This window comes from Mustela lutreola, chromosome 15, assembly GCF_030435805.1.
Source record: "Mustela lutreola isolate mMusLut2 chromosome 15, mMusLut2.pri, whole genome shotgun sequence".
NCBI lineage: Eukaryota > Metazoa > Chordata > Mammalia > Carnivora > Mustelidae > Mustela > Mustela lutreola.
Window position 1 is genome coordinate 60,494,713 of NC_081304.1, and position 137,776 is coordinate 60,632,488.

Below are 137,776 nucleotides of genomic sequence, written 5' to 3' on the forward strand. Positions count from 1 at the left end.
GAAGCTTAATCACGGGGAGGGGAGTCGCCGGAAATCGCACTGTCGAGGAGGGACACGCAAGTCCACACGCGGAATCCCGACTCACTTCACCCACCGGCCGAGGCTGAGAGCACATTTCGGGGTCCCCGAGGCCTGTGAGTCCCCCAGGGCCATGGTGGGCTCCCTCCGCACCCCCGTGGCTCTCCATCCTGCGCCCTCCCCCACTGCCCCAGAGCCAGGCTCCCCTGACTGCCCCCCGAATGGAGCCCCCTTCCCGCTCAGATGGTGTTTCCCCCGAAGGCAGCACTGTCCCAAGGCCGTGCATCTTCGGAAGGAAATCGGGGCATAATTACGCGTCCTGTCTGTGCGGTGGGGCCCAGAGCCAGGCTGCCTGGGAGTTAGAGTGAGCCGAAGCCTCGGGGTCAGGGCCCGTCCAGCCAGCCGAGGACACCCCCGGGCTGGCTGGGACAAGCCAGACCCAGGTGCCGCCGGAGATCTTGAAGCCGTGGCCTCCTCGTGGGCCTCACCCACAGACACCTAGGTCCTAGGACCCATCGGGACAGGCAGAGCCGGGAGTGATGGCTGCTGGGCTCCTCCCCGGGGGTCCACAGAGGGCGCGACGTGGCCTAGCCACCCTGTGCCCCACCTGCTGGCTTCCCCGCAGGGAAGGATCCTCTCAGGCAGGGTCTCTGGGGCTGCAAATCACCCTCTGTGACACCAGAGAGGCCAAGGCTCTCGTCCAACTGGGTCACTGCCCATCACCGGTCCCTGGGGAAAATCAGCAAAGCAGAACAGTGGCCGGCGGGGTTGTCTGCGAGGTTCCCTGAGATGACAGGCGCAACACAAACACAGCGCCTGGCCGGCACGGTGGGCACACAGACAGACGGGCTGCTGGCCTCCGCGCTCCCTCTGGCTTTTCTGGAAGAGCACTGGAGGAGCTGAGTCGTCGGGAGAGCTCGCAGAACCAAGAGGGGACGCGCCAGGGGTCTGTCTGCGTTTGATGAGATCTGACCCGGTGACTAACTTCTTACAGTTCTAGAGGCTCAAAGTACCCGATCAAGGGGTCCGCAGACCGCCATCGTCCCGCTTCTCACCATCACAAGGGCGCTGATTGCACCCGGGGCCACGCTCACGGCCTCCTGTCACTGCAACACTTCCCGAGTCCCCCCAGAAACCATCACCCTGGGTGACAGGCTTCAACATACGGATGTGGGGGAACACGACTCAGGCCCGGCGAGGGGCCGAGAGCCTGGCCGGTGGCGTCCTGAGCAGGTTCCCGAGCCTCCTGGGTCTGGGTCCCTGCTCGCTGCCTTCATCCTCCCCAGGCCTCCCCGTAACTTGTCTGTCAGCTGCAGGTGTGACTCAGGGAGCCTGTCATCCCTGCCCTCATGGAGGCTCTGGTCTCACACAGGACCTGGACTCGAGTCGTGTTCCGGGGGAGAAAGAACTGCGCTCTTCCGGGGGCACGAGCTAACGAAGGAGGCCGCGCTTGCCTTGACTGTGTGGAGACCCGCACACGGGCTGGGTGAGCGCTTGGACCTAAGCCCTGTGACAGGAAATGGAGCGGATCGCAGCCTGTCGTCCGAACCTGGGCCCACACGGCAGCCACAGCTGCGACCGCCCCTGAGGACAGGAACAGGATTCTCTGATGCATAATGGAAAGGTTCCAGCAGGCGAAACCCATGCCCAGAGCCCTGGGGGCATCCAGCTCTAACCATGCCACCGAGGCGCCGGGGACAGACATGAGTCATTTCCCTCTGTGGTTTCACACGCCATTCCCGCAGACACTGTCTGGGAGACCACAAACGTCCATGGCCAGCGCACCTGCCAAGCCCATCCTGCCACGGGGCCAGCCCAGAGACCCTCGACGGGCCCAGTCCCGAGCCTCACGACTGGAAAGAGAAACCTCCCCCGGATATTTCCAAAGACCCAGGCACCTGGGTTCTCTGTACCCCATGCCCCATCCCAGCAACAACGGAGCCCGGGGACAGAGGGCAGAGGGGGTTCACGGCAGCTGAGCCTGGACGGGGAACATATGTGGGGTTGAGCCGGAACGGGCCTGAGGCAGGGGTGGTCGCCGGGGGCTCAGGGTGAGGCCAGGGTCTGTGCCTCGGATCCCCCATATTCGTTGCAGAGCGTGCAGGGGTGCCAAGGGCGGGGCGGGAACACAGGTACGCCTGGGGCTCGTCCGCGCTCTCTTCTCATCCCCGCTGCTCCTGCGGTGGTTCCAGGAGGCACGCGCTCCCGCAGCATTAAAAGACAATTTGTAGAAATAACGTTCCTTTAATAAAAGCCAATGGAGTGACACGGTTTTCAGAGTGCGTGGCTGAAGACGGGAGGTCCGAGCTCCTGCGGGGAACGAATCTCTACCCCTGCCGTAGGCCCAGACACCACGACCTCCTCGGGCGCGTGTAATACACTGACTTGGGAAGTCTAACTCACGGTGCAACGGGGCCACACCAGCCTCTCGGCTCTGCCCCCGAGGGTCCCCCGAAGACGGGCTCTCCTGGCCAGGCTCATAAACACAAGGACAGGAAGGACAAACCCACTTCTGCTTATTCTTCATCTCCCCTGTTTTCTATATTTATATAATTAAACAGTTAGTGGCTAAATTGCATGGTAATTGATTGCAAAATTGCTTTTTTAATGAGATTTAGACACTAGGAAATAGCTTTTTTTCTCCAATATGCCCAAAGCGAACCTGGTCATTCTGACAAAAAATTGGCTTCCTGGGCGCGTGAGCCTCGGTGAGGAGCAGAGGGCAGGGGATACGGCTGCCTCCCTGCCCCCACGGGGCCAGCCAGCCCCTTCTTGGCTCCCCCCGGGGTGCTGTCTATCAGAGCAGGGGCCTGAGACTGGGCTGCCCCCACCCATCACCCCATCACCAGGGCGGGACGCCCGAGGCTGTCCTGGGAAGTGTGTCTCCGGGATCTCACCCCAGCTCCCCATGTGCCCGTCACCAGAGGGAACCACAAGGTCCCCCTGCACCCCAGCACCCGGCAGGTGGGACCGGCCAGAACCTTGAGCTTCCCGGAATCTAGTGGGGGACATCTTCCCATTTAGCCGATGAAGACCCAGAGGCTGTGCGTTCTCAGTCCCCTGCCATGCCGGCACCATAAATACTGACTCCTCGGGGCTTCCAGTGATCCACCCTCCGGAGTCAGCTATTTTTACAAATAAAGTTTTATTGGAACACAGCCGGTCAGCTGCATATCGTCAGTGTCTGTGTGCATGGGAGGATGGCAGAGCTGGGCCACGGCAGAAAAGACCACATGGCCACCAAGTGCGTCCTGGCTGGCCCCAATAGCACAAGTTTGCTCTGGAAAGCTGCCCCCCCACCGGGCAGCAGGGCCGGGCCTGAAAGTTTTGAGCCCCGAGGCCATACAAGGGTCCACTGGGACCTGCAACACCCAGCCACGTCTCCAGGTGGGACCGACCCGGGACCTGGGGTGTTGGTGGCCTTCCCTCCCCTGGGACCAGGCTGGGCCAGCTCCTGCCCCTCCCTCTCGAGTCCCACCCAGACCCCCGTGTAGTCACTAACACTCATCCCCAGCAACATCCTGCATGGGAACCGGTTTTCACTGGGGGGTGCAGAGTGCTGGGGGATCCTGCCAGGCAGCACCCCTTCCCGGACGCCGTATCAGCTCCCTCGCCCATCCGGGAGCAGAGCTGGCCCCGCCCAGGCCCTTGCCATCCTGGCAGCTCCCGTTCGGCCTTCTCTCCGGGCGAGCCGTGAGCTCTCCGAGGGAGGCCTGTGTCTGGTTCCCGTCCTTCCCTCGCTCCATGCGATGGCTCTGGCCGGTGCCCCACGAGCCCGCGCTTGGCACTGTGACTCTGGGGACAAGGAAGATGGGATTGCTGCCCGCCCAGTGAGTCCACAGCTCAGAGGCGGGGCACAGAGACAGGCACGCCGACAGAGCAGGAGGCCCCGCCGTGGGTAGAGCCCGTGACGGAAGGAGCTCCCCCACGGAGCCTCGCACTGTGAGCAGGAGTTGGCAGGGCGGAAGCCAGAGTGGGGCCCAGACCTCTCTGCTCACACTGCGTGTCCAGTGGGCACGTCCACGAGCGAGCGACCATGGCAGGAACTGGCCAGCACCGGGAGGAGCCAGACCAGAGTCCTCGCTCAGCCCTACCCTCAATCCATTTTGGCCTCTCCGCTGCGTGCTGGGGCTGTGGGTGTGCAGGAACAGACACCATCTCGGCCCTCCTGACGCCCAGCAGGAGATGTGCCCACGCAATCGTGCCTTCCCGCCCTGAGCTGTCTGGAGGAGGAGACAGCCACCACCCAAATGATCACACACCCCAAAAGTGCAAAATTCCAGGAAGGGGCTGATCCTGTACAGGGGGACAGGTTCTAAACCAGCTGTTGGAGACACTCTCCCCAAGGAAGACGGGCCTCTCCGGAGACCCAGACATCACCAGCAACACAGAGAGGCAGGGAATGCCCCTCCGCGGGGAGGAAACGGTGTATGCAAAGCCCTGAGGCCAAGGGGTTGTGGCAACCCCTGGGGTCTGGGGGCCTCTCACGAGGGCAGGGAGGGCAGAGCGGTGGCCCTGGAAAGGAGCTGTGCCCCCATCAGGGAGGGCTTTGAGGCGGGAGGGACGTGGACAGGTCTGCGTCCAGAGGAGACATCACCAGCTGCTGCAGGAGAGGATCCAGGCCGTTGGGGGGGGGGGGGGAGGTGCAGGGTGCCATACGACAGGCAGGAGGGTCTATGGCCTGCACAGCAGGTGCGGAGATGGTGGAGGAGGGGAATGGACGCATCAGGAAGGATTTAGGAGGGAAGACGGACAGGACTTGATGTGGCTGGACATGGCAGGTGCTTAGGAGGGAGTCAGGATGGATGTACCTTGGGCCTCAGAGGAGCAGGGGCACCACCTCCTCTCCCTGACCCGTGCCCTCTCTGTGCACCAGGAACCAGCACTCTGCTCTCCGGGGCTTTCCGCACTGGCGTCCCCGTGCGTCCATCACCCGGCAAAGCACCTTCCATCTGTCCCCTGTATTAACCCCACAGGTCAGGTCCGGTTGGTGGCAGACCCGGGGCCCGTCCCTGCCAACCCAGCCCACACACTGTCCCCATCCAGCTCCATCCACCTGTCCTGTCCCCAGGTGGCTGTGGGATCCCGTCTCCCCCGCGCCCTCGTGCACCCTTTCAGGGCCTCCCCAAATGCTGAGGCACTTCGGATGGCCCTGAGCCCCTGGCTCGGTCCCGCGGCTGGGTGAGGGAGCTTGGGGGGCCCACTCTGCACATGCTCTGGGACAGACGCATCAGGAGGTCTGGAAGCCATCAGCACCCTGTGTGGACTCCCAGCACATCCCTGAGCAGCTTGGCCGTCGACTGCGGTGAGCCCCCAACGTGGACAGCCCTAACCCTGAAAGACCTCCTCTCGCCCACGCACGGGGCCCCCGTGAGTGCTCCCAGCAGTGATGCATTTCCTCCGCACAGAGACCCAGGGACCCGGTTCCCTCCACCTCGTGTCCCACCATCCCGCTCCGCCAGCTTCTTCTGCACATATTTGGGGTCAGAATGCCTCCGTCACAGCCTCTCAGATCTGCCACCTCCACCGTAGCAGGAAGCAGGCACAGAATAACCCTGAGACAAATGGGCATGGCGACAGGCCAGTAAACTCGACCTACAAACACAGGCCCCAGACGGGAATGGCTGGGTTCCCATTCAACTTTATTTACAGAAACCCACAGCAGGCGCAGATGTGCCCGTGGGCTGTATTTTGTCCCCTGCTCCCGGCTGGCAAAGGGGGTAAGGAGAGGGTTGAGGAACACTCCCTCGTAGGTTCCTTCTGCCCAAACAACCCGTTGTCACTTCCATGCCCCTTCCTGTGTCCCTGCCCACGTGGAAACGTGTGTCAGGCTGGGCAAGTGCCCCACACGGGAGACACGGGAGGCGGGTCCTGGTGAGGGCTGGCCTGTGGCCCCGGACCTGTCCAGCCAGCACTTCCCGAGCCTCTGCCGCGCGGCAGGCTCTGCATCCCATCTGGGGAGACTGGCGGCCACAGGACTCTGCCCCAGACCGGGAGGAACCAGGGTCCACTCTAAACAGAAATGCAGCTGTTTCTAAGAGAAGACACGAGCTCCCTTCCTGAGGCTCTGGGTTTTCAGACAGACGCCCCAAACGCCAGAACTCCAGCCCTCTGGGGGCACTGCTGGAAGAGACACGACATCAGCAGAGGCTTCCCAAGGTGGGAGCCTTCTGTCCATTTCTCCTGACTCCCCGAGCTCGGCCCAGGGCCCACACACGGATGGCCCCCAGGACTGGCTGGATGGGAGAATGAGCCTGGACCCTGGGGGTTTCTCATCTTCCATGGGTTCCTTCATCCAAACCAGAGAACCCTAGATAACTGCAAAATCACAGGGAACCCTTTGCACCCCCAACAGGAGTAAACACAGATCCCCTGAACGGTCACCGGGGCGGGGCTGGGGACCCCAGCCTTGCCTACAGCTGAAGGTCGGACTTGATAGGAGCTCGAGGACTCTTCACACCTTAGGAAAGTCAGGGATACCCATGAGCTCGTGGGGACCCTCACAAGTGACACGAGGCAGACATGGTCACCTCCATGCCCTCCAGTGTATGGGAGATCCCAGCCGGGGCCCACGAGGTGAGGCGGGACCCCAGTGCCACACCAGGGCCGAGTCTGGACTCCGTGGGGGCCATCCTCTCCCCGGGGCCTGGCCCCGAGAACACCCTGTCACTAAGTACCCATCTCCAGAATGAAGCTCATTTTTTAAAAACCTTATCACATGGTGCATCTTCTCTAAAGGAGACCGATCCCAGGCCTGGGCGAGCTGCAAAGACGCAGTTGCTGTCCTCGCTGGAGTTTATAAATGAGGCTCCCTGGGGCGCGGCACAGAGGGAGGGATTTGCAGAAAACCCAGACAAGGGCTGGGGGATGCTCTGTGTCCTGGGGCCTCTGGCCAGGTGGGTGCCTGCGCCCTCACTGGAGTTAATCCCCAGGCGTCCCGGGGGCGGAGTCAGAGGCTCCTGGGAGTCTCTCCTGTTTCATTATCTCAGGCAACAGGCCAACGTCTTCCCACTCCCTTAGCGGTTCCGTAGCCCTGGGAAGGGAGGCCCAGGCCCTCGGGGAGGCTGGGGGGCCCTCAGGCAGCCTCTGGATAGAGACCCGGCAGAGAGAACGGGCCAGGGGGAGGCAAGTGGGGGGTCCGCTGAGTCCCTGTAGGTAAGAACAAGCATGGCAGGGGGGAGGGGAGGGAGCCCAGGTCCTTGCACATCCTCGGAGAGGGAGGGGCTGTGGGAAGAATCCGGCCTCCAGGGAAGCTGGGCTGGGGGCACTTTCCAAACGGGAGCCCCTGTGCCGGGGAGGAGGCCATGGGACTTCTTGGGGTTGGGGTGTCTGTTCTGAAAGGTCACGAGCCGCGGGCCAAAGTCAAGATTTGTGTGTCTTGTTTCTGAGGAGCTGTGTGGACGGGTGCCGCTCCCCCTGCAAACAGCGGTGATTGCAATCACTTGCTGTTCCCATGGCAACAGGAGAGCTGAAAAGCGCAAACAAGGAGGGGAGCTCTCCCCCAGATTCAGGTCTGCTGGGCAGCACGCTAGCACACGGCACCCCCGCCTCGCTCGCCGTTCAAGGAGCGGAAACCTCTCCTGGGTGGCGACCTCGTCCACCTCCTGTCACTTGTGAGGGTCCCCTCCCCCCAGGGCCTGACGCCATCAGGTAGTCTTGAACACCTCCAGCGACGGGGAGCTCATTCCAGCACTGGCCGGCTATGGATGCTCAATAAAGGGGGACCCTGGTCGGTCAGAGGTAAAACCGAGAAGCCGTGAGACAGGCTGCAGGAATAAGAACGAACAGACCGCGGGGGCTCATGGCTCATCTTCCTCACAGCTAACGTTTATGGAAGCCTGGCTCTCAGTGCTCTACGCTCGACCGACCGTGGAGGATCAGGTGCAGTCGCTAGTGAGAGGAACGGTTGCACAGGTCACACGCTGTGCCAGTCGCTCCCTATGCCTGACCTCCCCCCGCATGCACTCTCATCCCTACTTTGCAGACGAGGGATGGCAGCCTGGGGAGGTGAGGACTAGGCAGCAGAGCCACGGCAGAAGCTCTGACCTGTCTGACCCCGGGGGCCACGTCTGGCCGTCCAGCTCGCCCCTGGAGGCAGGACTCGGCTGGATTTGGAGACAGTTGCCTGACAGAGGCGGAAGGTGGTGAGAAGGTGGGGCTCAGACAGCTGGGCTGGGAGCTGCTGGTTGCACCGTGAGCCTGGTCTCAGAGCCCCACAGCCCTCTGCAGAGAGGCAGGCCGTCACCAGGGAAGAACAGATCTTTGGAAAAACATCACGGAAACAAAACAAGGAATTCACAAAGAAAATGACAATTACATACACCGCCCGGGGCACATGGTGTTAAGCCACAGATAAACAAGGTCTGGTCCCAAACTCCACCGTCCGGTCACTGCCAGGTGCGGTGGGAGGCACTGGAGGTTCAGAAGGGATGGTCCGGAGCTCACAGAGGGAGGGGCAGAGGCAGGCGGCCGCAAACCACCACGGAGCGCGAAGGAAAAGTAAATACACTCTCAGCCCCGCGTCACCTCCCACCCACCTTTTCTCGGAAACGCCTGGAGAATGTTCCATCCCTGAAACAAAGGAGCAAATGACAGAAGAGAAAGACGGCGGGCTCCCGGGGGTGTGTGAGCCAAAGGGTGTCCCCGAGGAGAGCTGTGTGGCAGGAACAGAAGGAATGTCACCGGGGCGAGATCGGAAGTTGGTGGATCGCGGGGGAAGTAACACTGAGAGGGAGGCGGGTGCCCGCGGAGGTCTGGCAGGAGTCCCTGCTAGACGCATGGACCGCGAAGCCAGTCTGTCCTGGGACAATTACGTCTCAGTGCCTCCCGTGGGCGGGACACTGCTCTCGGCACCCGGAGCACGGCGGCGAGGACGGCAGATAAACACGCCTTGGCGGATTTGCTGTCTAGTGTGGGAAATAGGCAGCTTGCGGAAGTCGCTCACGAGTGGGGTGTCCGGTGCAGATGGGGTTCCCCTCCAGCCAGAGGAGCCAGGGAAAGCCCACGGAGAGGGGCCTGGAGGGGTGAGGGAGGAGGTCTGTGGGTGTCTGGGGAAACCGAGGCGGAGTCCATGTCCAGATGCCCCAGCACGGGCGGGCCGTCAGCGAGTCCGTGAGTTGGAGGGAGCCGAACCCGGTCTAACCGTCGTGCTTGCTGGGCATCCCGCCAGCCCCGCTGGACGCATGGTTCCCACCGTGGCTCTGGAATTCATGCTTGAATATGTGTTGAAAGGGAGACTTGGACTCTCCTCTACACACTGCGTGCCAGGAAGTTCATTCCTGAAAGGCGCACTATTTTTTCCCTGGAATTCCGCGCTTTTCCAAGGGGATACTATTTCAGCTAGCAGACAATTCTATGAAAAACCCCCAGGCCATCTGCTGGAAAATGCTGTTACACGCTGGACCCTCATTAGGACGGCAGGATGATCGTGGTTTCATGGTATTTTTTTTTAAAGATTTTATTTATTTTATTTGACAGACAGAGATCACAAGTAGGCAGAGAGGCAGGCAGAGAGAGAGAGAGAGGAGGAAGCAGACTCCCCGCTGAGCAGAGAGCCCGATGTGGGGCTTGATCCCAGGACCCTGGGATCATGACCTGAGCCGAAGGCAGAGGCTTTAACCCACTGAGCCACCCAGGCGCCCCCGTGGTATTGTTTTAAGCACTTTTTCCCCTGAAGGACACACACATGGGACTCGGCGATGTTGCCGCCGTAGAAACACATGATGGACATAAGTCATTTCTCCAAGTTCTGTCCTCCAGTGTCCTGTGTCCCTTGCTATAGTTTGTATTTTACTCATTTTACTTTTTCTTTATTTAAATCAGGATGAGTGTTTCCGTCCGTGTAGCATTCAATGCGGCTGCTAAAGTTGCCAGAAAAAACCCACCGGTGAAAGATGTCCCACGGAAGGAAGATTGAAGCTGAAATTGAAAATGAAATCTGAGCTTTCCTTACCTTCCTGCAGATGTAGTTTCAAATCGGCAATCAAAAAATGATAAAATTAGCTGGAATCCTATGGTGCAGTGGGGGAGGTGCAAATTTGACAGATTATCATAATTCTAATTAGATGCGTCCCCCTTACAGTACATCCCAGGTCTGGCGGGAAGGCGATCTCGCAGGTGAATGTGATTACCGCTTCCACGTCTTGTTTTCCTTGTGCCGGGCTGGGAGAGGAAGGCCCGCTGGGCCGGAGGCTGGGGACACCGGCACAAAGCCCCTCTTCCCGGCTGGCTCCTGGGACTCTCGTGCCCAGAACACCGCGGGGTTCACGGATGTCCTAAGACATCGGCTGCTGTGTCTGTGCGGAAGCTACCTGGGAATCAGGACATCATGACATGAGGAACGGCCGCTGGACAGTTGCGTTAGCAGACCGCCTGGGACCTCCTGGGACCACCTGGGACCGTCCGTGACCTCTGGAACACAGCGTCTTCAGCGTAAAAAGATGGTTCCTGGATGTGGGACCTCGTTGGCATCATTGACCCCATTCTTGGCAGTGTGGACAGGACCTCCCTGCCTCCCCAGGGTGCTGGTCTCGAATAGTTTGCAGGTTAGACTCTCGTGGCGGAGGGTACAATATTTTGTGGGAGACAACTGAGCAACGGAAAGGCAAGAATAGGCTTGGAGACCGAGGTCTCTGATCTACGAGGCCGTGGGACCAACGAGGGGCTGGCCAGGGAGACGCTCAGACCAACCCCCTCCCCTTGCCCAGGCCCTGGATGCTGCCGCTCACCTCCCTGCTCCCGGCCCTGGTGATAGAAGTCCACAAACAAAGTGGCTTAACACAGTTCTCACTACCTTACAGTCTTGGGCTTCAGACGTCCAAAATGGGACTCGCCAGGCTCAAATCAAGATGCTGGCAGGACTGGGTTCCTTCCAGGAGGTTCTAGGGGTGAATCTCTCTTCTGGGGGGCACTCATGTCCCTTGGCATGTGGCCCCTTCCTCCACCTTCACAGGCAGCAGCACGTGGCAGAGTCCCTCTCACACCGGCCCATCTCCGGTGGCCTCCTCCCTCCTCCCCTCCATGGGACCCGGCGGTCCCCATGGCTTGCCAGACACGCAGGGCCATCTCCCCACATCGAGGGCAACTGATTTCAACCCTCAGCCACGGGGTCCCGGCCCCCAAGGCAGCAGCAGACGCAGACGTGGAGCTGGAGAGGAGGGTTTCCAATGGCCAGTCCTCGAGCCGCTGCTGGCTTGGAGATGCTGTCAGACCAGCTCCTTACCCAGGAGCTCAGCAAAGAGATTCACCAGGAACAAGGAAAAGCGAGATGGGGACCAGCACTTGGAACAGTAAATGCACAGAGAGCAAAGGCGCTGAGGGGCATTTGAAGCCCCCAAGCCTGTCCCTTCCTGTGCACAGTCAGGGCAAACCTCAGACACTTACATAGGCTCCGACCCCCTCTCACCTGCACACCTAGGCAACGGAGGAGGAGACCGGCTGTCCCAGCATGGCACACTGTGGGCTGCGGGGCTCCATGCCTCTGCACCCGTCCTCATCGCTGACTTGGTTGCCATCACCGATGAGCGCCTCAGCCTCCTCACCTCATCTGAAAGCCGGGATGATGATGATCCCCGCACACAGGCATAGGCACACACGAGCATAGCGTAGGCACGCACACACGTATACGTACCTGTGTGTACACACGTGCACACATGTGCACGTACACCGGTGTGTGCATGTGTTCATGTACACACATGTGTGTGTGCTCACACGTGTGCGCACCTCATCCCTCCTGCCTGGTTCCCTGGCTCCTCGCCCTCTGCCTGCAAGTGCGGCAGGACAGGCGCCCTGCCTGGGACCTGCTCTGCCTGGCGCCCCTCCCCCCTCCCCCCTCCAAGGCTGAGCTGCCCCGAACCTGTCCCCTCCTGCGTGTGCATCCTGAGTCTGAAGGAGCCGCTCGGCACTCAGGGGTGGCCAGTGGTCTTGTCCCTCCGATTGCACGAGGCCACTGTCGCCTCCAGGGAAGCTCACGGGGGCAGGAGCCTAAGGAAGCCGTTTGCTGCACCAGGACCCCCAGTGAGGTCGGGAAAGAGTCCGCCTCCCGCTCGAGGACCTGGGACCGTGACTCAACTCACTGTCCCCCACGGTGTGCCTGCGGATCGCCTGCTCTCGTCCCTGCAGGGAGGAAGCGGCTCACAAGGGCTCCCCCATTCCGGCGAAGACAGCCCCTGACCCAGCGGCCGACTCTGCGTCCGCTGGGCCCGAGTCCTTTCAGGGAATGACTGCTACAGGCGGGGACATGGTCGGTGAAGACCGGGCTGGGGACCATGGGGCGTGTCTTCCCCGGGCCTCCTCCACCAGGTCACAGCCACCAACAAGGGACGGGAAAGCAGGTTTGGACAGAAGGCTCCAGAAGGGCATCCTAAGCGCCCACACCAGGGTCGCGCGGGGTCCAGAGCCTAACCCCAAGGAGGAAGAGCTCCTGGCATGAGGTCCGCAGGGAGCCGGCCACGCTCTGCGCCCCCCAGCACAGGCGTGGATTCTTCAGCAGGAGGAGGGTGTCCAGGTTCTGCCTCCGATTCCTTCCCTCCCCTGTGGGGGCTGCTCCGAGCTTCACCCGAATCGCCCCGAGGCATGCCGTGTGCCTGCAGAGGGGACTGCCGCTCTCCATGGTCGTCTTGGCCTGACCTCACGCCGGGGAAGCATCATCCTCCTCCAGCATGACTCTGACCCCGCAGGTCGCGGTCCCGGTCAGGGAGCGCTTGGGGGTCCCGGCCCCGTGGAGCCATCAGGGTACATCCCCATGCAGTGCGCCGCCCACCCGAGCACCCGCCTTCTGCTTGGACCCCGACCGCACGTCAGGGCCGGCCCTCTGTCTGCCCCCAGCATCGTCCAACAGGCAACTCACGTTACAGCACCAAGTGGTGAGTAGTCCCGGTCCCAGGACCCTCCATGCAGGGCTCCGTCCCGCACACACATACACATGTGCACATGAGATCACCCCCCACACACACAGGTGGGAAGGTGGTGCGGCCACACCCCCAGCGGTCCTCGGGACCCCCCACCACGCCACACAGACCGGGCTCAGGCCCGCAGGCTTCTGGCTTGCGTGACACGAGCTTCTCTCCACCTCCGCAGCAGGGTCCCGGCCACGTGCGTGCTCCCCAGGAGTCTAGGAGACCCCTCTGCTTGCCCTTCCCCTCTGCTTGCCCCGCAAGAGCCCATCCCTAAATCCCCAGCTAACCACTAGGCCCCTCCAGCAGCCTTCCTGGGAAGCCGGCTTCTGCACGGCCGCCAGAAATGGTTCCCACTGCGGGCAGCTGTTCTCAATTAGCCGGAACGAGGCACAAGGCACGGGGGGAGGGAGAATGTGGAGAAGCGGCTGCTGGCTTCACCAAATCAGAGGGGCCTCTTTGCTGCCACCCCCGCTGCAGGACTCCCCTCCCTCCTGATCTGGACTCTGGGACAAGCCCAGAGCTGGCCCCTGGGGATGCCGGGCCCAGGAACTGGCAGGGTGGCCCGCGGGGTGGCCAGAGATGCCAAGTCCTGGGGAAAGAAAAGGCATTTCTAAGAGACAAAGGCAAACCTGTCTTCAGGGTGAATATAAACTTTCCAGGCGGGGGTCACTGTTCTTGCTCTGAATTCCCCAGGGGGTTCCCAAAAAGCCGTGTGAAGAGAGTGAAGCCTTAGGGTCGGCCGTCTGTGGTATTGATGACGGAACGGGGACACCCGTGAAAGGTCGCATGGTTCACACTGGCACAAAATATGCACCAGGTTTCTCCAGGTGGCGGATCCCTCCTCCCATGCAGGCAGGAGCTGCTGGGGCTCAAGCAGGTGGAGAAAATTCAGGCTCACTTAGACCCAGAAAACAGAGGCACCTGAACACGGGCTCCCAGGAGGTCTGCGGAGGGCGGGGGCGGCTGTGGTGCAGCCCAGGCGTATGACGAGGTGACCCCAGGCCACAGCACTGGCCCTTCGCTGGGTGCCGATACACCGAGCGGACTCTGGGAGTCAGTCTTGGAACCTGGCGTGACCGCCGTGGCTAATGCGTGACAGCTGTGCTCGGCCTTCATCCGACAACCCAATCGATGGCCATGGGGACCCCGGTGTCAGACAGGAGGCCCGCGGAGGACAGTCACCATCCAGAAGCCAAATGCCTCACAAAGGGACAGCCCTGGGGCCAGGGCTGAGGTCAGAGAGTCAGCTCTGCTTCCCATCACAGCTCTGCGGGGACCCGGCCGGGCAGCCGTGGGCAGGTCACTTAAACTGCCCCACGCTCAAGTTCTGCAAACACTGTATGGAGTCAGGGGTGCGGAGAGGGTGAGAAAGCCACTTGGCGGGGCGCTGAGAAGACTGAACTAGCCGGGTGAGCACATCAGCTGGGGTTTGGCCAGGATCCTGAAGCACCATCAGTGTGGGGGGCTTGAGGGAGATTCTTCAAGGGGACTTGACGGAGCCCCAGAACACGGGGGGCAGGGCACGGTTACCAGACCCCGGGAGGACAGTGTGGTCGGGCAGAAACACAGAGTGGAGGTCAGAGGGCATGGCGGGAGGGACACAGAGATGCCAGCCTGCATCTTGTGCCAGAGTCCGGCCACGTGTGAGTTCCCCAGGGTATAGCCCTGCCCTCAGGACAGGACCCCAGGCCCCAGCAGCACTCATGGGCCGGTCTGCAGGGGTGACCGTGCCCTTGTCCTGGCTTACCCACCACCCCAGCCGGGCCACCCGTCCCAGAAGCGGTGGTTCCGCTGGCTGAGAGAAGGACCCGGGAGCCCCGCTATCGCTGGCCAGCCGTCGCTCCTGGCATGCCCTGGCCAACGAGTACTGGGCAGTGACAGATGTGGACATCCTCAGGCCCGGCCCTCAGAAACTGACTTCTCCAGCCCAACTCAGCAGAAACACAGGGCCAGCATTAGCCAATACAGCGACCGAGCAAATGAGGAAAAGCTGCACCTTCCCCAAAACACTTTCCTGACATCTGCTGGGAATTTGCAGTAACAACATGTACCTAAGATGACAAGGAGGTAAACCGGGGGGGGGGGGGGGGGGCGCCTGGATTGTGCAGTGCACAACACACACAACTGTAAGTAGCAGCCCAGCGGCCTTCACAACCAGAATGATGGTGACGATAGGTGGCGTCTTTCGGTCTGTTGTTTGTCCCCCTGAGCCCCACCCTGGCCCCATCCACGCCTGCAGCAAAGACCACCAGGAGCGCACCTCTGCTTGAACCCACAGGCTTATGCGTTAACAGTGAGCACAGAGGGAACTCCACTGTTGGAGCGTGTTCACATGAAACCCCAGAAGGAGTCTAGTTTGTAGTGTGTGGGGCAGAGCTTGGGGGGAACCACTACCACACGCTGGCCAAGTCAAGATCACCCCAGAGACCATATCAGAAACAAAATGCAAAACGCAAAACGTCTCATCTAGGGCAAAACGGTAGTGTTTCGACATATTGGGTCAACATTAACGTCACCTATTTCTTCTTTACCTTTTTAGCGTGGCCACCAGGAAACTCGAAATCATCGCCGCTGCTTGAATTCAAAGCCGCTGGACCACACTGCCCTCCCCTTCCCGCCCAGGCGTCTGCGGGACACGGTGCCCCGGCTGTGGGCTCCAGGTCGCTCTGCACCCGGTGGCGGGGGCTGCAGACACTGGCTTCCCCCTCCCCCTCTCTTCCCTGAGGGAGGGTCTGGTTGGGCCTTGAGGTCGGCTGGCTGGGAGGGGACGCCGTGTCCTCTTAAACACGCTCTTTCTCTTCTCCCTCTCATCTTCCTCCCCTCCCTCCTTCTGCCTCCTCCCCCTTCTCTGCACGGGGCGCTCATCAGACTGGACCACCAGGGAGACTGTGGCGGGAGTACTCCCCAGCCGCACGAGCCGCTGCATGGACCCCAGCCTCGGACACCCGACCCCGTCCCCCGCGTCTCTCCCCCAGCCCCTCCGCTGTGCTGGAGCCCAGGGCCCTCCTTCCCTCCCTCCTGAGGCTCCCCGGTCAGTGTAGACAAGTGTCCCCAGCCCTGGTTCTGTCTGTGATTACTGTGGTGACCTCGGCTATGCCCGTTCTCATCTGTGGGCCTCAGTTTCCCCACCCACAAAGCGAGAGGTCGGGCTGACCATTTCTGAGGGCCCTTGCACGTGTGAGAATGGAGGTGTTCTCCACGGACAAATGCTCCGGTTCAGCCGGTGTTCCTGAGCCCCCGTCCACAGCGGGCGTTGTCCTGGTGGCTGACACCAACACCCACGGGTACAACAGGCCACCTGCCCAGGACTGCGCCGTCCGCAGCGGCCGCCGGCCTTGACTCTGCTGGGGAGAGCCCAGGACGTCCTCCGACGCTGTCTGTGTTGGTAGTGGGAGGTAAGGCAAGAGTCTGTTCATCAGGTCCTCGCGCTGACAAGGACCTGAGGTCAAGAGCTCTGCACACACGCGCCAGGAAGACGAGGCTCGGCCTGAACTTCCACGGAGCCTGCAGTGGGCAGGGTCAGGGAAGGGGCCCCCAGACCGTGTAGGCAAAGTGCTCACGGCGCCTCCCACGCTTAGGCCATGGGGTACAGGTGAAATTGAAGACAGTCTTTCCCCAAAGAGGCCAGTGGCCTAATCCCCAGAGCCCGTGAACAGGTGATCCGCTGTGGCATCTGCCATGTGACCCAGCTAAGTGCACTGGGGGGACCGCGCCGATGGTTCGGGCGAGCCGGCACAAGAGAAGGGTGCTGGCGAGAAGGAGGTCGGAGGGCGCAGGCAGGCCAGGGGACCTGATGGCCGCCCAGGGGGGCTCAGAGGCAGGAGGACGTCGGCCTCCAGAAGCTGCAGGAGGTGGGGAAGCAGGCGTGGAGGCCAGAGGTCCCGGGGGGGGGGGGGGGGCGGGGCAGCCACGTGCTACAGGGGCCCCGGGGCTGCTCCCCAAAGCCCGCACTAGCCAGATGGGGCATGGGAAAGGGTCCAGTTGTCCTGCCCTTGGCCTTGTGTCTACTGTAAAATCAAAAAGGGCAGGTGCACAGGCTGGGGCCAGCGGGGCTGGGGGAGAGCAGGCCTAGAACGACGAGAGTGGAATTGTGACTGATCTTAATCCACTGCGTGGTGCGGCCGGAGGGACCCTGTGGACTCTGCGACGAGGGGAGGGGTCTCCGGCTGCCCGGGGCCATCCCCAGCAGGAGCACTAACGTCACACAGCCCTCCGTGTCCTGGCCCTCCCCTCTTCTCTCTTGGGCTTGCAAAGGTCCTGGGGCATCAGGAGGGGAGACGGTTGGGCTGACCATTTGGTCCGCACAGAGGACCAGGCAGGGTCGTGGGACACACTCGGGCATCAGTCCTGCTGGGGGTACCACATTTGGGGGCAGGTCCTCACGGACCTCAGAAGAGAGGGAAGGAAGGTGCACGCAGGAAATGGAAAGGAGCACGGGGGCCGGGAGCCCTTGGGCCGGGGCTCGCGGTCCTCAGACAGGCTCTGCCTCTGACCCCCACTGGGGCCCCTCCTTGTCCAGCCTCCCGGGGCCATCAGGAGGCAGGCGACTGTCCCACTCTGGCTTCCCCAGCTCAAAGCATCCCCTTGCTCTGACCTCCCCCCAGGCCGTGCTGGCCACCGACCCCCCCACCCCCGCCAGGCGGCCCTTAGCCACAAGCAGAACCCACCAAACATCAACCCTCTTTCCTCTGTGGGCAGGGGCGGGGAACTGACACCTCCAGCCTCCTGGTGACACAAAAGAGGGGAAGGAGAAAGAAAACATCACAGTGTTCACAGCCACTCCCGCCACCAGGAACAGCCTCATTCTGGTGGCCCTGGGCCCTTGGATTGGGGACCACAGAGGAAGAACCATGACCACAGTGCCACATGGGGCCTGTGGGGAAACTTACTTACACTGTTTATTGTTTTTTCCATTTTAGTCAGGCCTCGGACAAAGCACAAAAAATGTAATTTTGACTATGGACAGAAGCCGGGTGTTGGGGCAGGATGGGGGGCAGTAAAGTTCCAGTGGTTGTCCTGCCCAGAAGGGAGTGGCATGGACTTGAGAGAGCGTTCTACAGGAAGTGTGCGCAGCTGCAGAAGTACCCAGGGGAGGCCGGGCAGGCCCACTCCGCACCCTAGCCCAGCATGTTCCGGCAGCGGAGCCGCTCTTCCTCCCGCTTCTCCTCCAGGCGGTTTTCCAAAAGCCTCAGCTCCCTGCGCACCGCCTTCCCCATGGATGGTTCCAGCTCCAGCACTTTCTGAAGGTCCGCCCTGGCCTCCGCCTCATTCCACACCTCAGCGTGAGCCCGGGCCCGCACGTAGTAGGCCTTCACGATCCCTGAGGGGAGGACAACACTGCACCTGCTGACCCCCTCCAGGCGCGACCTCACCACTGACAAAACTCTTAACCTTAACCGGGATCCTTAATTTCTCTGTGCCCCTGGGGCCGCCTCCTCGGCTGTACATGTGGGTGACAGCAGCAAGAGCAGGTCCTACTCCCCTCCCTTGCAGGGACTCTGCCAGGCCCCAGAAGAACTAACTCCAAACCGGAAACCTCCTACTCAGTCCCGTGGGCTCCCCCACAAGGCGTGGGCTCCAGACCCCCGTCCCCTCCCCCTCGGGTTACTCGGGGCACTGAAGGAGGTGAGGAGCACAGGGAGCCCAGCCCCCTGCGCACAGCAGGAGAGCGATGTCTCAGCGCACCCGCAGTCACTCCACCCTGCACGACCGTCCCCCCGCACCTCGCTCGCAAACACCTGCTCCCCACCAGCGGCACCAGCTGCGGAGGCACCAGCGTGCAGGCCTGCTGCCTGCGAGTCCCGGCGGCTGCGAGTGAGCACCAGGGCCTCCCTCAGGGGCTCTGCCCAGGACCTGCCGGCCCGCTCCGCCCCGCCCCCCGAGCACCTGCCTGCCCGCCCCTCTCCGTCCAGCGCACCTGCCGGCCCTGCCCGCCCGGCCCCCGCACCTGTCGGCCCGCCCCGCCCGCCCCGCCCCGCGCTGCCACACCTGGGTGCAGCCGCAGGATGTCGCTCGTGTGCTCCAGCACCTCGTAGTATTCCTCCTTCTTGAGCAGACACTGGCAGTAGTTGAGGATCAGGGTGTTGACCATCTTCTCCAGCTTCAGCCACTGCACCTCCCAGGGCTTCTCCTGCGTGCGGGGTGGGGGGGCGGGAGGCACCCCAGTCCACCGTGAGTTGGGCCGCCTGCCCCCGCCCCTGCCACAGTCCCCCCCCCCTCCAGCCGCGCGGGCAGCTCCCCACCTTGGTCTGCAGGTTCCTCAGGCAGACGATGGCTTCCTGGTACTTGCTGGAGGCTTCGTCGTAGCGGCCCAGTTTGAAGAGCCGGTTCCCTTCTCCGTGGAGGATGGGCACCGCCTGCATCTTCTCCTGGTTGTTCAGGCTCCACGTCTCCCGCTGGTACTCGCTCGGGGCCTCCACCTGGCCGGACAGCGCAGGGGGGTGAGGCGGGGACCGGGGGACCTGCGCCCCCGCAGCTGGGGACCCGCCTCCTCTGCCTTCTCTGCAAGCATGCTTGCTGGTCACATGCACGTGCATAGGGGACAGAAGCCACCGGCTGCGCCCGCCCTAAATCAACACCTTTATGCAAGTTACAGACAGACAGCCCTTGTCAACACTGGACTTCCAATATTCAGAAGGCAGTCTCCATACTCACTTGGCTAGAACAAGACACGTTATTGCCACCTGCTGGGAAATTGCTGTCATGAAAGTTCAGATCTATGAGGTCTAAAATGAACACCTTAGAGTAAGGCCCTTGTGCAGTGCACAAACCGCACAACTGTCCTAGCAAGGCCCGCAAAGGCCCTATTGTTGACACCATTCCCTTATTTGTTCACCCATGTAGCCGTCGGGCTGAACCTCATTCTTGGCCATAACCCGAGTCCTAACCCAGGCCAGACCCTCTCCCACCACCTCACAAATGCGGCAGTGGTTTAGAAGCCCTCTCATGCTCTAGAGAGAAGGCAGTGATGCCCGGGACCAGGGAGGGGAGGCTCCCCACACCGCGTGCTCTCTGAGGCTGGGACAGCCCTCTTCTGCCCCTGCCACCCCCAGAGCGCACCTGCAGCAGCTCTATCACGAAGATCAGAGGCTGTGGCTCCTTCTGTAGCTCGTCCAGGTCCTCGTAGCCCAGCGTGTGGTAGGCGAACATGTTGGCCAGCCCACACGTGTGTACGTGCCACTCCGTGGGGTCCTTGCCCTCCGCCACCTGCCGCAGGCTCCGGGACAGGATGGGGTAGACCCCTGTGTGCTGGGGGGAAAGACGGCGGATGGCATCTGGCCTGCGTGCTCAGAGCCTCCGCTCTGAGTCCTGCTACAGCCTCACCGGCCTGGGGTTGTTGCTGCTGTTTGCCCCCAACAGACCCCCCGGAAGGACTGTGGTGCACTGTGTTCCAGGCCAAGCGCTCTCCCAGCTCCTTCTGTCAGCTCCTTCCACAGGCCCCAGCAAGGGAGGCCCTTATCCCCACTCCACAGGTGGGAGACTGGAGCCCAGAGGCATGAAGCCAGTTGTGAAAGGTCACCCAGCAATGAAACGACACAGGCCGGTTCACGCCCGGTTTCAGGGGGCACGCTCTCACCTTTCCTGGCCCTCGTGCTCAGCCCCGACCCATTTCTACCCCGGGGAGACCTGAGCCCTTGCGTGGGTGACCTGCAGGGAGGGAAGTGTGGGGAGGAGGGAAAGGCCGGGCCCCAGGGGCCAGAGGGCCGACCTGGCATCCCCAGGGGGCTGCTGATTAGCAGGGAGCCTGGGCGCCTGTCTGAGCTCCAGCCCCCTTGGCCGCACCTGTGGTCATGGAGCTGAGGGGAGTTAGAGGAGACACAGGGGTAGGCCCCGCTCGCCCCAGCCTCTCCCTGCACTGGGCACGGGGCTTGCCACCCTCAAGGAGGAGGAGGGCTGAGAAAACCAGCCCCTTGAGCCTCAGCCGCCTGTGAGCGGTCCCTGAGAGCCCCCCTCTGCTGGGACAGTCCAGAAACGGCCCATCTCAGACACCCTCGTGGCAGCTCCAAGGACTGAAGGGACAGAAACAATTCAGCCTGTCCTCTGAGTCACCAGTGTGGGGGTGAAGGTCAGCCAGCCCAGCCCCCACCAGCCAGGATTAGCCCAGAATGCCCTGCTGAGGCTCCTTTGTGACAAGAAGGCCAGATGGTAGTTAATTCCCCTGGGATCAAGGCTGACCTAAGGCCCAAAGAGGCCCCAGGAGCAGCTGTTGCTCCAGGCAGCACCAGGTCCTGCATCCCAGCAAGTGCACTAAGCAACTGGGCCCCAGGGCCAGGTGGCTGCCTGGGCAGGACCTCCGGTAGAAACTCTGCCCCTTGACATGCATACCCTAGCACCAGCAGAGTCTCCCCCCACCAAGGGCAGCACTGTGGCTGGGGGTGCCACCAGGAGCTGGAAAATATCCAGGAAAGAGGAGAAAGGCCTGAAGAGGGTCCCCGAGTCCCGCGCCCAGCGGGGTGGCAGGTCCTGGGAGGGAGGGAGCAAGGAAGATAGGAGTCCCAGCTCTGTGCCAGTCCTGAAGACAGCTTGCCTGGCTGGGGACCGCAGACCAGCCAGAGCCACACGTGGGGCTCCGTGGGGCTCACCTCTGGCTCTGGGGACCAAGACCGTGCCTGTGACGGAGGCAGGGGACCCTTGGACCCCCACACCGAGTCTCCTGCCTATGGATCTGTCGCTATAGGAGAGCCCGCAAACTCTGGGCCATGGGCCATACTCAGCTCGCAGACTGGTTTTGTCTGATCACTCACCTTGCTGAGCTGTTATCAACTAGTTAACCAACATTCAAATATCGGGGGCGCTCACCAGGCGACCATCCAGGCGGAGCTGAGGACCAGCTGCCCCTTTGGATGAGGCAGACGATCCGCAGACAGCCAGAGCTCCGGGCCCCTCGTGGAATTTTAGTTTGCAACCCGTGGCCTCACGGTCCTGGGCACCGGCATAAAAATCCCACATGGAGACCAACGTCCTGCCTGGGGGCAGGGCAGAAGCTCCTAGCCCCAGACCGGCCCTGCCTCCCTCCCTAGGGGCAGGGAGGGAGAGAGGGGGCCTCTTCCTCTTCAGACTGATGCAGAGAGGACTGGCCAGGTGGAGGGTCTGCAGGGAGTGACAAGCAATGCTGCTCGGGGGAAGGCCAGTCCCTCCTAGTATGATCATTCCACTGACGGCTGCCTGCGTCTTTCCAACACTTGGATTCTTAAATGGACAGGAGCCTCTGGAGGGGAAAGGGACCAACCTAATTAAGCCTGCCAAACCTTTTTGCACTTCCTGGCCTGGATGCCACCTGCTCTCTACACGCAGACCTGGTGAACTCCTATTCATCCTTCAATACCCAGTTCAAGGTCATTTTGGAGACTTTCCCCCAAGACCGTAAAGCACTAGTTGCCCATCTCCCAGGCCCTGAAGCAGTCTGCCTTCCCTTAATCATGTCATGGGGCTGGCTGCCCCGTATCGAGAGAGTTCAAGTATATGTTCTTCCTCCAAGAACTGAGGTTCCTTGAGGGAAGCACTTAGCATTTCGTTCCTAACACACAGCAGAGTCCAAATCTGGTCCCCAGTGGATGTTTTCAGATAGATTGGCAGCCGGGCACACGCACAATGGGTGGGTGCTCAGCAAGATGGGCAGTGCCCTCCTGTGACGCGGCCAAGACAACACATCCATCGGCCAGCCCAGGCTTCCTTGGCAGCTCTCCATGCACTCAGCCCTCCCGCGTGGTGACCATGCATCCTGCGGGGGCAGGGCCTCGCTGGTGGCCAGGCCTCGTCTACTGGGCCGCGGCACGATGGCCGGCATGACCGGGGCACGTGGGTCTAAAAGCTACAGAGCATCCGCACCGAGCAAAGCCGATGGATATTAAACCATTCTCTGAAGCCGTGAGGAAACCCATTTTCTGAAGACCCAGGCAGTTAAGAACAAAACGCTTTGACCAGCTTTCTAAGCACCAGGACCAAGACCAGCAGAGGCACCGGTGGGCAGAGTCCGTGTCTGCCCAGTGAGCCAAGAAATGAGGGACGAGGCGGCGGGTGCCCCTAGTGGCAGAGGTGGCTCTGCAGCCTGACTCGTGCTGTGACCTGCAGACCCTGCAGCAGGGAGGGGACCGACTGGGGACCCCACCCCGACCCTGAGCAAGTCACTCCCCCTCTCTGCCCCGGTGCTTCCTCATCAGCATCTAAAATTCTGTCAGCACTCCTCCATTACGACTTGTCTGAGCAGCCACCACGTCCCGTAGTCCCCCCAACCGGCCCCCGGCACCGGGTTTCATTAGAGATGAGTGACACAGAGTGTCCCAGAGAGAAAGGGCTTCCCCGGGGCCACAGAGCTCAAACTCAGATCTCAATCTCTCTCTCTCCCAAATTGCTCCTTCAAAGAGTCAGCGGCCCCGAAGACGTGATGGGTCAGAGGGGCCGCCATCAAGGGCTGGTGCGCCCGTTGGGTGAAAGACAAGGGGGAGCCCGGCAATGGCTGGGTCAGGCCCGCGACATCTGAGCCGGTCGGCCGATCACGGTGAGAAGAGACTCCCAGCGCGAGAGGCCAGTGGACCGCGCGCCCAGGGGGAAGCTGGCAGAACAATTTCTAGAAACTGTGGGGACAGAGGAACATGGAAGACGGTCCCATGGAAATCCACCAGCTTTCTAGAATGTGGGGAGCCCCTGTGCATGGACTGTGTTTGGGTCGACATTGGAATAAGCCGGCCACTAAGCTAGAGAAATGTGGACAGTACCAGAGACCATCGGCCTGAAGGAATTACGGGGGTTTTCAAAAGACGTAATAATGACACTGAGGTGATGTTACTTTAATGCCCTTTTTACAGATACAGAGTTGTCTTTGCAGCTGTAATGTAGGGAGTCTGGAGCGTGGCTTAGCTGTGTGGGATGAGGGAGAGTAGGTGGGGGGGATGAGGCAAGCCTGGCTGGGGTCCAGTGGGGGCTGGTGTGGGGGATGGGCTTGGGGACGTCTCTGGGCTTTCTGTCGATTTTTGTATATGCTTGAAAGTTTCCATAAGAAATGTTTGCTTAGGGGCGCCTGGGTGGCTCAGTGGGTTAAAGCCTCTGCCTTCAGCTCAGGTCATGATCTCAGGGTCCTGGGATCAAGCCCCAGATTGGGCTCTCTGCTCAGCAGGGAGCCTGCTTCCCCCTACCCCTGCCTGCCTCTCTGCCTGCTTGTGATATCTCTCTCTCTCTCTCTCTCTGTCAAATAAATAAATAAAATCTTTAAAAAGGAAAGAAAGAAATGTTTGTTTAAACATCCGTGAGTCTTGGGGGCGCCTGGGTGGCTCTGTGGGTTGGGCGCCTGCCTTCAGCTCAGGTCATGGTCCCAGGGTGCTGGGCTCAAGCCCCAAGTGGGGCTCCCTGCTCAGCGGGGAGTCTGCTTCTCCCTCTCCCACTGCTGTTCCTCCTGCTTGTGCTCTCTGGCTGTGTCTCTCTCAAACGAATAAATAAAAAATCTTTAAAAAAAAAAAAGTGAGTCTTGCCATTTCTATCTGGGCTACAGAACAAGGAGGCGATCCCAGGAGGGTCACAGACTTGAGAATAATTTTACATGGCTCGCGGGCACAGGCAGAAGGGCAGGAAAGTGACCAGTGACCAAAAGTCCCCAGGACCCAGTAACCGTGTGTGGGGCGCCGTCCTGGTGCCCTATCCCACCCCGCCCCCCAGGCGACCACACCACTGACGGCCACTCTGGGGGCTTGTGGTCTGGGGTGACCCTCCTCCGTGGGCTCAGAGGCAGAGGAAGGGATGCAGGCTTTCGTTTTCACCCCACTTTGCCCCTCAGAGCGGGGACGAGGCTGCTGGAGGCGCGGACCGCACGGGCGGGTGTGGGCTACTCACGATGGCGTCACACCAGAACTCGGCCACCTCGCCGACCCGCATGGACGTCAGCAGGACTTCCCAGACCTCCAGCTTGAACATGTTCCCGATGATGATGTGCATGGGGTGGCCCACACGCTTGCTGTCGTCAATCACTGTCCGGTCCTCGTCGCATTTCGTGGTGCGGAAATGGAAGATCACCTGGTCGGCAGGAGGGGACCCTGGTCTCAGACAAAACTCCCACCGTCACTCGCGGGGCTATCCTCTGGGCTCAGCACACCGCACCCCATCCAGATGCCGGGACCCCATAGCGACCCTGTGCTGCCTGCCCTAACCCCCGCGCCAAGGGCTCCGAGCCACTGGCTATCCCGCTGCCTGGCAGCTGTGCGGGACCTCAGAGCTCAGCTTACAGAAGCCCTAGATCTGAGGCCACAGACCCCGCCACTCCGTCATCCAGGGAAGCCCACCAGACATTTGGAGACAACACTGTGAACCCTGAGGGCTCCACTCTACACTGAGCATCAGAAAACTCCCAAAGCCCTTCCCCCAGCCCATGCCAGAGTTTAATTTGCCAGCATCACAGACGTCCGGCGAGTGGGCGCCGTTTCTGAGCTTCCCAGGTGCTCGGGGCTGATAATCCTGGGAAGGGCCCTCCTCGCCCTGCTTTGGCAGAGCGGAAAGAGGCACAGCGGGAATGCAGAAGGCGGCAGTCAGGGAGCCCCCTTCTGGTGCCAGGAGACCAGGTCCACTCACCCGGGACCCCGTGATGAAGTTTGGGAGCTCCCCGGTCCCTCCGTGTAGAATGGTTTTCTTGACGCCCTCCACGTTCAGGAGCAGAGCGGCCTCCATGGCTCCCGGGCTCAGGCTCAGTAATCTCCCGGGAGGAAGACACCCAGACCTGGGGATTGACCCTGCCCCCGGGGCAGGTGAGAGCCAGGAGTAAGCCGGGCAGGCAGTGCCTCCTCCCTACTCCGCAGGGGGAGGTGAGGCCCCCACCGGCCAGCCACCAAGGGTTTTCTCCCATCCCAAGAAGAAAGAAAGAGGCCAGAAAGTTCTCAGAGAAGATGGGGAGGGGTGTAGCAGGAGAGAGGCCTCAGCCCAGCAAAGGGGAACAGCAGGGGAGCCCGAAGCCCCCTCCACGTCCTGGTGTCCATGCCAAGGTCCTGTGGTCGCTATAGTCCCTGCCTCCCCCCTCTCCTGTTTCTTGCTCCTCTCCCCCCAGACACTGTGCAGGAGAGGATGTGATGCGGGGTGGGGGTGGGGAGCAAGTTTCGGGCCTGGGGGCTTCTAAAACCAGGTGAGAGAAGGGACAAGTTTGGGGAGTTAAGGGTGCCCCCAGCCCCGCTGCAGCCCCCACTCCAGGTTCTGAATGTGCGGAGCAGGGCTCTCTCTCTCAGGGTGGAGGGTCTCATCCCTCACCCCTGTGCTCGGGGAGCCCTGCAGAGTCCAGTCCCTGCACCTGGGATCGAGTTCGGGAATCAAAGGGACAGGTGGCCTGAAGGCGTGGTATTTGGCGCCACCTTGTGGTCAATGGGAGCTCGGGTTCCCAGGGTCCTTCCTTTCTGTGACCCCAGCGGGAAGGGACACTGGATTATCAGGAGCCACATAGAGCCCCTGACCACACTTCTCATTTCCTGACCTGTGGCCTTGGGTGTCTGCCACCCTCCTTAACTCCACCTGCCCCGCCAAAATGGGGAGATCCACCTCTCCAGATCCCCCCCAAAGTCTCCCACAAAGAGCCACTGACATAGAGGCCAAGCCCGAGCCCCTAAGCCCAGACCGGGGCGGCCGGATCAGACCCCTAGGCCCCTCCCAGGGTGCTCAGACCCCCTAGGGCTCCCGTCTGGCCCTCTCTGGGAGCAGGGGTCCTGGGGTCCTTCTCTGTCCACACAGCCATGCAGAGGGGTCTGAACGCACAGGAAGCAAGACGGATGCTTAGAGGGAAATAACGCGATTACCATGGACACTGCGGGAGGGAGAGAGGGAGAGAGGACCCAGGAGTGGAGGGCTGCTTCCGGGGTCCCGGCAGTGCTGGCTGCTCCCCCACAGCGGCGGCATGGCTGTTGGCTCTGTCTGTGTTCATCGTGCTGGACTCCCTGCCGGGGACGGCTGGCTTCTCACTGTTACCCGTGATCGGTCGCTAGGCTCCGGAGGGCAGAGAGGCACGGAGTTGGGGTGTGGGTGTGGGGTAGAAGGCATAGATCTGGGCCCCCGGTGCAGAGGAGCAGGAGTGGGGTTTGGGGGTGTTTGTTGAAGCCGAGACCAGAAGAAGGACGTGCTCAGGCCACAGCGTCCCGACAGGCCCCCAGCCACGGTTAGCCCCAGACTAACCTCCTAATGGATTTCGGGAAAAGGCAACCCTAATAACCCCACCCCTCTTAAAACCCATCAAAGGCTCTCTGCTCCCCCTCAGGACATGCCCCAGCCTCTCCCCACCCCCCCCCCCCAGGCCAGTGGAGCCACCCCCTGCCCCTAGCCACCCGACCCCAGGGTGGTAGGCCCTCAGTCCGCCAGCCACCTTCCTTGGTCCTGGAAATGGGTGGTGCCGGGTCCCCGACACTGCCCTTGGCAGGCCCCGGCTGAGGAAAGCCTCGCCACCCCCTCCACCCTGCATCTTGTCCCTGAGCTCCTCTGCTAAACCGCAGCGTGCTGAGGGAGTCTACCCTGCCCTTGCTCACGTGGGGTTCCCCACACCCCTTCGCCGCCTTCCTCACCCCAAGGACGCCTCCCTTGCAGCATCTGGCCCAGCGTAGGTCTGCTTCTTCCAGCACCGGCCATTCCAGGGGGTCGTGGGAACTAGCAGGAAATTCTGCTGTTGGCCAGGGCGTCCGCCAGGACGGGGCAGGGCTGGGGCCCCTCCTCCTCCTCCGTCCTCCTTTCTGGGGCTGGACCCCAGAAAGCCCCTGCCTAGGAATGGCTTTGCCCCCGTCCCTGCCACCGCTCCACTAGGAGGCAGCCCCCCCAGGCATATAATTCCCCCCCCTGCCTGGCTGGCTCTGCTCCCGGCAAGGGAGGAGTCTCTCATTCAGAAAGTTCCTCATTCCTCCTCCTCCTGGCCCTCATTGTCATAGACTCTGCGGTCCTTTCCCCTGGGCTGGCGGGGATGGGGACGTTCTGAGGGAGGGGATGCAAAGCCCCACATGGGCAGGGGGGCCTGGCCAAACATCCCTCCATTCACGTCTGACCCTGAGGAAGTCCTGTGATCAAAGATTGGGCATTTGGGATGCAAAGCCGGACACCCGACTTTTCGGTTCCCGCTGACTCTGTGCTCCTGTGTCCGGCCAGACACTTCAGCCTCGGAAATCTGTGCTGTCATCCAAATGCGAGTAAAAATAGCTCCTCCTTGGGCGGCAGGGCAGGAAACACACTTGGCCCGGGTCAGGGCTGGGCCAGCGCGGACTGTCCTCTGACGGCCGGACACAGAAGGGAGCAGCCCAGCCAAGCTGAGACTGTGTTCCTTCAGTGACTCCCTCCCACACCCAGCTTAGTTTTCCAGAGAATAAGGGCACTCGCCTTCCCCCTCCTGTGTCCTTGGGGAAAGGCCGGAATCCAATCCCCTAATGCCATCCACACGCCTGTCCCCAACAGGCCACAGCTCAGCCTCCACGTGAGGAAGGCAGGGACAGGAAGAGCCATGGTCAGACAAAGAAACAGCAAAGCAGAACATCCCAGCCCACCGCTCAGAGTCCCACTCGTTTCCAGAAACTTGAGTCTCACACATCTGGGAGCTGGGTGTCTGACCGTGGGCACTGGCCCCTCGGTGCCAGGAGTCTCCCCCCACATGCTCAAATACGTTCTGGGCTCCCTTAGCTCATTCTGAAGGTTCCAGCTGTAAACGACGCGACCCAGGGGGCCTTCACTGTCATTTTCTTTGATTATTGTTTCTTCGGTTCACGGACGCCCTGTCTCTCCCCACAGGCTAGATCTGAGGAGCAGCGCATGGACCCTGGTCCCCTGAGGGCCACTGGGGCCCACCTAACCTCGCCTGGCCTCAGTTTCCTCATTTACTCCTAGGCTGCCCTGAGGGTCCAGCGAGGTCGTCACAGAAGGGCTGGGCGGGCACACCAGCTCCTGTGGCGCGCAGCTCCCTCATCCCTCCATCCCCCGCTGCGGGGAGGAAGGTTCCTGAGCCTAGGCCTGGGAGACCCAGCTCTGTCGCGGCCCAGGGTCGAGCTACGCGGAAGGGCTAGGGAGCCGACGGAGACCGGCCAGAGATGGGGCGCGCTGCACGGCCCGGGACAGAGCTATGGGGTGGGGGGGCGGTGAAGCTCGCAGCGAGGAAGCCTGGTGGGGGGGACGCGGCCTGGCCCCGGGGTCGCGGGAAAGAGGGAGGAGCTTCCCAAAGGCCGAGTTTTGGAGCTTGTGCGGTTGCAGGGGTTGGGGGAGGACTCGCCCTGAGGGGGACTAGACTGGAGGAGGGCGGGGGGGTGGGGGTACGCTGCTCTGGCCCCTCCTCCAGGATCTCCCAGGTCCAGAGTGCGGGGGCACGTTTGGGGAACACAGGGCAAGGGATGGAGACGGACACACCCACGCGGGAGCGGGCAGCCGCGAGCGCTCCGGGCAGACACCGCCCCCCGCGGACCCCCGACCGCGCAGACAAAGGGGCGGCCCCCGGCTGCGCCCCCTCCCGCGGGAACCCGGCGGCCAGCCAATCGGAGGGCAGCAGCCCCACCGCGAGCGCGGGGTCCAATTGGATTCCGGGCGCGGCCGCGCTGCGCGGACGCAGCCAGTCAGCGGCGAGGACGGGCCGAGGGCGGACCCGCGCGGAGATTCAAACCGGCGGGGTGGGCGCAGAGCGGCCGGCGGGGCGTGCGGGGGGCGCGGGGGGCTGTCGGGTGAGTGCGGCCCGGGGCTCGGCGGCGCTTCCGTTCCCACGGGACCGGACGGGGCGGGGGGATCCGGGCAGGACGGGCGCGCATGCAGGGCCGTCGGGGGCTGCGAGACGCAGACCGGGGGGGGGGGGGGGAGGGGGGGCGCTGCGCGGCTGGAGCGCCCCGGGCCCCCGCGAGCTTGCCAAAGGGCGTCGGACGCGGCTCCGGCGCAGGGAGGTCGGCGAGGGCCGGTCCTGCTTCCCCGCTTGCGGCGGAGAGCCGAAAGGAGGCTGGATGGAAGAAGGGTGCTGTGGACAGTGGCAGGCAGGGACCGCAGGACGGGCGGAGCGGCCTGCCCATCCTCCGCCCTCCTCTGCGCCTCTGACCTCTCTTCCAGGACGCACCCTCCTTCCCGCTCCCACAGCTGCCAGCGGCCTCCACACCCAGCCCCAGCTGCCTCGTGTCCGTGGGGCCCCGGGAGGGTAAGGGGCTGCCGTGCTGACCTCCCTTTTGACCTCCCCCCAGGATCTGGTGGGCTGAACAATCTCTTGGCCAGGCAGATGGCTTCCAAGTGGCCGGGCGTGGGGACCTCAGTGCGCCGGACACCGCTCCAGGACCAGGAACAGCTGGAGGAGGAGGACGGGCCGCGGCCTGTGGCTGGCCATCCGGAGACCTCTGGCGGGACCCTGGGCTCCCTGTGCAGACACTTGCAGAGGAGGCTGCCGCTGAGAGCCGTCAGCCTCAACCTCGGGCCAGGGCCCTCCTGGAAACGCCTGGAAAGCCCCAGGCCAGGGCAGCAGGGCCTCCAGGCTGCGGCTCGCTCTGCTAAGAGCGCCCTGGGTGCCGTGTCCCAGGTAAGGCCGGTGGCATTACCTGTCCCTTAGCTCAGGCTTCTGTGGCATCAGACAGCTGCCTCCAAGGGCCCCTATGAGGAGTCAGAGCCGATGAGGACAGGTGCGCAGTCCAGAGGAACCAAGCCCCACATTGGCAAGAGGCCAGAGCTGCGTTGTGGTGGGGTGACAGGCAAGGGCGTAATGGGGGACACCAAACAGGAAGCTTCTGGAGGTGACCACAGAACCACCCAGGAGAGGGGCAGCGGGAGGGCAAGCAACATAGTGTGAGTCCCTCTTCAGAGCTGGGGGGAAGCTTGGGTGTGGCCAGAGGGTGGAGAGCAAGGATGGGAACACAAGGATGTGTTCCTTGGGACACATTTTTGGGTCCCAATGAGGGACCCAAAATGAGGGAAGGTGTCACCCAGGAGGGACAGAAGCCGTGAGGATGGACCCACCCCCAAGGAGAGAATGGGGCCGGACCTCTCCTTGGGGTCTGATTGGGGACCCGAAATCCCCAGACCTTCCACTGAGAGGTCCTGAGCCAAGTGTAAGTCTGGTCTGTAGGAGCCCCAGCACGGATTTTTCCCCCGGGGCTTGGAGACACGAAATGAGATGGTCAGCCCTCGGCCACACCACCTGCCCTACGGAACACGGGTCTTGTTCTGACCTCCGGCCTCTGGCTTTGCTGGGGCAGACGTTCTGGTGGAGAGGAGCCAGGCGGGTCCGAGAGACCCTGGAACTCAGGCTTGCTGCTGTAGGCAGTGAGGAGCCCCAGACGGCCCTTGGGTCCTGTCAGCTGGCCCAAGGTGCAGCGTGAACTGCTGGGTGAGACCAGGGGCTGGTCCGCGGGGTGGCGGTGGCAGGCCCAGTCTCTGGGCTTTGTTGGAAGAGTCAGGGGCGTTACGGGTCCGGGAACGGACTTGGGTCAATGGGAACTCACTCCCCATGGCTGCGGCAGATCGGGACCCATTTCCCAGGGGTTCGTCCACGCCCCTCCCCCAGGCCCCTGAGCTGCTGGTGTCTGTGCCTGCTGGCAGGCCGCGGGGTGGGAGGTGCTGTCGCGGCTCTCGGAGAGCGCCCCTTGGCGATAGCCAAGCTCACCTATCCCTGCACCCGCCACAGAGAATCCAGGAGTCCTGCCACAGTGGCACCAAGTGGCTGGTGGAGACCCAGGTGACAGCCAGGAGGAGGAGGAGAGGGGCACAGAAGGGCCCCCGGCTGTCCGGAGCTGCCCCTGCCTACGCAGCCCTGGACCCATGGGAGAGGGACGGTCCCCGGCTCTCTGCCCGTGGGGGCCCACGCACCTACTCCCTGCGGAGGTCCAGGAGGGAGGCTGCCCTCCGCAGCCCCTACTCCTCCACAGAGCCCCTCTGCTCCCCCAGGTAAGAGGGGCAGTGCTGGGGCCCCCCAACATGAGCTGAGCCCCCTCTTGTGGCTGCCAGGGGCACCTGGAGCTGCCAGCAGCCGCGTTCGGCACCCCCATCCCCTGCCAGCCGGAGGCCTCGGGAGGTCCTCCAGGCCCTCAGTTTCCCTATCCGTCAAGATAGGAGTATCCCATGAGCCCGAAGCAAGTCCAGACGGTAGCTGGAGGCTGAGGCTCCATTTCCATGGGGGCAACAGCAGGGCTGACCTGTCTGCAAGGTCACCTGCCCTTGACCTGGGCCTCGAGCCTCTGTTCTCTGCCAGGTGCTCTAAGCTGCGCCTGTGTCGCTCCTTGTGGGGAGGGTCTGGGACAAGGTGTTCCCAGCCCCCTGGACATCGCCCCGGTCCAGGGCAGCTCGGGAGGGGCTCGTTTCAGCTTCCCACGGGTCACCGGCACGGCTTCTCCCTCTTTCAGCGAGTCTGACAGTGACCTAGAGCCTGTGGGAGCAGGACTTCAGCATCTCCAGCAGCTGTCCCAAGAGCTAGATGAGGCCATTGTGGCAGAAGAGAGGTGAGCCAGCATTTCTGGGGGACCTCTCTGCCCCTGGATCTATCCTGCTGTGTGACCCTGGCCTACCCCTGCCCCTTGCTGGAGCTCCCTCTGCTCATCTCTAACATGAGGGGGACAAAACACGTAAGGCCCTGGTGCCATGTTTGTCCATCACCTGAAACCCCCCCAGGCGAGGAAAGACCCACCCTTCCTCCAACATTCCCCATGGCTTCCCTCTCCTGCCTGCCCGTGGAATTGGGAAGAGCTCTGTGGCCACGGTGGCATTTCTGGTCTGTCTGCTCAGGGCCCTGGAGGCAAGTCTTGGATCTGCAGCTGCCCCAGCTTGGGGCCAGTCCCCCATTCATACAATGGCCATGATGGGCTCCTGGGTGGGGCCCAGCCAGCTCGGGTATGTGGCAGGAGGTCCCCTCCCGAGCCGGCGGCCCCATCGGCCTCTGTCCCTCCCGCCCTCCCATCTCCAGCGGCGACATGACGGACATGACCGTTTCTCTCATCCGTGACTGAGGACGTGCCTGCAGACAATGCCTTCCTCCCAGACATCTTCCCTGGGTTCTCCTCCTCCTCCCCTTCTCCTCCTCACGCACAAACAAGTGCTCGAACAGAGCCTTTTCTGGAAAAACCCACAGAACTGATGGGCTCAGCAGAGCCGGGAGTGTGCGAGGCTTCCCGCCTGCCTGGAGCCAGAGCCGCTGACCTCACAGACCACATCAGTAGCCGAGCATACCGGCCACCTTCCAGCTCCTGGTTCTGGGGGGATGACCATGGCGCCCATACTTCCCCGCTCTGAGCACAGAGGGGGCATGAAGGGAACTATGTATTGTGGGAAGCGAGCCACATCTGACCACCGTGCCCTCACGCCGGGATCCATGTGTCCCCCCGAGCTCCAGAGGATGGCCTGGGGCCACTGCTAACAAGGACCCCGGTGGAGGCTGCTGGAGGGGCCGCTGCTCCTGCCCTGGCCACATCTGATTCTGTCCTTGACCGCCCACCCCAGCCTGAGAGTCACGTGGGGAGAGGCTGGGGTGGTTCACTCACCTCCCCTTTTGGGCTTGGAAACTCACCCCACACTTCATGGCTGTGTCTACAATGGGAAGCCCGGGTAGCAGAGGTCCCGGGGGGCCCTGAGCTGTGCACCCAGAAGGCAGACCTTTGAGGAATCAGCCCCTGGACTGCCCAGTTCCAGGGACCCTGGCTCCCGTCCCCGTGCCATCCCCTCCCCCGAGCCCCGAGCCCCTGGGCCCGCAGATCCCTATTTATCCTCAGCACAGGGTACCATGAGTGGCAGGGAGGGGAGCACTGGTCAGTGGCCATTTCTGCTGTCGGCAAATTATTTAAGGAATCTGCTTTGTCATTTTACTCAAAAAAAAACCCTATCAGTTGACTTCTCTGGAGACAATGATGCTTTTTCATAATAAAGACTCTGCCTCTGTGACATCTGTTCTCTGTGTCGCACACGCACACCCCACTTGGGGCAGCTGGGCTGGGCTGGGCTGGGCTCCCCTCATCCTCCCCAGGCAAAGCCACCGGCCCCCAGCTCGGGGGACGGGGAACGAGGAACAGAAAAGGTCCCCTCAGCTTTGCTCAGGACCAAGAACACCTTAAAGGCAAATCAGGTTTTTATTTCAGTGACAACATTCGAGAGTTAAAAACCAGCTCACATCAAAATCAAGACCAGTTTGTAAAAATCGTTGAACTCCATAGTGCTAGGCGTGGGTCTGGTTAGAAATCTGGTATTTTACATGTTCTCCAACGGATTTTGTACAAGGCAGCCATGAGGAGTGGGAGAAACCGTTGTCAGCACAGAACCATCCCGCACAGGTAACACTGAGGAACAGCCAGGCCACGGACAAGGTCAGACAGGCCACCCCCCGCGGAGTAAACAAATAGAAACTGGATAGTGGGGTCCCAGGGTGGGGGTCCCCGTGAGCAGGCTGCTCCTCTCCTGCCCCTCCTTGTTGTCACCGGCCACTCTTTGTCCCAGGGAGGGTGAGGTCAGATTCCACCTTCCCTCCTGGCCCCAAGAGCAGGACGGGGCCAGGCCTCACTGCTGCTCAGGGACCTGACCCTAGCTGTGATTTTTACAAAAGTTCCCCCAAGCCTAGAAGGAGAGAGGGAGAGAGGGGTGGTTTCTTTTGGCGGAGCCGAAGAGAATAGGTTTCCAGAGCACGTGGCACCCAAACCCCAGGAATTGGCCGGACATTGGTTATTTAAGGCGAGGTCAAGCCTCGAGGCTCCTCCGAGGTCTGGACGCCCCTCCCGGGCAGGGCGGGAACAGAGGCTGGGCGGGGGCATCCAGGCAGAACCAGCGCCATCTCGGCACCTGCCACCACCAGCTCCGGTGTCTGACTTTCTTTTTAAAAAGGGCGCCGTACTCTGCCTGCAGGCCACGTCGGGGGCGCAGACTCGGCTCCCAGGTGGTAGGACGAGCGTCTCCCTGCTTCTGGGAGCCCACGCCCCGGCCACCCCCGGAACGCGGGGTCCACACCTGCTCTTCCCCACCCCGCGCCCAGACAGGAGGCCATTCACCCTGACTCAGGAAGAGTTGGCTTCTTGAAACACGTGTTTTGTGGAGCCTCAGGGAGGAGTCGCGAGAACTTCTGAAGAAAACCCAGGATGCCCGAGAGCGGCCGGGCTGGGCCCACCGCGTGCCACCGGAAGGGAGAGGGCGGAGGAGGGCGTCAGGCAGCGCTGCAGCAAGGACAGCCCCCAGGTCAGGAAGAACAAACATGCCACAGGAAAGACGAGGAGCTTTGGTCAGGCGGGAAGAGGGGCGACCGGCCCCCCGGGAGCGGGCGCACCAGGAACTGGAAGGGTTCTCTGGAAAGCAGCCACACCGGGGTCGCGAACTGCTCCGGGGAGAGGCAGGGCCCCCGTCCAGACAACAGCACCACGGGGTGCTTTGTTTCTCTCCGACTGGAGTGGACGGACGCTACAGAACAGGCCGCTGATCCACGGGGTGCGTGTGGGCTGCAGTCGCCGGGAAAGCGGGGCTGGGGGGCTCCCGCGCAGAACCCCACTGCGCCTGAGCCCGGCTTCAGCGTCGCCTGCGCGAGTCCTCCGAGCTCGGGACAGGAGGGGGGTGGCCTCCTGCCCGGTCCCCGACCCCAGCTCCAGACCAGGCTGTGAAGCCCCGTTCACAGGATGCAGGTTCCCTGCGGGGTCCTGGCGCGGTCTCTGTCTCCATCTCTCTGGCTTCCAGCCCGGGGGTGGCAAGGCAGAGAAGGCCAAGCTCCCCCGAAAGACTGTTATCACCCACATCAGTAGTTCCGCGAAGGGGACGCCCGCGGTGCGGTGTCGCATGTTCTGGAAACGGTGGAAGCGGCTGTGTGCGCGCGCTGCGGCCTCGCGGAGTGCCCCACGGATGGAATGTGGACGGAGGAGTGGCCCCCGCGGACCACCGGGCGGCAGGGCCAGAGCGGGAGCTGCCCGCAGGTGGGGCGGGCGGGGGAGGACACCCTGCAGGTGGGGCGCACGCATCTGCTGCGCTGGAAGAGAATCGCGTCCAGGAGCGCGCGGGATGGGAGATGGGAGCCCGGCCCCCTCCGGCCCCAGCAGAAGGCCTGCTTTGCTCCGCAATTCACAGGTCAGTGCCAGCTCTCCCCGCCAGCAGCCGCTGTCGGGGAGAACGCCGGCCACGAGGGAGCTGTAAGAGGTAGACGCCGAGCGGGAAGCAACACAGGGCCCACGTGGGTGCCTGCGGCGGACACAGACGTCTAGGCTCCGGGGCAGCCCGGCAGGGGCGCAGCCCTGTCTGGAGGAGCTGAGCCAGCTCTGGGGCAGCCAGAGGGGGCCCCGAAGCAGGCCATGGCCACCCAGGGGGACAGCAGCTGGGGTGCAGGAGACCCAGGCCCCCTGCAGGGGCTCGCAGCAGGATGCCTTGGGCAGGCTCTGAGGGGCACCGCACTCTGGGAGCCAAGCCCTGCCAACCTCATGGGATGAGCCAGGAGGATGAGGGCACCAAACCCAGCGGAGTGGCAGGCGGAAGCGAAGAGAATACAACAGTTTGAGCCAAAATCACATGAACCCCCAGAATGCCTGGGTCTCAGCTCTGTGCCCTCCAGGAGCCAAGAGTGAGAATCAGTCTGAGCAGAGGTGGGAAGGGCGAGTCAGATCACTACCCTTGGGGCAATGTCCCTGTTCCTGGGACACATGGTTTGGGCAGCAGTGGAAAGCAAGCTACCCCGTGGTGCAGGGAGCCCTTCGCAGTTTCCCGTCCCCATCCCCCTCCCAGGGGCTTCCTGTGAACTGGTGGGGCGCTCCATGCCCGCAAGGGGCCCCTAGAGCCCCCCTCAGGCTGCGTGCAGCTACACCAGGCTTTGTGTAGCTCCAAGGGCAAGACAGCCCAGGAATCAGAAACCCGCACCAGTCTCAGCAAGGAGACCCACCCAATCCCATATGGAAGGCAGGCCCAGAGAGGGCGAGCAGTGGGCTCCAGGTCTCACAGCCAGCCCAGCTGGGCCAGAGCTCATGGCTGAGCTCATGGCTGCAGCCTCATAGGGGAGGGCGCCAGGCAGGGCCCTGGGAAGAGGAATGACTGTCCTCATGGGCCACAGGAGAATGGTAACAATACCGAGGACAAGACGGAGACAATGGACAGCCGCAGGAGGACAGACCGTCAGCACCAGACCCCGACCCCCCAAGGCCCTGGACAGACATTGCAAACACAGGAGGACCCAGGGGATATCCTCTCACTCCCAGAAAGTGGCCACTTGGCCCCAGGAAAGCCAGGAGGCCCAAGACAGGGATCCAGGATACGACAAGAAGGATGGGGCCAATGCCGCTCACCCCTCCAGCAGACAGCCAGAAAGCCGTGCCTGCCAGGGGCCACTGGTCCCCGGTCTGGGGGCTTCTCCCCTCCCTGCCCGGCACCTCCAAAGCCTTAGGAACCCAGCAGGATGGTCAACTCCGTCCAGCCCTCCTGCTCCAGGCAGGCCCACTCCCCAGGATCACACCCACAGCAGCCCTGACCTGGGCTTGCGGTCACCGCACCGCACAGGGAGGCAGCTGGGGCTGCACACAGACCCTGGGATCTCCCCCTCGTGGCCCGGGGAGCCCCCCCGGGTGCGGCAGGGTCCCTCCCCGCTCTTGTTGGACACTGCTGGACAGACACGGGAGGGAAAAAGCAGGAAAAGGCCCGTCTCGGGGAGCAGCAGCTCCTCCCAGCCCACGGGCAGCCAGCAGGGCCCCCCTGCTCTGCACACAGCCTGGCCTTCAGGGCACTGACTCGAACTTGGGGGGCCCACGTGCCCAGCTGAGTGCGGCCAGGGGCCGCTCATGGTCCTTGTCGGACTCGGGCTGGCTCTGCGCCCGCTCAGGCTTGGGATTGGCGGGCGGGTCGGGCTGCTGCACAGACATGGTGCGGCGCAGGTGGTTCCGCTTGCGCAGGAACTCGGGCTGGGCGTGCAGGCCAAAGCTGCCCTTGCGCAGGACCATTCGTGAGTTGTTCTTCTTGGGGCGCGAGCGGTGGCCGGCCTCCAGCGCTGCCAGGTGCACAGCGTAGCCCTCGCTCAGAAACTGCAGGGGCAGACGAGGGGGACAGGCGTCAGGCGGGAGTGGCCCCATGCTGCCCCCACCAGTGTGGCCCCTCACAGCCCTAGCATGGTCTCCAGCTTCCCCGTGGAGCCTGGCGGGAACAGGGAGCTCACCACCGCGCACAGCTCCCTGCCAGGCCTTGGATCTCTGAGCCCTTCCATCTGTACCCGTGGGGCACACCAGACCTCTGGATTCTTGATCAGGGTCGGGGGGAAGCCCCCGTTCTTGTCACTTGCCACTGAATCCCCCAAATGCAAGGCTGTCCCATCACCCAGTCCCTACCCCACAAACCTCCATCAGGTCTTGGCCCCCACAGTGGCCTTCTTGCCCACCCCCGCACTGGGTCCTCAGACCCCAGCTCCCCAGACCAGCAGCAGCTGCAGGACCGTAGCAGGCAGAGTCTCCACCCCACCGGGCCTCCAGAGTCCGAATCTGCATGGGGCAAGCCCCAGGACAGGTGTGTGCATCCGAGCCAGAGAAGCCCGCCTCGGTTCCCCCTCTGGGCGGGGCACCGCCTCTAACCCGGGTCCCACCCTGGGGGCGCTGTCTCTGGCCCACATCTGCTGGTCGCCCTCACACCCTTCGTTCCAGGGGATCATCACCTTCCCTTCAATCCCCTCCTCCTCCTGCTCTCAGTCCCTGGGAGGGCAGCACCTGCCTGCTGACCCACGCCAGGAAGAGGCTGTAAGCCAGGCCCTGCCCCCAACCCCAGAAGCTGGGGCTCCAGCTGTCATCCGCGACCTCTGCCGCCAGTGCTCCTCGGACCCCAGGCCTTTCCTGGACAAGTCCTTCAAACTCCCGAAAACCAACCCTGCCCCCGTCTTAGCTGTTCCTCCCTGGGGGGGCTACCACCCCGTGCTCCTAGTCAGGCATTAGGCCTTTATGTTCCCTCTACCCCGCTGGACTGGATGAGAGGACACCTGAGTCCACCCCCTGCGCCCCACACGGCGCCTGGTCCAGGGCACGTACCCACTAGCGCGGGGGGGAATGAATGAAGGGCTACGGACCAGAGAGAAGCATTAGCCGCCTACGCTGCCCCCCGGCCCCCGTGCTCCCGCAGGCCCGCCCAGCAGCCCCACCTGGCACTGGGTCTGGTACTTCTTGGCCGGCCGGCCCACGATGAAGATCTGGGAGGGCGGCAACCCCAGCACGCTATAGACCGAGATGTCCTTGGTGGAGCCGTAGGCCGCGCTGATTCTGATGAAACACTGAAACACAGGCCTGGCCGCTTCACCCCACGAGCCCCTGCAGGAGCCGCCCGTCCCGCCCCGCCCTGTACCCCAGGCCAGCTGCAGGGGAAGTCGGGACCCCAGCGCCTGCGGACCCCACTGGACGGGGCGTCAGGGGACACGGGGCCAGGACTGGAGGCCCGTGTTGTCTGGCCCCCTACCCACAACCTGTGCCGTCCACAGGAGCCCGGACTGCAGTGTCCACCGGCTATGGGTCTGGGCACCCCTGGAGATGGCCACCCTCACACTGCTCGCTTTGAGCCCCCACTCTGGTCCCACCATCGCTGGGGACAGCCCACCGACTGCCTGGACCTCCACCCTGCCTTCTTCAAGGACAGTGGCCTCTGGCACTGAACCCAGAATGGCTTCTCGGGGCTCTGAAGGTCCCATCCCCGTGGCGCGCCCGCTCCTTTCCTCCCAGTCACTCACAGCTTCAGCCCTCACAGGCCGGGGCCCCTCATCCTGCCTCACACCATCCCCGGAACTGCTCCAGGGTCTACCTTCTCACTTCTAGGGGCTCGGGGACCACGCGGTTCTGGTGCCACAGCCTCCTCCTGCTCCCCAGAAAAACTCTGCCCGAGTCCCACCTCCCACCCTGGCCACCACCAGCCCTGGGGAGGACTGTGCCCCAGCTGTGCCCCAGCTGTGAACCAGCCAGGGGCTTCCTCCATGGGGAGGGACGCCCCGCCCAGTCCCACCCCTGCTCACACTGCACTTGCCAGCAGGGAGTACACCCCCACCCAACCAGCCCTGGGACCTGACCCTTCCCCTGCCAGAGTCCCCGACAGTCCCTGCCTTTCTCTCAGCCCCACGGCCAGCCCCTGGATTTGGGTCAGTCTCGCCGTTGTTGGCCTCCCCACCTCTCATTTGTCTGACCGTGCTGGGAACTTTCTGCAATGCTTCAGTCACTGCCGCTGCCCAGCTTTCGACCCTTCCATGGCTCCCCATTCCCCTCAGCAGAGTTTATGGTCAGCCTGGTTTGCAAGGTTTTCAAGGCCTTCCAACATTCAGGCTCCTGATGACCTTCAGGCCTCTGATGACCTCCAGGCCTCCGGTCCTGCTTGACCTGGGCCTGACCCTGTACACACGAGCCTGAGAACATCTCAGGCTTCTGTCTACCTCAGTGCCTTTGCACAGGCTGTTTCTTCGGCAGACTCACATTCTCACTTCAGGACTCAGCTCAAAATGTGTCGCCTCCCCCAGCAAAGTCATGCCCGTCCTCCTTGCCGAGAGGCCTGTGCTCATGGTGGACCACGAGGCTGTCAGTTTACCTGTCTTTCTTCCTCTGATCAGGGACTGGCAGACTTGGTTGTGAAAGCTCAGATAGTGTCGTAGGCTCTGCACACTTGCACCCAGCGTGAACACCGTGTAAGCAAGGGACACAGCCGGGCTTGACTACAACGGTGTTCACGGGCGCCGAAATCTGTGTTTCCCGTCCTCCTCACATCATGAACCATGATCCCCCTTTGGATATCCCCCTAACCACTAAAAACTACAGAAACCATTCTTAGGTCCAGGCCCACAGACAAAGACTGTGGGTACCCTGAGCCCTGGGTCGCTCTCCATCAGGGTCTCTCCGAGTACAGAACGAGCCCCATGTGCTGTGTCTGATGCAGGAGGCGGAGGCAGAGCGTGCTCCTGTCTAAGGAGCTCCCCGAGGATGCTGTGCTGGGGCCTGAGTCCCACCACGAGGACCGCCCTGGCTCACGGTGCCGGAAGGACAGCAGAGCTCAGTGGCCCGACGGAGCAAAGCGGCCACTGAGATGTCCACTGAATGAGCAACCACGCACGGAGACAAGAGTTCAGGCTTGGGGGCAGGAGATAAAGGTCGAATCGTGGGACTCTGGGATTGTGGGCAAGTCACCGAGCCTCAGGGAGCCTGGCTGTCCTCATGGGCCCCTGCGGACAGCACCCACCGCGCCCAGCTGTGCAGGCTCGCGGCGAGGTTCACAGATGCGCTCTGCATGCAGGCGCGGGCTGCAGGCAGAGGACAGAGGGGAGGAGCGCGCGGCAGCGTCCAGGTCCGGCCTCACCTCTGCCCAGCCGCAGGGACTCACCTCCTGCACGAGGTTACGCAGGAAGATGGCCTTCTGCCGCAGGGGGTCGTGCACCAGCCCATCGGAGAAGAAGATCATGCCCTGGGGAAAGTTGTGCTGGGACAGCCAGGACACCACCCGCTGCTTCTGCATGTCCGGCCGGCCCGTGATGTACAGAATCAGATAGCCCAGGTCCTGCCAGTGCCTGCAGGCGCACGGCACACAGGTCCAGCCCGGGAGCCTGCAACCGCCACACTCCCCACCTGCCTCTGCCCGGGCCAGACCCCACAACCTGCAGCCCCTACACACCAGCCTGTGGCCCCCAGCGCCCCCAGCCCCCCCACCCTCCCGCCTACAGCCCCCAGGCCCCCCAGCCTCTACCCCTCACCTCAGCCCCTACCCACCCACCCACCTGCAGCCCCCAGCCCCCCAGCCCCCAACCCCCACCTGCAGCCCCCAAGCACCCCAGCCCAACCCTCCCACCTACAGCCCCCGCCTCTCCAGCCCCCACCCTCCCATCTGTAGCCCCCAGCCCCCCAACCACCACCTGTAGCCCCCAGCCCTTCCCAGCCCCCACCCCCCACCCCCCACCTGCAGCCCCCAGCCCCTACCCACTCTCCCACCTGCTGTCCCTCCTGCAACCTGCAGCCTCCCTGCAGCCCCCCACAGAACCCAGCCCCCCCCAGCCCCCAACCACACCCCACAGCCCTTCTGAGGAGACCCCATGAGAACCAGGGGGAAGGACTCCAAAGTCACAGGGAGCTGAGCCAGACATCTCCCAGATGGCCCACAGGCACCACATGCCCACGAGCAAGCTGACCCCCACTGCTGCCCCCTCTGCTCCTGTCCCCTTCTCCCAGGGGCCTCTGATGGCACTCACATTTCCTAACAGAGACAAGCCAGCTCTGCCTGCCCTGCTGTCCCCATGTCCCCCCTTCCCGTCCCTCCTCATCTCCTTCCAGCAGGGTCTGACCCCCCTCCCCTTCAGCTGGCTTCTCTGCCCTCGCTCACAGCACCCCAACTCCAGCCCAGCCTGGGCAGTCCCCCAGGACCCTGGTGCCCAACTGTACGGTGGGGGAATGAGTGGACACTGCCCCAGCCCTGAGAGGGCTGTCCTTTGGCCGATAGGGACCAGTCCCAGATGCGCCTAGAGAGGTGTGCGCGGCGCGGTGTGTGCCACAGGGCAGCTACCTGGCTATACTTAATGTGGCTTCACACACCTATCTCCACTGCTCTGTTGGCTCCCCGTGTCGTGTCCAAAGGTCTCCCTCCTCTGCACACCTGGGACCCCCAGCGTTCTGCCCCGAAGCGTCCATCCCCCACAGCCACACACAGGCAGCGCTGTGGCCCATAAGCCTTGGGCTCTGTGGCTGACCCGTCCCCTGGGCAGCCTCCGTGGCTTCCTCTCCTCCTCTCCTCCGCATACCCCTGCCTTTCAGGGCCCCCTTCTCCAGGAAGCCTTCCCAGCTTCCCAAGAAGCACCAGCCCAGCAGGAGAGTGTCCACTGTTGACTTCGCTTGGAGCCGTGCGTTTGCTGGGCTTGAGAGGCAGCCCCCAGGGAGCCGCATGTCCCACATGCGTACCTGCACGTGGTCCCTGCCCCGTGAGTCTGGGTGGACCCGCCACTGCATACAACCCACAGACCACAGTGGGAAGGTCACCGTGACTCCCAAGGCTGGGCATAAGAAGGCTTGTAGCTTCCCCCTTGGTGCTGAGGAGACCAGCCACAGGGGGCAGCCACGTGGACAGACAGTAAGCGAGCCCCACCAAGGAACAGGAGCTCACGTGAGTACAGAAGCCATGTGGGACCCCAGCCCAGACAGCCACCTGGCTGCAAGTCACGGGGACATGTGACAACATCCCGGCAGAGCCCGGGCAGCCCACGGAACCAGGAGAAACAGAAAGGTGAACGGTTACGTTTGGCTGCTAAACGCAGAACCCTTTCTCGCCCAAATACTCTGATCGTGTCTGGGATTGGAAGCCCGGAGGCCGGGCCTGACCCTCTGCAGGGATGGACGGACGCGGCGAGGGAGCGGGGAGCTGGGGTCCACGAGCGGCAGGGTGTTTCCAGGGGACCCTGAGTCCCTGAGACCAGGACTTCCCGGCCCAGAGAACATGCGGTTGTCTCCCCGGGCTGCGGGCTACAGCCCCGACGGCAGGACACCCCCCTTGCGGGGAGGGAGCACTCACCGGACGACGTCCACTGCGCCTGGCCGGACCTTGGGGTCACTTCCCATGATGGACACACTGGCTGCGAAGGACCCGTCGATGCTGAACACCACGCACTCCATGCCCCGGGGCAGCACCGTGAGGTAGCTCGTCGCAAAAGTCTGGTCGCCCCTACAAGGCACCTGCCTGCGGTCAGCCGTGCGTCCGAGTCAGCTGTTAGCCTGAGGCCCGAGGTCAGCCTGCAGCTGGGGTCAGAGCTCAGTCTGGGGCCGGGGTCAGAAGGAAGCTGGCTGGCGGCCCCGTCTGTCCTCCTCTCTCCCCACGGACAGTCATGGGCCCGCAGGAAGGCGCCCCGAGGCTTCCACTTCCAGACGGCCCAGCTGGCAGGGCCATGGGGATGAGCCGGCGTCTCACCTGACAACCATCTTCACGGGGTAGACCCCAACTCCCAGGCGCCGGGGCCGCGGCACGCTGTATGTGATCCGGCCACTGCCGTTAGTGATCTCGGTGTCCAGGTGCACCCAGCGGCCCGAGGATGGCTCTGCCATCACCAGGATGTCCACCTGCCCACGGCAGAGGGTGGGGACTCCCTGAAGACCGGGATGGGGAGGGCCCTGCCAGGGAGCTCTCCTCCCACTGCCCTCTCCGCCTAGTGCCCTGCCCGCCTCTCAGACCCACCGAGGACCCGCCTTCCCCTGGCTCCCCTCTGAGATCTTCTCCTGGCTCCCACCTCCCCGCTACAGGCAGTAAGCAACCCCCGCCCCCGCCAGCCTCTGCCCCTCCTGCCACATGCGGCCTACAAGGGGCAGTGTGGACCCCGTACCTTCTCTCCGGTCAGGGCCACCATGTCAAGGGGCCCGTACATGAAGCGCCCCACCAGGACCTGGGGGCCATCTTCGGCCGCGATCACGTCGTTGGCCCGGTGGTTCGCAGTCACATTCTGGAAGAACAGAGCGGGCTCAGCCGGGGCTGGCTTCTTCCCGACACTGTCCCTGGGACAGGCAGGGGGACGTGTCCTTGCTGCACCACGCCTTCCTGGCAGACCTTCTGAGCCGGGTTCCATGGGATCCTCAAGAAACGGGCCCATGGACTCCAATGCTGTCTCCAGGGACAGATGAGCTTGCTCTGCTCCTGACCGTCCTGCACAGCAGCAGCCGGTCCCCTGACTGTCCTCCTTCCCGGGTCCTGGCTCACATCCCGCAGCCATTTACTGGGACGGGGGGATGGGCCAGAGTGGAGGGAGCGCGTGAGAAGGCCATGGCATGAGGAGGCTGCGGGAGCCTGCACCATGCTCTGGGGCCTCCTAGACACCGAGTCATCTCGTCTGTGACCTCCCGCCACCTCTGTCCTTGCACTTGTGGCTTCTGTTCACCCCACGGCTCCGAGGCCTCCCTCCCACCCACCACGCTCGGCCTCGCTCCGAGACCTGAATCCCTCAAGCCAGTGACCGTCCCCCTCCAGCGCTCTCCCCACACCTGCCTGGGCTCCCCTCCAACCCTCTTTGGAAAGCACCGTGGACTTGTCACGCCCGGGATGCAGTCCCGATCCTCAGCTGACCCCGCGTGAACCTTCTGGCACGCGTCCCGCTGCTCCCGGCCCAGCCGCGGCTCACCCCGGTGCCCCAAATATGCGTGGCCTAAAGGCCAGCCCAGCACCAGCACCTCGACAGGAAGCCCCTGCATGTGATTCAGCACAGGCCCCTCGAGGGCATGGGTCCCTGAGCTGGGCGCTGGGCACACAGGGAGGAAGCAGTCAGGATCCTGACCTAGACACAGTCGCCACAGGCCCCCCCAAGAACTCTCAAGGGTGAAGAGTTGATCATGCAAATAAACCATGGAAGATGCCCGTATTGCCTGTCACCAGGGAACGCAGAGCCACGCCACCAGGAGACCCCACGTGCACTTGCCAGGGTGGCGGGACCCCTTATCGCTGCCCCCCACCCCACAGGGTGCAAAACCGTGCAGCCTCCTCGGAGGAGCTCGCCGGCTCCTCCCACAGACAGATAGCAGCTGCCGCTCCGAGCCGCCCTTCCCTGCCAGGTCTGCACCCCCAGAGTGAGAACTTGTATCTGCCGAAGGCTGACAGCATTGCTTCCAGCAGATGAAGGAGGAGCCCCAGAACGCCCGGCAGCCGGTGAACGGGACAACGGTAGGTCCCTGCGAGGGAGACTGCTCGGCCACAGAGGCGCCTGGAACGCAGACGCCCCACAAGAGAAGCCAGATGCAGACGACAGCACGCTGTGTGACCCGCACATGGAGGTGGGGGAATCGACGGGCGGTGGGGTGCTGAGGGGCACGAGCAAGGCGTCTGCCCCCAAGGCCATGAGTGTGTTCCAGAACAGACGGCAGTGAGGTCTGCGTACGTCGGTGACCCTGCCGAGGTCCATGGAGCCGCACAGGTGTACACGTGGTGTCAAACGCGGCTCTGTCTCAATACGTGTGTTCACAAAAACGGCCGGTCCGCGCAGCACTGATCACCTCAGGGTGCACAGCCAATGTTCCCACCAGACTCGAGGGGCCCACCAGGGCAGGGGCTCCGTCCTAGGCCCTACGCTCCCTGCCACACGGGAAACAGTGGCCTCACCCACACTCGAGGACAGTTGGCCAAGTCGGCACGTGCACTTATGCCTCCCAAACTCCTATTCATACTTCAACACCCCGCAGAGGTGACTCTTGCTCACGAAGCCCTGCGTGGCCTGGCCTGAGAGTCCTTTGCTCCGTCTTCTTCCTCTCCCTCTGTCCTGGCAAGTACCACAGCAGGCCACACTCGGGGCACAAGCCCCACGGTCATGGACAGCACTCTGACTCAGGTCACACCTATGGAGGCCGTACCTCCAGCGATTCCTCCGGAGCCAGCATTTCCCCCCAGCCAGCCACCCCTGGAGCCCAGGTCCCCGCGCCCCCGCTCCCAGCAGCCACCGTGCACGCACCCGCAACTTGACCTGCGTCCGCTTACGGAGCCACTTCTCCCGGGGCTTGGCGGGGCTCAGCGCCGTGGGGTCCAGACCCGCACTCTCCTTGACGGTCACCGTCTCGTAGCGCATCACCTGACGGACAGCGAGGGAACAGGGCTTCAGGTCAACCCGGGGCCGCCCGGCTCCCTCTGTCTGGGGCGTCAGGCCCACTTGCCAGCCTGGGACACTCAGGGGGGCTGGGAGCCCCAGGACCCGGCAGGACCCAGCAGGACCCAGGGCTCCAGAAATCTCAGGGGCTTGGCTGTGGCCCCTTCTGCCTGCTCCGGGCCTTGCTCCTGCCGCACTCCCCACACAGCCCCCCTGCTTGGCCCCTCCGCACTGGGCGTACTCTCTATCCCCCGAAGATGCTGCTCCAGTGCTCGTCCCGAGGATGGTCTCTGTGCCTCCCAGAACCGTGGCATCTCTCCGTGGCTCCCACGGTCATACCCCATGAAACACTCACCCCATGCAAGGCTCCCACCTGCCCCACCTCCCTCCTGTATCTGCGGCTGGCAGGCTCGCCCCAGGCCCCAGCACCGTTCTCCAGGAGGCACCCTGCCCGCTCAGAGGTCTGCTCCCCTCCCGCTGCTGCCCCGCCCTCCCGGACTGTCCTGAGTCCTCCAGATCCCAGGCTCCCTCCCCAGGGGACTCCCTCCGCATCCGGGGGCGCGTGACCACAGATCTGGCCTTTGGCCGGTTCCGCACAGATCTCCTAAATCCTTGCCACCTCCTGAACACTGGGGGACTATAGGTGTCCTTTGTTTGTTAGTGAGGGGCATTTGGGCCCCACCTAGGGGGGGGGAGAACCAGCTTCTCGTGGACACAGGCACCCCTGGCCCCCAGCCTCTCTGAGGACACTGAGCTCCTTGGAGGAGTAGCCACTGACCACTTGTCTCTGTGTCTGAAGACGGGGACGTCCACCCAGGTACTCTCTCCTGCGTTTTCTAGAAAGCACCGACCCAAAGCCAGTGCTCGTCTGGCGACCGACCGCCTGACCGCATGACCCCAGCCTGGCTGACGGCTCCGGGGCCCAGGGTGGCCGGCAAGGCAGCCCTCCCCCACGCGCCGGGACGGGCCTTCTGGGGAGGGGCGCCGCACCTGTCTCAGGATGAAGGCCACCACGTCCGTGGACTCCCAGTAGCTGGCGTGGAAGAGGTGTGGCAGGGCCACGGTGGGGAAGGCCGTCAGGACATCAGGGCAGTACAGGGCGTAGTCAATGCGCCTGGCGCCCCACCACCTGGCTGTGACTGTGGGCGCGACAGTGGGGTGAGGACAGCGTGGCCTGCTTGGGCCCCGACTGACCCGCGGGGCCGTGTGGGCCCAAAGCACGGAGCCCCCGGCCTCCCACAGCCCCTCGCCCGCCTGCCCCCAGGGCGGGGGCTGCACATGGTCACTGGCAGTGGGCGCCGGCCCCACAGAGACGTCCACTCTCATCCCGGGATGCAGGGACTCCCAGTGGGAAAACTGAACGCTGGGGAGAGGGCTCGGGCGGGGGTTGAGGTCAGTCTAGGCCAGGGCTCGGTCCACAGGGCCCTGTCCAGGCCCAAAGCTCAGGGCTCAGTCTGGACTCCCTCTGCGGCTCCTGGCCTGCCCTCTACAGCTGCCCTGGGGAGGCCCCCTCGACTTCCGACTAGGTGGGGCCCCAAGGACCTTCACTCACCGTGGGAGGCACCCACTGGTGCCAGGCTGTCCGAGGACGCCGAGCTCTCACTATGGGAGCTGTCCTGGCTCGTCCTCCGTTCCGGGCGCTGGGCCCTCAGGCCCTGGGGAGACGAGGAGGGGGCGTCCGGAAGCGGCGGGCTGTCCCGTGAGCTGCCCTCCAGGAAGAGGGGACTGTGGGCACGCAGGGCATCCGCTGTGGGGGTTATGTCACAGTTGGGCCATGGTCCTGTGTCCCCCAGCCCGCACCACCCACCCCTTGGGGCCCCCGATGGGCCTTCTGCACCCCTGACCTTTTCTAAGGCATGGGTCGTGCAGGCACAAGCTGTGGAGCACGGGCTGAGGTCGCAGGTGACCCGGAACCACATGCTCTCTCATACAAAAGCCTCCCTGGGTCGCGTGGGCCGCATGGCTCTCCAGCCCGGGGCAGGGCCACGCATTCGAAGGTGCACGGGGGCAGGTGCGGAGCCACTTCTGTCAGTGGGAGCTCCTGACTCTTAGGACTTTTGGAAATTAAGTTTCTGTTACAGATCGGGGCTGGGCTGGTTTTTAAGCCTGAACGAATCGCAGGCCCAGCAGCTCCCCCCGACCTGGTCTGGAGCTCACAACAGGCTTCCTCACCTGGGCCACCATCCAATCCAGGCCTCCCCACCCCTGCCTGGCTCACCCCACTTGAGCCCCAGAGGTCACTGGCCCTCCCCCAGCTGCCGTGTCCCTGCTCCCCCTGCAAAGTTCCTCTGGATCCCTGTCCTACAGCTCGTCCCCATCTGTCCCAGTGCCATGGTCCAAGGCCCCCCCTTGCGTGATGCCCACCAGGCTGGGACACTACCAGACCTGCCCCTCCAGCGTCAGCACCCAGCGTGGACCCCTGGACTTGCAGTCCAGGTCAGCAGCTCGGGCCATATGCTGGTGCTAGCCGCGGGAAGCCACCGGGGTGCAGGGCCTGAGCCCCCCGTCGCCTCCCGCAGAGCAGGTGCACACCACCGAGGGCTGGGAAGGCAGGCGAGGCAGCTGCTTCCCCCACCACCTGTCCATCTAGAGCCTGCAGACCTGCTCTGTGGGGGCTGGTCCCCCATCGGCAAGCTGGTGGGGCCAGCCCGGGGCCCAGCACGCTCGCAAACCCCGCGAGCCTACCCAGGAGGAGGGACTGTCCGTCACCCAGCGGGAACCTCTGGTAGCGGGGAACGCTGACCGGCGGCACCAGGTGGAACTTGGGCTCCAGCAGGGGCTCCAGCCGTGAGGCCGAGGGGTCGGCACAGTGGAAGAAGCTGTACACCTGGCCGCAGGCGGGGCGCACGTGGAGGCCTGCGGGTGAGAGGGTGCACGGGGCCCTTCTAGTTCCTGCCCCCCCCCACCCCCAAGTGCAGCTTTGAGTCGCCCACCCCCTGCTCAGGAACCTGCCACGACCCGGCTACGCACAGGAACACAGCCGCCACGCTGAGTCCCGCGCTCAGCCCCCGCCCCCAGGAGCGGCAGCAGGTGCCCAGCGCTGCAGTTCCCCACCCAGCCTTCGTGTCCCCTTCTCCGGTGTCCTTGCTCAGGCAGCCGCCCTGCCCCCTGCTCTCTCCTGGTCAGACTCCGGCAAACCCGTCCTGCTCTCACGTAGCCGCTGCCTGGGCAGATAGGGCAGACAGCGGCCCCCTCCCCAGAGGCCCAGCCCCTGGGCTCCAGCGGCCAGAGCGGCAGAACACTCCTCCTGCAGACCAGCAGGCGTCTCCACTGAGGCTCCCCGCCAGCCAGGCTCAGGAGACTGGCCGCTCCAGTGTCCGGGAGCCCTAGGTTTCCTTGGCAACACCGAGGGCGGCCATGGGATTCTGCCTCACCCCCCAGCCTGCTCCGGCAGGGCTCCCCCTTCTCTTCTGTCCCATCAGGTGCACGTTGGGGGAGCTCTGCTGCAAAAGGAGTTTGAGAAGTCCTGGAGTGCGGAGCCTCGAGGTGCCCTAGTCTCTGGGACTCCCCTGTGACAGCACTGGTTGGAGCAGGTCGTGAGCTGTAGGTCAGTGGGGGGGGGGGGGGGCAGCCGTCCCAGGCTGGGGGTCCGGGTGTGCTGACCGGCTGCCACAGGTCTGTGAGCCTGCATGCCGCGGAAGGAGGGCAGCAGGGAGCACACATGGCGTCTCTGAACAGGGGTGTGAGAGCCCCCCGCGCCTTTGCCCCATCAGGGGACACGGCCGTCTCCCCCAACCCCGTCCCTTTGCTCTCCCTGTGCCCCACCCTCTCCCCCAGATGGAGGGCCTGATGGCTGCTGCAGAGACACAAGGCCCCTCGGGCCATGGCCCAGGCCACCCACCGTCCAGCCCGGGCAGCACCGTCCTCCGCATGGCCAGGACCAGGCCCAGGGGCGAGCCGAAGAGGAAGAAGTCGGACACGTCGAAGTCGAGGCGGCCCAGGCTGACCTCAGGTGGCTGGGATGCCCTGGGCGCAGGGGGCTCAGCCTCATCCTTCAGCACGCTGGAGTGGATGCTGTCCCGAGGAGGGAGAGAGCCGGCGGGGCCATTAGGGACTGCATGCGGGCTGAGCAGGAAGAGCCCGGCCCTCCATGTCTGCACTGGCTCTGTACCAGCCGCCACGGCCCGCCCGCGTGTCCTCTGAGGGCCAGGTGGGAGGCTTTGGGGTCACTGGCCCTCCACCTAGGGGGCTCCGGTGCCAGGGCTGGCGGGCAGCCAGAAGCGACTCTCGGACAGACGCTCGTGGCCACCCTCCGACAGCACTGTATTTTCACAGCGGGGCTGAGGACTTTGGAACATGGAGCACCGTGCCCGTGGGCAGCCCCGCCCCATGGTGCTGGCTCTGTAGGGAGGCCCAGCCCACACACACGGCCCCAGGGGCTTCACAGCCGGCAGACACAGATGCAGCCAGCTGTCACCTCCCTCCCCTGCAGCCTGCGGAGAAAGGAGGCGGAGAAAACCCCGCAAATCCCAACCAGTCCCACCCCAGGCACCGCTGCCCCTCGGAGCCCAGGCGGACACCCTGTTGGGGACAAGAGTACACGGCCAGACAGACGGGCTGCAGAGCTGGGGGCCTCCCTGACCTGCCAGCTGGCCTGGAAGCGCAGCTCAGAGGTTAAGACCGTCCGGGGCCCTGATCCAGGCATCGGTTAAGGGCACGCGGATTCAGCCAGAACCCTCGAGGTGGGCGTGGGAGGGGATCTTGGAGGTCACAACAGGGTCCCAACAGGACCAGTGCTGGTGAGCGGCCTGCCCTCTGCAAGCGAGCGTCCGGGAGCTGGACCTGAAGGCCGGACACCCCTCTGTGCACCGCAAGCCTCTCATGGTGAGGACGGCGCTGGGGCTGCGCGGTCCGCGTGGGGGATCCGGACGGTCCCTACCACACGCCAGCTATGTCACTGCCCGAGAGACGGCCACCGTCCCCGCAGCACAGAGCAAAGCCGCCGACCTCTTCCCAGTCTCCAGATCCGGGCCCTCGTAAAGGGGTGAACTGGGAAGGTCGTGGTTTCACTTTGCAACCCAGACATGAGCTGCGTTACGGTTTGAGCCTCGGCAACGCAGAGCCTTTGCTCTGGCCGGGGCCCCTCCTGGAGGGCGCCTGGGACACAGCCCTGACCCTCGGGACCGTCTTCGCACAGGGAGGGTCACCGGGGCTCTGCCTGCAAGTCCCAAGAGCTGGGAGAAGCCCTGGATTGGAGTCCTGCGACCAGGTGAGACGTCCTCACTGATGAAATACTCCCCTTGGAGAATGCTCCCTACTACTTATCACGTGGGAAAAAGTCAGGAACGGTCGCGAGACGAGGGGTCTTGTCCAAGGAAACCCGTGCGGGAAGCACATGAATGGTGCACGTGGAAGAGGGCCTTGGACACGCCCAGAGCAGGTCTGCTTTGCAGAGTCTGTGATGACCTCCCAGGACAGGTCACGGTAAGAAAGGGGGCAGGAAGCAGAGAGGACAGAGGCCAGGGCGTCCCTCCCCGCATGGGCCAGCACCGGCCTGAGTCCTGAATGCGGGTGCAGGCAACTCACAGAGCTCTGGGCAGGAGGCAGCACCCTGGGGCCTGGGGCCCGAGGACGCGGGCCATGTGACCCCAGAAGCTCCCCCGTGGGGGCCTCTGTGGCCCTCGGGGGAATACGGAGAGCACACTCCTGGAGCCGTTCCCAAAACACACCCTGTCTGCTCTCAGACCACCTCCTCAGAACCGTCGGCGGGGCAGGGGGCAGCGAGGCCCGGGGAGGGGGCCGAGCTGTCCCGGGTCCCTGCCGGTCCGGAGCGGAGCAGGGGCAGGGCACAGGCCACCTCCGAGGCCGGGTCCCCTCTGCCGCAGACACGGCGCAAGAAGGGGCGCTCACCTTGACAGGAAGGTGTGATGCTGGGCAACGGCCTCACAGTCATAGGTGGACGAGTCGCTCTGTTTCCGAGGCAACGGTCTCTGAGGCTCCTCGTCCTCGGGCGCGCTGGACACGTCGATGCTGCTCCTGCTGAGGCGCTTGCTGCCGGCCAGACTGCACGCCTCGCTCACCACAACCGGGCTGTCCTTTGGGGCCACACAGAGGACAGAAGGGCATTGCTGCCACTGGAGATGCCACCGGAGACGCCAAGCCCTCTGTCCTGAGATGGGGGGGGGGGCGCTCCCGAGGGAGCCGGGGTCTGGCGGCCCTTGGGACTCTAGACCCAGCCCATGCCAGGCCCCAGTCCCGTAGGGCTGCGAAGCCACCCACCCAGGCAAATCACCTCGGACACGTGTGTGGGGCTGACGTCACCTCCCCCAGGAGAGGCCCCTCCTGGAGTCAGACCCCCAGCCTGTCCCACCACCTTGTCCCTGCCGTCCGGCCTGCACCTGCGTGCTGCTGATGCTCCCCTTCCGGCTGCTGCTGCCCGGGCTGTCCCCCGAGGGCCCCGCGCTGTAGCAGATGGCGTCGAAGGCCAGGAGGCCCCCCACACAGTCCCCGATGAGACACACCTGGAGAAGACGCAGCTGAGACCAAGGCTGCCCACTGCTGACCCTGCACTCCCCACCCAGCCAGAGCACCGGATGCCTGTCCACGGGAGAGGAAAGAACCTGTCTCCGTGAGACACGACAGAGCCCGCCAGGGGATGGATGCTCAGGCTGCGGTCATGGTGGGCATGACGACGGCTCAGGCCAGGGTGTCGCAGGGGTCAGACTCGGGCCTGGGTCGGGCTAGGGCAGGGCAGGTCGGGGAGGCCGTCCTACCTGCCCACTGAAGCCAAGCCCATCCGGAGACCTGAGGAACTCCGCGTAGACCTGGTTGGCTCGCTCAATGACGGTCGCCACCGCGTCCTGGTAGCGCGGGGAGGAGATGGCCAGCAGGGGCAGGGCAGCCAGAGGGACGTGGTCCTGGCTGTTGCCGAGGCCGCCGTCATCGTGGCTGTAGGGGTTCAGGCTGCAGACAGGGTCAAGGGAAGCCCAGCCAGGCTCAGGCAGGGGCCGGTGTGGGGCTGCACACTGGGCAGAAGGGAGCACAGGCACGAGCTGGCCATGGTTAGGCCCCTGCTCGGGGCTCTAGGGGAGGGGCTGAGTGAGAGCCAGAGGAAACAGGGCACAGGCGGGGGGCTTAGGGACAGACTGCGCTGACTCCCCTGTGCGCTGTCATGACTCCGCCCGCACCAGCCTGGGATGTGGGCCTGGGGTCTCCTGGGACAGCTGCCTTCCCTGCCCTCTTCTGCTGAGCCCCAAGGGACACCGCCACTGTGGGGAAGCCACCTGGTGTGGACTGGGGATGGGGGACATATCATTAGAGCAGACTTCCTAGAGGAGGCGGACTTTGGCCTAGGTCTCAAGGACGGCTTCAGGGATGTTGGAAGGAGGAAGGAGAGCCTTCTAGGCATGGGGTCCCATGTCAGCCACTGCTTGGAGATGGGCACACAGCTGCACACGTGACCTGTGTCCATCCTTCTCGGGAGAGGGTCACAGCCTTTGTGACCCTTGTGAAAGGCGGGATCCCAGAAGGGACTAAGAAACCTTGCCCTACAGCATCTCCAAGGCCAGTGGACAGTCCGGCACCTTCGTCTCCCTGCTTCCCCTCCAGCAAGCCCCTCCATCTGTGCGTGGCTCAGACCCCTCTGGGACCAGACCCCGGCGCGCACCCCAGCCCACACCCCCACCTGGCCCGCCTCTGTCCCCTGGGACGTCAGGCCTCACTGGGCAGAGGACCAGCCCTCTGCCCACAGCCCGAGCTCAGGCTGACGAACCCACTGGGGACTGCGCAGGAAGCAGGACAGGCGACCGGGCTCAGGGTTTCCTGAGCAGGTGGCAGAGCCCTCATGGAGGGCAAGGCTGGCCTTACAGCCATTCCTCATCTCCAAAGAACACAAATTAGAGGAAACAGGCCTCAATTGCTGCCGGAGAGATTTTAATTAGCTGAGTAAGAGCTCCCTCCCGGCAGTGCCTGGCGTGATGGATGGCCTGGCGAGGAGCCGCCTGGGGGAGAGAGGCTGTCCCCACCCTCCCCTTGAGTGGTTGGGCCATCCATCTTCCTGGTGATCAGGCCAGGCCTGGCTGACCCAGTTCTGGAGGTCAGCCATCTGGTGGGCGAGGGCCCGGGGTCCCGATATCGGTTACCGGGGACACGGTAGCTCCTGACGGCTGGAGTGGGGAAGAGCCTGTTTCCCAGGTCCCACTGCAGAGCAGGTGCCCAGAGCAGCTGTGCCACAGGTAGAGTCCAGGGCTCCTCCCCTCCCGACCACGGGGGCCCCAGGGCTGAGCCCCAGGGCCCTGCATTTGACAAGAATCACATCGGGTCGGGGGACTACTGACTCAAGCCGTCCCTCCTTCCAGCTTGGACGGAGACCTGCCCTATGTGTCCCGTGACCACAGGTGGGTCAGTAAAGAGGTTGCTCGGGTCCTAAAGGCAGAGGAGACTTTCCCGTGTCTCAGAGAGAACAGTGGGCCCCGCACACCCTGCTCTCCGCACCAGGGACCAGGGGCAGGTCTGGACAAAGACCCCAGGCCCAGCAAATGCACTGCCTCAACCCCTCCAGCCGGGGTCTCTGCAACGTCCCCTACCTGGCCCAGTCCATGGGATGCACTGTCCCCTCCCAAGGACGAAGCTGGGTCACAGCTGACCCCTTGCTCTGCGTGCTGCACCAGCACGCGGGACCTTCACGGTCTCCAGCAGGAACTTGGGACATGACTGTCCACTTCATACAGACGAGGACACTGGGACAGGGCCGTCCCCTGGGTCCTCCCTGAGCGTCTGTGGGGTCCAGTGCCCACTGCATCAGAATACACATGCCCACTGGGCTCTGACTGTGGCTCAAAAGCAAGGCTGCCCAGGTTTGACTCCCACCTCCAGGGGCCGGGTACCCCCAGGGGAACTGGCTTCGCCTCTTGGGGCCTCGGCATCCTCCTCTGGGCCAGGAGACCGGCGTCTAGTGAGCCCCAGGAGCAGGTCTGCAGCATCGAGGGGGTCCGGCAGAGGAGCTCGTGCTGCACGGCTGTGCAGGGCTCTGGACTCCCACTGACCACTTTCCAGCCCTGTGCTCCTGGTCGCTCGGGACCCTACGCCCGCAGGGGTGCGCCGGGTGGGGAGCCCCTCCATGTCATCCCCACTGACCCCCCCCCCACCTCTCCAAAAGGGCAGGAAGGACGTAGACTCACTTAGAGACGAGGGAAAAGGCATCGGAGCAGACAGCAGGGCAGGGCACGAACTTGATGAGGATGTGGCCCAGGGCCGCCGGGAAGTGGGCTCGCGTGACTTTCTCCAGCACCGAGCCGAAGGTGTGGATGTCGGCCGCCTTGCAGGACAGGTCCCCCACGCCCGTGTCCAGGATGCTCCCCCCATGAAGCACCAGCAGGAGGACGTGCGTCTTGCAGGAGCGCTGTGGGCAGCCTTCCTGAGAAGGACACAGGTCGGGATAGACAGGAGGCAGGGACACGCCGTCGCACACACAGCTGTGGCTGGCCTGTCTCAGCTCCCCGCGTGGCGGGGCCTCCTGTGCATTCTGAGGGTGGCACAGGGGCAGCAGGCTGGCCAAGCCCCTGTTATCAGGGCGGGGAGAGTCCCACGAGACCGTTCTTGTTCCCCTGGGAGCCAGCAGCCCAGAGCAGGACAAGCACCTATGCAGGGGCGCACAGCAAGTCCTAGGGTGAGGAAGTCTCCCAACCAGGACTCCTGACTGGCGGCGGCCCAGACACCCCAGAAGCCAGCCCACCTCATTGTCTTCGTGGATCTCGATGCTTCCCTGGGCTGGGAACCTCTGTCTTCTCAGGGAGACTCGATACAGTTCTCCTGCAGGGGAACAGAGGACTCAGCCCATGGGCCTCCCGATGCCAGGGCCTCAGAGTTCCCTGGGGTCTCGCTGGAGGGACAGCGTCCAGATCAACAGGACCAGAAACTTCTGTCCTCCCCAGGCAAGGAAGGCTGGCAGGGGCAGCCTAGGGCCAAGGAAGGCGGTCCCAGGAAGCACGACAGCTGCAACAGCACACGTGTCCTCTGGGGACTCCTGCTTCCAGCTTGGGACGCAAACGGGGGCCGAACACGCCTCTGAAAGCCGGAGCTCTGCTCAGAGTGTTTTTTTAAGCATCTGCCTGAAGCCGACAGACCAACTGCAAGGCTGTGAATGAGGGGAGCGGGGGCCGGGGGCAGGCGGAGCCCCAAAGAGGCGTGGCGGCGTCTGGGTCTAGGGAGCTCCCAGGTGTCCTCGCCTCCCACAGCCACCACTCTTCCTCTGGGGCTTCTAGCGGAGCCTGCGTCCCCTGCCGCTGGGACCCGCAAGCCGCTGCTGTGGACTGAATCTGGCCCGCCACCTGCTCTTGTAAATAAAGTTTTATTGGGGCACAGCTGGAGTCCGTGGCCATTCACAGGGGCCTCAGTGAGTCTTTCGAGCCCACAGGACCTGGAATATTTGCCCTCGGGTCCTGACAGAGAAGTCTGTGCGGTCTGAAGCCTGCATTCCCAAACATCGCTGCATCGGAGTCTGGGGTGGAGGGAAACGCCGCAAGACGTCCAGCCGCCCCCTCACTGCCCACCCGGGGCCGCCTGCCGCGCAAACCTTGCTTCCCCTCCCTTCTCCCCACGGGCAGGATTCCACTTGCTCTGTGTGGCCGCACCACACGGCTAGACGATAAACCCCTCATGTGCCTTCAGTGACGGGGAACTCACCCCCACCCTGAGCCTGCCACACCTGCGAGGATCCACGAGGGGAGGACCCTCCAGGGGCTCTGTGGGCAAGCCCGTGGCAGGGGAGTGGGGAGCCGGAGCCAGGGTCAAAGTTGGGTCTCCCAGCAGCCCCAGGGGGCTCTGCCAAGGGCACCCAACAAGAAGCCCTTCTTGGAAGGCAAGTGCGTTTCTGAACTCCTCGGTCCTCATGGACACACACCTGGTCTCAGGGTAGCTGCTTTATGAGCTGAGGGCTGCTGCCCAGATGGGCAGGAGCGGGTTTCTCAATGACAGAGGGGCTGGCCCAGAGTGGGTGGTGAGGGAGGCTCGGCCTGCGCTTCCTCCAGCTGCTTCCAGCCACGGGACTGTCCCCATAACGGCCCGTGGATCCCCGACCCTGACCCCAGGACAGGCTCCCACTACAACAGCCGGGGAGCTGGCCTGGTCTTGGCGGAGCACTTACTATGTCCCCGAGCTGTGCCCTCCTCCCCACAATGGCCTTGAGCTTTGGTTCTCTGGGTGTGAGCCCCCTTTTCAAGCAAGAGAACCGAGGCTCACCCCTCCTGGGTCACTGCCCCCCGGCCTCACCACAAATCGGGCCATGTGAGCCTGTACACAAGCCCCATATCCAACCGAGGACGATGCCTGGTGGTGCTCTGTCCTCCCCGGGAAGGTGACACCACACTCTCTGTCCACAGGAGAGGAGATGCTCATGCAAACCACAAAGCGGCAGGCTGCCCAGCACGGACCTCCTCCCCACAGCAAAGCAGCCAGTTCCGTGGTGTGTGTGGCCACGGGGCTGGCAGCGGCCCAGAGACCACAACTTCCGAGGCTGGGTGGTAACTGGTTTGGAGCCAGTGCCCCAGTCCAAGTCTTGCGCTCAGTGGCTTGAGAGCAGGGCTCGGTTTTCTCTTCTGGGGCATGGGGATGGCAGCCTTCCGGAGCAGGAGCCCAGCACAAAGGAGCTCAGACATGCACGGGGCTCAGAGTGGGGCTGGCCACATGCTAAGTCTCTGTCCGTGTCAGTCGTGCATTTGGAAGACATGCCAGAGAGGCTCAGGGGTCCCCGAGCCGGGGCCAGAGGCCGGCAGGAGCTGCCTCAGCATGCACAGCCCTGACCCCAAACCCACCAGAGCCCTGAAGGCCCCCCACACCCTCGCTGGACCGGCTGCCGGCCTCCAATGCGGCTGCAGGCTCATGCACGGTGGCTGCTACGAATTACCATCACGAGCCTATAAATAAGCCACAGGGAAGACACGAGGGTCCTACTGTCTCCCGGGCGCCATGCCCTCCGCGAGCGGGGCTGGTTCCTGAGCTCTCACTGAGCCCACAGGCCCCAGGCTCCCACATTCTCCATCGGCCTGCGGCCAGCCACCTTGGCCCCACGCCACGCTCTGGCAATGAGCTGATGCCGCATCCTGGCCACGGACGACACTGAGGCAGCTCGGGGCTCGGCAGGGACGGGCCTGGCAGGACCCTGGGCACCCCGCACCTTCCCCGCCAATGGCAAGAGTCTGGCTTCCTTTCAGTGTGCAAAAGCCAGACAGCTTTGGCTCTGGGGGAGGGAGGAGGGGAGGCCTCGCCTGCAGATCTAGATCCGGCCCCCCCACCCCGAGGGTCAGCTACCAGGCCTGGAGGGGACCCCTGGGGATGTGCGTCTCCAGCCTCAGCAGAGGCCTCTGCAGACACTCAGAAAAGCAGCCTCGAGGCCCCCTAGCATGTGCCTGGCCCACAAGCCTTCTGCTCTCTGAGAAGCAGACAGTCCCTGCAGAGTAACTGAGGACACCGGTTCTGGCCACCAGACCCGGCAGCTTCGCTCCTCCCCGCCTCACTCAGGCTGAGCTCTCTGCCTTCCTACCTGGGCGCGCCAGCGAACTCCTACTATACCGCAAAACCCTGCTCAACCATCCCAGCCTCTGGAAAGCCGTCTCAGGTCTACTTAGGCAGAGACGGTCATCTCACACTGTGCTCAGCTGGCCTGACTCATTGCTGTGAGGTTAGTCAACCATTTCCGCATCAGACTGGGGGTCCCCGAGAGCAGGGAGCATCGAAAGCCAGGTTTTTGTGAAAGTTCACTGCAAAGACCCTGGGGGTCATGCAGCCTGGGAGACCTCTCCGTGCTCATCAGCCCCGGGAGAAGTCCCATCTAGGGAAGAAGCATCTATACTGGGATGCGTATCTCCTGGAAGGCCCCTGGGGGGGCTGGTGTCAGGGAAGCATGGCAAGTTCTCAGCCTGGGCCTCATGGGTCCTCCCCCTCCACAGGCTTCCCCAGAGCCTCTGGTGACAGGAGCGGCGGGCAGGGTCCCGGGAGGCGGGGAGCCCAGGACCTCATGGGTGGGCTGCGTGGTTCTCCCCGAGGCTTTGCTTCTGCCAGGGGACCCTATTCAGGCAGGGTCCCTGCGGTGCCCAGTCCCGGGGTGGGGAGAGCCCACGGCTGTTTCTGCGACCGTGTCTTGTGACCGCAGCACCCACCCCCAGCACCCCTGCTGGCCTACCCAGCTCCCCGTGGCTCCCCTGCCAGCTGGAGGGAGAGGCTATATTTGCTTACTCACAACCTTGGAGAGGCACAAATTGTCATCACCCTTCTAATTACCCAAGTGCCACAGTGCTCCTGAGACAGAAGCCAAGGTCAGCGCCCACGCGCTCAGCACACCCGGCAGAGTGTCACCCGGCTCGGCTGAAGGGTCCATGTCCCTCTCTCCTGCAGCCAGCCGCGGGGACCACGAGGGATGGAGGCCCCCAGCCGCGTCCCCGTCAGCATGGTTTTGCTGGACGGGGGAACACCGGGTGATTTTCTCATTTTCCTCACATGAGCCCGGACTTCCTTTAGTGTAAAGCTATTGCGAATGTGAGCGTGTGTCACTTACAAGAAGAACCATGAACCAGCTGCAAGCCCTGCCCGACCGCACACACACACAGCACACATACAGCAGAGCGACTGGCCAGCCCTTGGGCGTTGGCGGGCTGGCAAGGGGCCCCGAGGCTATGCAAAGGGAAAGGAAGGCCTGTGGGGCCGACAGTGACCATGAAACATGGCCTCATCAAAATCCTGCATTTGGGTCCCAAAACCAGCTGGACACCACGGCGGCCTCCTGCTGTCCTGGCTGGAGCCCACATGTGCACCCGGAAGCCTGAGGACCTCAAGGGCCCTGGGGTCATGTGATATGGGCCTTAGCTGGACAGGGGCGACCACACAGCCTCGCGGTTGCGAGCTCCAGCACCTTCAGGGCAGAGCGAGGACAGTGCGTTCCTGAAGCTCGGGCCAATCTGGGGGCTCAGGTGTAGCCCAGGAACCAGGCAGGGAAGCTGCGGGACAGGGGCCCCTGCCCGGGAAGATCAGCCTTGAGGGGACCCGGTGGCCTGTAAATGCTTGGGGTCTGCATGTGGGTCACGGAGGGACGGCAGAGCCCGGCCACCGAGGGGGGTGGTTTCTGGAGGGTTCATGGCTGTCCTGGGGGGAACTGAGCTGGCCTGGCCGGAAGGAAGGATTGTAGGAGCAGGTGCTATGAGTGGATGCCAGGCGGGTGGATGCCGGGCAGGCACCCCAGGCATGGTGGGCTAGATGGACCCGAGGTCCCTGCTGTCACAGCCTTGGCCCTTCAAGGTCATGGCCCAGCTCCATCAGCCTGGGTTCATCTGCTAAGGAGGCTCACCCCAGTGGGCTGGTCAGCCCTCCCAGAGGTGCTGGCCCACACGGAGGCCTGACCGCCGCCCCATGGATTGAGCTTGGGGGAGGGAAGGGGGAGCAACCGCCACTGAGCCTGCCGGGCCCTACTGGGGAGCAGGCACAGAGACGCAGGGAAACAGCAGCGTGCCCACCCACGCATGCCCGCACACTAACCCCTGCTGCTTCCAGAGAAAGGACAGGCCACAGCTCCTGTGTGCAGGCACCCACTGGAGGGATCACCACGGAGATCACTCCAGAAGGCCTCCTCCCCCACTCCCAGATCAGCACTGCTGCTCGGCCCAGGGTGTGGGGAGGCAGCCCCTCCCCATCCACGGCTGGTGTCTGCGAAGGGCAGTTTGGCCACGTCCCTGGAGACACTGAGCGTCCCCCTCTCCGCCCTGGGACCGAGCCTCGCACAGAAAGGCACACGCAGGATGCTGGCCATGGCCACGGGGTCATGCTACAAAGACAGCAACGTGTGCCAAGCGCGGCAGGAGCCGGTGAGACGGGCGACGCCACAGGGAGACAGGACCCCTTCCCACGGCCAGCACACCCCCAAACGCATGGGGGGGCGAAGATAATCCCGCTACGTGCTCGCCCGCGAGGAGCAGGGGCAGGACGAGTGCGCGGCAGGCTCCCATCTGTGAGCATTCATGGAGACGATCGTGTGCAGGGAATGTGGCCAGTCGCCGCCGCGGCGAGCAGCGCGCCTCACCTGCATCCTTCCAGAGTTCAGACCCTCGGCCGGCACTGCCCATTCAGATGTCAGATTAAAAGTGGGAATTCTCTCAACCCCGTGGAGCAGGCAGACTTCTTCTGGGAGATGCTGGTTTCTATGTTCTCCCTGCTTGGGTTTCCTGGCCTCCGGGGAGGACTGCAGCAGGCTTCCTGGGTTTTGTTTCTAGAAGCTCTTTTGTTCCCAGGAGAAAAGGATTTGAGGAAACAGATTCTCTCTGACTGAAGAGAGATTCTCACCCCCAGCTGAGACAAATGCGGGGTGTCCTCAGGGTTGGGGGAGCACTGGGGCCCCGGACCACTGGCTAGGGGCTGCACAGAGGAACAGATGGGACCATCGGGCTGGGGTTCCCACACGTGGGCACCTGCCTGGTTCCATGCCCCCGGGTTTCTCTGAACCTGAGAATGTAGTCCTTTCACGGACTACACGCTTCAGCTCCGCGCCCACCCAGCCATCCTTCTCCACTGGAGCCCTGACCAAGTCACGGGCCCCATAAAATCCCAGTGCCACAGTCCCACACCAGCCTCCCCTCTGCACAATCTCCCCTCTGAGCTCAAGCACTGGGCCATACAATGGTTTTCAAACCTTCTTCCTCTCATCACAGGGGCTTTGCACATTCTGCTCCCCAAGCCCTGTGTCTTCTTCACACGGCTGTGTCCAAATATTTCCTCCCGAAGCCTCCGTGGCCCCGCGCCCGGGGGTGTCCGTCCTTGCCGTCCTCCTCTCGGAAGCACCGGGCTCTCTCTTCGGAAACTAGTCCCCGTACTTCAGGTTTTCTGGTTACTTGACCCGGCATCTCCTCCCTCCCTGGCCGGGAGGGCCTTCAAGGCCCGGACAGGGTTTGTTTACGCTCCGTTTCCCCCACGCAGACCGTCCGGGCGCTGGCACCGAGGAGGTGCTCAGGAAATGTTTTTCTAACAAGTGAGTGGACAAATATTTTGTTCCCGCTTTGGAGCCCCGTCAGCGTCGGAAGCTGAGGACGTCCCAGCAAAGCACAGATGTGTGCAGACACACGCGTGTCCTCATGTGGAGGAACGCACAGGCACACTCACACGCACGCCAATATACACACGAGTACCGTGCGGCACACACACAAGAGGAAAACTCCTCAGGCCGCCGTCTGCCACCCCGAGCTCATTAAAGCAGCTAAATATAGCCCGTCTGCAGCTGTGCTCAGCACGCTGCCCACACCAGCCAGGAAAAGACACCAGTTACCAGTGGAGCTGCGGGCAGGGGGCTCCAGGCATGGCAGGGCGGGGGGCTGCGGGCAGGGGGCTCCGGGCACGGTGGGGCTGGGGGATAGCTGTAGGTAGGGTCTCCGGGCATGGTGGGCCGGAGATGGGGGGCGGCTGTAGAGACACTGGAGGGGACCCTTGGTGGTGGTCCAGGCATCTGAGCTGCTCCTCTGGCTCCCGGGCCCCAGCAGGGGACATGAGGTCGGGCCCACACGTGGGGCGGTGCTGACCCCCCCCACCTTCTTTGTCCCTTTCAGGCCACACAGGCTCCACAGGTGACGAGCCCACGGAGCTGAGCTCAGTCAGGACACGGCCTGCTGCTTGCTTCTGGTGAGGGTGCAAACAGTGACGGGAAATACTGGAGCAGACCCCGCGCGGGGAGGAAGGCCCCAGACGGCAAAGCACAGCACCCGCGTCAGGGACTCAGGATTGGAGCGGGCAGAGCAGCACGGACGACCACCGTCATCTCCTAAAGCCGCAATGCGCCCATCTCTGTGGACAGCACGGCCCAGCAGGGGACGTGGCACCGCCACAGCCGCCTTCCCCGCAGGCGCTCCAGGCTGCGGTTCTCGCCGACCCAGGGCTGGCGCTGGACCGGCCCCGGCCCCACAACCACGTTGCCGCACGTCCCCGGAGAAGATCCTGAAGGTGCAGACCCGCGGGACAGTCTTCAGCACAGAACGCAGACGGAAACCTACCCCCTCGGTTTGAAAACCGAACACAAGGGACTTCGCCTTCACATAAACGCATGTTTTTTCCGGCCCAGTCCAGAAGTAGCGGACGGGGGGGTCAGCCCCACGGCTCTCCCTCTGAGGCAGGTCGTGTCTCCCTCGCTGGGGGACATAGCCACAACCTGCTTCCCAGAGCGATGGGAGGTCTGACATCTTGGGGGGCCAGACTGGCGGGGGGAGACGCCCCATGCAGGGCTGGCTAATTCCCAGAGACAAACGAACCTTCCACCTGCAAACACCTGCTCTCATGGTCCAAACCCCTTCTTCATGCATAAGCCAACCTCTCCTGCCCCAAATGCCCCCAGGATAGACGCAGACACCCCCAGTTTCTCAGTAGCTGCTCCTAAGTTATTGCCTTCTTTCCAGTGGAAAACATACCTGGGCTCTTGGCTGAGTGCCCCTGCACTCTGTCCACCCCCGGGGCCATGCACCCCTGCACTCGGTCCAGGGCCATGCACCCCATCGCTCTGTCCAACCCCAGGGTCGTGAGCCCCCACACTCTGTCTGTCCCGGGACAGAACTGAGCGCTTCCTTGTGGCCCTTCCTCTTGGGAAACATGAAGGTCCTGGTCCCCTGGGTCTTCACTCAGCCTCCTCTGCAGGCTGAACTCTGGGAGCTCATCCTGGTGCCGCCCCACTCATGCTGAGCCCCGTGCACTCGGCCTGAGGGTTTGGGGTGCCCCTGGCAGAGGAGTCCAGCCCCTCCCCGGCCCCTGACAGCCTTGTCCACAGCTGCCCCAGGTGCAAAAAACCCCTTCCATGCCGGTCCTGAGCCATGGGAATGCAGACACCTTCCTGCCCCTGAGGAATGGACCAGCCCGGGGGGCAGGAGAGGGCACAGCGTGGGCTTAACCCTCGGAGAAACAACCACAGACCCAAACAGCAGGAGAGAGAAGAAGGGGGTTTGGAGACCCAACTGGCATCTTGACCCTCCCTGACCCCAGCCTCTTGAGAAACCCAACCCCGCCAGCAGCAGACACGGCTCAAGAAGACGTCCTCAGGTCACAGGGTTGACTGCAGACACTCTGCCATGCATCCCTGGGGCAGGCCCTGCAGGAAACCTGGAGAAGCCCCACCGGACAGATGTGCAGGTCCAGGACAACTAGGGGCGGGCTCTGCACTCACAGCCTCTAGGGGGTGGGGGAGGCAGACGGCATGTCCGCGTCTGTGTCACCCGAAGGACCTCATCTCTGAGGCTCCAAGGCTTTGCACCCCGTTCCTGTGCTCTCTGACCACAGGCAAATGGCACACAAGGGTTTGCACCGTCCCATCTGCCACGCCGGGCTCAGCCTCCTGGCCCACCAGCCCCCGCGCTGCCCACACATGGGAACTTGGGACTCCAGGCTTGGTCCACGGGGCAGGGAGGGGCCCCAGGCCCAAAGAGGCTGGACCCACCCAGGCGGGAGACAAGCCTCCGGGGGGGTCGGGCTTAACTCACGCTGCTTCTCCTGAAGGGTGCTGGAAGTGCACGGGGCGCTCGCGTCTCCTGCGGGGAAAGAGAAGACAAGTGAGCAGACTCCCTAGCACGGTGCTGGGCATTGGGAGGCCACATGGGGCTCCTGCCCACCCCCTCCCAGAGCTGGGGTGGGCAGAGGTCTCTCCCCTTCGTTCACCACAGTCCACAGAGCCGGGGAACGGGAGGCCTGGCTTCTCCTCCCACTGTCCCAGGGCAGCTGCTCACAGGACACTGCCCTCTCTGAGGACACTTGGCAGTGTGCAGACTGCCACGGGCCCTCTCCTAGCTCCGCACCCACGTCCGCTCCTGCCTCCCCCCTGCATTAGCTCTGGATGCCCTGGGCCACCACAGTGGCCATCCTGGGACCGCCCCCTCCCCAAGTCCTGCCTCAGCCAAGGCACCCCCTTTGCCCCCAGCCAGAGGGACGACCAGCCCTCCCCACCCCCATCCTCACACAGTTGGGGCCCGAGTCCTGTGGGGTCTGCCTCTGAGACTTGGGCCCCACAGTGGAAGGGGCATCTGTGCTGTCCACTGCTGTCCCCGTGCCTGGCACGCTGCTTCTCAGCCGCACATGCCCCTACGGGCGGACTCCACTGAGTTCCGTGGATGACAGAACTCACCCCCCGACCCCAGAAAAGCCGCTCTCCGCAGTCCTGGAAGTCAGATGAACCCCTCGCGGCCAGTGGGCTCCGGAACGCATCGCAGACGACAGCCACGCACAAGATACACTTTCGTTCACACATAAACGATCCCCAGCCAAGTAAGGACACCCACAAACATCCCCCCCCCAAAGCCCCGTGAAGAGTGTTCTGCGGAGGGGACAGCCCACGGCCGACTTGAGAAGGACTGTGCTGGAGGGAAGATGCATACCCCACCGTCGTACTCATGGCCACAACCAACATCGCAAGGGTTGAAGCTCTCTGTGCATTTTCAATGACTTCCTTCAAATCATACGCCCTCAGGAGGGGAAGCCCCGGTCCACAGGCAGGGAGGGGTGGGCCCCCACCTGCACGCCCCATGGGGCACACTGCCGTCGTCCCCTGAGCTCTCTGCCTCCCGACACTAGACTCACACCAGGACACACGCTCTGCCCAGACCGCTCACGGCTCATGGGCCCACAGTGGCTCCCCTTCCTCGCGGTCTGAGCCTGGCAAGCCAGCCTCTCTGGAAAGCAGCCCCTGGGCACCTGCTGCGCCCACTCCAACCCCGATGCCCTCCACCGCGGGATGCTGTCTCTGAGTCGGTCTCGCCGTCTCAGGCCTCACTCCTTTCCTACACACGTAAGAGTGTGGCTCCCTGGTCAAGCTGTCCACGGCTGTCTGATTCCTACGGCAATGGTGAGCTCACGTTCCCCAGACGACGACAATTGTGGGAAGGAGGACCTCCATGCATGGCTGAGGCATTTACCCTTCACTCCTCAGATAATGGAAATCCCCGTGCCGGTCTCCCTGCAGGAGGAAGTCCTGGGTTTACAGCACAGTAGAGCTGAATGCAGATGGTAAACTCACAACAGGACCCAGCTTTTTCTCCCGCCCCAAAATGACACCAAATATTTTCCTAGGAATTGGTCTTTAGTGGTACTATAAAATAAGAAGGGGGTGTCCTTGGCAGAGAGGACATTGTATGGCACCCCTGGGAGGTGGAGAGCAGAGGGAACAGGTCAGGGGAGGCAGGGCTGGCAATGGCATGTGCAGAGCCTGTGCACAAAGAAAAGGTGGGGACCATGTTCAGAAGTACTAAGAGTTGGAAGATGGCAACAGCAGAGCATAAAATCAAGTGAGAGACCCTCAGCGTGGAGCTTTGTAGGACCGCCAAGGTCACACAGCCATACTGCCAGTGAGGAGAGGGGAAGCCATAATTTGCATCCTGCAGAGGAAGGAAGGCTGTGGCCAAAGGAGGGGCAGCTCGGGGGAAAGCAGTCTCCTCGATGGAAAACCCAGGAGCAAAAGAAGCTTTTCCAACCACGTGGGCCTCCTCCCAACACCTGCCTGTATTGACCGAGCAGAGGCATCTGCTCTCAGGTGTGGGAAGGGCTGAGTGTCTGAGAACAGGACACCCTGGGAAGCTAAAAATACCAAGAAGAATAAACCAGAAGCTCATGTCATCCAGCAGCATGTGCTACCCTCCCCGAATAATCAGAGCACAGCTGTTTGCAATAAACAGACACATCCTGGCAGCCAGTGACAGGCTGGGGGGGGGGGGGTGTCCGACTACGGAGTCGGGTACACAGTGTCACCCAGTATCACAGGAAGACCAAAAGCATGGAAGCAGACGCCAAACTCAGTGACAGAGGGAGGTGAGCCCAGGAAAATGGATCTGCAGACCCCTTAGCCAGTCAGCAGGACCTCAGAGTCGAGCCATCACCACCAGGACCTAAAGGGCACTTAAAACACAGATTCAGTGAGTCTGGAAGGGAGCTCCAAAATTCACATCTCTGACAGGTGTCCAAGTGATGCTGATGCTACGGGTCCAGGGAACACTCTTTGAGAACCATATTATTAGACACAGGACATAAGCCAGAGTTTGGGAGGAATCATGGGGTAAATAAAACAGCTCTCTGGGAAAGGGAAGACAGAGAAGGTGGTTGGGACAACTGGGCAGTGCCTGCCTCCCTCCTGACAATAAGAATGTTGCCTAATGACATTCAGTTTGTCCCTAAAACAAGACTGTAAGCAGCCCCTTAAGTGAGAGCTCACAGACTGTTAGTATAAATTATTCAGAAAGACATATGCAGTCTCTGAACATAAAAGATAGAAACATGGCAAGGACCAAGTGAGAAACAGGGCTCAGGGACACAGGGCTATTCCCTACATGAAAGTCAATCACAGTAACAGAAAACAGGACAAAACCCACAGGATCATCTCAATAGAGGCAGAAGGAGCACTTGGCAAAACACAACACCCTTTCATGAGAAAAATCCCTGATATAACCCAGAATAGAAGGGAACTGCCTCGACCAAGCAAATGACAACTACAGGAAAAGCCCAGCTAACATTATATTTAACAGCAGAAGACTGAAAACTCCACCGATGATCGGGAACAAGACAAGATGCCAGCTCCCACCATTGCTATTCAGTATTACACTGGGGAATTTAGCCAGAGAATTCAGGCAAGAAAGGGAAATAAAATGCATCCAGGCTGGAAAGGAAGAAGTAAAACTACCTGTTTGGAGATGACATGATCTTGCGTATAGAACATCCTAAGGAATCCTTACCCCAAAATAAACCTAATAAATGATTTCAGCAAAGTTGCAGGATAGGATACAAGATTATATACAAAAATCAATTGCATTTCTATATACTTGCAAATAATCCATGAATGAAATGAAGAAAATAATCCAGTTACAATAGCACCAAAAAGAATAGAATACTTTGGAGTAAATTTAGCAAAACAAGTGTAAAACTTGTACCCTGAAAATTACAAAATGTCACTGAAAGAAATTAAAGAAGACCTAAATGAACAGAAAGACATCCCATGTTCATGGATTGGAAGACTGAAATTGTTGAAATGGTGATACACCCCAAATCGATCTACAGATTCAGCACAACCCCTATTAAAATCCCAGCTGGGTTTTTTGCAGAAATTGAGAAGCCAATTCTAAAATTCACAAGGAAATACAAGGAATACAGAATAGCCAAAAAAAAAAAAAAAAAAAAAAAAAAAAAAACCCTTGCAAAACAGAGCAAACCACATGGATCCTGATTTCAAACTAACTACAAGGGCACAGTTATCAAGATGATGTGGTGCAGGCCTAAGGATACACACATATCATTGGAATAGAATTGAGAGCCCAAATGTAAATCCCTATGTTTCTCATCAACTGACTTTTGACAAGGATGCCAAGACAATTCAAGAATTGTCTTTCCAATAAATGGTTCCAGTACCACTGGTAACCCACCAGCAAAACAATGAAGTTGAACCCCTACCTCACACTCTATATAAAAATGAACTCAAAGTGAATCAGACCTAAATGGAAGAGCTAAAACTATAAGACTCTTAAGGGTAAATCTTCATGACTTTGTATTAGTTGATGGTTTCTTAGATATGGCCTTGAACACAGAAATAATAAAAGTGAAAGTACATAAAATGGGTTTCATCTGACTGTTAAAAATTTGCACTCTGAAGGGTATTATCAAGAAAGTGAAAAGACAGCCACAGCATGGAAGAAAGTATCTATAAATCATATAACTGATAAGGGTCTAGTATCCGCAATATATAAAGAACACTTATAACTCAACAAGAGAAAAACAATCTGATTTTAAATGGGCAAAGGATTTGAACAGACTTTCTTCAAAGAAGATAAACAATAACCAAAAAGCACATAAACATATGTTTATCATCATCGATCATTAGGGAAATGCAAACCCAATCCATAATCATATGCCATGTCGTACCCACTGGCGAAGCTATAATCGAACAACAAAGAGAAGTGCTGAAAAGAATGTGGATTGTCTGAACTCTAGTACAACACTGGTAGGAAGGGAACATGGGGCAGCCTAGCACTCCCAGTCCTGGGAGTGTCCCCACAAAAACCCGTACTTGAATACTTACAGTAGAATTACTTATAACAGTAAAAAAAAAGGAAACCACCCAAATGTCCACCAGTTGATGAATGGATGAACCATATGTGGGACTATCATTCAGCCATAAAATGGAATGATGTTCTGGTTCATGCCACAGCAGGGCTGAGTCTCAGAATCACGATGTCAAGGCAGACAGCAAATTCAAAAGGCCACATACTGTTGGAGTCTATGCATACAAAATCCCAGGGTTTTGAGGAGAGAAAAATGGGGAGTGGCTGCTGGTAGGTATGGAATTTCTTCTTGGGCCGATGAGATGTTCAGGAACTAGGTAGTGGTGGCTACTCAGGGTCATGAACGTACAAACTGTACAGAAAGCACTGAATTGTGCACTTTATGAGGGTGGGTTATATGGTATGCGAATTGTGTCTCAGTTTGTAAAAGAACTCGGCAGGACCTACCTTCCTTGGACAATGTTAATGGCAGCACTGTGCTTCCTGAGATCACTGGACTCAAGCTCGCTCCCGTTCCATGTCATAATCTCGCTGAGGGATCTTTGGTTAATTAGCCCACACTGAAGTGCATGTGGTCTATTTCCATCCACTTCTAACCCACCAGGGGACTCTGATATGTCAAAGAACAGGAAGAAAGAGACCTTGCAGAGCACAGAATGAGTCTGTGGCACCCACAGATAAATACCAGATTGTTACGGAAAAAAACCACAGTGCACGAAAATGAAAAGATGATTGTTTAAAAAGAAAGAAAGAAAGAAAGAAAAAGCAAAAAGCAAAAAAAAAAAAACGCAAAACAAAAATACCCTAGAAGAGCTGAGCAGAGGAAGGGCGATGGCTAGAGAAGACAGAACTGGGGAGCTACCGATGGGGTTGGAGCGAGGAACATTTCCAGAGCCCAGCAAGGACCAAGAAATAGGAACAGGAAGGGCAAGGGGAGACCCAGGTCTGGAATGTCTCTAAGGTAAGTGTGGAAGGGGAAACAGAGAAAGAAACCCCTGAAAAATAATAAAAAGAAAACACGCGTGTGTGCGTGTGTGTACATCAATATGCACAGATGTATACAAAGTAACATATACAACGTGCCATATAGTAACTTAAACAAGTGCTGAATAGATACCCGATACATTGTACTCCGTGTTGCGTGTTTTGTGTGTACAAAGTGCCTGTCATGTCCCATTACTGCACATACGTACCTAGTATACACTGTACGTGTTGTGCATCATATGTTGTACATGTATGTGCACGTGTGTACGTGGTTATGTCACACCTCACAGGCCGTCAGGAACACGGGGAACGTGAAACGGCCTCAGGCATCCAGGCAGAGCTAACACGCAGGCAGCTAGCCCACAGCTGAGTCTGTAGCCCAGAGAAGAAGTCGCAGCTGGAGATGGACATGGGGTCACCATGGAGGGCGGCGGCAACCACCCAGGCCAGTCTCCGGAGCAGACTTCTCCTGACGCGTCGGGGGCTTCTGCTGCCCAGAGTCATGCCCGGGCCTCCCTCCCGAGGCCCCGCACTCAGTGCCCTCCTGCACGGGTGACTGTCGCCGGGACCCCCGCTCCTCCTTGGCTCCAGGGGGCTGTACCCTCACTGAGCACAGGAGCGGCCTGTGTCGTGGCGGATGGATGGGCGGCCAATGAGATGAATGCGTGTGTTCTGCTCTGTGAACGAGTCACACCCTGAGTCCCCAGGGGCTGCAGACACAGTGGTTTCCCCTCCTCACCCTTCCCTGCCCGCCCTGCTCCCCCCACCCACGGGGAGGAAATAGTATTAGCATCGTGGTTCTGACCCAGTGCAGCCCGTCAGGTACTTGCCGGAATGTACTGGTCCCTGAAGCGGATGACCTGGTATAGAACGCACTTGGCAAGTCCTGACTCACTTAAGCTCCCCCAACACCGGCACTAGCCCTGCTCTGCCCACAAAGAAAGGGAGGTGCCAAAGGTACCCAGAGTTTGCCTGCCTGCAGAGCCAAGTTCATGCCCAGACCACGGAGAGCGCCTGAGGCTCTTCCTCCCTTGCCCTCCCAGCACCCCCAGCCCTGGCTGCTGCTCCTGCCCCTCCCAGCTCGCACAGGCGGAGTCAAGGGGGAGGGGATGGCCAGATGGGCCGTGAGTGCAAGGCTGGGCTTGTCTTATAATGACTGAGCACTGTCCCGGGAAGCAGCTGGAACCTGGGACCCCTTCTGGGCCCCTCCAGGCTTCGTGGTGAAGGCAAGGGCAGGCCAAGGGTCCTTCTGCAAACGCATGGCTGTGACAACTGGAGCATTGCCTCTGGACAGGCCCTGGGGACCAAACTGGAGCCTGCCCTTCCTGGGAACGGCCCAGTAGCCCAGGCCGTTTCTTTAAGACCTGACTACTCTGCAGAGGCCCCAAAGCCCACCTCCATCCAGCTGGCAATGAGGATACAAGGGAGAGGGATTGAGCGTGGTGCCGCACCAGCTCCCAGGACCTCGGGCAAAACACATCGTCTGTAAGCCTGGGGTTCACCATCTGTAGGATGAACACCCATCCGTCCCTGTGCATCCATCTCACAGCACAGCTTTGGCACAGTGAGTGCCCCAAGCCCAGGGCACAGGGGATGGGCTCGAGGGAAGTGGCTCCAGGCAAGACACCAGCACTGAGCCAGCTGCCACCAAGACGGCCGTCCTCTCGGGCTGGGCCGGGACCATCTCACAGGACACCTCCAGAGGGGACAGCCTGGCCCAGCCCGTGTGTGTGAGGAATGACAGGGCCGGGAAATGAGGAAGAGGTGCGCTCTGGGCCGGGGGAGGGGGGACAGGAAGGACTAGCCTGGGGGCAACACGCCCAGAGGCCAGCCCCCTTGACCCCGGGTGGTTCTAGATCTGGCCCTGCTTCCTGAGTGGCCTTCATCCAACCCAGGCTCTGATGACGCGGCCTTCCCACTAAGCGACCTGCTCCACCCGCCCCTCGAAGCCTGGCTCCGTAGCTCCGTCCTCGGGAACCTTCCCTGCTCCCCTCTCTCCCCAGTGCCCAGCGATCCTCTGCCCAAGCTTGAACCCTTATATCTTGTCTTGTCCTGTATCACCATCCCAAGCGGTGGCCCCAGGTGGGCCCCAGGGTTCCGTCTGCCAAGTGCTTGTATGCAGTAGGTGCTCAGCAAACTCTCAGGGATGTGAAACGGCCAAATGGGCAGGACGCCTAGGAGGACGGGCTGCTCTGCTGATGGGCGCCTCCATGAAAAGCCCCGTGGGCCAACCCAGCCGCACACTCCTTCCTCAACTACTTGGCCCGCAGCAGGTGCGGCCCGCCCTGCTCCCCTTCCGGGTCCTTCCCAGAGGCTCTCCACCCGCCTCCCTGGCTTCACCTGTTCTGCCGCTGGAGATCGGAGATCGCCCCCGCCCCTGCCCTCAGGAACGCATGCCCCCGGGGGAGGTCATCCCAAGGACAAGGGAAGCTCGGCCGCCCGGCACAGAAAGCCCCGCACGAGAGCCCACGGGGGCTCCCACAGGCCACAGCATTTGGGGAGGTGCCCAGAGAGACCCGAGCTCTCGCCGCTGTCACCCACGCCCTGGCCCCTGCGGCACGCGCGTGCACACGCCCCGGCCCCAGAAGCAGAGGCTCACCCGGACGCTCGTCCAGCTTCCCCATGGTCTCCATCTGCTCCGCCAGGTCATTGGAGTTCCACTGGCTCATCCCGATGAGGAGGGCACTCTTCCCTTCGGCCACCTCCTCTGTGGGCAGAAGCAGAGGCGGGCGTGAGCACGCGGGCTGCGTCCAGGTGACCTACCCGTGGACGCAGACTTCCGCTACCAGAGGGGTCTGCGCTCGTGGACAGCTACGACACTTCCTGGAAGCTCCCGCCGTGGGCAGGCATGGCTGCTGCGCCCTATGGGGCCCCCACAGGCTGCGGCAAAGAAAGGGACGAGGGGACGGTCATGAGGGAGGCTGAAAGCCCCATCTGTGTCTCCGCTCCCGGCCACCAAGAGCGGTATTTCCTGAAAGGAAACGTGTTTGCAAGGAAGCGGAAAGCCATGCCCTTTGCTCAGTTTTTCCTTGGGTAGGTTATTGGCTTCTCTGAGCCTCAGTTTTTACATCAGAAAAATGGGTGCGGCAAGTCCCCCCAACACGCAGACCTGCCGTGAGGGTTCAAGGAGGCAATGGGGCAAAGGTCTCAGGGCATGGGGTGCTGGTCGATAAAGACAGTACAGTCTCGCGTGAGAGGTGCTGCCGCCGGCACTTGGGTTTGAGGGGGGCAGGACCAGCTCCGGTGTACCTGGGAGGGCAGGAGACATCCGAGCAGGCCTTGATCTGTAATGACCCCTTGGCTTTCATGTCACACTTGTGAACCCAGTAATGCCTCCGTCCTCTCCGACGTCCCCCTCAACCCCGTCTCTATCCCCGCTCTTCCCCAGAAGGGCTCAGAGACAACACCGAAGGAGTCAGTGGGGCCACGTTCCCCAACCACACTGAGCGCCGGTCCCCGGGCCCCATGTCAGCTGCACACCCGTCTGGTGCAGCCCCCCGTCCCAGAGCAGGGCACGTCCTCCAGACCGATCCCACAGGCGTCCGCAAGCCCGGCTGTGAAAGGGACGAGCCTTCCTGCCAAGGGCGCCGCACCCCTTCTCACAGGGTTAGCGGGTCCCTGAGGAGAATCCAATGGGTCAGGACAACCCGGAGCAGGAGACAGGAGCCAGATAGCGCAGGGGAGCTGTCCATGGTCCTGACTGCGCCGGCGCTCCCCGACCCCACCTGCAGCCAGGACACCTGCTCCTGCCTCCAGAGTCCACCTGGAGGGATTCACCCATGTCACTGGGTGCCGGCTCCGCACGGAGATGGTCACACGCGCTTCACGACATCCCCTTACTCTGCCCTCGTGACACATCAAGAAAGGTAATGATCGGCACCATTTCCATTTTATAGACGAGGAAAGCTTCGCACAGAGCAATTCAGGACCTTGCCGGAGGCCACCAGCCAGAACCGGGATTTGAACCCAGATGCACCGTTCTGAGAGCCCTCCGATCCCGACGGCCTGGCCTGGACACCCTGAGTCATCTGCCCAGCCCCCCAGCCAGGCGCCACACGTACGCCCTGACCGCTCCCCACAGGCGGCCTGCTCCCTGCTGGCACACCTCTACGCTGGCATGCAGCGCTGTATTCTGGGCACACCCCGGCCGGATTCCAGTCCACACTCTGCCCCACGTGTCCTCCAGCTGTTCCTGTCCTCGTGTCTCTTCTGCTGGGCTCTGGTTTGACAGCCCTTCCCAGCAAGCCGTCCCGAGGACAGGAGAGGATGTCCTGCACCTGCGAAGCTCCAGGGGCACACGTGTGGTCAGAAGATGTCAGGGAGTACAACCCTTGGGGAAGCAGGACCGCCAAGGGCTTAAAAGCTGAGCTCTGGGGTTCGACAGGCTCTCTTCAACCTTGGGTGCACCATCTGCGGGCTCTCGGACCTTGAATGGTAACGTGTGTTTACGAACCTCAGTATTTCTCACTATGAAACCACATCGTGGCATCAGGGGTTGCCCTGAGGTTAGATGAGGTCAGGAAGGCAAGGTGTCCATGGGCATGACGACCACAGGACAGAACCGCCCATGAAGATGACAGCACAGAGCCCCATGGGGTGTGTGTGTGTTTGAGGTGGTCAGCGTCCCGGGGACCCCCAGGGCTCAGCAGAGCCCCCTCCTCTCCTGGCCCACAGCCCCTTGGTCTCTTTCCAAGAAGTGCAGCATCCTCACAGACTTGCGCCACATCCCTGCGCTTGTGGTTGGCCATTCTCACCCATACCCGCCAGCCCCCAACTCCTCTCAGGCTGCGGCAGTCCCTGCCACACCGTCCCACACCACCAGGGCAGGCCTCGCTCTGGCCACATGCTCGAGCTCCTGCTGCCCGGCTCTCTGGGCTCAGGACCTCCCTATCCCCACTGGGCTCTTACTGTTCTTCCTCTCCCACTGGATCTCTCTCAACACCCTGGTTCGGTCCTGGGGGAGCCACCCACCCCCACTCTGCTTTCAGGAACCTTCCGCAGCTTCTCGCACTCGCTGACCCCAGCCGCCCTCGCCCACACTCTCCCCTCCCTGGGTCTCCCCTCTGCCCGCTCTCAGCTCTCAGCCTGGGGGGTTCACTCTAGCAACAGTGGGCTCTTCCCCGAGAGGACACGCACACGCACGCACACGCACACCCAGAGCCCATGGCCGCTCTGTCCGCTCCATGTCCCTTCGCTGCGGTAAGTGCCTCTCGGCAGGGCGCACGGAGGCCACAAAGCGCTGGCTAGACGCGTGCTCTGGTTACCGATTCTGCATTTTGGCTGGAGGCTGCGCCCCGCATGCTGACCGTCACCCCAAGAGACTCTGGGGGAAGGTTTTTGCACCGACCTCTCCCCCATGGAGCTCCCGTCCCTGCCCAGCCCAGACCCTGGACGGACTCGGACCCTGAAGCGAGCTGGGTCCTTGCCTTTTACTCACGGCCTCTGTGTCCTCCCACCCCGGGGCCACAGGATCTCAGAGCAGCGAGACTCCTTGTTCCGCACAGGGAGGATCCACCTCAAGCCCACTGAGCTGAGGGCGTGTCCCCTTCCATGGTCACTGGCCTAACACCACCTGTCACCCCTGCATCAGACACCGATCTCTCAGGACCGAGGAGAGCCCTGCCCTGGGGCCTCTGGGTTCAGGACTGCACACCTTCCCCTGGCGCTATGTACCGCGGTCCAGCCTGCCCCCCACCACAGCCATCACGGGATCCCCACACAGCCCATCTCGGATACCTCGGGGCAGCTCTGTGGCACCCACTCCTCCTCTCTCAGCCTGAATGAGAGGACAGGAGTCAAGAGTTCCCCTGTGGTTTGATTCTGTGAGACCCCTTGGTCCCCTGCCCACCATGGCATAGCGTCCCGCTCGTCCCTGAGACAAACGACCCCACCCCTGCCATGTGCAACATGATGGGCCCCAGAGACTTGCCTGGGGTCAGACACAGGCCAGTCACCGGCCCAATCTCTGTCCAAGTGGCTTGCACTGTCCACTACCTTCCATCCCGCCTGAGGCTGTGCACCCACAGGAAGCCCAGACAAAGCTGTGCCGTGGTTCCCCGCGGTCTCGTGGCAGCACCATGCTTTGGTTCCCGTGGGCTTGTGGCAGCCTCACACCGTGGTCTTGGTTGTTTCCTCCCTTATTTTATTTTCGGCAGCTGTCAGTGTGGCTCACTTGCTCTCCGCGGTCTTCCCGCCCACCACCACCAATCAGCAGGCTCAGCAAGGGCTGGGACAGAGCCTATGCGCCCCGTGTGCCCTACGCGAGGGCAGCGCCCGCTCCCCGACGCGCAGGTACTCAGTAAACACGGAAAGAGGGGATGGGTAGGCAGTTTCTAGCCCCTGCTCTGCCCAACTCCTTGAGTGACCTTGAGTGACCCTGAGCAAGCTTCCCAGTCCTCTGGCCTCAGTGTCCCAGCCTGGAGATTGGGGTAGCAGTGTTGAACTCAAAGACCTTGCAGGCCCCCAGCTCTGACATGAGGTTGAGCCATGGCCTCTCCCGCCACCCCCCCGGCTTTGCCCTCGCTCTGTACCCCAGCCCTCCAGACTGGTCTGCAGCCCCCACATCTCCTGTGACTGACAGGAGGGAGGAGCCTCTTCTGGGTCGAGAATCTGGACCCCAGCACCCAGCCCACAGTGCCCAGGGAGCTGGCCTTCTGCCCAGGGGATGCTGGGTGCCCAGCCTGCTCCACTCTCCTGCCCCCAATGCCTCGCACCCCTCACACACAGCCGAGCCCTGCACCCGGAGCCCAACCCTCTCCCCTGCACTACCAGAGTGAGGGGCTCCCGCCCCACCAGGGAAACCCTGTTCAGGCCTACAGGCTGGAGGACGGAAGAAGGTCCGACCTCGGTACTAAGTCAGAGAAAGGGACCCCCCCACACTGAGCTTCAGGGTTCCAGCCCCGCCACCCCAGCTTGATGTGGCCTCAGCTTCCCCATCTTCCCCATCAGAACACTGAGGAGGAGGATGTAACGTTGCAGGGGCCTGCTTGGACAAGCACCCCACCCAGGAGCTTCCCGACGGCTGGAGGATGCAGGGCCCTGCTAGAGGAGGGGACAGCAGGAGAACAGGGCCAGGGAGGGGACCCTCGAGTCCTGGACCCCCACGGCCTGGCCTGAGGCTGAGAGCTGCCAGTGGGGCCTGACTCGGCTCAGGCAGCGGAGGACAGCTTCACCCCTGACTGCTCACTTGAGCCTGGGACCCTCCAGAGGCCTTGATGGGGGACGACACGGAGCACCAGGAGGAGGGTAGGGGGCAGCCCAGAAGTAAGGGGGTCTGCACAGCCTGTGGGGCGGCTCCTGTGGCTAAGGGCTGGGGTGCTAGGCAGTGGGGAGCAGATAATGGGGCTCCCAGGAGCCAAGGGCAGAGGAGGGGGACAGGGTGGACCCGCGGCTGGGGGAGGGGAGGTCACAGGGAGAACAGGTGTGGCGGGAGGCACAGCGGGCAGGGTGGAAGGTGGGACCCTCAGAGGGGAAGCAGGTGAGCAGGCCTGACCCGCCCACCAAACCACACCACAGTGCTCCCACCGCAGGCCATCCCCGTGCTCTAGGAACCCCAGCCCCGATGAACTGCCAAGTATTTGAAACAGACGTTCTAAGCATCAGAGTAGCAACGCTTGTTGTCACACTGAAGCTAGCTGCTATGGAGACGCGGCCCCGGCAGCCCCTCCAGGCACTGGAACCGGGCATTCCCCATTTCTGGAGTTATGGAGGGCACAGGGAAACTGAGGCCAGGAGATGATCAATGGCAAGGCTGAGATCACGTCCCGAGTGCCCCACAGGTCCCGAGTGCCCCACAGGTCCCGAGTGCCCCACAGGTCCCGGTGCCCCACAGGTCCGAGTGCCCCACAGGTCCCGGTGCCCCACAGGTCCCGAGTGCCCCACAGGTCCCGAGTGCCCCACAGGTCCCGGTGCCCCACAGGTCCCGAGTGCCCCACAGGTCCCGAGTGCCCCACAGGTCCCAAGTGCCCCACAGGTCCCGGTGCCCTGAGTGAGTGTCCCAAACACACAGTCTGTCTTTCAGACATTTTGCCAGGCATTTCAAAGCCAGCTGTCCCAGGAGTGAGCTGACCCCCCACATAGGGTGCCCTTCCTGGGTGGGGCCCAGCCAGCAGGTGAGGACCAGGTGCTCCGGGGGCAGGAGGAGGCCTCCAGGGCTTCTCGTCCACCTGCACACGGGCCTGGCAAGCGCGACCACGGGGACCCTCGGGAATTCTGGACAGACTCCGCTGCCCACCTGCCACTTCCTGTGTCTGGAAGGCTCCTTGCCCTCGTCCCTTGTCACCGTGGAGAGGACACCACAGGCTCCCCATCCCACGTCCATCAGGGACCCACGTCACCATGGAACATCTGGTGCGTTTCACTCGTGGCATCCTTCCCCCTCAGGAGTGTGCCTTCCCCAGGGTCACTGCTGGGTTTGGCCTCCCCACCGAACCACAGGCCCGAGGAGGGCAGTGCCACAGCCCATGGCCTCTGCAGCCCGGTGAGTGCCTTGCACGGCACCCAAGGAGACCCAGAGGGTGGAAGAGTGAAGGCAGAGCCCCTTCTGGGGACTCACAGATCGGGTACCTCTGAAGTGTGGGACGTGGTGTCCAAGGAGGGAGAGACACTAACCCCCACAGGGAGCCCCTTCCCAGGGCTTCTAGAACAGTCTTCCAGCCAACGACGGGACGACAGCGTCCACTTACCTCTGGCATCAAAGAATTCATCGTCCGAGCTTTCCACGGAGTCGCTGAGCACGTTTCTCAGGTGCCAGGGGGCACCGCCGCCCGGGGGAGGGCCACCTGCCAGAGGGAACACTCCCGTTAGCCCGGCCTGAGAGTGCCTCCAGCGTGCGGCAGGCAGACCTGTGCCCCCAGACCGAGGGCCGCCAGCAGCCCCGCCCCTCGCCAAGCCAGCCAGACACACGGCTTGTGTTGGGCCCCCAACCCCCTCCACCGTGCTGCGGTGAGGCAGGCGCGAGTGGGTCCCAAACAGACCGGAGTCGGTCGAGGCACACCGCCACGGTCGCCGGGCACATCACGACTCGCATGGCCGTGCAGCGAGGGTGCGGGGTCACTCCCGCTGGAAGGGGGATCTGTTCACTATGGCCTCTCGAAGGCCTCACCACCTGCTCAAAATGGGACACCAAGGTCAGCGGAGCAGGGTACAGAGGCCCCGAAAGTCACGGCCGGTCGTGTCCGCGTCTTCCCACAGGCCGCCTGCTTCTGGCCGTGCCCAGTGGTAGGAGCGTGACGGGGGTGGGGAGGCCGACGCCCACACCACGCGTGCAGCCTAGACACGCAAGCCCCCGTCGGGAGGGGGCCTGGGCCTGAGCCCTGCCCCGCTTAGAACCCTGTGGCCCCGTTTCCATGCCACGGCCTTGGTTTGCCCCGGAAGGTATGAACGGCCATGGGCCCTGGGCTCAGAGGATGTGAACGGAGGCAGGGGCAGCGTCCGGCTCACGGAAGGCCCAGAGCTGCAGCCTCTGGGTCCACACGAGGCCCGGTGGCGCCGGCGCCCCTCCGGGGCAGTGAGGACACACACGGGATGTGGCCTTCTCCTTCGCCCACCTGCGCCGGGCTGCCCTGGAGCCCCTCTCTGAGCTCCCTCCACAGGCACCCGGGCGCTCACGCCCTCCACTCGTCCCCAGACCCATGAAGAGCGGGGACAGTCCACACTGAAACCATGAAGGTGTCGGGAGAAACCTGCCCAGTCACTTTCCTGAGGGTCATCAGGGAGCAGCTTAACCATCGTGTCCGGCAGCACCGGAGCCTCGAAGGTGTCCGGCGTCCACGTGGGGACAGGACGGAACGGTGCCGTGGTCCCGGTGGAGGACACTCGCAGGTACGGCCAGGAGGGAGAGAGGCGGGAAGGGCAGGGACAGTGTGTTCCTTTGGGCCAGTTTGGAAAACACGCCTGTGTCTGCACACGGATTCGGGCAGCGTGTTGGTTAAACGTTCAGGTCTGAGGAGGGACGGCCTGGATCCACAGTCACTGAGGCCCCGAGAAGCTGTGGGAGGGTAGGTGAGCCCCTCCATAGCCCCTGTGCCTCAGTTTCCCCAGCTGTAAGGTGAGGACAGCTTACACCTGCTGGGGAGGGTGTCCCCCTCGAGCGACGCATCACGGCACTCATGAGCCCACAGCGAGCATCCGCGGCAGAGCTCATGGTACAAATTTATGTTCAGCCATGTCACTGCATCCGGGAGGACACGCCCAAGAGGCCGGCAAAGGTTCCTGCGGAGCGGCTCTGACAGGAGGAGGCTGGGAGACGCGGCTTCTACACGGCTGAGTGATTCGATTCCCGAGTCAACCTATTCTACCCATTCGAAGAGGCATGTTTCCTCACACCTTTACATCTTTAAAACCGGACCACGTGGCCCGAGAGTGCATATCCCAGCTCCGGCAGGCACTGGAGCAACTCAGGCTCGGACAGCACAGACCCGCTCGCACATGGGCCCTTTGGGAAACACTCGAGGCTTTTCTTTCAGCAAACATCCTTATAGGTTTACTAATCATGCTTCCTCCCCTGCAGCAGAAGCCCCAGTAATCCATGGCACGTCGCACAGGAGACACGCAGAATGCGCAGTCACCGACCACGTGACTGGAGAGGTCTGGTCACCAGTAGGGACTATGGCGTCTTAGAGACTAGGGGAGATAGTGAAATCACCCTGCACTCAGGGCTGGTCCTCCCAGGGCACCAGCCCTGGCCAGCACGTTACACGTCATGTGTCTAGAGAGACCCGTCTTCTTATAGAAGATCCCTGCCTCAGTTTCCTCATCTGCACATTGAGGAACCTGACGGTGAATGTCCCTTTTCCATTCTGACTGACGTCGGAGGAGCCCGTCTGGCACACACGCCAGTGAGCAAGGGGGAGGTGGGTGCTGCCCCAGCCCTGGCTACGGGAGCCGGGCGTGGGCACTGTGACAGCCCCAGGGAGCCCACGGCAGCCCTGTCCCCTCCGTGCTCCGCACCCCTGCAGGAAGCTGGCACTGCTCCCTGCCATACGCCCGGATCCCACATCACAAACTGTTCCTGAAGGGCGAGACCAGCCCCGTGGGCCCAGGGACCCTGCCCCTGCCTGTCGCTGTAGCCTCACCCACCACTCACTCCCAAACGCACCCCAGCCTGAGCACCATGCTGGGAGCCAGGCCAGAAGCATGCTGGGAGGTGCGTTCTGAAGCCCGGAGTCCCAGCGAGGGGCACCCACATGCCCCGCGGGGACTCTCTAAGCTCTCGATGCTTGCCCATCCCTGCGGGCCGCGTGGCAGGCTGGGCAGCCAGTCCCTGCTCACAGACTCTGTCTTTCCTGAGAGGTTGCACCAGTGTGTGTGTGTGGGGGGGGGGGGTGCTCCAGCAGCTGCGGCAAGACAGGGAGAAGAAACCAAAGGGATACGGATTTGAAAGGAAAAACCCAAGCCGCCTTGATGCTCAGACGGCATCATGTCTACACAGAAACAAAACCTCCACAGAATCGAAAAAACCCACCGGAAACGCCCCTGGAACAGCACAGTTGCCGGGTACGAGGCCGACACACGAAGCCAGCCGCACCCTGGGCTGTCAGGAGGAGCCGGAGTTAGACACTTAAGAAACAAAACCATTTATAACCTGCACCAAAAAAACCAAACCCACGAAAAGAAGCGCTTGAGTAGAAACCGAATGTCTGCAGAGAGGCTTGAGACCCAGAAAGCACAGTCATTTAAACGTCCTGCCGAGTTCACCTTCATGCACATGCGTTCCCGGTCAGCAGCATACACACTAGACTAACACGCAGATGTGCCTCGCTGCGCACACCCATTCTGGTCCACGAGGTGAAGCCTGGACAGCCAGGACGGTCCCACTGTCCCTGCTGTTTGGTCCCCGCGGGTCAGGCGGGGCAGCAGGCTCAGCGGAAGCTTCACCCCAGTCTGTCCAGTACCTAAGCTTGAAGGGCAGAGGCTCTGGGATCTGTAGGCCACACACCGGCGCCTCCCACATCCTTCCTTTTGGGCCACCATCCCTCTAGGTCACTGCCACGCTGACAACAGGTGTGACGGGCTGGGCTTCGTGGGGTCCCGGGGCGGGGGGAGCGGCTGCAGGGAAGCAGCGGGACGAGGGTGTGAGACCTTCCTACAGATGCGTCGGTCCCTGAGAAGGAGCCGGACACACCGAGCATGTATACATGTGTGTCCTGCACACACGCGTGTGGGGTGCACAGGCGGAGGGAGTACACGTGACCCGCCCCACAGCCGAGGGTGTGGACAGCTGTTTGCTCGAGGCCACAAAGCCCGTCAGTGACCGAGGCAGCGTGGGAAGCGGGACCCATCCAACCGGCCCTCTGGCTCTGCGAGTCAGCGTCTGGGTATCCTCGTGTCCATGTGGACATCTCCATGTGCACCTGCCCTCCTGGGAGGCGGCCATCCTCCCGAGGCCACCCTTCCCGACCCTGTCCGAAAGACACGCCAAGCACACGCGCCCCCACAGAACGCCCTCCCCGCCTCTGTGCCTCATGCACACCAGCTTGCCAGCAGGGGTGGACACTCAGCAGAAACGTTACCACGTGGCCATGGAGCGACACCAACCCGGGCTCCCGCTACCATTTACGGGCCCGGGACAGAAGCTCACGGAGCTCGTGGGGCCTCGCTTCTGTCGCCTGCGAGATGGGCATCGTAGCTCCAACCCTGTCCTCGGGAATTCAGCCCAGACTGCCCACTGTTGGGTCCAGTGCCCTGGCCCTCCACCAGCGGCAGGACTGAGGCGTAGCCAGGGCTCACGGGGGCTTCCCAGCAGCCCCCCACGGCCACAGACCCATCCACGTCCTCCAAGGCCCCCTGACATCCTCCAGCAGACTCTCCTCCTGTCCCACCTCCTCCAACACACTTACTTAGAGCCCTAAATTGGGACCCAAGAGAAAGGGGGAAAGCCAGCCTCGCCGTCCAGAGGGATGCTGAGGATCCCTTGCTCCCGTGAGGCCCTGACCCCTAGCAGGCTCTGAGCTCTCTCCTGCTGCCCAGGATAGTCTTTTGACTAGGCCTGGGCCTCCCCAGCACGGGCTCCGATCACCAGCCACACACACCAGTTTGTCTTCCCCAACTGGGCTGGCCCAGGGACACGGCAACAGAGGGACACGTGGACAGGAGCCATCAGGGATGCTCGGCCCTGTGCCAAGGAACCTCCAAAGCGGCCCCAACGTGCGGACAGGAGGCCACCGGAGAGGAGACACCATGCTGAGCTCAGGAGCCCCACCCGAGGGGGAAGGCATCGGCCGACCCCTCTGGGGCCAGGCCGCGGGCCGGACTGCACCCTGGGGGAAGGAGTTAGGGCCGAGCCAACCTGGATTGGTCCGTGCCCCTGGGATGCAGCTTCCCAAGAGCCCAGGACAGACGAGGGGCAGCCCAGCCACAGGGCTGAAGGCCAGTTCCACACCCCACAGTGTGGGCAGCGTGTCCCGCAGGCAGACGCCCTGCAGGCTGGAGGGCCTGGAGGCCATCCTGGGGAGGGGGCCCAGCTGAGCCTTAGGGGCAGGGTGTACAGGGTGGGCAAGGTGGCAGGGAGGACAGACACAGGTCAGCGCAGTCACACCATGACTGTGGGTGCTGGATTGAGACGCTTCTCCTCCGGAACGGGAAGTCTGGCTCATCAGAGCACAGAGAGGCCTCCGGCGTCTGCGGTGACGGCCACATGGCGCCGGGGTTGAAGCAGCCCCTGCCAGCTGCCTCCGGGGGCTCCAGTGACTCTGAGTGGCGGGGCAGGGCTGTCCGGCATTGGGCCAGCCCGCGGCTGGATGCGAAGCCATGGCAGGGACGCCGCCTGCGAACCACGTGCACCTGGGGGCAGCGAGTGCTCTGCTGGGGCTCCCTTAGGCCTCGTGTCCCCCGTGCCTCCGCGTCCGTCACGCACGCATGCACACACGCACGGCGTCACATCTGGTCTCACGACACTCGGAATCCCGCCCCGCTGCTCCGGCCTGGGCTCCCACGAGTCCACACGCAGGACCCGGAGTGAGACGTGCGGGTCTGGCCCCGGCCCCGGAGCCTGGCCTCCCACCTCAGTCGAGCACGATGTGGACCACCGTCCCACTCACCCGCCCCCGGAGGCTGGTTCAGATCCCAGGCCTGCCTCTCAGCCGTCCGCCGGCCATCAGTAACTGCTGCTAACCACGCTGTGCCTCAGTTTCCCACTTTGGACGTGGGGGCAGTAACAGCACTCAGAGCGGCCGCTGTGAGGACTGCAGGAATGAGCGTCCATAACAGGCTTAGCACCACGCCTGCACTCTGCCGGCGTCTGTGCACACAGACCCCATGGGGCCCCTGACCCGCACGAGCACAGCGCCCCATCCCCCAGACTCTAAGCATCACAAGGCCAGGATTTCTGGGCTCCTGCCGCACATGGCCTCTGGGAGGCCCCAGGCCATGCTCCCTGGGTCCCCACCCTCCCCTCATTCCCACCTGTGCTGGGGGTCAGTGCAGAGCTCTCCCGGCCCTGAGGGAGTCTGGAGCCTGCCTCCTCTGTGCGCCCCTGACGTCCTTCTCCTGGGCCATCAGAGCACCCATCTGCAGCCTGGGTCCAGGCCTGCCTGCCCCACTGGGCAGTGGGTTCCCTGGGGCACACCCTTGGTGGGAACCCTCCAGGACTGAGCACCAAGGAAGCTCTCATTCTGCTGGGCACGGATCCCTGCAGGAGAGACCTCAGGGGTGGCCCTCTCAGGGAAGCATCCCATGCACCTGTCTTCACCCCCCTCTCTGGGTCACGACAGGTCCGGGACGCAGACTCGTCCAGGGCCGACCCGCCCAAGCTCAGCCTTCATGGGTGCCACCAGGGAGGGACGAGAGGCCAGAGAAGCCGCTGAAGGAGACCGATGCAGGTTGGGGGTTGGTTGCTATGGAAACAAGTCCTAACTCTTCCCAAACCGCTGTATGCGCCACTGATGAGCATATGGGCCGGGCTGTTTCAGGGACATGCGGGGAGCCCTGGGAGGGCCTGTCTGCTGGGGCTCTCGGCACCCGGAGCCCAAGTCCTGGATGACCGGAAGGAATCCAATCCAGCTCCTGGGGGACCAGGTGGCCCCACGAGTCCGGGCGTGGGCTCCAGGCTGCAGAGTGGACACAAGACCATCCACAGCCCACGCCTGGAGCAGTGGCCCAGATGGAGGCACGGCCCCGGCACACAGCAGGCCACGGCGCCCATCCCCGTTGCTTGGTACCCATGGCCATGGCCCCATGGCAGACCCAGCTGCAAATTGGGCACCAGTGCCAGCCGCCGTCTTCCACCTGACCTTAGCCATACTGGCCCCGGGCACAACAGAGGGGCTCGGCCTCTGCCAACATAGACTCCCGGGCAGCGCCTCCCACGGCTGTTGGGGGCCTGCATGGCCCGGGAGGCCAGCGAGGAAGGGCCGTGGCCCCAACCTGCAGCTGGCCTGTCCACTATCCCAGCCCTGTCCCCAGACATGGGCTGGAGGTGGATCAGGACCCCAGGGTCCCCACAGGACACATCTGGCTCAACCAGTTACTCTGAAACTATCTGCCTTCTGGTAGCTCGTGAACATGCCGCTGCAACGCCCGCTAGTTCGCGTCTTTAGGAGAGAACCGGTGATTAATCGCTTTGGCTACCTACGGCATTTCCATCGGCCCTGCCTGCCTGGCTCTGCAAGAGTTGGAGCTGCTGGGAGCAAAGCTCCGAGGGCCCGGCAGTCCGTCCCCCAGACTCCTGCTCCACGAGGAGAAGGCGTTGTCCTCCCGCGAATGGGAGCTCCCACAGCGCCACCGCCTACAGGCCCTACAGGCCGCTCATGAGAGCGGTGGGGACTGAGGCCCCCTGCCAGTCATGCCCCTGAGCCCCTGTGGGGGGTGGGGGACAGAGCCTGAGGAGGAAGCCACAGAGACCCCCCCACCCCAGGAGCCGGCCTGCACTGTGGCAAGAGCCCCAGAGGCCACCTTTGGCAGTCGGGGAGCAGCGAGGGCCAAGGTGACCCTGCGTGGTCCTCCTTACCACCTGCCACTCCAAGGCTGCTCCAGAGAGCGCAGGGGACCCCAGGCCACCTCCTGCCCCGCAGGCTCCCCACCTGGGGCTGATTCACAGCCCCCGATGCTGCGGGGCCAGGACCCCAGAGTTGGGGCTGTGCGAGGCTCTCGGCACTCCTCCAGATTCCCGGGAACAGAGCGACAGCAAGGCAGAGACACCCCACACGTCCTGGGCAGTAACGGGAAGGCCGAAAATAGCTCTTTTTACCACCAGGGATGACTCCAGAGTTGCTCAGCCAGGACCAGACTCCCAGGGGAGGGACGTGGGTGGGGACAGGAGAAGGAAGCCTCAGGCCATGGCCAGGCAGAGGCACTGAGGAGGACAGGGGAGCGACATGCTGCGGAGCGGTTGGGGGATGGTCAGGGGTGTGCGAGCAGGGACGGGTGGCCGCGGCTTCTCCACACCCCGAGTCTTGCACCCGGCGGGCTGTCCCTGAGCAGGAGCTGTGAGGGAGGTGACCGGCTCAGCTGCAGGCCACTGGGAAGAGGCTGCTCCCAGACACAGCCTGAGGGGTTTCCATCTTTGCTTCCAAAGACAGCAACCTCCCTCCCCTGCAGAGCAACGGCCATCTGGGAAGGGGAGCGCCTCCTCGCTGGCCTCCTCCACACCAGTCTGCAAACACGCGGGTGACCCTCTCCAGGGAGCGCGGGCTCCGGACTCCCCGAGTCACCCACCCCTGGAGGGTCGGGCCCGGGCTCCGCTGCTCACCGGCCTGGGGACGAGCCGGGCCAAGAAGCTGCGACAGCAGCTTGCGGGCCAGGCACCCAGTTTCTGGGGTCTGACGCAGCAGCACCTGCCGCTGCCAGCCCTGGCCACACAGGCTGACCCCCCTTCCCACGGCCACAAAACCTCCCCCACCCCAGGGCATGAACGTGTCCCACAGACGGGCCACCCCCAGCCTCAGAGCGAACCTCACAAGCACCACCCTGGGGACAGCCTGGAGGTGGGGGGCGCGGAGGGGGCGCAGCAGGGACCCAACTCCAGCCTGAGCCGCTGACAGGCAGGAGACGCCCCCCACCCACACGCGGCCCCCCATGAGGACTGGGGCCCGCACAGCTGGGCGGGCGGCCCTGGAGGTGGCATTTACCTCCGGAGTGACTCACGGAGGCTCCATTCCTTTGCAGGGGGGGCGGGGTGCAACTTAGCATTTTCTTTCTCTTTAGAAAACAAGGATTTTAAAGCCCCAGGAGTAGAGAGAATTTGAGGGCGTGGGGGGGGGGGCTGGGATCTCGTGGTTTCCCGGCTCACTGGTGACGTGCTCCAGGCCCCCTCCCACACCAGGCCCTGGCGGGGGGCCGAGTCAGCCACCCCCTTCCCGGCCTGGCTGCAGATCTGGTGACCCCCAGGGCACGTGGGCTCTCTGTGCTGGGCCCATCCCCCACAACCCCTCTGGGGTCCCTGAGGGGGCAGGAGAGCAGAGAGGAGACCCCCCTCCCCCACCCAGAGGACAAGGCCATAAGGATGGGCTGAGAAAGAAGAAAGACCAGTGTTAAAGCCGCAGCAACTTTAGAGCCAGTCCTGGTTCCCGAGACTCTTTCCCTGGCCTTCCCCAACCCCCCACCCTTGAGGAAACTGAGGCCCAGGAGGGCAGGTCAAGGTTAAGCCCCAACCAGCCCCCAGTCCTACTTCCAGCCCAGCCTCTGACTTCACAGGGTTCTAGAATGAGACACTTCACCCTCCCAGGGCTCCGTTTCTTCATCCATAAAATGGGAGTGACACGGAGCTTTACCGGAGAGACGCTGTCCAGCCAGCAGGTGGGAGGCCAGTGACATCGCAACCACGGTGCCTCCAGACCCCCAGCCAGAACCCACCAGAACACCCCACTCCCCACGAGCGTTCACACCCCCGTTCTTGAAGACACAGACCTCAGGAGAGGGCCCCATGCCCTCTGGGCCTCAGTCTCCTGCAAACGGGTCTGTAAGCCGGCGTCACACCCTCTGGCCAGTGGGATGCAGATCCGGCCCCTGCAAGGGGGGTCTAGCCACATGTCACACTCCGGGTCCCACTGAAGACTCCCAAACAACCGGCCAGGTAGACGGGGCCTCCCGCTAATACAAGGGCTCCAGGGCCCAAGGCCACAGGTCTGAGACAAGACTCAGGGACCCAGCAGCTCGTGCAGCCCGGGCTGAGAGGCAGCAAAGCATCTCCGGTAGGCACCTACCCAGCCCACCAGCGATGCCGCTGACAGTGGCTCCAACATCGCACCTCCCCAAAGTGCTTCGAGTCTGGTCCCTCCTTGGGAGAGGACGAGTCCCCTGCCCAACCCGGCCCAGGCCCCGCAGGCCCCTCCCCTCAGAGCAGGGCCAGCCCCTGGGAGCTAATACACTGGTTCCTCCAGCCCAAGGCCCTGCCCTGCTGAGAAGAGGTCCCAAACTGCTGGGGCACTGGGTGGGGAAGGGGGGGCCTGAGGGGAGGTGGGCAGGGGCAGGAAGCAGCCCTTCCCCACAGAGCCAGCCAGGACCTCACCTGCCTCTCCCCCGGGGCAGAGGGGCTGCCAAAACTCCCAACCTGCCACCGGGCCCCATCCTCCATGCTGCTCTCCGTCCTGAGCTCTTTCCAGTCCCCCAACACCCCTCCCCAACCCCTCCACAAGCACCTCTCCCTCCATCCAGCCCCTCCCCAACCCCAGGCCTGCCCCTCGCCATCTTCCCATCCAAATTCACCAGCCTCTAAGGCGTGACTCCTAAGACCGCCAGCCTTCACTGTCTTGGGCCTCCTGTTCTGTTCCACCACCCACAGGTAGCTCTGGGATGCAGACGACCATCCCCGCCAGAAGGCTTGGCCCCTCCTTGTCCACCAGACCTAGAGCTTCCTCAGGCCCTCCCCTTCTCTCTCAAGACTAGATGCAGGGTATCACAACAGCTCTGGCCTGGGTTACTGAAGTCTCCCGAGAGACCCGGAACTGGTAACAACCTGTTTGGAATCAACACTCTAACTTATCCAATCCCTTCTGGAAACTCCCAACATGCTTTCCTGCACCTGGGATCTCCTGGCAAAGTGAAAGTCCTTTTACTGCTTCCCATCAGCGCCTGTCTGACATAGCTGACACAGCCATGGCTAGCTGCTCAGGCTGCACACTGCACGAGCCCCAAAACACCATTCACTAGCCCACGATATGATAATCCCAGAGTCATGCGCTATGGTGATTCTGGGACCCAAACCCCTGCCACTTCCCTCATTAGGCAGCCCCTTGGCCAGTTTTCAGAGGGAACATCTCACAGGTCACAGAATACATCCTGACTCACAGGCCGGCCTCCCACAGCTTCCCCCTGCAACCTTCAGCCTTCCTTGGTTCCAGTGTCACCTCCCAGGGTGGCCTGATCATTTCTAACCATCAGTCTGCCCATCCACCATGGACGGTCGTGAGCATCAACACCTCTCTGTGCTACGACCCCCCTTGCACCCCAGTTTCTCTAGCTGCGGCGAGAGAGCTGTGGGCCCCCGTCTGTGAGGCCGTCTCTGTTCTAAAGCTGGCCAATCTATTCTGTTCCGGCTTTGCTGGTGTGGCTCCCGTGCACGCGCCACCGAGAGCCGTTTTCAGGTCAGTAGGCTTAGAGCCTGAAGAGCAGAAGGGACATTTGCAAAATGCAAAGCAGCCCAGAAGGACCGAGCAAAGCAGGCATCGACCCCTCTTACGGGGTCAGTCCCAGCGGCTCCTGGGAGGGGCAGCTGAGTACAGGAGTGAGGGGCCTGGGTGCTGGGACCCACGGAGGAGGGCGTCCAGGCTCCCCGCAGGGAAGGGCCGAGCACAGAACGGACGCCGAGAAGACAAGATGTTAGAGTGGTGCGAGGTCCAGCTGCTCAGGGCCAGGCAGTGCCTCACCTGCCACCGTCAGCCTGGGACCCAAAGGACCACGGGCCACCGCAGGGGCCAAACGGCACCCCAGGCTGTGGGGGCCACTGACGGGGCCATGATGGAGACAGTCCCTTACTTCCTCCTTCAGAGGAGGCTCTGCCCAGACCCTCTGTTTCCGATGCCTTAGGAGGGGGAGAGAAGCATTTCCCCCTCCGGGATCACTGTGCACAGTGCCTGGAACACAGTTCAGGCAGAGGGCTGGCTGCTGTCATCATGGCCGTGCCCCAGCAGGTGATCTGTGCAGGGCTGTGCACGCACACGCACACACGCACACATGGAGCGGGGGTGGTGGGCGGGACACACACCCTGCCTTGCCCTCTGGGAGCAGTGGGGGTGGGGAGGGACCCCGGCTCCAGGAGGGAGGGAGACAGCGTTTTCCAGCCTGCCCGGCGTCATCTCCTGGTACCTCCCGCAGCACCTCCATGAGGAATGGGTGTTTAGCTGTGCTGCACACTTGCTGGGTCTCGCTTGGCCCGCCCCACCCTGCAGGGCTCCTTGGGGGCCATAAGTCACAAGCCCAGCATGTGCAGGCAGTTGGGGGCGGTTAGATCCAGCCCAAGGTCCAGAGCACCATTCCTGGGGTGGCACTGGATTTGCACAGAGCCCAGGCGCTCACACTGAGTGTGTATATGGGTGAATTCACACTTGTTCTGGCACGGTCAGGGCTTGCAGGGAAAGGGGTGGGGTTCGTGCCAGACCAATGCCGTGTCCCGAGGGAAGGCACAGCACCTGCCAACGTCACAGGCTGGGTGTGAGTTCTCGAAACATTTACACACGCCAGCCTCCCCAGCCCGGCCTGCTGAGACAGGGCTGGCAGTCGCCCACACTGTGGGGCAGGTCTTGGGGGCTCTCCCCACCACAGGGCCCAGAGTGTGGTGCAACTCCTGCTCCCCAGCGCCCGGCTCTGGGCCTGGCACACAGCGGATGCTGGTGAATGAACCGTCCAAATGAATGAATGAAGGAATGACTAACGCCCACTCCCTCACACCAGGGGTCTGCACCCGGTGCCTGGGGGAGGGCAGAGCCCACCGGACCCCAGAAGAGACTCCACCTTCAGACCCCCGCACCTGACGCTCTGCCTCCAGGGTCGGGTGGGGGAAACGGGTAGTACGGTCCCCGGTGGTGCAGCGCCAGCACCCCTCCTTCCCAAGAAGGAATCTGGGTCTCCTGACTGAGCTGGGGGCGGGGGCATCGGCGCGTCCTGTTCAGAGCAAGGGGCAGGACAGGGGGGCGCGTCCTGGCTGGCGCTAGGGGCATGGGATGGAGCGGCGGCCACTGGACAGCCCCTGAGGTCCCCGCGCCCTGGGCTGCCCGTGCGGGTGGCAGTGGAGGCCTGGGGGGGGGCGGCGGTGGCGAGCTGACCCCGACCCGGGCGCCGCAGACCCGCCCCCACCCGCGCCGGCGCCGTTCCTCCAGGTGCCGGGGGCGCAGGAAGGACGCGGGGCGCACGGCCCTCCCGGAACCTCCGCCCACCTGCGCGGGGGCTCACCTGGGTCCGCGGCCCCTCCTCGCGCCGCGTGGGTCCCTCCCCCCGGCCGCCGGCCCTGCCCTCCCGGCGCCCGCCCTCACCTGCGCGGCCCGCCTGGGCCATGTCCCGGGCGGCGGGTTCCGGCTGCGCCGCGCGCGCTCCTCGCCGCTCCCGACCGGGCCCCGGCAGCCGAGCCGCCTCCGGCCCCGAGCGGACTCCGCGCGCCGCGCCCCGCGCCCCCGCCCCGCGCGCCTCAGCCGCCGCAGCCGCCGCCTCGCCGCTCCCTCCCGCTGCCTTAAAGGCGCCGAGCGGCGGCCGCGCCGCCCCCCGCGCCTCCGGGGAGGGACTGACGGAGGAAAGCGCCCGACGCCGCCCCCGTGGGCCCGCACCCCCGCCCGGCCGCGGCCGCCGCTCTCCGGCCACCACCGCAGCGCGCGGGGGGCGCAGACGCGGGGAGGCCCTGCGGTGCGGGCGGCGACGCGGACGCGCGGGCCGGGAGAAGGGGCGCGGGGACGCGGGGGCGCAGCGCCAGGGAGACACCCCCGGGCCGAGACGCCAGCCGAGGAGGTGGGGAGAGGGAGATCAGAGAAGACGGGCGACCCAGAGCCTGGCGCGGGAGAGACACCTAGCAGCAGAGGCGAGGAGAGAGGGAGGTGGCCCTGGGATGGCTCTCCATCAGCACCCCGCCAAGGTCCGGGGGCGTGACCACGGTCTGACCTAGCCTCAGCTTGGAAAGGACCTCAGTGCCTTGAACTCTGCGGGAACGTGTGCAATATACGCAAATCCCACCTGGGATTCCAGGGCGGGAGGCCAGCAGCCCAGCCAGCAAGCTGCGGCCTTGGCACTTCCTAAACCTGGCCGCAGACATTCCCGGTGAGCAGGCCCTGGGGGAAGGCGTCTGCCTGAGCACAGCCAGGGATTCACAGTGCGGGGCAGCCCGAGGGGTGGCAGCTGCTGGAGGGGGTGGGTGCCAGGACAAGCCTCCTGGCTCCCTGCTACTGCAGGGGTTAACTCCCACCAGGCCCTGTCCTGGGACGATGCTTCTGCTTGCCGCTGCGCAATTGGCAAGGGTTAAGCTCAGTCACCGTCTGCAGCCAGTGCCCCACCCACCCTGTTCTTCCCCCACCTTCTGCAGGAAAGTCCCCCTGGGGCCAGCCTCAGTCCTCAGGGCAAGGTCCCCTTAGCCCCTCCAAGGGAAACCAGGCACACAGACGACAGGGGGCCTCAGTGAGCATCTAGTCCACAAACCCTTTTCGGCTTTAACTCCACCCGCAGGCTGCTCTCCAAGTGGCCTGCACCTGGGGGCTGCCCACCTCCAAGGACGGGTTGCTCAGGAGTTCAAGGGTGAGCTCTCCTGTCTTTGGATGGTGCAGACCATGAGAACGTCTCTCCTCACCGGAGCTGCAGTCTGCATCTAGCATGTGACCCCCATATGGGTCCTGACTGGCGCCCCACGGGGCGAAGCGGAGGCTTCCCAGGGCCCCACGTCCAAACTGCCTACTCAGTCTTCACCCAGGAGGACACCAGCCTGGCTTGCCAGAGGCTGCAAATCGGTCAGTCCAAGAGCTCTGGATCCTGGGACCAGACGACGGTGCTGACTCCAGCAGGCAGAGTTTCAGAAGCTGGTCACCAGCCGGAAGAGTAAATGGACTCCTGCGGCCCTTCCCCAGTCCCCGGGCACCGTGGGGATGGGCACGGCGGGTGGTACGGGCCAGACCGGCAGGGAGCCCGCGGCCTCACCTGTACCCGCTCTTGGGACCTGCAGGGCCCCCGGAGGGGTGCTGTGCTGTCTCCGGAGCACCTGGAAAGTGGCAGGGGCTAGGGAAAGTCTACTCGGTGGCCGGGAATGGTGGCCGGGGGGCAACAGACCTGCCTCCGAGGGGACACTACTGGACCCGTGCACCCCTCCGGGGCCCTTGGCTCGCCGTGGCCACAGTGACTGCCATTTGGCTAGGGCCCTGCTACCTCCTGGCACCGCCTTCCGTGTGTGCGTGTGCGTGTATGTGTACATGTGTGTGGGTATGTGTAGGGCTGTGCTGCTGGCCGTGTATGTGTGTGTACATGCATGGAGCTGTGTGTGTGTGCATTTGTGTGGGGGTATGTGTGTAGATGTGCATGCCTGTGTCTGTGTATGAGTGTGTGTGGTGCATGTACAATGTGTATATGTGGGGGTGTTTGTGTACATGTGTATGTGTATGTATGTGTATGTAGGGTGTGTGTACACGTGTATTGGATGTGTGTGTGCGCGTGTGTATGTGTGTGCATGTGGGGGTATCTGTGTTGTGACGTGCATGTGTGTACATGTGCATTTTGTGCGCACACACACACACACACCAGGGAAGGCGCACTGTGAGGGGAGCACTGAGACTCACTGCTCTGCACGGGTGGGGGGCGGCGTCCCATTGGTTGGAAGTTCAGACCCCGCCCCACCCCTTGGGTGGGGGGAGTGAGTGGGCGGGAGGCACAGGGTGCTCCTGGCAGAGGGGCCTGGATCTGGTTCAGCCAGGAGAGCAGGGTGGCCCCCAGGGGTGCTGACCGCGCCAGCAGACTGGCTGCTAAGGAAGTTCCAGCCCTGCCTCTGGTCAGAGCAAACATGTCATCCGCATGGGCGTGACACTAACCAGCGGGGGCTGACGTCCGGCACCACTAGCATCGCCCTTTGGTGAACACGGATGACTAGCGATTTAGAGGCACTGCCCTTGTGCCTGCAGGAGAGAAGTGGGCGCCGCTGCTTCCTGGGCACCCAGCTCTGTGGTGGTGAGGCTCAGCATCAGGATTCCAGGCCAACCCTTCCTCCAGGGTGACGGGCGGCTCCCGGGCCAAGCTACGCCCCACTGCCCGAGAATGTGCACAGATTGGACCCATCAGAGAGCTCCAGGGAGCGGGGCTGGCCTGGACCTGGGCACTTGGAAAGGGACACGCCCACCACCAGAGCCAACATGGCCCCGCAGAAGGGCAGTCACGCCCGACTACACTCATTTCCTTCCTGGACACACTGGCTGCCGGGGCAGGTACCACAGTGCCCGGCAGGCCTGGCGCAGCCGCTCACAGCTCAGGCCCAAGCCAAGTGACTCCTTGCTGCCCGCTGCAGACAGACGTCAGGGCAAGGCCTGGGGCCTCTGCCAGCCTCACTGGCTGGTCGCACCTGTCCTCCCTGCCGCCTTCCCAGCCCCGCCTCTCCAGTTCCCACACTGGGAAGTCTCAGGCAGCCATCCATGGCTGCAGGGGGGCCGCCTCCATTCCCAGACGGAGCCTCGGCGGTAGAGGCCTAAGTGGAGCTGCCCCAGCCCTGCCCGCCGCACGGGAGCCAGGGGACCACGGGAGCCAGGGAGCGAGCTCTTCCCTTCTCGCCCGCAGCTTCTGTGGCTAATCTAGCCTGCGCCTCCACCGCCCACCCAGGGAGGGGCTGGGACCATGCCTGACCCACCCCTGGGCGTGTGGACAACCATGGCCTCACCCTCACAACGCCGTCAGGGAAGAAGGCGCTGGGTGGCCAAGGCGCTCACTAGCAATCCCTTTTAAGATCAGCGAATGAGCCCTCGGGGGAGCCCTGGACCCCGAGTGTAAGGGCCCCCCGCCAGCACAGCCGCACCCCGGCGGGCCACGCCCAGTGTTCCATGGTTCCACAGCGGTGACCCGGTCCCCATCCCGTGCCCAGGAGGGGCTGAAAAATCTAGGCCATCGTGTGCGCGCATCCTCAGCCTGTCCCAACGACGTCCTCGGAGGTCTCATAGAACCCACTGAGCGCCAAGGGTCACTGAGGGCCCATGCTGCCAGGTCGCAGGGCTGGGGGAGTCTGCAGGGGCGGGGCCGGTTTCCGAGGAAGGCGCGGCTGATGGAGGAGGCTGTGCCCTGGGCACACAGTCGGTCCCCCCTCCTCCTTCAACCTTACAGTGGCTGTTTTCGGTTTGAGGCCGAGATGAGGTCCAGCTGTCTTCACGTTACTCTCAGACCAAACGCAAGCAGGGACTTGTGTGCTCACCGGCAGCACCTGTGGCGTGGGGTTTAAACCTCGGCAGCCCCATCACTGCATGTGGGGAGGGCTCCTGGGGCGGCCGTGGGCAGGCAAGGGTCCTGTGGCCGATGGAGCTCACAGTCTGTGTCGGCTCCCTGGAAAGCACCCAGTGCTTGGCGCTCAGACCACAGCTGGATAAGCCCAGACAGGAGCCGGCAGGGAGGGATCCCCAAACAAGGGATCACTGTGTCCACCCTTCTGCCTCTGAACTCTGCCAGGAACTGGGGACCTCCGTTGGGCTAGGAGTTCTTCCTCTGTCCTCTGTTCCTCTCCTTGGAACAGCAGTGACAGGGTCTCTCAGAGCGGCCACTGCAGCCCTACAGGTGTCACGCATATTCTTCGTGAGGGACTGTGTTTAGTCGTGACAGCAGCCCGTCAACCACTCCCATTTTACAGATGAGGAAACCAAGGCTAGAAGCCAGGTATCTTTCTTCGGGTCCTAAGTGGCGGACCCGGTCTGCCATCCATGACCCCCTCGACCTCCAGAGGGAAGACGACCTAGGACGGCAGGACGGCTGGGCACCAGGGGTCGCAGGCTCTCCACTGGTAGGTCCCATATTCTGCCAGCGTGGGCACAGCCCACCTGGCCTGGAAGGCCCCCCGGCGGTGCGGTGGGGCTACGTACCAATGACTAAAAGGCTGAATTTGACAAGGGCTGGAGAGTGGATTGAGTCCACTTGTTAAGGATGAACTAGATTCCTAGTGGAGTGCAGAGGCACCCCAGGGGCCCCCAGCAGCGCAGCCTTCTCCAAACACGGAAGCACCCGAGCAGCGTCCGGGAAGCCCCTGTGGGACACGGGGCACCTGGCCAGTGCCGATTAGATTAGCAGCTGAAGGACCACAGTCAGCCAAGGAAACATCCTGGCCCAGGAGGGCGGACGGCCATCAAACAGGCAGATCTAGAAATGGAAATCCCCTTACCCGGGAATCCCCTACAGGGGCAGAAGCAAGAACTGCCAGAGCCAGCATGCGGGGAGGAAGGGGTACGGTGGCCGGGAGCTGGGGGTGGGCCCACGCTCTACTTTGTTTTCAGATCTGGGGTCCCAGAAGGGAACCGAACACTCCGACATCCTCTGTGCCAGAGAGGAAGGACCCAGACCCCACCTGGGGCCAGCGCCAGCGGGGCAGACCCGCACCTCACTGCATAGCTGCAGACACGGGGCCCAAGAGCTGGAGGTCCTGCGGCTCCCAGCACCCCGAAAACGGGGGTGATCCCCGGCTTGTGGTAGGAGCCCCTTCTATCCCCTCCTGGTCCTGCCGTCCTGTCCCTACGGCCAGGAGCCGCAGCGAGTCTGCCAGCCTCCGCAGGGCTCGGCGCAGACCGACGGTGCACATGTGGCGCTTCCCGCCGCCACAGGAGCACGCTTGGGCTCTCCCACACAAGCGGACATGACCGGGATTTGAGACCCCGAGGAGCAGACAGGACGCTGGCCGCCCAGAGGCCAGCACCAGAAGTGGACGTGCCTGGCAGCCCTGCCTTCACCAAGGACACCCGCACTGCCGGTCCCCACATCCACATTGCTCTGTCGGGTCACCAGTCACACCTGGGACATGCCCGGCCGCCTGGATGGGAGCAGGAGGTGCATCCGGCCTCACCACGACTGCAAGCGCCGCATGCTTCTGAGGGGAGGCCGCGTCCTGAATCCAAGTTACTCAGATGCCGGGGACCCCGCGGCTTCCAGAGCACACTCCTGAGGCCTTGTGGACAGTGCGCTGTCTGCGGCCAGGGACGCGGTTGGGCGCTGTTGCAGCCTCCAGAAGCCGCCGGGGCGGCAGGGTCCTCGCGCAGGCGGCTCCGTGCGGGCTACCGCCCACGGCACGGTTCACGTGTCTCCACGCCCTGATGTTTCCACACTCGGGGAACAAGAACACCGTGATCGTCAGAGTTCAAACTCCCCTTTGAGCTGTCGGAAGTAAAACTCGCAAGCCCCCCTCCAGCTCCTCCACCCGCCTCCGCCTCGGATGCCAGGAGTCTCGGCTGCCTCTTCCCCAGCCTCACTCAGTTCCTGCAAATCCTGGGGCGGGACCTGACGGGGGCAGCACCACCCGCGGGGTCGGGGAAGCAGGTGCTTACCAGACCCAGGACCCTGGGTGCAGAGCCGCTGACCCTGGTGACCCCAGTGACCCCGGTGAGACCCGCCCCTGCTCTGCAGGAAAGAGGGCTGCAGACCTTCCTCCGTCCACCCTGGAGGAAGATGAGAGCAAGCCCCCCGCGGGATCCCGCTCGGCCAACAGGCCGGGGAGCGCTATGGAAAGGGGCCTTCCCTTACCAGGCTTCCTGCCTGCCTGGGTCCATGGAATGTGAGCCCCGGAAACTGCAGCCCTGTGCACATGTGTGTGTGCGTGTGCACATGTGCACATGTGTATGTGTGCACACGTGTGCACTGTGTGTGCATGTTATATATGTGTGCATGTGTGTACGTGTTTTCCTTCTGACCCCCAGGATGCTCTGCACGTCTCCAGTCGCATGGCGCAGCTACACAATCCGTGACTGGGAGCTGACATGGCCAAGAGGCCACCGTGGACGGGGCTGGCCTCCAAGACTGTGCCCGTAGGGCCCTCAGCCTCCCATAGGCTCAGCCTCAGAATGCGCCGTCCCATGAGCCCCGCGGTCCCCTCTGGGCCCCAGTCCTTGTTGGAGCCACGATCCTGACCCACCCCTGCATCCCTCGCACACGTGTCGCTGGCGGGCTTTCGTGAGCATGGACCGGGGGTGGCCAGGCGTGCGGCAGGGCCTCCCCGCACAGACACGGAGGAAGACCAGGATGCCGGAGCAGGGCTGAGTCTGGGGTGGATCTCACTTCCCAGGGAGGGTGGACTTGGCCAGGGAATAGCGTGTCTGGGGCTGTGCCGGTGCTGAGGGGACCGTGGGGGTGGGGTCCTCCCACTGCATCACCCGCTCTAACCACACCACCTGCACCACGCAGCCCGCTGTCTACGGGGGGGCCTTTCCATGCTGCCCCTCCTTTCCTCACCGCAGCCCCGCCCATCCGTCAAGGTCTGGTTCCAAGGCTGCCTCCTCCGTGAAAACCACCAAAATTGCAGCCTAGGCTCAGGAAAGAGTCAGCCCCTCGGCCCCCACCACAGCCCGTTCTCCTCTCTCGCCTTCGTGCTCAGGCCTCGGGGAGGGACAGCCTGTGCCATCCCTGGGTCGCTGTGGCCAGCAGGGAGTTTGCAGGAACTGCCCAATCTCGGGAGACACGGGGCTGTGGAGGCGTCCACGGGCAGGTCTGCCCCGGCCGCCATTTGGTCCCGCAGCTCAGGTAGCAGGGCCTTGATGTCCCTTTCCCCTGATCCGTCCATGTGGCTGTGGGGACCCATGACTGAGACCTGGCTGCCCAGAGCCTAGCGTTAGGTCAGGACGGGCTGGTTACAGACCAGGGAGCTGCCCCAGGTGGAAAGGAAGCTTTCAGGAGAAGGAAACCAGGGCAGGGCTCGGGGTGCAGCGGAGGCCACGGGGCCACAGTGGGGTTGCAGCCCGGCGCAGGGGGCGAGGCCATGGGGCGCCCGTTCCGGTGACGCCAGGGCCCCGTGGACCACTGCATGCACCACAGATGGCAACCTTCGGCTGCCCAGTCCCCATCCCACTCGTGAAGGGGTCCACAGCCTCTGCCTCAGTGTTGGGCGCAAGCCCCCAGGCACCCAGACAGTGGCTGCTGGGTCCAGCCCCGGTGGGGGGCAGGGACAGGGCAGGGCCTATTGGGAGACCCAGAACGGAGCGGGATGCCCAGCGCGGGCAGGACCACCATCAGCGAAGATGGAGGCTGTGTTCACAGGTGATGTCTGCTACGGTCTGCAGACTGTCCCCGCGTCATCTACTCAACAGTCAGTCACAGGACACAGAACACAGTGCCACGGTGCCCGTAAGACCCCAGCAGGCCTCTCCCTGGTTCCGTGGCCCTGAAGTCTCCCACACACAGTGGGACTGGCGATATTTCCTCTCCTGCCCCAAGGATGTGGCCGGCACGGGAAGGCCTGCCAGCTCACGGGAGCAGCGTCCAAGGGGCCCCGAGGGACATCCGTCCGCAGCGGTTGGAGCCACCCCGTGCTGGCCTTGGGGTCACAGGCAGGGAGGGCCCCTGGGGACAGAAGCCAGACCAGCCCCACGACGAGACGTCTGCATGGCTCACTTCCCCCAATTCTCCATGTCCCAGACTGGGAAACCAAGGCATGGAGGTCCCGCAGGACCTGCCCTCTTGGCTCCCCACCCCCAGCTGGCCGGCCCCCGCTGGCACACAGGACCAGGCGGAGAGAGAGACACTCAGCGGGGTGCAGGGAGGCAGGTTGCGGGCGGCTTCCTCCCCTTCCCGGCCTCAGGGGGCCCTTCTCAACTTCTGCCTTCTTCAAGGGGCCAGAAAGGGGGACCCGGACCTCTGGGCTTGAGGGTCCCACCCAGTGGGGCGGGGGCTTCTGAGGCCCACCTGTGGCTCTGCGGCCCAGCCCCCGCCAAGGCCGAGGGAAGAGCCAGGCAGTATGGGAGGGGCTGCAGGGAGGAGAGGAGAAGGGGGAGTCCCTGGGTGGGCCTGGAATGCCTGGAGAGGCAGGGAGCTGGTGGGCTGGGTTGGGAGACCAGGGCTCACTCGGGTCCCCACAGGGGATTCCCAGGACCCTCACCGAGGATGCTTGGTCACACTCCTGAGGTCTGGAGGAAGCCCCACAGCCCAGCTCTAACCAGACCCCACGTCCACCCCAAGCTCTAATCGGACCCCACGTCCATCACGAGCAGGCCAGCCCTGAGCTCTAACCGGACCCCACGTCCACCACAAGCAGGCCAGCCCCGGCAAGGGGACCCACCTGCCACTCACTGCCTTCCTGCTGCCAGAAAGGCCGGACACTCACTGCCCCTGTCCCGAGGCCCTTCTTGTCCCACTGGCCCCAAGGGCTTCCCTGAGACCCTTCCTCCTCCTCGGCCCCTCGCAGGCAGGGACGAAGAAGACCCCCATCCCCTTCCCTCTGGGGCCCCAGTGCCACCAGCAGAGGGAGGAGGAGGGTCCTGTCGGCCACCGCAAGGGGCACTTCTCCAACCACCCAGCATTCCCAGGGCAGCAGCGCCTCAGACATGGCACCCTGCCTCAGGCCACCGAGGAGACAGGTTAGGCCCCCCGCCCCACAAGCCCGTCCCAGGGGAGCGGTGCCACCCTCCATGCAGTTCAGGATGCACGGAGCACCCAGCACACAGGAGGGAGGCACGCGGGAGCAAAGAGACCAGGGGCAGGTACGCGGGCAGGACGCACGGAGCATACGTCCAACCCTCGCATTACTACCATTCGTTTCCACGGCCCTGTGCCCCCATGAGACGCGGTCGGTTGGCGGCGTCTGCTGTGGGCGAGAAGGGGGTGCGGCCCATTTCAGGCAGACACGCACGTACTGGAAAATCCTTAGTTTATTTAAAAATCAGTGCAGTACAAACTGCCCCACAGATGACTTTGAACCACCACGTGCGCCGCACAGGGACGACCTTTGGCCCCAGAGCCTTCTTGGTCCTGAGGCCACACTAATTCGAGCAGAAGGCCAGCACCACCCCGGCCCAGGAGTGCGCGCGGCTGTATGGCCAAGCCGCTCCCGCGGTTGCCTCAAACTCGCTCGCGCCAGAGAAAGTACAGCTGTGATACCGACCGCGTCCTAAGGAGTCACATCATCCCTGGCCGAGCCGAGCCAGGCCAGCTGACGAAGAGAACCTTCTTCCAGGAAGTGACCTTACTTTCATGCACATTCCTTTTCTGTTTCTGAAAAGCCAGAGGCACTTCTTGGTAAAACACAGCTTGGAGTGGACGAAACGAATCGGCTGTGGCTCTCAGGTGTCTTCCTCTCCCGGGGGACCTGCCGGGCTTTCCGCATCCAGGCGGGTCCTCTGCTCTGGCCCAGGCCTCTCCTCCCACCTGGTCCTCTGCGGGTCCACAGGCGTGGAATATGCTGGCCCAGAGGACAGGGACACCAGCCCGGGACCCTCCCGACGGCCTCCAATGGCCCCCGTGTGCTGACACAGTCTGGACATCAGAACACGGCCGCTAGGGCGAGACAAGGCTGCGGGCCATGGTGCAGAGGACCGCCGGAGTGAGAACTGGCTGGCGGGACGCCGAGGGCTGGTGGGCTCTGTCTGCATGGCGCGGCGTCGCGGGGACCGACGGAAGCGAGCTCGGGATGACGGGAGCACAGGAGCCACGGGTGCAGGCGGCTGGGCAGCAACGTGGACCTTCGGGAAATACACCTGCCAGCACCTTTCCCCATGCTCCTGTTACCAGACTCAGTGGCAAAACAAACATAGGATTTCAATGGGGAAACTACACATTGAGAAACTATTATATTGTCATAATTCACAATTTCCAGGTGCTGAGAAACACCTTGCCCTCCATCATCAACCACCAGAGCCATCACCACGACCACGAGAGGATGGAAAGGGGCCCCTGCTGCGGGCAGCACCCAGTAGGCACAGAGGGGCAGCCAGGCTCAGGGGCTCCCATGCGCCCCGGGGAGGAAATCCACTGCAGACGGAGCCCTCAGGTTGCGGCCTCCAGGAACTCTGAGGTGAACACGGCTTCCGCGTAGTCCTCGCACGCGTCCTCCAGCTCCGCGGCCACGGCCCCCAGAGCCTCATCTACCAGCTCATCGGAGAAGCTGAAGACAAACAACACAGCTGTAGGGGCATGGCCATGGGAGCCGGGACTCACCCAGCGGGCGGGCCCGAGCCTCACGTAAGATTCGGGGCCGTGGCACCTCTGCACAGGGAACACCAGGCCAGAGGCCCCGCTTGCCGGGACCCCACAGCCAGGCTGTGGCAGGACCTGGCGTCCCCACGGATGCCCTACCCACTGCCCGCCCCCGCCCCCGGGTACCTCCTCTGGGACAGTCACCCCCATGCTGCCACTGACAAGACATGGGCTCACGGCCACCAAGTGCCACACAGCATCTACTCTGGGGCAGGACCCAACCCAGGCCAGCACTGTAGCCGCTGCCCACCGCCTCTCCAGCTCCCCAACAAGTCTGCGGCCGACCCCAGCCTCTCTCATAACCTGGACGTTTTCCAAAAGAGCAAAGTCTTTATTTGTGGAATGTCCCCCAGTCCAGGCCTATGGAACCAAGGCCACAGAAGGGACGCCGTGTCCCTCAGTGCATCCGGCCATCCTACGTGGCTTGCTGGGGCGCTGCGGGGTCGTGGCCAGCTCTCTGGCTGCGCCAGGCCCCCCTGACAGGGGTGCCTTGCCGCAGGACTCGGGCACAGGTGCAGGCCCGGCCGCCGTCGGATGGCTGCAGGGGGGCTCCCCTTCCCAGACAGACTCGCGTGCTCGCCCCTCCCTCCCTCCTTCCCAGCAGGGGGCCTCGCCTGTAACTGATCCGGGGTATTTGTGCACACATTGCCCCTCTGATACCTGTGCCCCACACGGCCATGGGCGCCCACCCCTAGCTGCTCCTGGGTCCCCCCAACTGCCCCCTGGTTCTCTGACCCCTCCTTCCTGGCTCAGGGGGACGGTTTGGCCATTGTGCCCACTCCAAGCCCCGCACCAAGACCCAGCCATTTCCCCGAGGGGCTCGGGCACATTTTAGGGAGTACGGCGCTCAGGAGCCAGGTGCTCTGTGCTCCTGGGGCCACAGCATGGAGGCTCTCTCAGCAGACAGGCCAGACAGACACACGGACACCTGCCGCGTCCATCCCGTATCCTCCCCACATGGCACACAGACGCACGCACTAATCTGATCGGCCCTCCTGTGTCCGCGCCAGACGCCCACCGAGCAGAAACACATGCGGCCACGGCTCTCTGGGCTTCACCGAGGGCACACAGGCCGTGTCCAAGCCGCTTGGACCGTATGCCGTCTGCCCCTTTCCCTAGATCGGGTTACTGGTGGGAAATACCGGGAGGTTCGAGTTTCCGCTCATTCCAAGCTGGGGGGTTTGGGAGGACAGGTGAGAAACATGAATGTGGGTCCCCACAGCCTAGCCACAGCGCGCAGCCACCCCCACCCAGACGTGCGGAGCTTCTGCGGCTCAGACCGTCCTCCCCTGATACGTGTGGTCTTCTCCACTCAGCGCAACCCCGACACGTCAGAGCCCCTCACTGCCAGCGAAACGGGTACTTGCTCCTCGTCCGCCGGCTCCCTCCCATCTCCTGCTCCACTCCGTGGAGATCTGTGGTATTTTTTCTTCGCTGCTCTTGTGGACGTTGCACACTCTGCTCCCATGTGCCTGGATGCCAAGCCTGACTGCGGACATTCTTGCCGTCTCCCTGGTGGCTCCCAGAGGCTCTGAAGTAGCTGTCACGCTCATCCTGCCATGACATGGGCGGGCGTCATCGAACCCACGGACACCCACCGCCGCACACATGCCCACGCTCACCTCTCCTCTGGCCCCGCTTCTGCTCTGCCCCAGAAATGCACACTTGCCATTTCCCATGGTGAAGCAGCCAGTGACAAGCGTCCTCACTTCACTTGTCGGAACCCCTCACCTCCGCGACGCACCCGTGCCAGAGTGGCGGCCCTCTCCCCTCTGCCCTTATGGGACGCCACACGCCCCAGCCTCTAGCGCTCTGCTTCCCGCTCTGCCCTCCTCCAAGTGATTTTCACGTTTCCTCTTATTTTTCAAGAAAATTGCGACATGCGCCTATGTGTGGATTTCTTCTCACTTTCCGTGTTTGGGGCTTGTAGACCTTCTGGAACCCACGGTCCGAGGCTCCAGCAGTGTGGACAGCATGCCCAGCCCCGTCCTGATGCCCAGAGCACTGCCCAAGGGGTCCCAGTCCCCGCCAGGAGCATTCCCAGGCTGCCACAGCACATCCTGGGCTCCCACCCCTGGGATCCGTCTCCGAAGGTCCTCAAAAGGCCCCCGTACCCCCCGGGCTGACCATCAGCTTGTAGCTTGTGGAGGCTCCATCTGTCCTGAGCAGGAGGTGGTCCCGATTCCAGGACCACCACGACCAGAATCACCCACTATGCTCTCGACATTCCTGGCCCTCGCCCACCCCAAACTACAAGACAGATGCAAAGGTGCCCCTGTGCCCCGGGTAACAGCCCGTTTCCTTCCTGTCTCCACCTTCTCACCGACCCTCCTTAGCCCTCCGTCCTCCCTCCACAGGGGCGGGTGCTCCCCACCCCACTCAATAATTCCCTCGCATGACGGCTTCCCGCGCCGGGGTCTCACTTCCTAAGTCCTGTCTCGCTTTCCTTGACGTCCACACTGTGCTGGCGCCCCATGTTCCCAGGAGCTCACTGAGGACTGCTGCCCGGCCACCAGGTTTCTGGGCGCTGCATGTGACGGCGGAATCCGGATGGCGCCTTCACTCTGCCACCTCATCCAATGGCTTCGCCAAGCTCTGAGCTCGAGGGACTTTGCGGGATGCTTGGACGTCTTCCAGTGGAGTCGAGCTGAAAACGACACGCTGTTCTCCTATCAGGTTCGTGAAGGGGCCCGCGGGACTCCCTGGGACCGTCTGTCGCCTGCCCCCCACACGGGACGCCCACGTGGCTTCCTGCAGTGATGTCCCGAGGCGCGTTCTGCCCAGTCTGTGCCGTCGCTCCTCACGTACCCACTCGCCGCAGGTGGGTGGCCTCCGGGGCGTCTCCCACATCCGCTTCCCTGTTCTCATGGACGCGGCTCCCACCACCAGAGGCTGCTGCCACAGCCCGAACATCCGTGTCCCCACAACAGAAGCCTGTTGAAGCCTCAGCCCCAGGGGGCGGAGGGCGCTCAGGCCCTGCAGGAAGGGGCCCCGGGGCTGGCCGCCATCTCCCCAGAGAGCAGACGGCTCGCACACCGGCCTCAGACTTCCCCACCTCCAGAGCGTGACCCACGGTCCAGCTGCTGAACACCACAGCCCCGGGACGTCTCCTAGACTCGTGACTCCTAGAACCAGCGGCGGATCTGCAAAGTCCTGTCTCTCCTGCCTTCTGCTCGCTCTGCTGCCTGCCTCGGGGGGCCTGGCTTGGCTCGTGAACTCTCCGGTGACTCTGGCCATCGTACTCGTAATTTCTGAGAACTCACTTCTCCTCAGGACCTCCTCTTTCAGTGTCCCAAGCTTGTGTCCCCGTGTGTCCGCGTCCTTCACTCCCGAGGACACGCGTCCTGGTTGGTCCAGCTTGAGCCCTGCTCAGAGTCCGCCCACCCCTCCCACTCACCCACACCTCTGCCCACAGGCACCCGGCTCCCACGCCCCTGGCCTCCGCAGCGCTTCCAGCAGCTGGGTCTCCTTCCGCCGCTCTGCGGCTCGACGGCTCCCAATGCTCCTGCCTGTCCCTGCTGGCCGTCATCTATGGCTCCACACAGCCTTCGGGTGACACGGAGCACAACAGGGATTCACGAAGGATGGGTAGGTTTGCGGCTCCCCCTGCCCATTCTGGCCACAGGTCTCCGGGACCCCGTGAGTCTGCTCCTGTCGAGAGCAACACCACCCTGGCCACTCCCACCAGCACCCTTATGCCCGATCACGCCGTCCGCTCCTTTCCCACACGGGAACAGCGCTGTTCTCGGCGGCAGGCAGTGGAGGCATGAAAAACACAAGTAAAGCTGAGCTGACTCCCTTGACCCCAGCGGCTACTCCAGGATGCGGTGGACACGACCCTCAGAGGCTCCAGAAGCCCGCAAGAGAACAAGACCGGAGCGGGAGCCCTCGGAGCTGGGACGTGCACATGCGCAGTCCCTGCAGGACCCAGCGGGAAGGCCCACAGAAAGGCCGCTGCCCCTAACCCTCGGACTCCTCCGGGCCGGGAGCGGGACAACAGATGAAAGGCATCACGGATCATGGGAAGGCCACTCGACAGACGCTCTGTCCTCCTCGGCTCATTTCAGATGTGCCACAGGCCCATCAGCCTAACCGACACAGGCAGGTCTGGGAGGAGGGAGCGTCCCACTGTGCGTGCCAGGGAACACACAAGGCCCGCAGGCTTCCCCGTTCTCCTCCCCAGAAAACAAACGCACAGCCCACGCAGAAGAATCGAGAGGCCCGGAGGGCATGGGAAAGGGAAGGCTTGGGGGCAACACAGGGGACAGACATGAGCCACCATCCTGGTCCCACTTCAGAGCAAGACAAGGAAACAGGATCACAGACCTCGGCAGGAGACCGCGCACAACAGACGTGTAGGAGAAATACCCAAGACTGGGGAGGGCGAAGGGCAGGTACTGGAACCCTAAGGGGCCATGCAAAGAAGGGAAAAACCCAAGGTCGGGGGAGAGAGGGCCGCTGATGGACCCACTGAGCACAAAGGCCTCCCCGAGTGGAGGTGGTTGGAGGGGAGGGCCAAGTGTGTAGGCAGGGCCCCCTATACTCCTGCAAGAGAAGGAAGCTGCGAGCTCGGAACCAAAACACCCACAATGGAAACGCAGCAGCCGCGAGTCTGTGGGGAAGATGGCATGAAGGGGCACAGATGCGGAGTGTCAGCCTGGCCTCCCTGCACCGGGCAGCGTGTGCTTGGCAAACCAGAGAGGAGACCCCCGGGAAGGCGGGGTGGGGGCTGCTTGCACAGGTGCCGAGAGAAGGACGGCCCAGGACAAGAGCCACCCCGCAGATCCAGAAAGCGGTCAGGCCCATTTTGTGGGGAGGGAAGGAAAGAGGGTCTCAGGAGACAAGTGGGACGTGGAGGCCAGAGACCCATCGCGAGGGGAGCGTCTGACTGCGGGCGTGCAGGCGAGTGGGCATGCGGGGCGGGTGTGGGTGCGGGGCGAGCGAGCGTGCAGGGCAGGCGTGCAGGGCGTGGTGGGAAGGATTTCTTGGCAGCAGCCCGCAGTGGCCAGAGGAAGGGCCGGCCGAGGCCCAGCACCCATTCAGAGACCAGGACGGCAGCCGTCCGTAGGGCTGCGTCAGGTGCCGGCCAGGACCCCCACGTGCACCACAGTGCAAAGGAACAAAGTTACATGTGCCTTTAAACGCACGGTTTACACTCCTTCTCCAAGTACCAGTAGCGGGAGAACCCCAGGCAGCCACCCCTCTTGGGAGGCGCCCCGGCCCAGCTGGCTCGGGTCGCGGACCCGACAGGGAGGCCGCCCAGCGCTCCTGACACAGCGACAGGCACCTGCTTCGCCAGCTCCTCTGCCTGAGAAGGCAGGTGGCAGAGAAAGCCCGCCCGGGGAGCCCACATGCCGGCCTGTCCCTCTGTGAGCCTTCTGGGCGCTCCCGCTCAGCGCCTGGCCCCCTGGCGCAGCCACGACATCGTACTGACCTCTCGGCCAACAGCCACGGGTTGAAGGTGCCCACAGCCTCGTGCGCAACCAGGCGGAGGTACTGCTCGAAGCGGCTACAGTAGTCGCCAATGCTGTGCCGCAGGCCTGGGGGAACGTGCAGCACGGTCTGGCCGTCCTTCTGCGGACACTCTTCTGGGAGGGGTGCAAGGCGGGCCCCGCTCTTCTCAGACCTCTCATCCATCCCCACGCTTTCGTCCAGGGAACTGAGGGAAGAAGGCGGTCAGGAAAGCGTCCAGCGCACCGTAGCAGGGCTGAGTGGTTCCCTCCACCTGCCACGTGGACAGGCGAAGGCCTCCCTCCCGCCTGAACAGAGCCAGCACCCCCCACTGCGCCCTGCTCGCCCTGCCCATGGCGGGAGCCCCTGCACCGGAGGCCAGAGTGGGCGCTCGAAGCAGGTCTGTCACAGAAGATGAGCCGGGACAGTGGCGCTGCCCTCAGAGGCCTGCACGCCCCGCGAGCACGCTACTTCCCAGGGCCTTCCCGGAGCTTGGGAGGTCTGGCTCTGTCCTGTGGGAATCAAAGGACCCCAGGGCTTCCCAGGGGCAAGCCAGCGCCTGGACACGGGTCTGATGCTGGTCTCAGCTCCACTCACTTGGCATTCCTGGGTTCTTCCAACACGATGTTCACGTCGGGGTCTCTGCGAGCTGGGGTCTTTGTGATCCTGATTGGATGAGGAGAGAGAGGCCTCTCACTTACTGCTGGGGGGGCCTGCCCTAGAAGAGGAGAAGCAGACAGTGACCGCGGAGACACGCCGGCAGGCTTCCCAGAGCCATCCTCGCAGCTGGGCCCGTGGCGAGGCCACACGCCCATCTCTCAAACCTAACCAGGGTCCAACAGGGCAGAAATGCTCCGGTTTGCAAAGAAAAGGCGAACTTAAAGTCACAACAAGGACTTGGCATTAAGACGCGATGAGCCCGCTCAGGAGCCTCGGGAGCCCAGAGGACGCTCTGCCAGAGGCTTGTGCGAAGCCCCAGAAGAGGCGGCTCCCGTCAGGGCCAGCACTCGAGGATGCCTGAGCACCTGGGTTCGTTGTTAATCTTGAGATGGTCTGATTACTAGGGAAGGAAGGAAGCACTCCCGGCGGAACGCTTAATTAGCTGGTTCAGTCTGTCTCTGGGCATCACCGGGAGAGAGCTGCGATGGCAGTCAGGACACGGACTTACTAACGAGCCTTGACCTTGACAGCCCTCTGAGCTCTGGGTCACTTGAAACTTGAAGGGTGTTTCACGTAGAGGAAGAAAACGTGTGCTGCTCTCTGGGAAGGAGCCCGGTGAGCCAGATTCACGCCGACGCGCCTATGGCATCCTTGTTACATCCTTGCTACGTCCCTCAGTGTTTGCAAAAACACCACACAGGACAGCTGTCCACTGTTCACACGAGCAGAGAACAAGAGAAGGAAAAACCACTCTCGGGGCGGTTCTGTGGTACAGCTGGGCACGCAACCAGAGCGATAGACACAGGACTCCGGGACTTCCCAGGCAAGGAGTGCTCACTCTCGGAGTAGACCGCGCTTGTCGGGGGCACGTCGAGCCTTCACACGCTCAGCAGCAGTGACTGGCCTGAACTGTCCTTGAAACGAGAGCAGAGTCCTGCAGTACAGCCGGCTGCTGCACAACGCAACCTGCTGCACGCGCACGGCAGGGCACCAACTCCGGCCTCAGCTCTGCGGCCTGGCTGGGAGGGGAGATCCCTTCACCAGCGACCCTCGCGACGCACGACGGGCACGACGGCCAGGGAGCTCACAGGCAAGGGAGGGAGGGAGGAGCCGAGCTCCAGAGTGGGGGCGGCAGGAGCCCCGCACAGGTGGGGCCAGGGGACCCCAGCCTCCCAGAGCAGCTGCACAGCTGTGGCACCTCACAGTGTTGGCTGGGGGGCACACGCCACGAGCAGGGGGCAGGGGCTAGAGAACCACAGAACACACGAAAGGCCAAAATGAGTGCTGCGCTTAGATGGCTCACGTCCGTCAGCATGTGGCACAGTACACACGTCCCCCCAGGCCATACCCCACAGCCTGATTCTAGAAGAGCAGCGGCCACTCCCCCACCAACGCTCTGCACTCACGCCCTGTGTGCGGCACCTCCCCACGGCCATGAGGTGGCCGCTGACGAGTGGCACTTCCGGCCACAGCCGTGACAGGAGACAGCAACTGTGTCCACGTGAAGCAGGGGAGCGGGAAGCGGGCATCTCCTCCGCAGACAGCCGGGGACCGCAGGGCTATCCCTCGGGAGGAGAACCAAAACCAGACCCTCCCCTCCACCTCACGTCACAGGACAACTTTCATTCGAGATGGACCCAGCCGTACGCACAAAAGCTAAACCTGAAAAGCTTCTAGAAGAAAACAAGACACCCCCTTCCAAACTTGGGGGTAGGCAAAGGTTCCTTAGACAAAGGAAAAAGGAAAAAGTTGGTGTTAGATTTTTCGAAGTCAGAAACGTCCCTACAACAAGCTACACCTGAGAACAAGCTTGGCAAACACCGGCCCACGTCTGTCTGAGGAAACCCGCGGCCGCGAGAGCAGGGCCGGCACGCGGGGACGACGTGTCCCGGGGTCTGGAAGCTCCGCAAACACACAGGAAACCGCCGAGCCACGCGCTCCAAAGGCCGAGTCCAAGGAAGGTGAGTCGCAGCTCACTAAAGCTGGCATGAGGAGGACAACGGATGCAGTTGACAAAACACTTAACTCAGAACACAGAGGACTCTACGATTCCAGACAAAAGACTCCACGATGTTCAAAAACGTACGAAGCACCAGGAAGCCTCACGCAGACAGACGCCACAGCTGACGATCACAGAGAGACGTTCTAAACGTCATTGTTCATCGAGGGCATGAAACAACCACAAGACACGAGTCCACGCCCGTCACCACAGCTGCAGTCCCAGACCGCCGGGCGCCCGGGTGCAGGCCTGGCAGTTTCCCCCAAAGTGAAGCACAGCCCTGTCCTGGGACCTGCTGGCATCCGCGCAGGCCACACACCCACGAGCTCACACGCGCTGGTCCCCAACAGCCCAGGACCCGCAGGCAGACGGATCAACAGGAGGCGTGTTCACGTGCAAGAAGCCCGCCGTGTACCCGTCTGCCACAACCCAGCTAAGGACACAATTAACATCCGTGCTTTTATCACATGTAAGTTCAATCTCAAAAGGAAACAGAGCCACAGAGAAACGCGACCCTCTAGCTGCAAACACACGCTGTAACATTTAGGGTCACGCGCGCCCACACCTGCCACGCTCTGACACGCACCCACACACGGGACGGGCTGGTGGGCGGCGCGTGCAGGCACGTGCAGGTCCCCAAGGTCTGCAACGTTCCTGTGCGTCCAAAACCTTGCAGCATACGGTGTGGGGGAGCGTGGGGGGATGCGGGGGGACACTCACCCGTCTTTCCTTCCTGCCCCCACAGGTGAGGATCAGCATATACGATTTTACTATATCTCTGGCAAATTATCTCCCGGTATTTCTGTAAAAGAAACAAGTTTAACGATGAGCAATGAGTAGTTTCATTCTGCACCAGAACGGCTCACCGATGCGATGTGGCACACTGCCAGAAACAGGCGGCGAGGGCGTTCACGAGGCCAAGTCTAAAATTTAACGGGGAGTTCATCTGACCCATCTTAACGGAGACCAGCACTGCCCACAAGAACCTGTCTTGACAGGCGGCCTGTCCCACGGGCCGCTGACCACTTCAAACGTGAGCCGTGGGCCCCGTCGGAATAGGTTTCCATCGCCCCACAGGGCTAGAGCCAGCCGCTTTGGATGCTGCAGGCCAGACGGGTACCCCCGGGAAGGGTAACTGTGTTAGCACGGGGGCGAACGACACACTTTATGTTTTTAAAAACCAAGAAAAGACGGTCTTCCTGTTTCTACTTAGCAGCAAATCCAAACAGAGACTCGGTCATGGGGCTCTTAGACGGGACCGGCTGGCATGGGGGGGGACCAGGAGGCCCAGCGCCCCAGCACACCCCTGGTGACGGCAGCCGCGTCCTCTGCTCCCTCACCGGGCCTCAGTTCCCCACTCTGGACACTCCAGGCCCCAGGCTGGGTCCTGCTGGAGGCATAAGCTCATATGATGAAAGGTCCTGAGGTGGCATCACGGCAAGTGAAGAAGAGAGATGCTGTGTGATCTGCAGGGAACCCGTGCCAGGGTGGGAAGTCCAGGCCCCAGCTCTGGTCCCAGGGGGGCTCCCTCACCTACCGATGACACCACGTCCTGAGCTGCGTCCAGCAGGGTGCTGACACCTCGCAAACACCCCATCTCCCAAGGCCTGATGCTGGCCACAGTGGGGCCGGGACGAGCATCCGGGCTGCAGAAGCGTGGGGGGCGGCCCCGGACCTTACCTCCATTTCCTCCACCCGCAGCATCAGGCCCTCCAGATCCGGGCTGCCTCTGCCGTCCCCAATCGGCGCTGAGGTTTCTGACTCCAAGCCCCCATGGTGGGTCGTGGTCCAGGGCCCATGGGCAGCGTTTTCCAAGCAGTCCCCCAGCTGGTGAAGGCTGTGGGCTGCACGGTCCACAGCTGCAGCCTGTGAAGCGAGGTGGGTGGAGAGGCAACGAAAGATCTAAAGGTGGCCGGTGGCCATCCCCTCCATTGCACCCCTACCACTGCCCAAAGCAGCCACATCAGCACAGCGGCCACCGGCCACTCAGATGCTTCGGCGAACCAGGCACACGACCGAGAGCAGCACCTGCCAGCCGGTGAAGCACACGTTCGCCTTGTGCCACACCCAGAGAAAAAGCCCGCTACCCCACGGGTCGGGCCCAGATGACAGGTCTGTTCTTGTGCGGTTCCAGGCTTTTGGAAGAACGTCTATTCATGACGTCACGGGGCTCCTCATGCTCTGCCCTCATGCCAGGCTCTCTACCCTTCACCCGGGAGCACTTCGCCAGCTTCTCCTGACCCCGTGCCCATGACGCCCCACAGCACTTTACGATCTGCGAAGCGTCTGCACGCTCCGGCTCTTCATACTCAAGGATGCGTCTGTGACCTGCTCTGAGGGGTTATACAAGGAACGTGTGCTGGGAAGCAATGGCATCAGGCTCTGGAAGGAGACATTTGTGGGGCGCACGGTCCTGGCACTGCCTGCTGTGCCCACAAGCCCAAGCCTCGCTCTCACCCTCAGCAGGGAGACGGGGGCCGTCCTGTCTTGGAGCTAGAAGGGCTCATGAGCACGGGCGTGGGGACGTGACCCAGCAGTACTCCCCGCAGCAACTCAAAAAACCCTCCAGCAGATCAGAAAAAATATGTGTGTTAGCAGCCAATAGAGAGAGGAACAAATGCCCAACCTTAACTTAAATAAAAATCAGCCAAATAATCAGACAACGGAGTCACAGAAACATCTAGAACAGAGGAACCCAAGAACACAGGTCCGTTAATGCAGACACGTGTCTGCACATGTCCCATTTCTCATCTACGGATGACAGGACGTCAGGAAGCCCGTGTGCCCTCAGAAAAGATGAGGATGCTCCAACACGCTGATCCAGAGGTCACCGGAAGTCACCGACACAGAAAGACGAAAGGTCGCTCCTGTGCAGGACGATCTAGCTTCCACACCACACTTGCGCTGAATGACTGCATTTTTAGCCACATGCACATACAGCTTTCAACTCGGAAAACACTCGAATGTTTTGGAAAGGGACCCTTGAGGTGTTCATGTCGTGTCGCAAGCGAATGCGGCGAGAGTGGGACACGAACGTCTCCTTCCCTCTCGAGATGGGACTTGGGAGCGTTTGCATGGAAGGGAAGGCCCCCAGTCCTACAGGGTCACAGCACACGCCTGTTCCCACGTCGCCGGGCCGACTCAGTGATTCTTCACACGCACACCCTCCAAGGGCTGCCTGGAAACCTCCACGGGGACGCCCACGTCGAGCCCGGGACACTAGCTGCTGACAGGGCTGCAGTCCTTGTCACTAACTCTCCCTGAGACCACCTAGTGCCACGATCTACACGGTCTAATTCTCACATGCGAGGCTGGTAACCTCAAACCCACAGCTGACGGCTCTGCTGACGGCCCTGCCGGTCCCTTGGGGACGCCGCCCCGGCTGAGAGGCTAGGCCAGGAGGAAGGACCACTTGGGGACAGGGCTGCAGAGGGCACACGGGGGCTGCACCGGGTGCGTGGGTCACGCTCTCAGCTTCTGGCCTCAGAAGCTGTGGAACCTGCGACTTGTCACAAGAGGCTGGGGCGGTGAGGTGGGAGCCGCATCCACCAGGCTCTCTCTCAGGAGGCAGCCAAGCTCCGCCTGAGCATCACCGTGGGACATGCCCTCTCAATCCGCACTCCTCCTGACCCGGTGTCACCGGGCCGCTATGGCTTGGTCCCACTTCCCCTACGCCTGGGCCTGCACACCAGCTCTGCCCCATGTCCAGACAGCCACGGCTGCTTTCCAACCCGGTGGAGACCCACCCCCACCCCCACAGCCCAAGCCCCCGCCGGGCAACAACACTCCCGCACGGGCCAGACACAGGTCCTCTGGGGGGACACGCAAGGGCACCTGGCCACCGCACGTGCTCTCGTGCTCCCCAAATCGTACCGACCCTTCTCTGCTCAGTCCCAGGCACCATCCGGCACTCAGTGAACGAGCCTGCCTAGCAGTGACCCTCAGCACAGAGGACGTCAGGCCCGTTGCGAGCAAAGCCAGGCTGCATGGCAAGATGAGACGGTGGCTGCTTTCGGGCCGCAGGCCACCAGCACTCAGAGCCACACACCACAGCCACATCCTGTCCTCAGGAGAGAATGGCACCATGGACAGCACCCTGTGGCTCCTGAGATCTCGCTGTGTGTGTCAGCCAGCCAAGAAGAACCGTCGCCTCCCCATCCTGGAGCAGGATCCCCAGCACTCACGGGAACCCATGTACTTCCATTCCCTTTTGGCCCGGGACGCTCTCACGACACAAAGGCAGTGTCGGCAGGACACCACCGCGCACTCACCTCCTCCACAGGCTGGCCGGTTGCCACGTCTGCTGACAGCCGGTCCCTCGGCTGATGATCTGCTTCCTGAGAAGAGCTGACCCTCTGCAAACAGACAAGCGTGACCCGTGAGCCGTCATGATCTCCGGCATCGGCTGTGGCTCCGTTAGGCTCCGCGGCAGTTCCCGGCTCATGTCCTCGGGAACAGAAAGGCTGCGTGCTGCTCTTGGCTTTGTGCCCCTTTTCCTCCTCCTCCACTCTGGCCGTGTGTCTTTCAGCAGCTGCTCCACATCTCTGCGCCGGTTCACTCAGCAAGGAAACAAGGAGGTGGCCGGCTGGGCCGGGGACAGCTGCCCCTCTGCTCTGCCCTGAGATGTCCCAGGACTCTCGCGAGGACTATGCACTTCTTACACTGGAGGTACGGACTGCAATGGTCGTTCAGGGCCCCAGAACACCATTCGTTCCATGTGAGATTACGACACTCCCCATGGCCCCCATGTGCACGCAGACAAGACTATTCCACGGCCCATGCCCTGCCAGCCGGTGCTTCAGGCTCACCGCCCACGGGAGGACCACAGCTGCCAGTGACACTGCATGACACCTCCTCCTCGAGGGGGGGAAAATCTGCACACAGGCCTGGGCCCGCGGGAAATCGCGCCGACCATCCCGCCCACGGAGGTGAGCGCGCCCAGGACTCGCGCAGACACAGCAGCACCAACACCACCGCAGATCTACCTCATCAACAACGGAGCCTGGAGCCTCAGCTCATTCCCTAAACTGAAAGCTCCCCTTTCTCAGACGTGAGACTCTCTCTTCCCGTCTCGGTCCCTTATGTGCACTGCGGACCTACCCGTGGACCCTGCGGGGCCAGGCAGCACCGCAGGCGGACCACACAGCACAGTGTGGCCCGGCAGCCACGAGGCCTCACAGAGGGCCACCTTTCAGTCTGGCGCTTCCAAGGGCAAGCGATGGTATTACCTGGGCCGTGACCAGAAGAGGCTTCAAACGTTCCAGGACTGCCTTCTCCACCTTGTCTGCTAGCTGGGTGTCTGACACTCTACGTGGAAATAAAATCCAAAATTAAGATCCGACGCAAGAAAACATCCTAGTCTGTATATTTAGGTACCACTCCGGGCGGAGGGAAATGAAACGACTGTAAAACCACAGAGCTGCTCTAATCTTGACAGCCACACGATGTCCCAGGGGTCTTGTTAAAGAGCAGACCTGCAGTCGGCCGGGATGCAGCCTTTCCAGCAAGCACCCCGCAGCCGTGCACCGCCGGTCTGGGACCCGCTGAGGCCACTTCTGACGTCTCAATGAGTACGCGAGGTTCTCAGTACATTTCCAAAGAGAAGTGACCATCTTTCAACAACTCGAAGACACAGGAGACCTAACAAGTCAAACTTATTTTGTTCCTTCTCCAAACCCCGCTATCCCGGAGTCAGACACAAACCCATAGAGAGGAAGCAAAATGCTTCTGGAAAACAGGACAGCGTGGTAACCAACTGCGTCCAGCAGCTGAGCTCAACTCTGGATGAGTCAAGGGGAAAGCAGAGGGGCCACGCGCGGCCCTGCTGACTTCACGGCACGGGGCTGGTGGGAGCAGGCAGGTGGGGGCCTGGGGGCGGCCTAAACGTGGGAGACAGGAGCCTGGGGGCCCCTCTCCAACTGGCAGGGAAGTCTGGCCGCCCCTTCAGGAGCGTCTCTGGACCCACAGGCATGCTGGACGCTCCTGGGACACTGGCCACCAGAGGCTAAGCGTCCAGATGCTCTGACCCGCCCCAAGGGAAGGACTAACCACCCTCAAGGCTCCCTCACCAGCAGGGCGGCCGCTCGCCCCGGAGTAAAGAGCAGCCCAGCAGCCCTCCCAGCGGACAGCGCGAGAACGGCACGTCTCCGCGGGGAGAGAGACGCATGGAGCTGCACTGGTGTCCCACACAGATGCTGGCTCAGAGCCGGCCGCCAACGGGAGAACACAGCACACCAGCAGAGCACTTGGGGAGAGCACGGACGATCTGTGCGGCCGTCCAACAGAACACCGACAAACTCCTCTCCGTCAGGACCCAAAACTACTTGTCAAGACCTCATCCGGAAGCTCGCTCGCAGACAAGCCCCCGCTGCTGCATGCCCGTCTGCGCCGGATCACGCCCAGACACGGAGAGCCTCACAGCCGGCACGATAGCACGCAGCCTCAGCCGACGCAAGACAGCACGCAGCCTCAGCCGACGCAAGACAGCACGCAGCCTCAGCCGACGCAAGGAGGAGCACAGCACAGGTGCCACCACACGCTCACCCCAGGGGCCAGAATTAGCAGACAGCAGTAGATGTCAGCGAGGTCGGGGGACGGAACGGAGCCCCACACTGAACGTGGGACCCCACCCCGACGACACCTCCCCGACACGTACGTGGGACTTGCCCGTGACCCGGCCTGTGACCCAGCCCGCGGATGGCCTGGGAGCCAGAAGCCGCACTGCCCGGGCCACGCCCCTCACAGCGGCAGCACCTCAGCCCTGCACAGCAAACCATCAGGGATACGGCCGTCGGGGACAGACTCACAGGTGGGGGCGATGGGAAGACGAACAGCGGAGTTGGGACGGTGGTTCGCTCCAGAAGGGGAGGAGTGACTGAGGAGGAACCAGGAGGGACTGAGGACGGACAGTCAGTGGGGGCCCACTCCCATGAGAGCTGTTGTCGCAGGAACCTCCTGTCCCTACTATTCTGGGCCGCGTGCGTGCGTTTCTCACAGACGACTGCCCAAAGGGATGACGGGGCCCAGTGGGCTGCTGTCCTGCTCCCTGGCCAAAAGACAGTGGGTAGGGGTTCCAGGGCTGCTCCTGAAGGCTAGGAGGCAGAGGAAGGGACTGCCTCAGCAGGGCCGTCCCGTCACAGATGACATGTGTGACCGCGTGGGCAGGTCGGCCGAGTGAGGCCCTTCCAACCCCACGGCTCTGTGGTTGTGACCTGTTCTGTCCTGTCCGTCCAAGAGAGACTGCATGAGTGAGTGGGCGGAAGGGACAGAGGGAGGGAGAGAACCTCGAGCAGACTCTGCCCTGAGCAAGGAGCCCAACGCAGCCCCGATCCCAGACCCCAAGACCAGGACCAAGCTGAAACCCCTTCAACCGAGCTGAAACCAAGTTGGCCATGCCCCCCGACCACGCCCCTGCCACGGTGTAGCTTGAACCCTCAACCACAGACAAAAGAGAAGGGCGCAGAGCCTGCCGGCCAGGGCACCAGCGTGTCATGAGGGCTGACAGCACACACACCATGAGGACAGCCACAGGGCAAGCTATGACCGGAGGCGGGAAGCAGCCCGGCCGGCCCCAGGGCGCCAGCAACCCCTCCGACCACAAGCGTCTGGCTGGGCGCTAACTCCCTCCACTCGAGTCAACCCTGAAGCAAAGTGCCTGCACAGCACCCGGGGACAGACGCACGTCCAGTCCACCGGCTGAGAGCAGAGCACCCAGGGGCGGGGGACAAAAAAGACGCAAGGCCGACCTCTCAGCTTTCCCAGCCCCCCGACGTTCGGCATCTCTGCCCAGGAGGGACACTTGGTAGCAAAGACCACACACACAGTCACACGGGTACACGTCCACGTGGCGAGGCCAGGCCGCAGCGGTCCTGGGGGCACAAGCACGCAGACCGAAGCAACAGGTGAGCCCTCATGACTCCCGCTCAGACGCAAACGCCCCCCTCTATGCCAGCTTCCTGGCCGTTCCCACAGCCTCGAGCCCCACCGGTCCCTCTGTCCCACCAGTGTCCACAGTGAGCGAAGTGGACCTCAGGGACAGCACAGAAGCCCAGTAGCCATCCTGGCCCCACCTGCACCCCGCTGGGGTCTGCCCAGGTGTACACAGCCCCTGCCCGTGGGGAGCGGCCACAGCGCTCCACCTGGGACACGGGCACTCACCCCCGCCTCCGCATCTCGTCCGAGGCTCCGGCTTTCAGTTCCTCCAGCTCCTTCACTGTTCTGGAAGTTTCGGCATCAAGCCAAGCAAGCCTGCTGGGCAGTAAACGGTGTCAGACCACCCTGCCTCTCCCCGCATGCCACCCGGGTCTGGGCCGGGGCCGGGGCTCCACGGGGATCCCCACCTCTGCCGCGGGAACTCCTCATGGGCGGCTCTGTGCACACGCACTCCCAGTGAGTGTGGACGGCCACCCAAACCACCCACACACACTCAAGAACAAGGGCTGTCGCACGGGGGGCTCTGTGTCCTTTAGTTTGGGACACGGGACTAGCATCCAATGACACAACAGTCCATAAGGCAAGAGCAGTCTTGGCCACATGAACGGAGAGCCCCACCATCACCACTCCTTCCAGAACGTTCTCATCTCATGCCCGATGGGAGCCGGTCTCTCTGCACCGGAAGCAGCCCGTCCCCTTCCACCCACTGTTCCTCACCCTCCACCTCCACCGCAGGTCGGTCGGAACCAGCCCCTCCTGCGACTGTAAGTAACGGGGGCTGGGATTCGCTCTTCCAGCCATTTCTGGAAGTCTCCGTAGAGCTCACCGCTGCGCCGCACAGACAAGCAGCCGGTGACAAAGCACCCAGTGGTGAGGAACAGAGGGAAAGGGGTCACCGTGCGCATGGGGCCGTCTGGCAGCAGAGCACGGCCGTGGGGCAGCAGAGCGCAGCAGGACAGAACTGGCATCGCGTGCACCAGACCCTGAGTGCCGGGGCCCCTCCTTTCCCAGAGGTGGAAAACAGGCTGCACAAACCTCACAGCTTCCTGCGCAACGGCGTCCCTCCGCGGTCTCCCGTCCGGAGCCTCGTCCTGCCGCAGCCATGCTTCCTTTGCAGCACTCTTGGGGCTCGGCTTCACCTTCAGCCAGGCAGCGCTGTGAACGCGGGAGAGCACCGCTGGGGGAGCATGGTAGCGCGGCCGCCGGCTCCCGCAACACCTCCCGCCCGCGCCCCGCACGCCGCCCGGACACCCCCTCCCCCCGCACTCGGGGCTGCAGCAGCATCCACCCACGGAGGTCCACATGAGCCCCCAGCGGCGGAACCCGTGTCTTCATTCCAACCTGCGCGGGAAAGCCCGCGCTTCAGAGCGGAGTCGTGAAACCAGGCCTGACAGCGGATCCAGCCCTGCTCCGTCAGCAAAACCTTTAACACCCAAGTCGCCGCCGCGTCAGCTCTGAGGGCTGACGAGCAGGCATAGCCGCACACTCGGCCGGCCCGCCGGGCTGCTCCCCGCCACCTGCTGGCCCCCCGGTGGCCCCCAGAAGATCTGCCAGCCTCGCTCGGTGGGACGGGCCGCGCCCCCGCGCGTGCTAATGCGGAAAGTCCGCTTCCTCCTCACTGCGCCCAGTGGCCGCGAGAGCCCCATGGTTTTAGGATTCATAGTATCGACTTGAGATTAAGGTTCTCTTTAAATACTCATCCCCCAGCAAAGGCCAACTGAAGGGTCCCCAAGACCGTCAGGGCTGAGGCCCCGCGCTGGCACGGAACACTCCGCACGAGGAAGGCACAGCTCCCAGCACTGAGCTGCGAGGTCCCCTGTGCGACACAGGTTGGCGCACACCTGCGACCCCCGCACAGAACCACACGCCCACAGTGGGTCGGTGGCCACAAGAGGCTCCCGCCCCCGTCGGAAGGACAAAGGCACCAAGAGGCTTCTGGACAAACATTCTCCCATATTTCTCAGCCGCAGACGCTTCTGTGCTTAGTGGGAACTCGGGCCGCAGCTGTGCGTCAACCCTAAGTGACAGGCACCCGCCCTGCGGAGCACACACCCCACCACGTACCACTTGGGAGACGCTGGCGGGGACGTGGGGTTCGGAGGCACCCAAGGGGCTCTGCTGTCCCTCACAGGCTGCTGGCTCACTTTCAGTCTGGAGGACACTGTGGTGCGCTGCAGTCGGCTTCTGCTCTGGGACCGGGTCGGTCCTCCTCTTCCAGCTTTGTGCAGTCCCTACAGGAGACGGACACGTGCTCGAGAGCCACACGGGTATCAGGGAAGCTCGCCTGAGGCTTCGGGAGTCCCCACGCTGCACCGGAAGCTGGCGTGGAGAGCACGCAAAACCTAGGGGCGGGTGCGCCTCACGCCAAGCGCTCCTATACCGAACATACACGCTCTACTCCGCACCCCCAGGCAGGTGATGGGAGTCAGGGGAAAGGTGAAGCTGGACACCCTGCATTTACTACCCTTTTACACACACATAAATACACACATCCAATACATTTATCCTTATGTTTCTTCTTAAAGGAAAAAGAGAAGCTACATGACGATCTTGGTTGAAACGTGTCACGCCTCATCTGTGCACCAGGACAGACCTCTTCCCGTGCTTCCAGAAGGCTGAATGGGCTCATGGCCCAGGACCAGTCCTGCCTGCCTGATGACGCCCCACGAGGTGGAGTCAATGCAGGACCTCAGTCCCAGTGCCCAGCACTCCACGTCGTGCTGGGGGCCACCTGACAACACGCAGGCCTGCCAGTGCCAAGCACACTGTTTGGACCGGGCCTTCGTCATCCCTCGGACCCTAGCCCTGACTGCCCCTACCAGCCAGGGCAGACGTGCGCTATCCCGTGACTGTGACAACAGCGCCTCCTGACCATCTTCTAGCGGGTTCTCCGCTACAGTCACGCCACAAACAGAAGCTTAGAGTCTGACACAGCTTCAAGTCACCTGCCTCCCAAACCCACAGCAGTGGCCCTGTGAGGCCTTTTTATACCAAAGAATGAGTTACCGATGTTTATCCTCAGCAGGAAGCAGACCTCAATCCCCTCCAATCCCACATTTCTGAAGCAGAAGCAGAAGCAGCAGAATGTGAGGACAGCCTGCCCGATGAAGGCTGCGGTGTCAAATTCACGTGCATCTCTCCAACCAGGACAACAGAGACGCCTGGTCCTGGGAGCAGCTTTAGAAACTCTTATTTTTCATTAAAAAGCCAAACACTAGGAGTACCTGGGGGGCTTAGTCGTTAAAATGTCTGCCTTCGGCTCAGGTCATGATCCTGGGGCTCTAGGATTGAGCCCCGCACTGGGCTCCTGGCTCGGTGGGGCGCCTGCTTCCCCCTTCTCTCTCCCCCTGCTTGTGTTCCCTCTCTCACTGCGTCTCTGTCAAATAAATAAATAAAATCTCTAAGGAAAAAAAAAAACCCAAACACTACCCAGAGCCAAGCTAAGTTAGCTGTTCGGACGGTGGGCCCAGCTGGTGGACCATGGGCTCAGCCGGCAACCAGAAACACGGGCCGCAGAAGGGGCCGCTCCGCACCTGAGGTGGCCTCGCTGGCGCCCGGGCCTCCTCCTTCCGGAGCACCGCACTCCTGGTAGTGGGCCTCCCCGCTGCAGCTCCGGCTCTCGCCAGGGCCAGTGGATCCCCCGAGAAGCTGGCGCTGTGGTCTGGAGCAGACAGGGTTTCTTCCGGAAGGCTCTCTGCACCCATTACATCCAGCCCGTTCTCCAACCTCCAGGTCGCAGCAGGCGCTGTCCCAGCGGGACAGTTATCTGTAGGACATTTCAGAAGGACAGAGAAGCTGCAGACACCTAGCCGAGCCTGCCAGCAGAGACACGTTTTACTGCCAAAGTCACTCCCCACTCTGTGACTCCTACAGGGACCCACAGGCAGAGACCTGCAGGCCGTGGCTGACGCCCAGGCTCCCCTCGACGCGTGCTCCTTCATCATCCCTCGGACCCCAGCCCTGACTGCCCCTACCAGCCAGGGCAGACGTGCGCTATCCCGTGACTGTGACCACAGCGCCTCCTGACCTGCCCCTTCTTCGTCTATGGTCACCCCGCCTGGCTACCAAATGTGTTTTTTCTAAGATGTAAATATTCAAATTGCCATTTCTTAAAACCTCCATCCATCCACGCCGTTCAATTTGCAGCGGGAAAAGAAATAGAACGATCTTTGATTGGAGATGAGATGTTTTCCATATAGGACATTCAAGAGAATCTATACAGAATTAAATGAGGAAGAGGGTTTCTGGATGAGAAAAAAATACACGAAAATCCGTATCATTCCCATGTATCAAGATGACCAGAGAGAATAGAAGGGAAAACATCCTGTCAGTGTCGGCAGCAAGAACTCTCAGGCACTTAGGAAGAAGACTAACAAGATGCGTTCACAGCTATTCTAGAGACAGGAGAGAAGATCCGAGTAAGTCGTTTCTGTGGAGGTGCGAGCCCTCCCCTCGGCAGCCCGTCGTTTCGAGCACAAATTCAGCTGGCGTCCCAGCAGGCCTCGCAGTGGGTCCCAACAGGCTCGCCTAAAGTGCTTCGCACAACCCCAGGCTGGCCCGACAGTGCCTGAGAAGCACAGCCTTCTTCCCCGGGAGGGGATGGACCCCCAGGGTTTCCCCCATGCCCTGACCCCAAGGCTGCGCTCAGCACAGGGGCCAGCGGCCAGCCTAGGGGGACAAAACGAAACATGCGCAGGGATGCACCTTCTAACTTAGGGTCCAAGATTGGGTCTGTCCCTTCCACTCAGGAACAGGGGAACTGCTCCGCAGAAACCCATTTCCCTGGCAACGCAGGCCTGCTCACTCCTCCACAACCCAATCACTTTATTATTTTAGAAATGGACAAAACTCATTTTTAGGCGCACCTGGGTGTCTCAGTGGGTTAAGCCTCTGCCTTCGGATCAGGTCGTGATCCCAGGGTCCTGGGATCAAGCCCCGCATCAGGTTCCCTGCTCAGCGGGGAGACTGCTTCCCCTTCTCTCTCTGCCTGCCTCTCTGCCTACTTGTGATCTCTCTGTCATATAAATAAATAAAATCTTTTAAAAAAAAACAACTCCTTTTTAATGGCCAACTCATTTTTAAAGACCTGTTTCCTCAGCTATCATCTGCCTACCACAACCTGCCCCTCCCGCGGTAACTTGAAATTGTGGCAAGGAACTAAAAACACCTGCCACATTTAGGGCACTTCGGGATTATCCAATGTGTCACTTACACCCGGGTCTGTCCCGCAGGATAAGGACTAGTGTCCTCGCTTCACAGACGGAAAAACAAAACACTGAGAGACAGCGTCCTCTGCCCAGAGTCACGACATGCATCAGCGCTCCCACTCTGCACGTTGGTTCCACGGGAGCTGCAAGCAGGCAGCTCTCCGCCCGCTGCCCCCAAAGCAGGTGCTCACTTCCCCACCTCGGCTGCGGGCACCTGCGCTCTTCTAACCCAGCTAGGAGACGCGTCTGCGCAGGCCCAGGAAGCTGTCCGTGTCTCCCCTGGGCACCCGGACCGCAGCATACTACGTGGCTGGCCAGGAGCCTTCCCCACCTCAGACACATTGCCTCCGGAAGCCTGTCTCACAGGCGTGGGAGGGAAAAGCACGCCCACCTGGGGCTGCGTTCTACCGTGTAGCCATGAGGGGGAGGGACAACCACACCATGGGACGTGCACATCTAACTGCTCTCCAGCGAGTTTGGACACATCCACGCCAGGGTGATGCACAGCATCGGCAGCAGACTGGGACACAGGTCAGATGCACAGCGACACGCAAGCTCCAACCCAGCAGAGGAAATAGTAACCCGAGAAGCTGCTGATGAGCACAGGAGAGTCCGACGCAGGCAGAGAAACCGTCGGCAGATGAGACTCAGGAGCCGAGGCTGAACGTTCAAGGGTGTCCTGCACCTCGGACACCAGAGCGGGTTAACCATGCAACAGCCAGCTACTCATAGGAGACACTCCGAGCCTGGCAGCGGAGGCCAGAGCTCTGGGACGGGGTGCGAGTATCGGTGAGCGCCACGCGACCTCATACAAGCCCCACCTGAGGGGTGGCCCCGAGGTTCCGACAGGAACGACGTCACAGCCCCGAAGGCCTAGTGTCTCACGGCTCAGGTTCCAAGCAGACAAAGCAGAAGCCCAAGGAAAGCGCTAGTCTCATGCTACACAAGACACTCGAGCCGTCGACAGATCATACACGAAGCCACAAGAGCACGGGAGAAAAGGCAAGAAAGGAGCAAAGGCTGGAGTGAGTCAGGGTCGTTCACGATTCCACACACAGCAGAGCACAACCTGCTGACAAAATGGTAAGAAAACAGGAGCGTCTGCAGGTCAGCCAGACGTCTGCATGTCTGCATGCACGTCAGCAGTGAGAGGGCTTCCAGGATGCCACGCACAGGCACGCCGCAGGGTAAATGCAGTGAAAGCTGCGCGAGAGGATCTGAGGACAACTGAGTCAGAGGCTCCGTCTGTGAATCGGGACTTCAGGAGGCATTAACTCGTCAGAATCCCAGGACACTATCAGCTGTCAGCTATCGGCTATCGGCTGTCCGCTGTCGGCTGTCAGCTATCCACTGTCGGCTGTCCACTGTGGGTGTCTACTGTCCGCTGTCGGCTGTCTGCTGTCGGCTATCGGCTGTCAGCTGTCCGCTGTTGGCTGTCCACTGTCTACTGTCGGCTGTCCGCTGTCGGCTGTCCGCTGTCGGCTGTCTGCTGTCTGCTGTCAGCTATCAGCTATCTGTTGTCCGCTGTCGGCTGTCAGCTATCCACTGTCGGCTGTCCACTGTGGGTGTCTACTGTCCGCTGTCGGCTGTCTGCTGTCAGCTATCGGCTATCCACTGTCGGCTGTTGGCTGTCCGCTAGCTGCCTGCTGTCTATCTGCTGTCGGCTGTCGGCCGTCCGCTGTGGGCTATCACTGTGTATGTGGCGGGGGTGGCTGTTGGTGGAACTCATATTCTGATCCTGAAACTTCCGTGCAGATGCTGAGGGTCGAGGTCAGCAAAGGCATTCCAGAAGAGCAGGCAGCCGAGCGTCCAGTCAAGAGTCAGAACAGAGACACTGCGCATGAGCTAAGAGACCAGCAGCAAGGTCCATGGTCTCAGGGACCAGGACACGGGCCCAGAAATGGACCCACTGTGTGGACGTTGAATTTACAACACGAGTGGTATTCATTGCCGCTCTGAGGAAGGAATCTTTTCAAATGAAACTTCTCAAGGAAATAATGCAGGAAAAGGTCTTAATTCTGGCGTAAGAAAAAGCTTCAATAGGACATAAAAACAAAGGCAAAAAGATGTACAGGAAAACAGTGCTCCGTCGGACCCCAGCGAATGACCGATTCTGTCTGTCCCAGCACCGCTGCCGTGGCAGAAGCTGCAGTAACATCCCAGTGTGTGTTTACAGTACAGAAACCTGAGGCAGAGCCCACACGCAGAGCAGTCCCAAATAGAACTCCTATAAATCCAATTCTGGGAACAACAGAAAAAAAAAAAAAGGAAAGGAAGGAAGGAGAATGTGAAAGAGGGCAGGCGGGCGGGCCAGGGACCTGAACCGGCACTGCCCAACAGGAGGTGTGCACACGGGGCACACACACAAGACAACACTCACACTGTCACACACAGAAAATGTAAATTCGAGCCAGAATGAGGGGCACCTGGGCAGCTCAGTGGGTTAAACATCGTACTCTTGGTTTCGGCTCAGGTCTGATCTCAGGGTCCTGGGGTCAAACCCTGTGTCGGGCTCCGCACTCAGCAGGGTCCGCCCCCTGCCGCCTCCACTCTCTCAAGTCAATCAATCTTTGAACACAAAACCAGAATGACGGTCTACACACCAAGCAGGGGCTACACTCACAAAAACTGACAAGTGTAGGCAAGGATGGGTGGCAGCGGCTCCCACACACTGCTGGTCAGCATAAAACTGGTAAAACCACTTTGAAAAGAATCTTCGCTATTACGGTGGAACCAGCCACTACACCCCGACCATGGTACCCGGGAACACACCCACCACAAAAACACGTGCACACGCACCGACACACACAGGAGAAGAGTAGCCTTCTCGCTATCGCCCAGACCTGGGAAGCCCCAACGGTGAGGACAACGGAGTCGTGCTACGCTCCTACGGTGGGACGCAGCCGCGAGCACCAGCAGGTCACAGCCACACAAATGCGACCCCCACAAAATGCGAGTAGAGAGAGGCCCATCCTGCGAAAATACGGATCGTGCACCTCCATTCCTACAAAGCTCACGAAGTTCCAGATCTGACAGAAACCAAAGTATAGCAAAAAAATCGGAAGAACAATGCATTTGGGGAAGGAGACAAGGCGTGGAGACTGGAGGGGACTTCTCAGTGCTTGGAATGTTCGATTTCTTGACATAGGTAGCAGCTCCACAGATGTTTGTTTTCTGACAGCAAATGCAGGGACACACCCACGTTTTGTGCACTTGTCCAACTCTACGTTCTACTTCAACTGAAACAGGAAAATAAGTTCACTAGGTTCATCCACATGGACATCAATGGCCCATTAAAAAATACAGCATTAAAATCTTGGAACTACTTTAAAACACTATCAATGTATACCTCTATCAGTTTAACTCAAAAAAAGGAACACATAGAGGAAAAGAAAATCTTTCCGCAAAGCTGGAAGAAGAAACGGAAGATTATTTCCCCCACTTTGCACGTGGACATGCACGACCCCAACAGCAAGCATGGCATGGAAACAGACTCCACAAAACCCAGGGCGGCGGTGGCCCCTCTGCAGCTGTCACCCAGTGTTATTCTGAACTAAATTCTGTCCAGTAAAGGAGAGAGAGAAGAACAAAACGGTATAAAAATCGCAAAGAGAGAAGCAGAACTTTACTTATTTGTCGGTGATCTTGTGTATCCAGAAAAACATGGAAGAATTAACTAACAATCTCAGTAATTCATCAAATCTAAAACATCGATTATAAGACATGCCCTTATTTTATGCACCAACAGCAAATTTAGAAACATGACCAATTACTTGAAAGGTACCATCAACCTAAGAATGCATCCCGATTTCAGGAAAGTCCCACCACATCCCTCAGAACCAACAACACGCAGTGTGGTCGCCGCCCGGGGGTCTGGGAAGCATCGCAGGGCTCTGCCAGAAGGAGCTAGAACCCACTTCGACATGCAGTGAAAAGACAATCCCGTTCACAGCAGAAATAAAAACCATAAAATGAGAAAACTGGAAACAAACCTAACAAGGAATCCAGGAATTCCTACTAACCCTACATCAGGAATTCTCCTTGGCCATCGACTGTGCCCTTCACCTGTGGGAGTGGACAAAGGGCAGGATGATGTTGTCCCCACAGGCCAGCCCGTGAGCTCAGGGGCCCATCACCAGCCCCACGGCCTCTGCCCCGGAACCTGACAAGCACCTTCTGCTCTGAAGACACATCATCGCCGTCAACCAACTGTGAAGAATGAGAAGAGCCTCCCGACAGAGGAAAACACAGGAGAATGTGGGCTCTGCGCACCAGGTGCAGGTCTCCGTACCAGGAGAGGGGTTGCAAACCAAGCGAAAAGCAAGTGACTAAGAGAGAGACCCGCCACCGCCCGTGTAAACCCAGAGAGGAGGCCCAGAGCACAGGAAGAAAGTCTCCACGCCCGCAAGCATGATGCCAGCCCCCGGAGGGTGGAGGGCACCCGGAGGAGGGAGCACACGCCTGGGAGCACCGATGACCTTCCTTCCCAGAGTCGGGACAGGACAGGACCAACAGGAAGGGATATTTGCATCCAGACACTGGAAAAGTCTCCCAGTTTCATGACATAAGGTACTTGGCAAGGATGCGGGAAACATACTCTGTTGCTCACTGCTCCCCAAAATATCCCTGTAGGCCCAGGTTCAAGGCCAGCAACTCCGGCTCTGGGGACCAGTCATTACCTGCACTAAACACACACATCCGTCACGTGGGTGTCTGTGTGTGCGTGCGCCTATCGTTAAAATCTAAACAAATACGCGTTTAAAAAGCGGGGTTCTCACTTCCAGCTCTTCAGGAATCTCCCTTAGGGGACCCAAGCACGACAGTGTGGGAACCTGACATTCCCCACCCTCCTCTATAAGAACCCTCCTCTATGGGAGACCCTTCTTCTACAGGGAACCCTCCCTCTATGGGGGAGCCTTCCTCTATGGGGGATACTTTTCCTCTATGGAGGGACACTTCCTCTGCAGGGGGACCCTCCAGCTTCCCACCCAAGGACACAGTCTAGCTGCGACTTGCTTCTCTGGGTTCGAGTGCACCTCCTGGTGAGCAGGTTTTAAATCCTGACCTCCCCTCACGCAGCGTCTGTGTCGGCCAGATGACCTCGAGGAACCAGACACCACACTGTGAATGTCTCAGGACACATACCAGCCGGGAGCGTCTTCGCCCCTGAAGGCCACCTTGCTTCCTCGGGAAACGACTCCTTTGCTACAAGGGTTCTCCTCGCACTCTTAGGAGAAGGACTCTGCCATCTCTCTAAGGCCCCACGGCCACCAACAGGAAACCTGCTCCGAATTTCCGTGAAACTTTTCTTCTTTTTTGGTGACAATTTCTTTTCCAGGAGGGATTCCAAAGCCTACAATGAGATAGTCCATTACCGTCTTAGATTATCTCACTGAAGCCTAACTATTCATCACAAACCCGAAAATCAGGCCCCCAGAGACAAGCATCACTAGCACGGCCTTGTCTCGTGGCCAATGGCTGTCATTTAGCTGGGAAACACCATTACTGAGGATGCCCGCATCATTAATAAAAAAAAATGTGCACGTTATTTACACATCTAGTCCACTGAAACCAGCAGCACAAAGCTCAAGAACAGGACGTCTGAAGGCTCTATATCCACGTGCCCGAAACCGACCATGGTCCACAGAGCTCCATCTGTGTGCTTTTTACATGTCTTAATTCTCAGTCGAAATCCCACTCACTCAAATGACACTTCCAGTGGGCAAAGGAACCGCGTGTAACATATATTTTCATAAACCACGCAGCACGCCCAGGGCCTTGGCCGCCCGGACCCGCACGGCCCCCATTCCCACAGGACGCAGACCTCGCTCGTCAGCGGCAGTGAAGGCCTGGCTTCCAGCGGGTCCGTGCAAACCAACACTTACTCTGGGGACAGGGAGGCACAAGGACAGCAAGCCCTGGCAGCTGTAGCCTGTCAACAGGACTGAGTTCCTCGCATTACTGACAGACAGACGCGTATAAGAAGCATCACGTTCAGGTGCTCCTGCTCGGACTCTGGGGACAGGCTCTATCACCTTGAGATCTTTCCAGGACCATGAGGATGTGCCCACGCTGTCTGTGACAGGCAAGTGCCCAGAGCACCAGGTGCCCTGCCACAATGTCATGGGGGGGGGGGGGTCTGCGCCCAATGACATTCCCGGGCTGTGTCCTCCAGGCACTGGTGCCTCCTGCACCTGCCCCCAACTCACCGCGCCAGCAATGGTCAAGGCAGAGGGGCCACAGGGGCCACCGAGGGCTAGTCAATGCCCAGAAGGCTCCTTCTGGTGCACCTGTCTTCCCTTGTCTCACCAACACGAAGGTCGCCTTCTGTCCGTGGATGGGTGGGGGTGGAGCTAACTCCGGAGACGGGGTCGCGGGGACAGTGTGCAAGGAAAATGGCGGTGGCATGCCAGTAAGAAAGCCCGCGTGGCTGCCGGCACAGCAGAAGGGCCGAGACAGCACAGATGAGGGTGCCCTGTTCTTGCTGGCTCTGTCCTGACTAGTACCTGCCGGGGAACAGCCAAACATCTCCAGCCAACACACTGGACTGGAGGCTGTGCTCCCTTAGGACTTCAAGCACCTCTTCTTCCCAGAAGCCCACCCAGACTACACTCTGGCACTCCCATGCAAGCACTAAGCGAAGAGTGCTTTACTGCTCTCCTTTTCTGTGCTAACAGGCTCTCTCTCTCGTGGCAAGTTCAGTCAGGGGAAGGAACGTTCTGCTGAGTCAGCAGACCTGGGTGAGAGCCCACACTGGTGGTACACCCAAGCCGCCTGTTCTCAAATGAGTGAGATACAACGTTATAGACCCAACTCTGAAAGTGATGAAATGAAAACAAAGGCCGTCCTGCGCCCCCTGCGAAGCTGGAGTTCCCCAGGCGGCAGCTTCCTCCTGTCTTCCCTTCAATCCTAGCCAAACCAGGCCACGGCACGCATCACCTCCCTGATCAGACACACAGCACTCTAAGCAAAAAAAAAAAAAACTGAGCAAAACCCGGAGCCCACTCTGTACCTCAATCTGTCGCAGGATGTCCGCAACCACATTGGGGACGGAGGGGTCGGCGTGCAGCTTGGCGGAGCAGAGCGAGAGCTGGCGGATGAGGCCGCCCAGCTCCCGACAGCGCGCAGGAACCGGGTGCTCCCCGCGGTCCGTAAGCTGCGTCACCAACACCTGTAAGGCCCGGATGGCTCCTCGGTGGGCAGCTGCCAGCCGCGACATGGCCCATGACTGGTGAGGAAGGACAGGGGGAGCAGGTGAGGCCTCAAACTTCGCGGCGGTCCCACCCCCACCAGCACTTGTGGCCTGTCTTCTTTCCATACAGCCTCGTACCCTGACACTTGTTCACAGTAAGGCGGGCGATTACAAAGTTGAGAGGTTTTCTCCGACAAAGAGCTTTTACCTTTCTATTCTTTCTTTCTTTTGGTTTTTTTTAAGATTTTTATTTATTTATTTGACAGACACGGAGAGAGGGAGCATAAGCTGGGGGAGGGGCAGAGGGAGAGCCAGACTCCCTGCTGAGCAGGGAGCCCGATGTGGGACTCAATCCCAGAACCCTGGGACCATGACCCCAGTGGAAGGCAGGAGCTCCCCGACCAAGTGCCACAGCAGCCCCTACTCTCACACCAGCAGCAACAGAATCTATTTTCAGTCTGTGCCCTGGAGGGCCACCCCAAATGCAGGATATGTACGTGGCTCGTGCCCCCCTAGACACGTCTCTGTAAGAGCTGTGCACCCGTTACTGTGGAAAACCCACACACACAGTCCCCCCCGGACGCTGGAAATGCAACTTATCTACAAGCAGTACTCATGGTGGCAGAACCGCCCAAGCACCTTCTTCGTGTGTCTGGTCTCACGTGGGCTCAATTTATCCAACTCTTCCTGGATCTCCTTCACCTGTTCCGTAAAGGGGGAAAGTGGAGGCCTCAGACCTGTCCGCTGACCTGTCTTGCTCAAATATAACACTATTTAATTCAAGTCACTTGGAATGAGACAAAGCCCTCCACTCGTGACCCGAAACACGGTCCCCGTGACTGTGAATGGAGCACCGTGTTCCCCTCCCATCCTTGGTCCCAGTGTCACAGGAACATCCCAGGAGGGAGTGAAGGTGGGGGCGGCACTGGGAAGGGGGGAGGCCATGCTGGGGCGCGGGCTGCACTGTGTCCAGAGAGCCCTGACAGGGGCAGGTGTGTGTTCTGGAACGATCGCAGGGGCAGCCATGTGCACAAGCCCAGGACAATACGGAATAAAGTCTAACTCAGGTAATTTCCTTCAAATGAAAACATTTGGCTTTCGGTTCAATCAATAAAGCCAACATGTGACTTAAGTGGCAGGAAAGGAGTCAAAGGTGAGTTCATGAGGAAAGCACCACAGTCAGTACAGACTTGTGAAGCATCGCAACATAAGCAACGTGAGCGTCTGTTCACGAGCCACAAAACGAGAACCTCGGCACGCCTCCAGCATTGCCAGGAGAGGAGACAGCCATGTGACCCACAGTACTCAGCCTCCAGCCCCGCACGGACAGGAGGCAGGTGTGCAAGTGATGAGGCCCCATCCCTCTAATCCTGGGGAGCCAGCAGGGCCTGGGGGCTTCAGGGCCCCCGAGCCACTGTTCACCAGACTCTGCCCAGAAACAGGCGCTGTACCAGCACTGCTTTCCAGAGGACTCACACAGGTTTGCACGAACTTATGACCCCAAGAAACCAAAAACCACCTTGAAGGACGTCACCCCCTACCCGCCGTACACAGATGCGCATGACGGCAGACAACAGAAGAGAGACCGCGGGGCCACACATTCAGGAAACTGAATGTCCACAGTGCAGCAGAAGTCACACGGGACACTTGCTTGTGCCACTGCGACCGGGCCCCCCAAGCCAGCGGCCGCTCCCCCGCTCCCCATACCTGCTGCTGCAGGACATACAGCATCCGGGCCGAGCTCACGGCCTGCTCCTGCCTCCTGACTCGGGCGCGTCGCTCCTCATCGGGGTCCAAAGCCACTTCCGTCCTGTCTGAAAATAGCGTTTCCCCAAAAGTGGATTACACGCTACATACGGAAATGCATGAAAATGTCCATTATTCCGAGACATCATGAAGTTGAAGTTGAAGCTCTAGTTCTATTTAAAAAAAAAACAACAACAACAATGGGGCCCCCACCACAAATTCTCCACCAGCCAAGAAGGGAGGAAAAAGCGGGCCAGAGCGGGACTCGGTGGGAAGAGACGCAAGGACCTCCAGCCGAGCTCCCGCCGCGCAGCGTCCAGGAACCAGACCTCCAGGGGACAGCCTCGGCCACTGCCAAGCGCCGCCCACCACTCTGAAGTTCTTTCTACTGAGCCCAAACCGGTGATGCTTTCTATTTTTTTCAGAAACCCTTTACTGCCTGATTTACTGTTCAGCAAGATTTCTCCGACGCTTTCTTATTTTGAATCCGACAGAGAAATCCTTTCTTAATGTGTTAAGATTGCTCAAACGTCTGAAGCCCTGCGTGTCTGTCAGGGAGACCCTCACACATGGTTCGCAGAACGTGCACTCAGAGAAGCCGTTTCTGGGGGACTCAGAGCTGCGCAGGTGCCCATCGCCGAGGCAGTGGTTTTCCAATACATTTATCCCGAAAAGAGTCTGATGCAAAATTCCAAGATACAAGTCAGGAAAAGCTGTGTTTTATTAGTGCAAGTGTATTTTATAAATACAAATATTTAACATTAAGAAACCAAATTATGGGGATAAAAAAGAAAGAAAAAAAAGAAGCCATTCTTTTATTCATTAAGAAACCAAATTATGGGGATAAAAAAGAAAGAAAAAAAAGAAGCCAAATGATGAAATAATCTTTTTTGAAAAAATCAACACACTGAGATCAGGAGTTGTGGGTACAGACACCGTGTCACGGAGCGACAAGCCAGACCTGCGTCTCACGTCAGCCATGCATCGTGGAGAGATGCGGGCACCGCACGTGTGCATGAACGTCCCGGACGCTGGCTCTGACGGGGCTTCGAGCTGCCGCCTTGCAGGCGGTTCTCAGACAGCCGATCCACGGAGCCGCCCCCGGGGAGCACCTCTGGGCACATCGGGGCCCCTGGAGGTGGTCCGCAGGGGCCGTGGCAAACTGTGCCCGGCCCACGACAACTAAGTGCAGAAAAAATGTACAGTGTGCACGACGGGTTTTTACAGCTACTTGCCACTGTGGTGACACTTCTGCTATAGTTCAAAACGTATGGGTTTGGGACAAACTGAAATTTTAAACTAAAAAAATAAACGGGGTAGGGGGGTGCCTGGGCGGATGGGCTGGTTTCACCTCTGATTCCTGATTCTGGCTACAATCAAGCTCTTCACGGTCCTGGGACCGAGCCCCGTGCTCAGCCAGGGGTCTGCTTGCCACTCTCTCTCCCTCTGCCCCTTCTCTGCCCTCACATGTGCACACGTGCTCTCTCTAAAATAAAGTCTTGAGAGACAGAATAAAATAAACGAGAAATCACCCAAGCCGGTCTTGCCCCAGAGAGTTTGAGGAGCTCTCTGGAAAGGTCCCGGGTCAGGCCACGTCATCAGAGTGGGGGTCCCCATGGCTCCGTCCCCGGACAGCACAGCTTCCAGCACAGGCGGCCACGGGGTGACCCAGCGGCCCACACCAAGGAACGGCATCAGACACGAGCCGTGACACTCCTGCCACCACCACACATTGCATGACACACTCACCAGGAAGACAGGGGACAGAGGTCTTTCTCAGCCAGCCAGGTGCTGTTTTAGACCTTGTGAACTCTGCAGCAACCCCCTCACCCCCTCAGCCGGCCACTCGGAAGCACGGACACAAGTCCAATCTGCCCCGTGCCACCATACCCTCGCTGCGTTCTGTAGTCGTGCTGTTGGGCCACAGCTATCTTGGGAAGGCAGCATAAATTCCCCGTGGCACCTGCATTTGTCTGCGGAGGGTCCCCACAGACCCGGAGGGTCCTAGCAGTGGTCAGGGGGCTGCTCAGCCCCCCGCTCCTTGCAGCTGGGAAGAGAGGCTCCTCTCTCCAACCCACCAGCCTAACCCAAACCCACCACCAGGAGGTGGGGAAACACGGGACAGAGCACACTGAGCAACTTGGGAACGGTGTGGAGAACCACGCACAGCCCTTGTGCTTGGAAGCATGTGCACACACGATGCTCGTTTCTGGGCAAGTTAAAGATAATTCTCCAGAGCAGAACATGGCAGGAGGGTCTGCGTTCAGGAGCCATCGGACCCGAGGCTGACAGCAGGTGCCCCGACCGCGAGGCGTCACCAGCCGATGCGGCAGCCTGCAGGACGAGGCGTGTCGGGCACTTCTGCCTGACAGGGGCCAGGGCAGGGCCAACTCCCAGGAGGACAGACTCCGGTCAGACCCATGGGCCACCTGCCTTGAGGGCCCTTGAGGGAGGGGGTGGACTAACCGGGATGAGCGTGATGGGCTGTCCCGCACCCGCAGAGTCCGGCTGCTCTCACCTTTCTTCGTGACCTCTTCCATCTTGTGGATGCAAGTACTCAGCTCCCTCTGGAGCCGCTGCACATCCAGCAGCTGCTGGTGGCCGCCGAGCTTGGGGCGGGGCTCCAGGCCCGGGTCGTGGGTGGGGGGCGAGTGGGGCACAGCCAGGTGGGACGGGGCCGGATGAGGTGCGTACAGATACACCTTGGCACCCGCGCAGGACGTTCCCATCGTGGACGGCTGGTGGCCACAAGGGCATGTGTCCCGGCTCCCCGGTTCCTTCCTCTGCATGCTGGGCTCGGGGACCTTGTGCAGACGAGAGAGCCGGGGCTCCCCCCCGAGCCGGCGCCGCCCAACGCGCTCCTCCAGCTGCCTGCGCTTCACGTCCCTCTTGGCCAGGTGCACGGCGTAGCTGAGCCGCTCCTCCGAGATGACGGAGAACGAGGCCGAGCCGCTCCCGTGGCCGCTGCCATGCCAGCCCGCATCCTCACAGCCGTATGACTCACGGTATGAGTGCTTCAGCTTCTCGATCCGGATGGCGTGCGGGCAGGAGTAGCGCACGGCCGGGGTGCCTGTGTGCTCGGGTGCACTCCTGCTGAACTGCAGCTGGTTCTTTAAACAAAACAGACGAGCATAAGAGCCCGTGAGGAAAGCACGTCCCACACGCTGTGCGTCTGAGGCCCCATTACCAACTCCCCCACACAACCCTGAGTGCTAAGACGCACTCTCCTGCAGGGACCCAGGCAGCCACTCTTGGACACCCCTGACGTCATCACATGCCTGTGGTCCCTGCCCACGTCCCCAGGCCACGGTCCCACCCTGCCCCCTCCCGGCAGCACATGGGCTGCTCCTCCGAAAGGCAACCTGCAGAGCTTCACACAGTGGCCCATGGGGTCCCCCCGCCCCTCACCCGCCATGGTCTCAAAAGATCAGGCTCTGACAGAGACAATGCAGGTGGAACGAGTTCTGCGGACATGGCCCCCAGACACCCCGCCACACAGGAGCCGCCATCAGACGAGGCCATGCACCTGGTGGCTCCACCACGACCTTGACCCCGCACCCGAGGGCATCCCGCACCCCAAGGTCCACATATCCCTTCTCACGCAGGCCTCAGGCTTTGTCCTTTGAACTATAATAGGTGTAAGTTTTGTTTGGTTTTTCCCTTAAGGAGCAAAGGCGTGTTTCCAAAAGCTAACATTGTCATTTTTCATGGAGGCTTTTTCCAAAATCCCACAAATGGCCCTTAACCTTCTTAAGCACTTAGATGGTTCCAGGTTTCCACTAACAGAAATAGGACTTAAAATAATATTTCCACGCATTCAGCTGTTTTCTCATTTTTTTTTAAAGTTTTGTTTTGTTTTAATTACTTGACCAAGATCACAAGCAGGCAGAGAGGCAGAGAGAGAGAGACTGGAGGAAGCAGGGCTCAATCCCAGGACCCTGAGATCATGACCTGAGCCGAAGGTAGAGGCTTAACCCACTGAACCTCCCAAGCCCCCCTTTTTTTCTCATTTTAAAGAATTTCTTTAGGATGGAGTACCTGTTCCAGGATTACAAGTCAAGGACAAGGAGCGAGTTTATGACTGCAGGCCCCACGGCAGGTCAGCAGCCCAAGTCCCTGCCTCCACTGCCAGCCCTTTGCCCCGTGGACAGCCTCCCGAGCCTCGTAATAGAGGGTGTTTGTGTGTCACATGATGAAGGGTCCATTTAAAATGAACCCACTGTGGTCAGACTTCAGGAAAGTATTTCGGACACAACTTTAAGGCCTCCCTGGAAGTTCTGAGAGAAGAAACAAAGGGTCGTCGTCTAAAGGGCGAGGACTGACGGACAGCCCGTGAGAAGTACAGCCTTGTCTGGACAAGTCTAACCCGCAGAAGTAAAAATAACCAGAATGCCTTGGGGGGTGTGTAAGAGCCCAAGCTCGTGTGTGCATGGGTGTGTGTGTACGTGACGGCACGCTTGCACGTGTGTACGTGTTAGCGCATGTGTACACATGGGTGCATGTGTACATGATGGCACACTTGCACATGTGTGCGTGTGTACGTGATGGCACGCTTGCACATGTGTGCATGTGTACGTGTTAGCGCATGTGTACACATGGGCCCATGTCTACGTGACGGCACACTTGCACATGTGTGCGGGTATACATGTTAGCATGTCTTCACGTGGGTGCGTGTGTACGTGTGAACACACACATGGGTGCGTGTGTACGTGAGTGCTCGTGTGTGGACAGGTGTGCGTGTACGTGTGAGCGCACGTGTGCCCATGGATGCCTGTGTCCATGTGAGCACACGAGTGCATATACGTGTAAGTGCACGTGTCTACAGAAAGACAGAGATACAGGGGAGATGGAGGGGAAATGTTGGAGGGTTGACACTTGGGAAGTCTGCAAGAAGCGTACCCAGGAATTCCACATTCCACTGCTCTAACTTGTCAATCTCAAACTACATCAATATTCTTTCTCAATTTTCTTGGTAAACTACAATGAGACATTCCTTCACACCCAGCAGAAGGGCCCTAATTTAAAAAACCAACCCAGGCTGGCTAAGACGCGGAGCAACTGGGGCACTCGTTCATTGTCAGTAGGGACGGGAGATGGCACAGCCCCAGGAAGGTCTGCTGGTTTGTTAAACTAAACACACGCTGTCCCATGTCCCGGCGACTTCACTCCCTGGTATGTGCCTGAGATGTGAAAACACCTTTACAAACAGAGATGTACCAGGAAGCCCCCAGCAGCTGCATCTGCAAGAACCCAAACCAGCAGCCGGAGAACAAACAGTCAC

At 61.8% G+C, this 137,776-nt stretch overlaps 4 protein-coding genes across 12 annotated transcripts in view; 1 reads left to right on the plus strand and 3 right to left on the minus strand.

The window, feature by feature from the left end:
- Positions 1 to 17,908: 17,908 nt before the first annotated feature.
- Positions 17,909 to 27,678, minus strand: AIPL1 (aryl hydrocarbon receptor interacting protein like 1). Its single transcript, XM_059149578.1, has 7 exons — positions 26,675 to 27,678; positions 25,470 to 25,627; positions 24,738 to 24,917; positions 19,974 to 20,162; positions 19,157 to 19,333; positions 18,903 to 19,044; positions 17,909 to 18,234 (listed from the first exon to the last, which is right to left on the minus strand). The coding sequence occupies exons 1-7, from the start codon at positions 26,772 to 26,774 to the stop codon at positions 18,032 to 18,034; spliced, it is 1,149 nt and encodes a 382-aa protein (XP_059005561.1). The 5' UTR covers positions 26,775 to 27,678; the 3' UTR covers positions 17,909 to 18,031.
- A 1,791-nt stretch (positions 27,679 to 29,469) lies between these two features.
- On the plus strand, positions 29,470 to 33,712 carry PIMREG (PICALM interacting mitotic regulator). 2 transcript variants are annotated; one of them, XM_059148403.1, is made up of 5 exons: positions 29,470 to 29,551; positions 30,053 to 30,381; positions 31,483 to 31,742; positions 32,198 to 32,293; positions 32,920 to 33,712. In XM_059148403.1, the coding sequence occupies exons 2-5, from the start codon at positions 30,088 to 30,090 to the stop codon at positions 32,984 to 32,986; spliced, it is 717 nt and encodes a 238-aa protein (XP_059004386.1). In that variant the 5' UTR covers positions 29,470 to 29,551; positions 30,053 to 30,087; the 3' UTR covers positions 32,987 to 33,712. The 2 variants fall into 2 exon arrangements, with proteins under 2 accessions (XP_059004386.1, XP_059004387.1); XM_059148404.1 differs by having other exon boundaries at positions 29,472 to 29,551; positions 32,755 to 33,712.
- Positions 33,713 to 34,135: 423 nt separating this feature from the next.
- PITPNM3 (PITPNM family member 3) lies at positions 34,136 to 91,815 on the minus strand. 3 transcript variants are annotated; one of them, XM_059149039.1, is made up of 20 exons: positions 91,688 to 91,815; positions 78,968 to 79,063; positions 72,883 to 72,990; positions 64,749 to 64,796; positions 55,994 to 56,070; positions 55,440 to 55,675; positions 53,034 to 53,223; positions 52,659 to 52,781; positions 52,171 to 52,355; positions 50,162 to 50,334; positions 49,006 to 49,176; positions 47,873 to 48,067; positions 47,311 to 47,459; positions 46,189 to 46,305; positions 44,083 to 44,199; positions 43,674 to 43,822; positions 43,281 to 43,430; positions 41,112 to 41,295; positions 38,905 to 39,033; positions 34,136 to 37,807 (listed from the first exon to the last, which is right to left on the minus strand). In XM_059149039.1, the coding sequence occupies exons 1-20, from the start codon at positions 91,707 to 91,709 to the stop codon at positions 37,505 to 37,507; spliced, it is 2,922 nt and encodes a 973-aa protein (XP_059005022.1). In that variant the 5' UTR covers positions 91,710 to 91,815; the 3' UTR covers positions 34,136 to 37,504. The 3 variants fall into 3 exon arrangements, with proteins under 3 accessions (XP_059005022.1, XP_059005021.1, XP_059005023.1); XM_059149038.1 differs by having other exon boundaries at positions 43,281 to 43,445; XM_059149040.1 differs by lacking the exon at positions 38,905 to 39,033 and having other exon boundaries at positions 43,281 to 43,445.
- Positions 91,816 to 100,966: 9,151 nt separating this feature from the next.
- The window catches only part of KIAA0753 (KIAA0753 ortholog), a 42,849-nt gene continuing 6,039 nt past the window's right edge, over positions 100,967 to 137,776 (minus strand). For 2 of the 6 annotated variants that reach the window (XM_059150080.1, XM_059150081.1), the window contains exons 3-19: positions 135,014 to 135,605; positions 132,457 to 132,563; positions 131,389 to 131,451; positions 130,570 to 130,785; positions 128,703 to 128,910; positions 121,884 to 122,116; positions 120,415 to 120,581; positions 119,386 to 119,505; positions 118,576 to 118,668; positions 118,164 to 118,286; positions 115,647 to 115,725; positions 114,690 to 114,773; positions 112,099 to 112,284; positions 111,139 to 111,220; positions 108,357 to 108,477; positions 107,743 to 107,967; positions 100,967 to 102,216 (exon numbers count right to left, since the gene is read on the minus strand). In XM_059150080.1, the coding sequence (XP_059006063.1) occupies positions 102,099 to 102,216; positions 107,743 to 107,967; positions 108,357 to 108,477; positions 111,139 to 111,220; positions 112,099 to 112,284; positions 114,690 to 114,773; positions 115,647 to 115,725; positions 118,164 to 118,286; positions 118,576 to 118,668; positions 119,386 to 119,505; positions 120,415 to 120,581; positions 121,884 to 122,116; positions 128,703 to 128,910; positions 130,570 to 130,785; positions 131,389 to 131,451; positions 132,457 to 132,563; positions 135,014 to 135,605 (2,817 nt within the window). In that variant the 3' untranslated portion in view covers positions 100,967 to 102,098. Of the gene's footprint in view, positions 102,217 to 104,679; positions 104,956 to 107,742; positions 107,968 to 108,356; positions 108,478 to 111,138; positions 111,221 to 112,098; positions 112,285 to 114,689; positions 114,774 to 115,646; positions 115,726 to 118,163; positions 118,287 to 118,575; positions 118,669 to 119,385; positions 119,506 to 120,414; positions 120,582 to 121,883; positions 122,117 to 128,702; positions 128,911 to 130,569; positions 130,786 to 131,388; positions 131,452 to 132,456; positions 132,564 to 135,013; positions 135,606 to 137,776 lie in introns of those variants that run through there. The other 4 variants (XM_059150082.1, XM_059150083.1, XM_059150084.1 and 1 more) reach the window with 4 other exon arrangements.

Excerpts from the sequence above, each read along its gene's own strand:
- PIMREG (XM_059148403.1), top strand. The coding sequence starts at position 30,088 with ATGGCTTCCAAGTGGCCGGGCGTGGGGACCTCAGTGCGCCGGACACCG. Across the intron at positions 30,382-31,482 it reads CCCTGGGTGCCGTGTCCCAG|AGAATCCAGGAGTCCTGCCA; the intron begins GTAAGGCCGGTG and ends CACCCGCCACAG. Across the intron at positions 32,294-32,919 it reads GCCATTGTGGCAGAAGAGAG|AACTGATGGGCTCAGCAGAG; the intron begins GTGAGCCAGCAT and ends AAAAACCCACAG.
- PITPNM3 (XM_059149038.1), bottom strand. The coding sequence starts at position 91,709 with ATGGCCCAGGCGGGCCGCGCAG. Across the intron at positions 72,991-78,967 it reads TGAATTCTTTGATGCCAGAG|AGGAGGTGGCCGAAGGGAAG; the intron begins GTAAGTGGACGC and ends TTCTGCCCACAG. Across the intron at positions 43,446-43,673 it reads CCCGTGAAGATGGTTGTCAG|GCAGGTGCCTTGTAGGGGCG; the intron begins GTGAGACGCCGG and ends GGCTGACCGCAG.
- AIPL1 (XM_059149578.1), bottom strand. The coding sequence starts at position 26,774 with ATGCCGCCGCTGTGGGGGAGCAGCCAGCACTGCCGGGACCCCGGAAGC. Across the intron at positions 24,918-25,469 it reads ACTTCATCACGGGGTCCCGG|GTGATCTTCCATTTCCGCAC; the intron begins GTGAGTGGACCT and ends CCTGCCGACCAG. Across the intron at positions 19,045-19,156 it reads TGAGGAACCTGCAGACCAAG|GAGAAGCCCTGGGAGGTGCA; the intron begins GTGGGGAGCTGC and ends CCCCGCACGCAG.